Genomic DNA, 144,179 nt, shown 5'->3' with positions numbered 1-144,179 from the left:
AACCTCAGAGCTTCACTGTGGGAACGTATCGTTAGTTCAGAGATGGGAAAATCAGGGCTCGGAGAGGTCAACACGATTCCTCCAAGGACAGATAATGAGTGAGAGGTGGACCAACTCAGAGTGTTGCTGTTCAGATTTCTGGACCAGGGTCACAGCCATGGAGTGCCCCAGCTCCCATGCCAGTATCAGATGATGAACATTTCTAATTATTTACCATCTGCCAAATTGCTATTTGCACTTCTAATAGAAGACATAAAAGACCCTGAGCCAGGCTTAGGTACCCAGTAGAGTTAAGAGTTAGTGACTGGCAGCTGTTTATGCTGAGACAAGAGCACTCGTGCAGAAACAGAACTGCATGCACTCAAGCAAGTTCATGGCAAAGCTCCAGTGCCACAGAGGTACCACGTACATGAAGTGAGTTTGTTAAACTAAATTTTGCTAGGTGAACATGGTTTTGTACATGTGTACAAATGTGAGTGAAAGGCAGGAGATGTGCATTTCCATGTAAATTCATGCTAGGTAGAAAATTCATAATTTTGAATAGATGACTGATTAGTATGATCTGCTAATTAACTTGCCCTGGAAGATTCAAAGGTGAGGGATGCTTCTCTCTGGTCTCTGTGGTGTCAGACTGGTATCTGAGCAGTGTGAAGCTTGTTAGTGTTCTGGTGGGATGTGAAAGGACACAGAGATGTGTTTTGCACATGAGTTTGTCATTGTGTATTTGATGATCACTAACACATAGGTCACTACTGAGGTTTTCAGGAGAAGTGACAATGCTATACACCTTAGTGAAGGGAAGAAACACCTATCTCTCATACTTCAGCCCCAGAGGAGAAACCTGTAAAAGGAAGCTTTGGTCAATTTTTCCCTGATACAACTCTGAATAAATTTTCCTGTCTTTGGTGCTATTTTCAGTTTGCTTGTCCACTTGCCAGCCCTTGCAGGCTGGCTGAGTCTGTCACTTCCTGTAGGTGAAAACATAGCAGCTACACCGCAACTCTGCTGTGGGTAAATGTGTGGGTCTGTTTGGGTTCCTCCATGGACAGGGAGAGAGGCCAGAAAAGAGCCTCCCAGGACAGGCTACGGGCTTGCAGCCTGGGGCTTGACTTTGGTTGTTTTCAGACACACTTCAGAGTTTTCACATCGTATTCTTATCAGTGTTATTGAGGCTTAAACAGCAAGCTGGATACCCGCGGGGATGGGAGGATTGTGCTTATAGGCAAGGAGGGTGGCTCCGTGAGGGGAGGCAGCATCCTCACTGCTGGCACTAGTTGTGAAGGATTTTCAGAGAATGACCTTGGAGTGTCTGCCTCTCAGAAACCATGGCAACCAGCATTTGTTCTTGTAAAATAATTTCTTGTCTTGCAGTGAGCGATTACATGCCTCCTCTGAACTCTGAGGTAGAATCTCTCCATAAAGAGGAAAAAAAAATTGGAAAAAAGCCCAGCTTGATTGTGTTGAATCCTTATATCCTAGATAATTCACTTCTACATGGTTATCTGCTGAACAACCAGCCAAGGAGCAGCTGCTGCGAGATTGTCCATCCTTGTTTCTACGTTAGCATAATTAAGTCTGAAATAAATACAGACATCTTTGGAGGCCGCCCATTTGCCTCCCCGGTTAGCATCTGACAGCTGTGGGGAACAAACAGTTGAAGATTATACTGAGGCTTTTGTTGTGCAGTTGGGAATAGCTCACGTTGCCTCTTTCCAGTTCTTAAGTATATTTTAAGGGGGTAAAGGCCATCTGCAAGTTATCTTTTCCTCAGATAATCACCCTGTGCAGTTCTGACCATAGCACATCCTGTATCTTGTGCTCTGTCTGTGTAAAAACTCTCATCACCTGGGCATGTGAGGGGAAAGAAACATCTCTCATACATCCATGCAGCTCAAAAGAGACTGCAGCAAAAGGAAGGCGGAAAGAAAACAAAGCTGTGACAGCAGCCAAGCTTGTCCTTGCACCACATGTGTGTCACTTGTGGCCCCTTGGTGGTGCAAAAATGTGCAAAATAGACAGGGTAAGCCACTGTACTGCTGCAGGGTCATTTCTGGTGCTTCACTACACAGGGAGACAGTGCTGAGGCCATCAGCTGTGCTTTATCCATCACGGCTTTGTAGCTGTTTCCTTTGATTTGGGAAAAAAAAAAAAAAAAAAAGGTGCAGATTCTGAGAAGTGCATATTTAAGGCTGGCTCCTAAGGGGTCTCCAGCTGCTTCTGCCTTGAGCAGCCCCCTCCTGCAGCACTGCTCAGCTCTCAGCAGAGATCACACACCTCCAGAGGCACCAGTGCTGAGCACTAGAGACAAGGGGAGAGCAGCCAGGTTCCCCTTTGCCTGCAGTGGCCCCAAGCTTTGATCATCCCAGTGGATCACTGCTGTGCTCTCCAGGACCCTGCTTCCTCCTTGTCCTGCACACCACTGCAAGCGCAGGATTGATGTGTGCTGTCATATCCTTGCAAATCTCCACCATGTATTGCTTTCTTTCATCAGAGATGAACCTCTTCACAGTGGGTGTAATTATGATTCACGGCATTATTAGTGACAATTGAACGTCGTACTTGGGAGCAGACAACATAAACTCCCATTTCATTGCAATACTGCCCTCCTGCTTCTCTGCTGCTAACAGCGGCTTTCCCCTGCAGCATCAAATGCACGCTGTGCAGGGAAGACTCAAAGCTCCTCCTGACAGCAGCACTCCCTGCTCGCCCATGAGCAACATCAGAGGAGACCACAGCCACGGCTTGATCCTAGCCCAGGAAGCAGAGAGAAGCTGTGAAGGTCCAGAGCCAGGTTGCTCCTAAGCTGTGGCAGAACAGCTACCAGGAGAGGACAGGTGCTCATGTGGTAGAGGGCCACAATGATGCTGCAGCAAACCCATAGGAACACAATGTCTAACAGGACCCAGCATTCCAGGGCCACCAGCAGCACAGCATCCAAGTTCTGCACTCAGAAGAACATGTGTCAGCTCCCAGCTGAGCACTGCATCCTCCTCCAGCTGGATCCTAAGAAGAGTTCTGAGATCTGAAGGCACTGCATGGGATCAGCCATGCACCTGCCACTAAAATCAATCCTCTGTGCTGCTCAGAAAATCTCTGTTCGCAGCTCTCTGCCTCTGGGACATAAGGAAAGAAAGAGAGGGAAGGGCAAAATGAACCCAGGAACTTCTCAAGTTTGCTTTTATTGCTCCATGACCTTCATCAATTTTATCCTAAGAGGTTCACCTTATTCTTCACATCAAGGTCTTCAGATTACTTCAGCTCAGTTTCAGTTCAAAATGTTTAAACACAGAAAAGGATATTACGGTAATTGAGGAAGAAAAATAATGATCTGTACCACACTAGGGGACCCAAATACAGATCCTAGCTCCTTAACAAATACATGTTTTACCAGATCTTTTAAATATATAGGTCTATTTTCAATTATTTTAAAATAATTTTTTGTTGTTGTTTTGAGCCTTCAGCAAGATTAAGACTTTGGTGCTTTCTCTGCACCACATGTGCCAGAAAGATAAAGCAACCCAGCCCCTGAGGTTCTCCTGAGATGACTCAGCTCCAGGGACTGCCACATTCTGGACTCAGAGGCATGCAGGCACAGCCTACCCAAGAGGCAGTGTGGGAGGACAGTCACGGGCAGTGCACCTGGGGTGAAGTAAGATGGAACAACAGAGCAAGCACTGCGAACGAGGTGAAATCCAGGAAGCAGGGAGGTAAATATTTCTGCAGATTCTCCCAGGACATTTTTCAGAAGGTCAGTTTACATGTATCCACAGAGTGGGTGGGGCAACTGTTGGTGCTGGGAAATGGGACCAAAAAATCACCAAGTAAAAACAGCTAACTCTTGGTCTGCAGATACTTCATGCTCCATTCTCATGGAGACAGGAGGATCTGAGCTGGGCAGATCGTGTGTCCTCTGTCCCCATTTCACTGCCAGAGACCACCTGCAGCAGCACATCGTTCTAGGATCAAAAATGAGATCCAAAAATATGCTTAGGGTAACAGCTTGGCAAGACAAGAGATGAATGGGCAGCACAGAGAGAAGGGGTGGTGGTGTGAGATGACAGCTGATGTCAGCATGCTCCCATGGGATAGGACAAGAAAGATGGATGGATAGGCGGTTACTGCAGGCTGGAGAGCAGCTGCAGCAGAATCCAAAGGAGGAAGGGGTGTGAGGAGGGATCTGCAGCCAGCTCAGCCTGGGAGCCACCCCAGTGCGTCACCCTGAGTGTGGTCTTTTATTCCTACCAGTTACATGGAAACCTCAAAAATTCCCAACTGCACCTGAAAAATTTTCATTTCAACCCCCAGAAGATGTTTTATTTTGCTGCCTGTGTAAGAAAAGCAAAGGAAACAAGACCATAGGATGAACATAGCAGGGGGAAGCAAGGCCTCTCCTCTTTCTCACCACTTAGCACACTCTTGCAGTAGTGAGAGACCCATGTTCAGCACCTTAGAATCATAGAATCACCAAGGCTGGAAAAGATGTACAAGATCACCCAGTCCAACCATCCACCTATCACCAATATTTCCCACTATACCATGTCTCTTAACACAACATCTAAACATTCCTTGAACACCTCCAGGGATGGTGACTCCACCACGTCCCTGGGCAGCCCATTCCAGTACCTGATCATTCTTTCAGAAAGGTAGTATTTCCTAACGTCCAGCCTCAATCTCCCCTGGCGCAACTTGAGGCCATTCCCCCTCATCCTGTCACTAGTTACAAGAGTGAAGAGGCTGACCCCCAGCTCACTACAACCTCCCTTCAGGTAGTTACAGAGAGCGATAAGGTCTCCCCTGTGCCTCTTCTTCTCCAGACTGAACAATCCCTGTTCCCTCAGCTGCTCTTCATAAGGCCTGTGCTCCAGACCCCTCACCAGCTTTCTTGCCCTTCTCTGGACAAGCTCCAGGGCCTTGATGTCTTTCTTGCAGTGAGGGGCCCAAAGTTGAACGCATAACTTGAGGTGTGGCCTCACCAATGCTGAGTACAGAGGGACAATTACTTCCCTGCTCCTGCTGGCAACACTATTTCTGATACAAGCCAGGATGCCTTTGGCCTTCTTGGCCACCTGGGCATACTGCTGGTTCATGTTCAGCAGAGCATTGACCAACAGACCCGGGTCCATTTCCTCTACACAGTCTTCCAGTCACTCTGGGGTTGTTGTGGCCAAAGAGCAGGACCCGGCACTTGGTCTTGTTGAACCTCATCCCATTGGCTTCAGCCCAGCAATCCAGGCTGTCCAGATCCCTCTGTAGGGCCTTGCTATTCCCAGGCAGATCGACACTTCCTGCCAGCTTGGTGTCATCTGCAAACTTACTGAAGGTGCACTCAATGCCCTCATCCAGGTCATCAATAAAGATATTGAAGAGAACTGACCCCTGGGGAACACCACTCGTGACTGGTTGCCAGCTGGATTTAATTCCATTCACCACCTGCCTCTGGGCCCGGCCCTCCAGCCAGCTCCTTACCCAGCAAAGAGTGTACCTGCCCAAGCCACAGGCTGCCATCTTCTCCAGGAGAATACCATGGAAGACAGTGTCAAAGGCTTTGCTGAAGTCAGGGTAGACCACATCAACAGCCTTTCCCTCATCCACCAGGCGGGTCACTAGATCATAGGAGAACAAGTTGGTCAAGCAGGACATGGCCTTCACAAACCCATGCTGGCTAGGCCTGATCCCCCAGTTGTCTTGCATCTGCTGTGTGATCTCCCTCAAGACAATCTGCTCCATAACCTTCCCTGGCACCGAGGTCAGGCTGACAGGCCTGTAGTTCCCTGGATCCTCCTCATGATCCTTCTTGTAGATGGGAGTCACACTGGCAAGTCTCCAGTCTTCTGGGACCTCTTCAGTTGACCAGGAATGCTGATAGATGATGGAAAACAGCTTGGCTATCACCTCCGCCAGTTTCCTTGGCACTCTTGGATGGATCTCATCTGGCCCCCACCTTCTTGCACCTGCAGGTGATTTTTGGTTTCGAGGATCTTCCATCGATGATGGGGCTTTATTTTATCTGAAGCACTCAGGTATGTACCAGGTGGCAGCATGCAGATGGGAAGGACACTAAACAGAGAGATAGAAAACGGAGGTTCCCCTCCCTGCTCCAACAAATACCTCAATGATTTTTTCCCCAGCATTTCTGCAGCAGTTTCCTAGAGCAGAAAAAGATGCTGCACCTCACCCTCACACGCCCCTAATAAAAGAGCTGCTTCATTGGTGATGTGCCTGCTGCCCGCCAACCCACATCCAACCCCTTCATGCAAACAGCTATGGGATGAGCAAAAATGCATTATTTAATGAAGAAACCATTTGCTCAAATCCCACAGCTTGAGAGGGACTTTCTCAACACGGTTAACAGCTGTAGCGGCAGACAATGAAAAGGCTGTGAAACTAAAGGGGAGGGGACATTGCTCTGTGTTTCTGAGCTTTTTGAAAGGATGCATGTGGAAAAAAATGCAGCAAACTACAGAATATGAGGGAGTAGAGCAGCCTTACACTGCCGTGTGTTGTGAAGAAGAAGCTGAGAGAGTTCAAATGCTGCGATAAGAGCTATATGTAAGAGCTATGTGTGCATGGAGAGCCAGTTTTGTCTGCACATTACATTACAAACCACTTGTGACCAGCAGAGCTTTGAGATGCACAAATGCCTGGAATAATTAGGTCAGTCGTAGCTTGATGCAGAGACAGCTAGGTCAGGTTCTGCTGTGCTGCAACTTCCACTGGGAAACCATAGCCAGCACAGTGCCAATCTGGGAGAGGAATTAGGAAAGCAAACTGAATTTGAGCATGCACCAGAACCATCACTTCCACTGCCCTGCTCCCTGCAGATAGCTGGCACCTCAGGTCTCCAGCGACTTCAGCGGCCAGCACAGGTATGCTGGGGAGATATAATGCTCCCATCATGTTTAAACATGGACTAAACCACCTATACAGCAGGACACATTAAGTCCATGCAGCATAAAGTGTTAAAATGCTCATCAAGCTCAAGGATTTCTGTGGACAGGGAGGCACTGGATGTTAAGCGTTTTCATTATCTCTGTAGAAACATCACCTTACGCTCCAAGAGAGTGCTTCCACTGACATGAATGAAGCCATTCGGCACAGTGCATGGGGCAGCAGGTGTGCCACATGAGGAAGCTCTGCCACATACACGAGCAGGGGAGCACTCTGCAGCAAGGTCAGCACCAGCACGAGGCAGCTCACGTCCTGTCCTGCATCTCTGTCCTCACTGGAAAAGAAATCACAGCTGGGGGTGGCCACACAATCATAGAATCATAGAATCACCAAGGTTGGAAAAGACCTCCAAAAGCATCCAGTCCAACTGTCTGCCTACCACAAATATTTCCCACGAAACCATGTCCCTCAGTACAACATCTAAACATCTCTTGAACACCTCTAGGGACAGTAACTCCACCACCTCTCTGGGCAGCCCATTACAGCACCTGACCACTCTCTTGGAGAAGAAATTTTTCCTAATATCCAACCTGTACCTTCCCTAGCACAACTTGAGGCCATTCCCTCTCATCCAATCACCAGTTACACAGGAGAAGAGCTGATCCCCACCTTGCCATGACCACCTTTCAAGCAGTTGTAGAGAGTGATAAGGTCTCCCCTTATCCAGGCTGAACAATCCCAGTTCCCTCAGCCATTCCTTGTGAGACTTATGCTCCAGATCCCTCACCAGCTTCGTTGCCCCTCCCTGGACACGCTCCAGGGCCTCAATGTCTTTCTTGTAGTAAGGGGCCTGAAACTGAACTCGGTACTTATGGTGTGGCCTATGGGGCCCATGGAGTGAGGAAGCAGGGAGTTCCTCTGAGCACAGTGCTTGGCCCAGCTAAGTACATCCTTTAAGCTGGCTCCATCCATATACTGCTGCAAAGATCCACTGAAGCAATGCTGTTTCCTCCTTCAGTGTGCATTAGAGGCCACATCATTTATTTTTCATTTGATTTACAATGAAAGGCAGAAGGATGACATGATTCGCAGCAGTGTGATACTACAGTACCGGCAGAATGCCGGTGACGCTCAGTAAGAAGAAAAGAACTTTTTTTTCCACACTGGCATTAAGGTATTTTTGTACCTATATGCAGGAATTCTTCTGGCCTTTGATACAAATTATTATGAAGAAAATTTAGTGTGTTCATTGTAACAGAATTACGGACATAACAAAACTAATTAGATTTTGCCTTCAGTTGCTAGTCTTTAGCATTTTCAATATTCTCTATAGTTTGGTGTAATTTCTTTCTTGCCTATCACAAAAATACCAGTGACAAACTCAGAGACAAATATAGGGTCTTTTATACTGCAAATGGAAATGAGTCAATAAGGTGGCATAGAAAGTATCTCAGGGAACTGCAGTTATCAAAATAACATTAGTAGCTTACCTGAGATACTCATCAACATTTTACATTCAGTCTCTTCATATCTAGTAACTGAAGAAGAAAGCAATCGTGCTCTATTATATACAATGCTTACCACAAGCTCCACAGGATTTATAACATAATAAGACCTCCTGATCACTTTTGGCTGAGGTATCAAAGCACTTTACTTTGCTGAAGTAATGACACTGAACACCAGCTCTGGTTAGTGGGCAGTAGAAGTATCATTGAGAAGGTTATGGTAAGGAATAGATTTTGGTATCCTAACACACAACAAAACACTACCACCTAAGAAAGCAAACAAACAAACAAACAAGCTAGCAAGAAAACCAACCAACCAGCCAACCAACCAACCAACCAACCCACGTGGACAGCAGCTGACAGAAATATACCTTATTTCTGGGCAAGGACTGAAGGGAAATTTCATATAACATTCTGCAATTGCCAGACCAAGAAATGGCAAAATGGACTATCAAGTGATGAAAACAAGCTGTAAGCAGTGATTACAGAATGGGCTTTCACTCTTATCTAAAAGGTGGCAAGTACACTTCTGTACGTCTCCTGTCCCAGTATTGCTTCAGGGAAAACTTTCCTCCATTCCTTCCTACGACACTAGGTGTATCCTAGGACAAGCTCTGGGGCCCTCTCTGACAGTTGCAGCATTGCCTTGTATCAGCAGCTTGTGCTTTCAGGCTTTGGCAGCATTCCCTGTCCACCCATACCTGGCAGGGGCTGAACCAGCACTTTGGGTGCCCCACAGGATGACATGCCGAACAGAATTACCAGGGCCCTATTGCCATCTGTACTGCTGGCTTCTGTGGACTTTTCCCTTCCAGGCAGTCCAATTGTGTATTTAAGTCTCTCAAATTAATTAACTGAACACTCATGCCTGTAAAGGGGCCTCCGAGAGCTCAAACAGCAACTGGAGAGGTTGTTTGCCAAGGGGAGGGGGGCTGCCAAGCCTGCATCACTTTAGCGTTTACAGACAACCCAGTCTAATGGGACAGATAGCAGAGAATGAGGCTGGGAAAGAAATCCTAGAAACACTTTACACCACTTGGCTTTGATTCTCTCTGCTGGCAGAATGCAGGCACTATGGTGTAGAATGAAGCTAGGGGGATCAGCTTTAGGTATCCACATGTCATTTGTAGTCTTTTCTTCTGGGTAATCTGGAAAGGACAGTGGCTATGAGCCTGCTCATAAAAGGACCTCTGAAAAGCAGTTTCTTGACTTGAGGCAAAAATGTCATTCCGTAGGTGGAAGGTAGGAGAGGACCCTTGAGCAGTGCATCTCTCTTTGTCATAGCAACAGTTATCACAATAATAAAGGCTTGGCTTTAATACAAGTATTGTGAATTGTGGGAAAGCACTTAGCATCTTAAACATAACTGCTGTAAGAAAGCAAGATATTGGGTCTTTTTTGCTGATTTTTGGCTTACAGCATGATGGACATATCTGAGAGTGAATTCTTCACAAAAGACAGTAGCACTTCAGAATTTGCCTGTGGAAGACATACTGTAAGTCAGACTTTTTACTCAGATTGCAGTGTTGAAACGTCTGCACATAGGATGTTTGAAGTTAAAGCCCAGAGGCTGCTTAATGTTCCTCTAATTTAATTATTCTGTCAGTACCAGTAGATACTAAGATGGGCTTGCCAGGAAACACAAAACAACAAAGGCATCACATATAATCTGCACAGGAAACAATTCACTGAAGCAAACACTCCTAAAGGAGGCATCTTATTGGTATATATGAAAACCTGAAAGGACAGTGCAAAGCCATCTGGACATGGTCCTGGATAAGCAGCCCCTCTGAGCAGGGGTTGGGTCCAGATGACCTCCAGAGGTCCCTTCCAACCTCACCCATTCTGTGGTTCCATGAAAAGATGTTCTGCCTCCAACAAAATCAATCCTAAATGAAAAAGCATACATCTTGATTCTTGTAAGGGTAACACTTCTCCTCTTATAGTACATCACACTCCACAGTGTGGGGTATCCTCACCTGGGGAATAGAGCTGTGCTTTGCAAATCATATGCTTTATGCCCATTAATTAAGCAGAGGATGTGGCCCATTATTTTTTTTCATGTGTAATCAAACAATGTTATAAAGTGTTAGCATGAAATCAAATCAGAAAGTGGATCTGCATCATTCACTCTCCATAGTGACAAACATACTATACCCTACCTTCTACTCACTCATGCACTGCACCTACTGGCAGGACAGGTGAAGAGCCTATCCTACATTCATCAGCATTCTATGTCTTAGATGCTTTGCATGAAAAACCAGCACTGCTTCCTTTGAAATCAATGTTTAAATTCTGATTAAGCCTAGGTAGAGCAGGACTGGCCTGCCTGCCTTAATTTTAAAAGAAACTCTGATGCTAAACAGCATGAAAAGAAGTCAAAAGAACGTGCAGCCCTTTTCTGTGTTCAGCATGTTGTTCTGAGATTCTGTGGACATAATTGGGGAGAATGCTGACATAACAGGTTGCTATCACAGCACAATGGTTCCTTGTTAGTATTAGGGGAGAAGAAAAAGTATAATGTTTATCTTCAAAGTACAAGATATGGGGACTACGATAATGCTGTCTTTTGTTTGACCTTGTTTCCTCGTAATTGTTTTTGCAGATGTTATCATTTTTCTGAGGAACATTATGGCTGTCCCCTTTTCTTATCCTCGTTCCTTCTAAGCATTGGAACAGAAAGACCTAAGTTTTCAGCCATTTAGGCTGCATCAGCTATTAAGCAGGCCACTTTTCTACAGGCAAAATCCCTAGATGTTTACACTGGATATGTGGATTAAAACCCCATGAAAAGGTGATTTAATCAACAAGGTTGTGCTGCAGAAACAGAGTACATTACAGCCAGATTGGCAGGGCAACAGCTAAGGACTACTGCACAGCTGTGTCAAACAAACTGGGTTAGCGTGAATTCGAGTCTTGAATATGGCTTGTTCTGACTTGAGATGAGATGGCATGCTATTTGTGAGGCTGTCACATCCCCATGATTGCTCAGCTGGGTTCAGCAGAGCTGTACTCCTACAGTAAATACAGCCTAAAACTTTCAGACCATATATATTTACCCTGGAAACACAATGCTTTAATTCATGCAAAACCCATTGGCGTGGGGCTCCTGTTCACTTCGTTGCTTGGTTGATGAAGATAAATTTACTGTGACCAGCACAAAGGTTAACTACCAGAATCAGTTGTTAAGGAATGCTGTATTCTTTATTTCTTGCTCTTTACGCATATATTAGACTCAATACAGAGTAGCTGGGCAAGACTCTACGGTATGCCTCAAGCCAGAATTCACTGACAGAGACCTAGTAGCACCTGCTGAGCTTTGGATCTGTTAAATTCAGGTAACCAGAAACAACTATATCACATTATCCCCAAATTAAAAAAAAAAGCTAAGAAAACCACACCAATTTTAAATACTGTTTTGTGATACTTGATGATCAACAAAAGAGAAGATCAAAAAGAAACATATATCTATCATGACTGTGACTTAAACATAGCACATCAGATAAACTGCCAAGAAAGAAAGCAGACTAAGGAGACCAAGTGTTAAAGAAAAATACTTATTTGGTAATGACTTTCATTTAGTTCTATTCAAGCCTTTAAACCACTACTCATTTGACAGTATTACAACTAGAAGTTAACCTGATTCTTATCAGGACACTGCATAACTAAACTGCACTGCCTGACTGTTTGTGCTGTTACTGCTTTTCTGTCTCTTTCTTATACTTACTGAGACAGTCATACAAGAATCTACCAATGTCTCAGCTATGACACATTACTTTATAATCCCCTTCTCATTAGTATGCCATTGTCAGAGCAAGCAGGGCATCACTCATGTCATACAGGACAGGGGCTTCTCAAGCAGTGGACATAAAGGAGGTCCTTCCCAATAGAACCCCTTTCCTCAGCTTGTTCTCAGTATGTTATTTTTCCTGCCCTGCTTAGGGTGCCTGGATTTGTCATAAAGATAAATACATTCACCAGAATCTGAATTAACATACTGTATTAACTGAACTGAGACCACCTGCAAAGACAAAACATTTCACGTTAATATCTTTTTCTGGTAGCATGTGTCCTTCATCATGAAAACTTAGGTGAGAGAAAGATGAGCTCCAGTATTTCCAATTCTATTTGGAATTCTATGATTCTGGTCAAGGAGTTTGGTATGAACAAGGAATGTATTTCAACCGTTTTCACAAAGGCAACATCTTGCAAAGAAAACTAAGCCTAGAGAATAGTTTTTAACAGGATATTTCCAAGGAAATGCTACCAGTTTTCTGGTTCCTCTCTTTATGGTGGCCTGATTTGGAAGAGTTGTGGAACTTCCTGCAATATGAGATGCCTGCAGCACTCAGGGCACAACCAAGCATTTGTGCCTTTGGAGTTGCTCTCTGGAGACACCTGAGGTTACCTGGACATCTGAAATAATGCCACATACCAACTGAGATTTTACAGAAAAGTCTGACTTAGATGGGCTTTAGTAAACTTTTGCTCAGTAAACTAAAAAAATCACAGAAGTGCCTCTCTGCACCACTAGGTGCATATTGAGTTTAAACTTCAAAATATCAGTCTTTTTAGATTCTTGCTAATATAGCTAACAGTCTAGTGTTAGTCTTTGTCTGTTTGTTTGTTTTTCCATAGCCACTTCTATTCAAAACAAATAATACTATTAAACACAGTGCTGATGTGGTCTATTGAAGCATACTTGATTTTGCTCACTGCAGCTCATGACAGATACAGAAGTAATAGGGGAAGAAGAAGTGTAACGGAACAATGTGTTAGTTAGCAAAATTTCCTTCCAAGCAAAAAGTCAATAGCACAAGAATGGAAGGAAGAGGATATGAGTGTGTTTTTGACCCAGTGAAGTCAACGCAGTCATTTGCCCAAGGCACAGTGTCATCAATGTTGAAAAAAAGGAATCCACATGGAAATAAAGTATTAATGTTAAGCCTAAGGAAATCCCCATATTTATTTGACATTTGTAAGACCAGAACAGAGACAAAATGAAAGAAAAAAAAAAAACATTTCAAATTAATATCAGTAAATTGTTTGATATAGGTAACAAGCCCACATGGAACTCATTGTTAAAAATTAAGAGCAAAACAGATAATTTAGGAGGATTATGGAAAGACTGTATAAATTGGCAGCATGGTATCCTGCAATGGAAGACAGGAGAAGAATAATTACTACCCCCAAAAACCACTGTGCCAACACCATGAGAATAATGAAATATTTCCTCTTTGGACTGAGTACCTGCTTTTCTAACACATTCTTCTAAAACACCTGTACTTAGCTCTGTCAGAAACAGAGGCAGAAGCAGGACAGGTTCAACCCACTCTGGTATTTTATGGCAAGTGTTTTTTCATGTTTTAACATTTCTTTGTTAAGAAGGGGCAGTGACCAAAGAGAAGAAGAAAGCTGTCACAGGTGAGGAACATTTTCTCAAATCTTAGCACAGAAATCACTCCCATTCCTAAAACCAGTCCACTCATAGCAGAGATGTCAGCTCCATTAAGGTTCTTTCTAAAAATAAAGGAAATCTGCTTATGGTGGTGAGTGTTTGAAGATGCTGACACTGACAAAGCAGCATCTCCTTTATCTTCTTATTTTCCTCTTGATGTCTAGGTAACACCCCAGTGTCAAATATTTAAAATAAAGCCATCCTTTCCAATCAACATATTTACTCCTCCAGAAATGCTAATGGAAACTCAGCACCAGAATAAGAAATAAACACAAAGAGGGCAGCAGTGCTGTACTTTCATCTGTCACTGATGATCACTGCTGTCAGCACTAGTGTAAAAATTACCCAACAGACAGGCATCCAAATTTATGCTAAGTAAACATTTCTTGAATCTATTACATACAGTGGAAACCTATTTTTTATCTGGTCATTGCTCTGAGTAATTATTTCCCAGTCTGTCTTTCCTATTGTACGTGCACACATAGAGCCAGTCATTTCATTGTAGAATGAAATTGTAGAATCAGGTTGGTCAGCCATGATTACCTCATTTTTAATTCATGCTGAGTACTCCCAGTCATCTTCCTGTCCTGTGTAACATCTGGAAATGGATTCCAGGATCATTTCCTCCATTACCATCCTAGGGACAAAGTGAGGTTGACCAGTCTGCAGGTCCCTGCATCCTCCTTGCCCTTTTTGGAGACAGGAGTGACTCTTGCCTTCTTACAGTCCTGAGGATCTCTCTCCAGTCAGCACCTCCTCTCTGACCACCTTTTAGAGCTGATTGTGAGTGCCAGCTCCTGCAGTGCACAGGGGGGCACCCTCATCAAGGCCCATGGATGTCTGGAGGTCAAGTTTATTTAAAGTTTGCTAAATAAATAATTATCTACTGTGAATAAATCTATACTGCTCTGGACTTTCCTGTTGGTATCATGGGCTTGAGATTACTCAGAACAAGTCTTACCAGTAAACACAGAGATGAAGTAGATATGAGTGCCTCAGACATCTCTATGTCCTTTTCCAGAAGGCCTCCTTTATCACAAGGTCTGTCTGGCCTTGGTCCTGCATTTTCACTGCTCTTCCTCTGCTGATACCCCCATAGAAACCTTTCTTCTTGCAGTTCACACCTCTTGCAAAATTCAATTCCATATGGGCTTTGGCTTTCCTAACCCAATCCCTCCATGATGGGATAGCATCTCTGTCTTCCTTCTGGATCTCCTGTTCCTGCTTACATCTCTCATACACCACTCTTCTGTGTCTGAGCTTAGCTGGGAACTCCTTACTCATTCCTGCAGGCCTCCTGCTCTCTTTGCTTGATTTCTGCCTGCTGAGACAGAACATTCTTGAGCTTGAAGAAGGTTATCCTTGAACGTTAAAAAGCTGTCTGGTGTCCCTCTTCTCTCCTTGGCCGTATTCCATGATATTCTTCTGAGCAGATCTTTGAACAGGCCTAAATCTCTGCTGAAGTCCAATGCTGTGGTACCTCTTTTTGATGGATTCCCTCCTCTCAGGATCCTTACTTGCATCATCTCATGGTCACTGCAGCCAAGATTGTTTCCTGACAAGTTGGTACCAGTTTATTTCAGGTCCATCTGAGCACCCACACTCCTCAGATCCTTGATCATCTGTCAGGTAGCTGTTGTTTATTTGTGTAATGGAAATGTCTTGAACAGCAACCCTATTCATAGAATCATAGAATCATAAAATCATAGAATCATAGAACCATAGAATGGTTTGTGTTGGGAGAGACCTTTCAGATCACTTAGTTCTAACCTCCCAGCTATAGGGAGGTTAGTCCTCCCCCTAGACCAGGTTGCTCAAAGCCCCACCCAGCCTGGCCTTGAATGCTTCCAGGGAGGGGGTATCCACAGTCTTGCTGGGCAACCTGTTCCAGTGTCTCAATACCCTCATGGTAAAGTATTTCTTCCTAATGTCTAGCTTAAATCTACCCTTTTCCAGTTTAAAGCCATTTCACCTTGTCCTGTCACTATATGCCCTTATAAAAAGTCCCAGCAACCCAGGATACAGTTGGCCTTTTGGGCTGCAAGCACACATTGCTGGCTCATGTTGAATCTTTAATCAACCAGCACCACCAAATCCTTCTCCTTAGGGCTACTCTCAAGCCATTCTCTGCCTAACCTGTACCTGTTCTTGTGATTGCACTGACCCACACGCAGGACCTTGTTCTTCGCCCTGTTGAACTTCATGAGGTTGGCATGGGCCCATCTCTCAAGCCTGTCCAGGTCCCTCTGGATAGCATCCCTTCTCTCTAGCATGTCAGCTGCGCCAGTCAGCTTGGTGTCATCTGCAAACTCGCTGAGGGTGCACTCAATTGCACTGTCCATGTCACCTACAAAGATGTTAAATAACACTGGCCCAAGTACCAGTCCCTGAGGAATGCCACTTGTCATCAGCCTCCACTTGGACACTGAGCCATTGACAGCAACTCTCTGAGTGTGACCATCCAGCCAATTCCTTATCCAGCGAGTGATGCATTCATCAAATCCATTTTTCTCCAATTTGATGACCGGGATGTCATGAGGGACAGTGTAAAATGCTTTGCACAAGTCCACATAGGTGATACCAGTTGCTCTTCCTTTATCCACTGACGTTGTAACTCCATCATAAAAGGCCACCAAGTTTGTCGGGCATGACTTGCCCTTGGTGAAGCCATGTTGGTTACTACCAATCACCTCATCTTTATTTTCCATGTGCCTTAGTAGGGCCTTCAGGAGAATCTGCTCCATGATCTTGCCAGACACAGAGGTGAGACTAACTGGCCTGTAGTTCCCTGGATCTTCTTTTTTTCCCTTCTAAAAATGGAGGTTATGTTTCCCGTTTTCCAATCAGTGAGAACTTTACCAGACTGCCACGATCTTTCAAATATGATGGATAGCAGCTTGGCAGCTTCATCTGCCAGTTCCCTCCGAACTCGTGGATGGATCTCATTGGGTCCCATGGATTTGTGCACCTTCAAGTTCTTTAGATGGCCTCAAACCTGATCTTCACTTAGAGCAGGCAGATATTCCTTCTCCACGTTCTTACCTTTGCTACGTTATTAAAAAGAAAAAAGAAAAAAAAAAAAAGCAGTGGACAAAGACCAGTTCCTTTTGCAGATAATGGGTTGTTGTTTTTTTCCTTCATACATGCAGGCTTACGGGATTGTCCCTGCAGCAGGGACTAATTCACCATCCTTGTATAGTTACGCAATACTTCTAGGGGCCTGAGGTTTCAAACTGGCTCGGAGGTTTCAAGGTACAAATCTCCCATCCCCTGCTGTTTGCCAGAGCCCTACATTTGCTCTGTAGGTGCTGACCTGTAGAATGACATCCTCCCACAGGAACTTTTCCGGCCTGATGCCTCTGAGGTGCTGTGGAGTTGCTCCAGCAGTTGCTGTTGACACTGGCCCATGGCATGTCACAACCACTGCTGAGCAAATGTGTGCTAAAAAATGCTTTTGGACCACTTTGCATGCTCCTCCATGCAATTTGCTGCATTTGTTGTCTCCCTCTCTTAGCTGCACTTGCTGTAATTCAAGTTGTCTTTCAGTCACACACAAAAAAAAAAAAAAAAAAAAAAAAAAAAAAAAAAAAGCCTAAAAATAAAGAAAAAGAAAAGGAGGGGGAAAAAAAAGAATCATTGTTTTAACAAATGATCAGCAAAACTGAAGAGAAAACTTAGAATGGCTTTGAAAAAAAAAAAGAATTTTGTCAGTGCATCTCAGGGCGAACAGTAAAGGCATGAAATTCCAGAAGGCAATGTCACAAGCAGTAGAAACAGTAGCCATTAGTGTACATCTGTAGTCAGAGGGTGCCTATGGACATGTAACCTGTTTAGTCTGACACTCACCAAAGGCTAAACACTTGTTTCACTTATTTCAGATGACCAGAAGTGGTATATAGAGTAGATATGATATTTCTAGAACAGTTAGCCTTTCTCTAGTTTGCATACACTCATCAGGGAGAAAAGCTGCTGTTTCACCAGAGAAAGCATTACTGGACACAAAGTGGATGAAGCCAGAAACCCAGCAGGATGCAGAGGTTACTGAACCATCACATACAATTCCAGTGGGAATGCAATTCTTCATTAAACTGTATTAAATAGGTAAGGAAAAGCAGGGTGAAGCACCAGGAAGGAAATGTGGGCTGGACACTCCTGCTGCTTCATTCTTTAGCTGCTAAAAAGCACTCATTCAGGCACTGCCAATTCCTCTTTAAGCAAAGAAAGAAAATTGTAAGATCTGTGCTACAAATGAAAACGCCTGAACATGGAGGTATGGCAAAAGCAAGGCTGTCTCAGAGTTTGCAGCACTAATGGTCTAATTCTCTCCTGCAGTACCAACAAGGGTCCTGTATAGAAGAGTGCCTTTCAATGGGTCACAGTCTGGTAGTGATGCTTAGCGTATGCTCGAGGGACTTAGCACTAAGCCTGCTTGGCCCCAGACTGTGATGGTGACCAAAGATGCCAAACTAAATGAGTCAATTCCTAAAGCCACATCGTGGGAAACTGGGGGGAGAGGTCAGAGAAGGAGAGATGCTAGGCTAAAAGAACTGAGAGGGTAAAAGAGAGATGAAGACAGCTGCTTGTAATACCTGATTGAACAAAAGAGCTAAGCTCTTACAAAAAAGAAAACATAACTCCCTAACCACACTTGGGTAGAAACACATGGTAAATTCAAGGCTACTATGGCTCCTCACAGATATGGCCTTCATTTCTCAATTAGTTTATAGACACAACAGTAAATGCAAACATTCAAGGAAGTTGACTTTATACATGAAAAAAATGTAGGCCTCCCAGAAAATCTTTAGTTGGAACTAAGGCACAAAAACACTTGCTGCAGCCAGGAAGGAAAAAGAAAACAGCAAATCTTCTTTCCAGTCTCAAGGTCAATTAGACAGGAAGGAAATCCTTTCAGCCTGAGCAGACTCTTCCAAGATCCAAATGTTAGCTAACGTTATTATGCCAACTAATTAAGACACAGGCAAAATGAAGCTTTCCTCAAGCAGAGAGAGCAGAGTACAGGATCCAGCAAACTGCCCCAAGTGAGACTCCAGCACTGGTGATGACCTTCACCCACCTGCTGGCTGCAGGATTTTACATTCTTCAGAGCAGCAAGAAGAAAAAGGTCCCCTTTTCCCTTTCTTCTTTAAGATATCAGATTTCTGTACAGTTAAAGATTTTCAAAAGATCTGCAGGTTATGATGGTCAGCTTTGCTGTTCTTGTTCTCAGTCAGCAACCATCTGCAGTTCTGTAGAGGAAAGGATGTTTCAGCTTGTGTGACTTGGAAATATGGAAACTGTGACATTTTATTTCTTTGGGTTGACATAGTGAAGCGGCTTTGATTTTCTTGGAAATAAAGTTGAGGTCTACATTCTATATTCAATAAATCAAGAGATGATACTGTGCTTCAGTGAAAAGCTGCATAATTTTACCCTCTTGTTTAAGTGTGAAATGCACTTTCATGGATGGTTTTTTTTTGCATTATGGATACTGATTGGATACTTTGCACATGTTTGTGTGAATACTTTACACATAAAGGTAATAATTGAACAGCAAATTGCACCCACACAGTCTGTCTGCCTACAGAGATGTAAAACTTAAGACTGCAGCTGTCAGCCTGGTTTTCCACACATGTGCTAACCACAGAAGACTTTGTTTCGGAGAAGTTGCTCTCATTTGGCTGTTAAGGATATTGTGCTTCCTCACAGTGTGACCAGAAAGTGTGGATTTGTGCAGAAAATGCATGACAATGTCTCAATTCAGTGCTTCATATTTGTATATGATTTATTGACATAGACTGTTCAGTGTATGATTTTGCAGGATAGAGATCTTCAGAAACTCAGATTATCTCCTCCAATCTTAGTGCTAAGTGTAATTTATTAGACTCCATTGTTTTCCATTGCTTTCGAATTCTAATTAGCATAAGCAGAGCACTATGGTGCTGTAGCAGAGAGAGTTGGATAGGAGAAACTATGCAAGATTTTATACCAGCGAAGCATTTTAGTAGTGAAAAAGCCTTGAAGGTGAAGGCATAGAAGACAACCTCAAACATAAGATGGGTGCTGTTAATCAGATTTCTCCGTTCCACTGCATGGGCCCAGAAGAGGGGAAGGAAAAGGGAAAGGAAAAAGGAGAGTGAAAGGAAAAGTGAAAGGCCATCTAGTTCATCTGCCTGGCCACCTCAGTGCTAACTCAGCGTTACAGCATATTATCGAAGTCATTGTCCAAATGCCTCTTGAGCACTGACAGGCCCAGGGCATCAAGCATCTCGCTAGGAAGCTTGTTCCAGTGTCTGACCACCCTCATGGCACAGGAATGTTTCCCAGCGCCCAGCCTGACCCTCCCCTGGCAGCTCTGTGCGGTTCCTGTTCTGCCATCAGATCCCAGGAACAGACCTGGCACCACTGCCAAGCATTCTCAGCCTCTCCTCGCAGGACGTGCCTTTCTGCCCTGTTACCAGCTGCCTTACCCTTCTGGATGTTTTCAAGGACCTTATAGCATCCTTTTCATATTGTGGTCCCCAAAACTGCACAAAATATTCAAGATGAGGCCACACCAATGCCAAACACAGTGGGATTGTCACCTTTTGACTGGCTGTTCTATGTTTAATGCATCCCACACCTGGTTTGCCCCCTTGGCTGCCAGGGCACATTGCTGGCTCACATTAAGCTTACAGTTGACCAGCATTCCCAGATCCCTTCCTGCTGAGCTGTTCTCCAGCCACTCACCTCCCAGTCTGTGACTTTTTCTGGCATTGCTCTGTCCCAGCATATTCCTTTGTTGGACTTAATGCCATTGCTGATTGTTGAGTGCTCCAATCCCTCTTCAAGGCCTCTCATCAACAGAACCTCCCAGCTTAATTTGTCAGCAAGCTTACTAAGGATGGATTCAATTCCTGAATCCAGATCACTGATGCAAATCCTGAACAGTATCAGCCCTAGAACTGAGTTGGGGGGAACAGCACTAGTGACTGGCCACCAGCCAGATGTAGCCCCATTCAATATGAGCCTTTGAGCTCTACCATTCAGCCAGTTTATCACTCAGCATAGTGTGAACCTGCTCATCTCACAGTTGGACAATTGGTTCAGAAGGAACTGTGAGGGATGGTATCAAATACCTTACTAAAATCCAGAAAGATTACATCTACTGTCATCCACTAAGTGGGTGGATTGAAACTAAAAACAGACCTAACACACTTTTTAGCTGCTTTTTTAAACTTTCATAGACTCACAGAAATGTTTGGGTCAGAAGGGACCTTAAGGATCTTGTTCCAGCCCTCTGCCATGGGGATTCAGAGAAGTGCTTCAAATCTAAAAGGCAAGTATTCCTGGTTTCCATGTTTATTTTCTTTGTGTTTCTGGCAGTTCTGCCATAAAATGTCTTTTTTTAGTGTTATTTATTTATTTTTCAGTGGAGAACACAACAGTCTACTGTCAGAGCCTCATCAGCAGATTGTCTGGAGCTGGAGTAGAAAGGGATTCCTCACCTTCTGGGAAAGCCCAGCATATTGAATCAGCATCATGCTATAACTGCCTTGTGATGCTCTGGGAGAAAAGTGGATCAATAAAGTGGATCAGTCAAGATTTTGAGATCTGTGAAAGTTCACAGAAACCTTAGAAAGGAAATTAAATCCCATGTCATCCAGTGAAACATGTAAGCAAAGAAAAGGATGTAAATCTAGTGTCCAAAGTTCTCTGATGGGGTTCATACATTCTTAAGTGTAGTACCATTTCCAAGTGTGGGAACACACATTTCTAATATAATTCTGTAGAAATTTTAAGAGATTGCCTTTTATCTCTTAAATGGTCTCTTTCCCACCTCTAACCCAACAACAACAACAAAAATTAAAAAAAAACATTTTGTCCCATTTCTTCTGTGTCCTTGACAAACTCATTTTCAGACCTTGGGACACACTTAGGGCAGTATCTTTGGGATCCCATGGAACTATGCTGCAAAAAATTGCAAGTCAGAGATAGATACAAATACAGAATGAGTACAGGAAAATCCATATTTTTGTTACACACTGTACTATGTACTCTTTATAATGGAAGCCTATTATACTGGGCTTTACATGAGATGAAATTCAGAAGAAATTTTAATGTGATTGACCTTTCATCCTTCTGAAGCATTAAAAACTTTCTGCTTTCCACTCACTATACTCTTAACAGAGCAGGCAGATCCTATCAGTGCTGTTGCTCCCAAAATATGTCCTGTTGTGATGCTAAAATCCAGACACTGGTAACACCATATTTCTATTCACATGTAAGCAAAAGGAGCCATGTAAATGTGAATTGGAAGAAAATACTTCTCAGCAAAAATGAGAACAAGACACTGCATAGCTGTAAGGATCAGTAGTTAGCCCCAAAACTTGGCAGCTCCATGAACTTCAGCTCATGTTGGAGGGAATAAAAGTGCAGCTTAAGTCTATTCAAAAAAATCTGTTACTAATTGTCATCTGCTTGATGGTTAACATATAATAAAATAATATTGGCAGCATGACTCAAATTTTTAGGTCAGGTATCCTCATTGTATACCTGGTAGTGATTGAGATGCACTAAAAAATCTGTGACTAAAGGGCATGAAGAGCAAGATATCCCTTTAAGCTATGACCATGGCTTTTTCCTTTCAGACTGTTATTACAACCTGATCGTTTACAAGCAAAAGGCTTAAATTCAGCTGTGTATCTCCTACAATACTGTTTTTTCTTGTGAATTTGTAGTGACCTACGCATGCACAAGTACTCACATAAATGGATCAGGTATTCTGTTTAGTATAAATTCTACCTGCTGATCTCCCAGGAGCCCCCACTCATGGGCAGCCTGATCTGCTGTTGGAAGTCTGTGGGATCAGGAAGGAGATTTCGCAGGGCAACCTTTCCCTCTGCTGCAGTGACAAGGAAGCAGCTCGCTGGAGTGGAGACATGGCCTTTGGACTCCGGAGACTACCACGGTTCGTCAGAGCCTTCTGAAGTCACACCTGCAAGATCTGTCATCAGGCTGAAATTCAATTCCACTTCATAGAACGAGAGATACTTCAGTATATATCTGAAAAATTATTTTCTCAGTCATGAGAGTAGGTGTTGTTTTTTAAGTTCCCACTCCTTCCTTGCTTACTGTGATCCATTTTAATTTAAAAGTTCTCCACAGTTCAGCCTTAGGAAAGTCAAATTATCCTGGCCATCAAAAACCGTAAAGGAAAAACACATCTTCAGCAAAAATGGATGGCTTAGTACACAACTGATGGGTTACTGCTCTTGACATGGTCTTTTCCATTGCCAGTCTTACACTGTGGCCATCAGAAGACCACTGTTACGTTTACGTGTGAGAGATTATTTTCCGGGAAAATTAGAGAGGTGAGCAGGCCCCTCCACTGAATATGCGAAAGGAGAATACATACGTGACTTCACTGAAAATGTTTACATCTGCAGATAATTCTAGGTTTCATAGAAGTGTATTTCCATAGTTTTCTGTATTGGTAAAGTGAAACAATATATACAGAAATTTCATGTTTCTCTTTCCAGTGTTTTCCAGGTCTAAGTGCTCTGACCAAATCAGCGACATCACGCGGTGTACTGTCAAGTCCCATGATCCCTGAAGATCATATTTCCTGCAGTAGGTCTAACCTAAGCAAATAAATAAAGGTGGTCCATACTCAGACAGCACAGTCATTTTGAGTCCTAGTGCTTATCACTAGAGTATATGGTAAGACTGAGAAGGGAGTTGATAGCTGAGAAGAATGACATGATTTGGAGCTCACAGTGCACTGGAGACAGCCTTCTGGCAGCTTCTCAGGGGAATTCGTTCCCCTTCTGAACAGCAGAGTCCTCTCATACAGAGAACCCCTCTTTTGAAAAGAAATGTCATTCTGCAAGTTATGTCAAGTCTGCATAGCAGGTCAGTGAATTTTGGAGTTTGAAAAGATGGCATTCCATGAAGCTGTCTTTATCTGGCACTGCACTCTTTCATCCTGTGCCTGGACAGAAACAATTCTAGGTTAAGTAAAAAAATATTTACTTGTGCAAACTCATTTAGTTCAAAAATAACAACAGATCACTTTTGCTTAATGATTGCAAAGGGTGAATGAGCTTCAATAGGCCTCAGACAGGTGGCTGATACTTTGTAGGATTAGTGCCTGTGATTTAATTTACCTACCTAATGTTACTCTGCTTGATCCCATCAGGTTAAATTACAACATGGGTGTCTCTACGGTGAATGCTAAAAATACTCAGAAATTGGTGAGAAAGCCTTGTCAGGTAGCAGGATTGTTCCCCAAGGCCATATATCTCTTATTAGACAGATGTTAAGTTGTTAAAAACAAGAAGTCTCACGGAATCAAGCAGTGCCTCCTGGTTGGAGGAACTGTGATACACACAGAACATGGCCAGACTGCTGCTGAGTTCAGCAGGGACATCACAGGCTGGTGTGAAACTGGGGTGTGTTGTTCTCCCCTGAGCTCCCAGAGTGGAGAGCTGCCCACTCACACAGCCAGGCCTACCAAAAGTGTACCTCCTTAATGAACATTTATGCACCATCCGAACATGTTCACCTGGAAGAGCTGATTTGAACTAGTTACTAAGACTCCAGAGACCGGAACAGTTGTGTATCTTGTGCTAACTTGCAGTTAGATCTGGCACAGTTTGAAAAGCAGCCCCAGATGTACTCAAAATGGCAGAACAATCGCATATCACCTGCTCAGAAAAAAACGTGTCACTTACATTAAGCACTGAAGAATAAATTAGAGCTTCTCCATTTAATTTACTGCTCGATGATTGGGTCTTAATTGGGATGAAACTGGTAATTATGTTCTGGAAATGAGGAAGGAGAAAGAGACAGAGATATCCTTTCCAATCCTGCCATCCACCAGTACTCCCAAACCCTTCGGAGCAGGGCTGTGCCCCATCCTTATATCTCCCAGCTTGTACTGATAGTGGGGGATCACCAGAACCCATGTGCAAGACCTTGCACTTGGCTTTGTTGAGACTCAGGAGGTCCTCCTGGGCCCATTGCTCAAGCCCGTCTAGGTCTCTCTGGATGGCATCCTACCCCTTAGGCATGTCAACTGCATCACAAAGCTTGGTGTTATCCACAAACTTGCTGAGGGTGCACTCAATCCCACTGTTGATGTCATTGATGAAGATGTTAAAGAGCACCAGTCCTAGTACTGATCCCTGAGGGACACTACTTTTCACTAATCTCCATATGGACATTGAGTCATTGACAACCCTTCTCTGGGGACAATATTGCAACCAGTTCCTCATCCATCAAATAATCCACCCATCAAATCCATATCTTTCCAACTGGGAGAGAATGATGTTATGGGGAACCATGTGAAAGGCCTTACAGAAGTCCAGACAGATTACATCAGTGCCGCCTCCCTTGCCCACTGACACTGTTACACCACTATAAAAAGCAACAAGGTTGGTCAAGCAGGACCTGCCCTTGGTGAAGCCATGCTGGTTCTCCCATATCACCGTCCTCTCTTCCCTGTGCCTTAGCGTAGCTTCCAGGAGAATCTGCTCTACAATGTTTCTGGCATTGAGGGTAGGCTAAGAGGCCAGTAGTTCCTGAGGTCGCCCTTCCTACCCTTCTTAAAAATGGGTACAACATTGCCTTTTTTCCAGTCACCAGGGACTTCACCTGGCCACCGTGACTTTTCAAATATCAATGAGAGTAGTTTGGTGACTATGTCAGCCAATTCCCTCAGGACACTTGGATGCATCTCATCAGGACTCACAAACTTATGGATGTTCAGGTTCCTCAGGCACTCACAAACCTGGTCTTCACTTCAGTAGGAGGGGCATAATTCCCTCACTTCCTGCCTTTCAAACCATCCACTTGAGCAGTGGATATAGATATATAGATGGTATAGATCTATACCATATAGATATATAGATCTATGCTATAGATATATACCATATAGATATATGGTATATAGAGCAGTCACTAGCAAAGACTAAGGCAAAAAGTTGTTGAATACCTCAGCCTTCTCCTTGTCTGTTTTTATCGGCTTGCCTGTGCTGCTCCCTAGGGAGGGTATGCCCTCCTGGACTTCCTTTTCTGGTCGATGTACCTATAGAAGCCCTTCTTATCCTTCATTGAGTTCCTTGCCAAGTCCAGTTCCAGTTAATGAACTGTGAAGTTTAAATACCTACATTAATTACTGATTCCAAGTGCTTAAGCGCATTGACAGCAATACTTACAGCAAGTCAACCATACTCAGCTTCGCTACTTTATTCTTTGTCCTGGTTAAAGGAACTTTAGAGACTGAAGAAACACTGAAGCATCCCTACCCTTATACTCGCAAGCAACAGCACTAATAGCAACATAGTGTCCTATTCTCAATGAGAATCTCAAAATGAATGGTCAGAGAATGCCCTTCTTCTCCCCTCCCTCATTTCATGCTAAAAGGACAAAAGAGATGGGATACAGTGAAACAGCAATTGCTTCTAGTCTGTAAGGCATCTATGTGCATATAAGATTGATTCAAATGGAAAGCAATAGAAGAGCAATGAAGCCTAAACCCCAAAGGGAGGATGTACATAATAGATAAACTACAGTAAAATGGGATAAGAAACAACACAAGTGGATATAAACTCACCTCCCCCAGAAACTATGTATCTTTCAGAGAAAGAAAATGAGGTCTGGAATGCAGATAGTTGTCTTTTATTTACAGTGTGTTTCCATCCCAGTATCACAGTCTTCTTGGTCTACATTTATTTTTATCTCCATCTCCTGGTGTAAGAACAGTCTGTGCAACCACTGTATTCACAGGTAGTAATGACGCAACACAGCAAGACTGCTGACTCCGCCAGAGGTGGTGAATGTGATGAAGCAATATGAGTTAATGTCACCACAGCAATGGACACAGCATGACAGCATGACCCTGAATATCAAGCAAAACCTCAGAAAACAGCTGCCTTATCTGGAAAATCTCAGGTATCACTTCCAACACATGTCTTCTGATCACTTAGAAAGCACAGGAATTTTATGTTGCAATATTTGTTGTCATTCAGACTTCAGCCACAACTTGGCATACGAGTTAAAAACACAAGCTGTTATTCTCCAATTAGAGATTAATTTTGTCCTTACTATGTCTTCTGTGGACATGAAAATGGGTAAGTAATAATACCGTATGGCTCGAAACACAAGATCCATTTAGTAGAGGCAGGGGAATAAAAATATTTAACCTCACAGCAGTGTCAGATCAAGGCAGAGATTTCAGTGTGCTCTTCAGCACATCCACTTCTCCACGTGACGGCAGAGTGAAAAGTATGATAAATACTGCCACATTCCCAACCCTAACAGGTACAGAAGATGAAGGCAAGACCCATAAATGTCTGAAGAGCAGGTGTGACAACTGCATAGAAGAGCGGTCGCACCTGCAAGATCTTTCTGTTTCATTTGAAGAGAGAGTGAGCTCCTTGTTAAGGGGAAATATGAATGGTACAGCAACTTCCAATTAACTTTTGTGTCATGTTTAAATAATTGTTGAAGACAGCCTTTTTAACTTTTGTCACAAAGAATGAGCAAACTGCATCTGGATAGTCCTTCAAGGCATTTTTGGTTTTCATTTTAATTAACAAAGTTACTCCATGCACAAACATGGCCCTTGATGATTAAATATTTAAAATGTAGGACTGTACAATCTCAAAGTACAATGTTCTGTCCCTTCCATTCAGAAGGGACAGAAGTGGAGCATCCAAATTCAATAAAGCAGAACTAGGTAGACATTGTAAAGTGTCTTATTAGTGTCAGATAAAGTGTCAGATATCATCTGATCATTTTCTGTCTTAACTGCTTTCCGTATCTTGCTCAGTGCAACAAGATTAGAGAAGGACTCCTTTTAAAAAACACATAATTATACTGCAAATGAGTCAAAATTATATATATCATTTACCTCTTCGGCTGGCCTTAACCTACCTTCCCTTTTTCATTACGGTTAAAACACACATGTATGCTATTTTTGCTCACCCCTTTCCTGAACCCACAGAACTTCATTTGCATTCACTACTCAGCCTACAGGTCATGTTTACGTCCCTATATAACACAGAATATTGATCTGTTTTTTTTTTTTTGGTTGGTTGGTTTTTTGCATTGATTTTAAGAGATTTTAAGAGGAGGAGCAGAGAGAAAAGAGACCATTCCAAAAATCCCTTTGTAACAACTTTGTTTTGACCTGTTCTGAACCGCACTGTAGACTAGACAGTGTGTTCAGTAAATCTTATTCTCCAAGCTTTTATAATGAGGAAGTGAAAATGGGTTGTGAATTATTAAAGCTATTAATGTACTTCTCAGGTAGTCCACAGTATTAAGCATGTACCAGTAGCTTAATAATTGCAGACTACCTTGAAGCTTATTGTTACACCAGCTTTGCTTTGACTTTAGTGCACACAAACTGTGGCTGTATTTGCAATGTATTTGCCCTTGCTTCATCTCACTGCTTCAACAACCAGTGAATTACCAGCTTTATTCAGGAGCTGCACGACTGAGGAGTACACCTCCAGAGCCAGAGTAGCAGGAGAGAGGGAACAGCCTGGTTTTGTTTTCTTTTTCTAAAAGCAGTATACACGACAAGGAAAACAAACATACATGCAAGGTCTTAAAACATAAGACAGTGCAATACTTAATAATGAGGACTTAATAATGAGGACGAAACACATTTAAGCAAGAAGCCATTTATATTAATTTTGCATCTTTATTATCTCAGAAGGTGTGAGAGGAGAAGAAAGAATGACTATTAATAGCATTTGAGATAAAGCTGTTAAACATTATTCATCTGTCCCACTTACACTGCTGCCTACTTCCCAGGAGAAGCAGAAGTAACTAGCAAATCTCTCACTACTTACTTTATTTTGCCTACGTCCCCCAGAGCATCAGCTAAACTGTAACCAATTTTACTAGACAGTTTTAAGACAGTTGTTGAAATTAAGGTAGCAAATGAGTTATTTTCCCTTAATTTGGACTTTAGCATTGTGCTTTTACATATATATACCACCCCCAAAGTATTCCAAGTACTTTATATGTCTTCATTTTCTTTGTGAAAAGGAATTCTGTAGAGGAGAATATGTGTATACAACTTTAACATATTTATACTTTTAAAAAAAGTAATTCCTCCTCTATTTTTTGTTAAGAATTTGTAGCGCTGTGTATGTGAACAGCCTAGCCTGAGCACCTTTCTTCATATACTAATGTGCTGTGATTACTAGCAAAACACTCATCTTGAAAAATACAGTAAATCTGCACAGAGAAAAAAAAAGTAATGATTAAAAATTAATCTGCTTAGCAACATAATTCATAAGCAAAATAACAAGATCAACAGTAGTTGGTAGAATAATTGAATGAAATAAAGTTACTTCTATTTTTAACAAAATGTTGTGGTTACTTACTTCAGTTTTATTCTCCAGCTGAACATCCATCTGCAAATAATTCTTAAAAATAAATCAAGTTGGGTCATTACAAAGTCATCAGGCACTCTGGGGATGGGTAACGTGATACTATGCCTGTTGTATCTCGGTTGCTTGTTAAAATACAGCCTAAGTCATCACCATCCAAAGTCTACAGCCGGCTGTTTCTTGTTAAATATAGCAGGTTGGTAAACTTAGTTCATTTGTGAACTAAGTGAAAAAGCAACATACAAATGCATTATTTTGGTCAGCTATCACTGAAGACAGAATGGTCTCTGCAAACCAAACCATCCCAGAATCACAGAAAGTTTGAGACTGGAAGCAGTCTCTGGATGACACCTTGCCCAATCCCTTAACCAGGGCCATGCACAGTCATTTGCACAGGACCATGTCCAGGTGGCTTTTGAAGATCTCCACAACCTCTCCAGGCAGTCTATGCCAGTGCTCTGTCACACAGTAGAAAGTGTTTTCTCATATTCAGATAGAACCATTTGTGTTCCAGTTTGAGCCTACTGCCTCTTGTCCTCACACCGAGCCCCACTGAAAAGAGCCTGGATCCATCCTGATTGCACTATTCCTTCAGGAACTGATTCACTCTGATAAGGCTCCCCCAGAGCCTTTTCTTTCTCCAGTCTCAGCTCTCTAAGCCTCCTCTTTTGCACATCAGATGCTCCAGCCCCTTAGCCATCTTATTTGCTCTTTTCTGGATTTGCTCCAGTATGCTCAGGTCTCTCTGGAACTAAGGAGAGCAGAACTGGACACAGCACTCCATCTGTGGTCTCACCAGCGCTGAGCAAAGGGAAGATAACCTCCCTTGACCTGCTGGCAACATTTCTAATGCATCCTAGGACACTGTTAAACTTCTTTGCCACAAGTGCACACTGTTGTCTGGAAATGTTCAAGTTGGTATCCTTCAAGAACCCCAGGACCTTTTCTTTAAGCTGCTCCAGGTACTTTTACACACTGACGAAATGAACACATTCCTCTGAGATCAAGGTATTTCTCTGTGAAAGACAGTATCTCCCATTGAGATAGGGCATACACAGGGAGCGTGAACGACAAAAAGCTATTCTGGGGAAAGATTCATTTTTCAACATGACCAAATTCCGTGAACTTACAGTTGCTTTCTGTTCAGACACCGCATAGAACGTTTTAGGTTCACAGGTCATGAAAGTGTATGCCTAAGTAAATGCTCCATAAAACTTAGTTCAAATCTTGTTTCCAAGTACATATAATGTAAATTATCTCTGTACTGAAAGAAAAATAACCATGACAGAAAGCTTTCATTTCTATTCTTACTGTTCAAGGTAAATTTATGACCAGGCAAAACAATCTTTACCTCCTCCTGGATATACTGTTGCCATCCAAGACCGTTATGTCTCTAGTACAACAAATGAAATACTTGAAATTGCTAAGACTACCTGAAGGTAACAAATTATCTCATTGTGGGGCTAATAACAAGCAAATGAGTACCAGACAAACTTAAAAATCGCTGTTCAACTGAGCTAGACGAAACATCGAAAGTAGACAATACATAGCAGAGCAGCATAAAGAAATGTAATGTAGACTCTCACTGAAAAACTGTTCAGGTAACAAAGAACGGTTCTGTTTACACATGATGTTGTAGGCTCGCATATGTTTTATTGAATATATGTCAAATCCAAGAAGTTTTGATTTCCACACAGAGTAGATAATTAATTGTAGATACTATGTAGTTCCAGCACTTAAGCTACCACATCTTAGTCCATCACAACCTTTATACCTCAAGGGAATATGTAAGTAAACTGATTTATAGATGGACTGACTGCATAAAAGTCTGCCTATGCAACTGATTGTTTCCAAGCCCACTGAAGCTTGTGGACATACACTTTCTGAAAGGAAAAGAAACCATTTAATTTATTGCTTAATCACTTGAATTGTAATTAGGTAATGAATTACAATTCAAATTATTATTTTACTACTTCATTTTTATTTTAGTACACATCAAATGCTTTATCTCTCTCAGCAATTCCATTGTATTTGAATGAGTTCTTAATTTAACATGTTCAGGACAGACCACAGCGGACCCCTCTACAGAAAACACTCTTGCCCTCTCATTCCTACTATAAGAAGGTTTTTGTGGAACACTTTTAATGCAAACCTGTATCTACTGAGCTAAATTATCTATTTATTAAGAAAGCACCAACACCACACTCTTCAAAATTACTGGAATTTTATTTGCCTCAGGCTTATGACTTGCAACCAAAGACATTGTGCAAAGAAAGCAAAGATTAAGTACACTTTAGGGAAAAGGTGATAATCCACATTGGTAACATAGAAGATCAGTCTGATGAAAGAAGCCATCCATTACACTATATAGATTGCAATATTCAATAGCATTTTTCAACCCAACTTTTTTAATCAAGGAGAAAAAAGTTAAGCAAAGTTTACAGTAGACATAAATTTGATACAATTCAAAAAGCATTTTTCTGAAGATCGTCAAGCATAAATGGAAGAACATAAATGAGACAAAATGGATGAAGGCTAACTACTGTACAAATATAAGCTATTAAACAAAGTTGCATATATGTACCACAGTGTAAAAAAAAAAAATACAGAAGAAATAAAAACCTCAAAAACTGCCTGATGAACAATAAAATAACCAGTGACTTTTAATGGCTTCTCCTGGTTATCAATGCTACAAAAGACTTTTTTGTGTGTGTCTTTCCAATGCCACTTAAAAACTTCTTATCAAATGATAAAACCAGGCAAAACCAAACCATACCAAGCTAAACCCAGCCCATAGAAATATACTACTAACCCACATTTTCCATCAAAAACTTTTTTTGTTGTGTTTTTGTCTTGTTTTTTAAATCTTTGAGGCCCATTTGGTCACAACATTACTTTTTTTTTTTTTCTTTCTTTTTTTTTTTTTTTACACCATGATATCATATGTTTGTCTGGCACTATCCTAAAGCTAATTTATAGAGGATGAGAATACAGAAATAACCCAATGTCTATTTGACAAAATGAATTCACTGGGCATAAAATAGGAGAAGGGAGAAGAGAAGGGGAAGGGGTCAGTTCTGCCAAGAAAATAAACCCTATGGATCACTCATCATCACTTCCGCTTGCTTCCGACTGGTCCTAGAGGTAAGAGACACAAGACAAGTCAGAAATTCTTTGCCAGCTATTCTGTGGAATTTGTTAAAGAAGAAAAAAGAAAAGGGAAGAAAGATGACAATTAAATTGACACATCGAAGTAGTCTTAAGAAATGTAGTTATCTAATATTTCAAGACATTTAATTTAGTTGCTGCAGGCTTCTTTAGAGAAGAAAAGACACCAAGTAATGAAACATCAAGTATTTCTATCTATCCAGATGTTAAAAAACAAATGGGAAGAGGTCTGTTTTCATTTGTTGCATTTATAGAAGCAACTACAAAAAAAAATCAAGCTAAGAGTTTTTCATTTGGGGATGAAAGCAAACAAAGCACAAGGTTTAAAGTTTCTAAGATGGTAGGAACAGCTCCAAGAAAAAAGCTCCAAACTTCTTGGAGCTTTTTCTCCAAACTTCTTCTCCAAGCTATTAAGACTTCTTGTCTTTCAGCACTGGGACCAGATCTCCTAAACACAGCCAGATACAGTTAACACCCTTACCAAATTCTCTCAAGATGATGAATACAGATTAAATATGTGCTTAAGCATGAATAGGTGAGAATTCTGACAGCAAGCAGGACAGGGCAGAGACGCAATCAGTGTAACCACTTCCACAGTCTCAGTTTACAAAACTTACATTTTCATCTTGATCCTCATCACTATCATCATCACTCACAACAGGTTTGGCTTTTGCTCGGCTTTGCCTCTTCTTGCCTTTTCCTTTCTCCCGACTTTTTTCATCCTTCTTATTCAGCTTGATTTTGACTTTCACTGATTTTGCTGCAGAAAGCATAACAGTGTACATGACTGTGAATAAAATGAACTACTGAACATCACCTATCAACTTTTAAATGCTGTCTCTGTTCATAGAAATTCTCCGCTGGCAGCAGCAAAAGATATTCTTTCTGTTCTTTATCTGGACCATGGAACAATAAACCAGAGATATTTGCTTTTATTTCTCTACTTCTTGATTGTTGTAGCAATAATTTGTATTAAGCTATGGAGTACAACTTGATCATATACCTCTTCTTTTTCACATTCAGCAGGTAGTATCTGGTTTTGTGAGAAGATGCAAACCTAAAAATACATTCTTACTTCGATATAGACAAGTTTATCCTTTGTACAAGCAAACAATTGTGTCATTTTAAATTACAGAAATGGTAAGTGGAGGTGACTGGCAAATCCGGAGCAAACACCTTTCAGAGGAACATACTAAGTGCTTGATTTCCAAATGAACTGCCGAAATGGTATGTTCTGCAGGGCTGCTTGTTTTTTTTAAGAGCAGTTCAGGGCAAAGTACTAATGTTTCTGTAACCATACAAAAGGGGTAGCTGAAGAGTACAGATACTGAGTGGCACAAAGTGGAATGAAGGGATGCCTCCACTTCTACTATATCATGTTTCTGATTCTGCAGGAACTTCAAGTTTGGTGATTATGCTTCCACCAAAGAAATATAATTCAGCAAGGAGAACTGAAAGGCTGTACGGAGATTAGGTCTTTTGTATGGGCAATCATTGCTCCATTCTGGCCAACAGTATGCTAAGACACTTTTAATACATTAGTTAATCAGTGGAAGACTATACAGGCACCAGACTACATTTCAAAATGGAAAAGACAAATTTTTTCACCACGGGAGAGAACATACTGGTAGAATGTTTCAACCGGGGTTTAGAGGTCCCTCCCCTTCTTGGAATACATGCTCCAGCTTTTTCTGCATCACACCCAAATACATGCTGAACGTTCTTGTCCAGCTCAGTCCTATCCCATAACTGGGCCCTCTGAAGAATGGGTGTCACCTCCTGCTTCTGAAACAATCTGAGTTTCACTTAGTCCGTGTCCCACTGAAGAATACTTGCACCTTCTTCTTAACTAGGTGATTATTTTCATGTCGCATCATGCCTGATAGGCTGATCACTCACGGATCAAAACTGTATTTACTCTTTCTAGCATTTCTATTGACAAATAATGTGAATAGAACAAAAAGGGTTTATGAACAGCCGTGGCCAGTCAGACCTGTTCCCACATAGCTTTTCTGTTGTTTGTTTCTGCAGTTTGAAAACACTTTGCTATACTCAAAGAAATATAGCCAGAAGAAATAGAAGAAAAGACTTAAGCTGAATGCAGTAAACTTTGTAAGAAGTTGCTCTCCTCCACGGAAAACTGAATCTAACAGCAGAAACCAGAATAACTAATTATCCCCCACATTTTCTTTATTTAGCAGGGAACTCACATTCTGACTCTGACTCCTCTTCATCATCATCATCTTCATCATCATTGCTTTCATCCTCACTTTCTTCTTCTTTGGCAATCTTCTGTCGTGCACTTTTGAACACAGACTGAAGAACAATGGAATCCTCATAGATCTACAATGAGAATACAAACCTATGTCAGAACTGTAAAATCAAGCAACATGAAAAAAATTCACGCTGCAGACTTCCATTTCTCCTGGAAATCTACAGAGTATATGGTCTTTTCAAATTACAAGTAATACTGCATGTTGCATGAATTTTACAAGAAATATCAACATTAACTTTTTATGTTCTGAATAAAAAAAATTTTCAATAAAGATAAATAAATTTGTCACAAAAACAGAAGTCTTAGAATATCTTATGTTTTGAATGTCCAATTAAGAGTGTTTTTCTTTACTGTTTCTATTAGCACAAGGATATTCCGTATTATCATTACATTTTAAGTGTTGAAAACCTCCCAGCATGACAACTTTCAGCAGTAAGCACCTCATTTACAAAACTGGATTAAAGTCTAGTAATATATTTGATGGCAACAAATTACTAGCTCTTATGTTAATTATCATCAGTTTTTCCAGAAGCCCAAACCAGCTGCAAGGAAACTTATCCCAAGCATCCCATCCTTCTTTACAGATCTAAAAAGACTGAAAAATCAGTGCCTGTCCCAAACTTTTCTTGAACACTTGTTAACTTGCTAAGCATTTTTGGCATGTCAGATTTTCACTTCAGCATCAAGCATCTATATATGAGAAAACTACATCAGTCTTTTAATGCATTTCTCAGATTAACATAACAGAGATACCACAGTCTTCTTAACTAACTAGGACTTCATTATCATCTTAACAATGGAGCTTGTCTATTTTGCTTTGTAAAATGACAAAGCCCAGCACTGGATAATTAAGAATAGTTAACAAAAAAGTACAGGGTCCTAGACTGTATTTGATTTCCTCATCATCCTCACTTACTCCTTCACCTAAACAAAATAATTTCTTGTATAAAGGAACACTGCCTATTTGCGAGAAAAACAATGCAAAGATTTTTGGCTGTCCTTGCACAACCTGTACATTAAAACTGATAAAACCACACTAATACTTTGCAGGTTCAGTAAAGAGAATTAGAAAAACTTGGTTCAAAATACTTCATACGAAATACACAATTTTTTTTTTCAGTTTATTACCAAGAACCTATTAGAAAAAACACAGTTCCCCATTCTATAAGTACTCCTGTGTCTTTTGTTAAGAGATGTTAAGGCAGCTCATAAATATGGTAAAAGTTGTTTATTGACACCCAAGATACATAATGATCATGACTGTTTTCAAATGGCTCTTTTTTTCCTTTTGTTTTGTGCCACTAATGGGATTTTAGATCCAGAGTTTTTTTTTTCTCTAAGACTAATCATTACCAACATCTTCCCACACCTGACATTTTTTAAAGTTTGCTATCCCTAGAAGACCCTGAGATTCTCTTGAATATATTTATTTTTCTTTCGTATAGGCCTAGCATATCACATTGTTCTTAGGATTGGCTTTCAATAACCTTGCAGTCTTTTCTCAGATGAAACACCCTTCTAAGACAAGAAGAACTGCGGAAGAGCACAACATTGCATTTTTACCTTGAGTCATTACATATTTAAGATTTCACTGTGACCTGGTCTTTTTAACAGAATTTCCTAGAGAAATAAAGGGGGGTTAAAAAATGTTATCTTTCTAAATACAGGATAATTTCTAGATACTCACTGGCTATTACGACCCTAGAAAGACTTAGGGCTGCATCTAGAAAAGCTATGCGAATAAAAAGTTTTCTTACTTTAACAAAAAGCTGATTCCAACAGGAATCATAAAAGGAACAGCAAGAACAGCAGAACTTCCTTCAAAATGGGAAAAAAAGTTACAAAGGAACATGAAATTCTGCAAATTTTTAAGACAAAAATTCTTCTTTTTCAACAGACATGCACTATTCTAACTTCTTACATGTCTGTTTTTCATTTGACCCTTACAACATTAAAGGCTTTTGAAACTGCTGAGGTTTCACTGAGCACAAAAGCCTCAAAAAAAAAAAGTCTGCCTCTGAAAACCCCTCGTAAGATTCTGGCTCAAATGGAATTCCTTGGCTTCAAGGGAAAGAAGTACTCATCAACAGTAGCAAAATGAACATGCTGAATTTCACTTGACGTTGCTGTGTACTTAAACAACTCTGTTTGAATTACCCTTTTTGTTTTGGGTGTGCACACAATAATCCAGTTTACTCAAGTAAACTGGTATGTCACAGCAAATGTAGAATTAAACTATCACAACAAATATAAGGTAACCTTAAAAACTGGAGGACCACTGGAGAAATGTCCCACAGTTCACTGGAAATAAAAAGTTACAAGAACACAGCATAGAAACTTAAACAAACAAAACAAAAAACAGCCAAAATCCAGATACAGGTTATTTGGGCTTTATACAATAAAAAGTAATACCCAATTCTGGTAATTAATATTTGTATGCTAGCAAAAAAAGCTGAACCTGGTTGGCCTATTCCCAAACAGAGTAACAACATCTTGAATGTTTATACCCATTCAAGAGTGTTCCTGTCAAACCTATCACCTCCATGTAACAAGAGACCAGTTTGGGATTAGCAACTCACGTCATTCTCACCAGCATAATTTTATTATTTCTCTCACTTAGTTACTAGTCTTTACTTCCTCCTTTTTAACTACTGTCAACTGTCAACCTCCGCGTCCAACAATTTTAGTGGTACTCTTATTGGTTGTTGATGATGGTGGCTTTTTTTTTTTTTTTTAAATTTTATTTCACAGATATTTTATGGCTACTTAACTACGCATTAAACTAGTAATTTACTTTTGGACATCTAGTAAAGGCTCTGTTCCACTGAGTCATCATTACTTTTATTAAAATAGTTTTAGCTGATATGTTTACAGGCTGTTTCCATATAATTTAACACAGTGAAAATATCACAGGTACGTATGACAGAAAGCATTTTCTGTCTCAATATAAGAAAAATAAACACAAAGTGACCAGCTGTATTTATCAATCCTGTATCTGAGTGCATGCTCAGTTTCATTGTTATGCCTCAATTTTTCACATCAACTCACCTGTTTAGCAAAGTGTTATCAATAATCTATAGTTATATAGATGATGCATTAATACTGGCAGCACAAAACCTCCAGCTAAATTTACTTAGGTGTCTTGAGAGGATTTTTTTTTTTCTTGCACATTATGGAAGTGGTTTTCATGTCCTTTAATTCAATTTAATACTGTGTTTGTATCACACAATTTAGACTCCTCTGTAAAAATATGCATCTTATGCTATGTTTCACTACATTGTGAGACAACTTTCTCATCTGTTATCCAGATTTTTAGTCTCTCATTTTGTGTCCGCATCATCTGTTCCTAATTTACAGGACTGAGCACAATCTTATTTTTAAAACATTTGTTTGAGTTTAGAGATTTTGCTTTGTAAACCTCTGAGACTCAACTGGAATTTATTATTACTAGCTTTCAAAATGGATACAGATATTTCAAAGGAAGATCAGCCTGAAGGCTCAGAGAATATAAAACTTCATACACAAACTTTACATCTGGACCTTGAATTTCTATCTTGCACTAGCAGAGCTGGAGAGTTCACAACTAAGCATTTCCTCTACATCTGGAATTAAGTTGTACTGTTATACCTGCTCCTTCTGTCATCCACTCTGGTAGCCCAAACCAGTGTATCACTCTACACGAACAGGCATCCAGCATAGATTCAAATGGTCTTACAGCAGCTGGGAACTACACACAGATCAAAACAAGCTGATCTCAGAACTGGACTCAAAACCAAACTCTCTGCATGCTCCCACTTCAGCTATGACCAGAGAACTTTGTATAATTCTAGGAATCTGACATTTTCCTCAAACTAAAATAAGAATTAAAACATAGCATTTATAGACATATTATAATAATCAATTAAGAACTGAAAGCAGTAGGAAGCGAAGACCTGTATATGTAAGGCTTATTAGTTCAGTCAGACCTGTGATCCCTCCAGATTGAATGTCTGAGCATTATGACACAGCAACATGACATCCTTCTCCAGGTCCCCAAGACTCCGATATTTATGGTTGCGAATTCTTTCCTGTTGTATTTGTTGAGGAAAACGAGAAGTACAGAGAGGCAGCAGTGCAGGAAAAAAAAAAGCACAAAAAAACACCAGACAGGACATAGAATTAATCTTTGAAAAGACATTCTCTTTAAAAATGCTACCTAAGCATCAAAACAAGTACCTGTTAAAAACAAACAAAGGAACAGTAAAACATATCATTAACGTAATATTTTAAAAAATCACAATAGGGTAATAAGTGTAAAAAACATGCAATTGCTGTGTGGGGTGGAAGGGACAAATGCTAGAGAAACTGAGCTCCTCTGGTAAAAAGAATTTCAATTTCTATTTCCCTGCACAGAAGTACAATAAGCTATGATATGAACAACATTACACATCATTTGATGTGCAACAAGTTGCCTAAAGACCATCTGCCAAACTGTGTTTGGATGTTAGTTCAGGGATTACTATATTCTCCTACAATTGTTTTCTTGCTGAAGATTTCTTTATAGATTCATGACTGGTTCCATACAAAAAACACACTGAGAGGCCATCTCTGAAAGTGCCATTCATGAAACTACTGCATTCTGATTTAATTTTGAAATTATGGTAATATACTGTGATACAAACTAAATAAAATTCATAACAAGGGATGTGATAATGTTTAAAATCCAAGCCACAGAGGTAGATTCGTAACTGTGGTCATTTATATATTGACTTCATATTTACCTGTGTCTTACAAAAAAAAGGTAGGTATCTCCACTTCCAAGTATGTTCTTACCTTAATTTTTTTGAAGTCCACCGGTTTCCTAATCAATTCATAGTACTCTGGTAGTTCTTTCCTTGATGGAAGCTGAATAAAGACTTCACTTAGCTGCCGTCCAGAACTGTCAAAAAAAAACAAGCCCACAAAGCCAAGAATTACTACAACTTCAGCACACACACAGATCATCCAATAAAATCATTAAAAAACAAATAAACCAACAACAGCAAAAATACAACCCAACCTCTCTTCTATCAAATAACTAGAAAACGACCTCTTAATTACTTTAATCTCTTACTTATTATTATCTTAATAAATTGGTACCGATAATTGATTTATAATTTAATACAAATCTTTCTGCTGTGTACTAAACTATCACCATTATAGGATCAGAACTATCATGGAACTTCATGAAAGCAGGATCAGGACTTGAATCTGAATTCTGTAGTGCTTTGACAAGTGCAGTCTCACCCTTTTCTAAACTTTGTTTCATAATTCTTAGCATGTCTCCCTCCTGTCACTCTATGTTCCTCAATCATTTTATAGTTGTTTTTGTACCTATTGGTCACACCACACCATTTGTTCATATTGACTTTGATTATACCAGATGCTGACTGCTATCAGAACAACTAGATTTTACAATGAAAAACATTATTAACTTCCATTAATGAGTGTTAGGATCCTGGGAAGATCATCCTAACTATAAGTCTCTATCATTATTTGTATTTCTTCAATCATCTGAAATAATGTAATAGATTATCCAAAATCCTCTCATTCTCTAGGAGCATGTCCCATTATTTGAAGGTGTTCAGAATTTCTAAGGTTTCCAGATTTACCATTGTTAATCCTCTGCTAAGTTCTATTGATTTTATTTTTTTAATTTTCCCATGCGTAGCTTTCCAGCTAGTAGATGACTGTAAGGTACTTGGAGAGGAAATGTGTTGAAGGCACTTACAAGCTTAAGGTTGTGTTCTCTGAGTCTCACATCAAAATAGTGGAACAAAGTCTCTACTGAGAAGAACAGTAACTCATTGCACAGCGCATTCACATGCCATTTCCTGGCTCATGTTTGCATACTTCCCTCTCTCACAGCCCTGTTTTCTCATTTCCACCTTTGGATGCTAACTTAACACGCAAAACCTTCATAGGAATTGGGCAAGGAAAAGGCTACTGCCTAGTCTCAGCCTCTACCTCAGCTTCAATCTTGCAGTCACCCTCTATAATGGTGTGGGATCTTACTTGACATGTTAAATTGATGCTGGATAAAATGTTAATTGATGCAATTCTGCTACGGAAGCTAAGGATGGTGAGAAGTATAGAACAGTTTTGTCCTTCATGAAATTCACGAATGCCTATTATATCTTGGACATCTCTTAACATCTGATCTATTACTAGAATTTTTAGAGACACAAATTTGCTCTGGGAATCTGAGAGATTAATAAGGAATGAACAGAACTTTGCCATTTCCTAAGTAGCTGTTGCACACCTAATCCAAGATTTCTTAATGTTCTCAGGATGCTTTTGCTCATTATATACCTGACATCAGAGAGGACAATAATACTAAATTTCTAATCATAGGTTGCTAATCAATGTTGTCCAACCAATATCCTTAGCGACAACATGCATCTAACATATTTTTCCATCCAATGTTAACCTTGTAAATGCCCATGCCTTATCATCATTTTTTTCTGATTTCCAGCAGCAGAAGCTGTTCCCTTTATCTGCTTACAGTAACTGCCAGACTGTCTCCTGGATGTTTATGAAAGATTATGGCACATACAAAACCATACGTCTTGGTGCTGTGGCTGCACAGTGAGACAAGACAGTGTACTGTGCTTCTCAATCAGGGAAGGTAAGAGTTAAGACTACACAGATTAAAAAAATGTTGGTATAGACAACCTGACAGACCATTTGCACCTCATTCTCCAGACAGTTTACTAGCAACCTCAGCCAACAGATCCCACAGAATCACAGAATTATAGGGATTAGAATGGACCTTTGGAGATCATGTAGTCCAACCTTCCCAAAAAAATCGAGTTCATTTGGGAATCTCTCTGATACCAAAATAAAGGAAATTACAAAATGACAACAAAATTGCCATCCGAGATATTACCATTTCTCTCTTGATAGAAAATAACTGTGATACTCTCAGGCCACTGTATCTCTACATCTCTTTCAGTACTGAATTACACTAAAGAGTCAAATTCATTAATTTAATACTTCTCCTGTCAAAGTGGTAGTTGTTTATACTATGGCTTTAAAGGTACCAATCCTGTTAATGACCCCTTTGAGTGACAATGTCATGCCAGATAACAGAATCTGTCTTCATCTCAGACTGCTAAAAGCAATGCATTAAGAACACACTACACAATTTACAAAATACAAAAAGTAGCTTGCAAAACTTTATACAGTGTAGATTTGGATTTGGCATGCAAAGACTGAGTTATCACTGCTGTATTTTAAACTTCAGCAGCTTTCTTCTAACACATATCTATTTGAGAAAAAATACAAAACCACTGATGCAGGTGCTGCTTCAAGTACCTTTCAGAGTCCAGCAAGAAATATAACCACCCATAATACCATTTACATATTAACAGCTACTAATAATCTCCTAATTTTCATCAGATTCCAAAATACATTGAGCATATTTGTGCTATTAAGAAAGCTTCCTATAATTACATGGCTTTTTATCCCACAGCTCCATTACTCCCCCGCCTCCCCCTCATTTCTACATACATGCACACATCCTTATATTGTATTTTAACTGAAAAATATAACAGCAGTAAACTATTACACAGCAATATTCTATTTTCAAGGTGTAAATCCAGCTAACTGCAGCTTGCTCACACATTCTGTTAGAATGCCACAGAAAACCTTCAAGCTTTTGTTTGATATAATCAATTACGGAGAATCACCTAAGGTCATGAAAAAAAAAGGAACAACAAAACACTAAGGGCATGAAATATGCACCAGACAGAAAAGGAATTATCTGCGTAGACAAAATCAGGCAATAACAGCTTATTGTGCTGTACCATTTATACAGAACCTCCACTCACAAGGAATGTTATCTTCTGCTCTTTGTATACAATCGCCTATACTGTAAAATAATTTGATACTTTCTGACAGTCATGAGCTGTGTCAATGGTACAACTGGAGAAAATTATTAATAATTAATCATTATTAATGCAATATTCAGGTTTTAGTCCCCATCCTCACTTTTATAATTAGAAAAAAAATAACAACTACCAGAGCTAGTGCATGCACAGTAGAAAATCACTTATGGTTGCCTGGCAACTAGCAGGATACATGCTGAAGGGAAGAAGGATCAGAATAAATTATTAGAGCTGACTGTGAAACTACCAAGAGTGACAGCTCTCTGCGTCAGTCCTATTTGCTCAGAAGCAAATACTTAAATGGTAAGCAAGCTAAAACTCTTTAAGAGATATTACTAATTTTTTTTAAAGATTTTTGCTTAGAAAGTATTAGTGCTCAATGTTTCCAGTTTTACCTTGGAATTGTTTACAGTGTGTGCTGTACAATAAATACTTCCACTCATTTGGTCAGTGTTACTGTTAGTAGAATTAAATGCAGGAACAATTAGGCCTAATTTGTGCATATCTGGTTTTGTACCCCTTTTCCCTGGCAGTATGGGGCCAGAAACAAGCTGCTAACCATCCATCAAATCACCTTCTGTTTAGGATTCAAAAGGGAGAGACAACTACAAAGCTGAAGCTGTATGATGCTCTCATACTTCTAGCAAATTTCACACTTCTTTATAAACACTGACATTCAATGTAGAGTGGTTAGAATGAATGCTGACAACCAGAAACACAGTATACAAATTACAGCTCCTATCTGAGTGAAACTCAAAATGATGTTTGCTAAACAAGCAAACAATCAAAACTAACAACAAAACAATTCTGTGTGTGAAGAATTAAAACAAAGTTTAAATAAGAGGAGCCACTTTACTATGTTCAAACAGTAATCCACATAGGTAGGGAGATTACTCATTTTTGTTAGAAGTATTTAGTGATTCGTCTTTTTTGAGACTATAGTAATAAATGGTGGACCTGACTCTATCATTGAAATTGAAACAGGTACAAATAGTGATTCCTATTTCTGACTGATGGCTATTTACTCCATAGCCTTGGCTTGACTATAAATAAGAATTATTTCCTTTGCATGTTTGAATATTTAAAGAGTATCAGTTGGCATAATTAATTACAAGTTAGATCAGCAATGGCTAATTACATTACTCACTATATTAACAATAGTCAAAAACTGGCAACCTGAGAAAAGAGCTGGAAAAAGAAAAATCCATTTCATGTACAGAGAAAAATACTCTCTCCCAGAGCTACGCTCTGTCAAAACTAGAATACTACGGCCATCAATGTAAACATTTTAGTTTTAATGAGACAGTGATTAAAATACAAAGAATCACAGGTGAAGTCTCTTGCAAAAGCAGGAAACTTGGGTAGGACACAAAAACTCCAGCCTCCAATTTTATTATCAGATTTATTAAATGTTGTCAACAGCCACTCACTACAAGGTGGAAGCTTTGTGAAGCTAGAAGGCACAGCACCTAGGTCCTTACTTTAGCGAAGGCTGATGAGAAAAGAGTAATTGGATAACAAATGCAAATTACTACCTGTAATTGACCTGTTAAGGTCATGGGGCTCTTAAGTAAAATGTTGCTATCTGAACAAAGGTAATGCAAAGCAGCAGGTGCACCAAACTGGCACCTAAACAGTAAACTCTGATGCAAGTCAGAAGTGGACAGGGGATTTGCATGGAGGCTGATGGATTATGAAGTAAGAAGTATCTTTCTTTTTCTCCGCTTAATTGCAACAATCAAGAAAGCAAAGCAACACTCATAGCTAGTCTTCCTCTAAAATAAATAAAATCAAACCTTCAAAGGAAGAAAAGGATGGTTTTTGAAAGTAAGCATGCATGTGCATGATGCAAAGTCAGTTGGTTCAAGCATTTGGTATGCACATCTCTTAGTCAGAAAATAAACTTTTCTCTCCAGTAAAACTTGCTTCCCTTTCAAAGGCTAAAGTGTTTGAACTGGACAACCAGACTAACTGTGCTTTCCAAAAATACAACATACATAATACACATTACTCTCTATACTATGCAATCCTATGGGCATTCCTAATTTTAGAGGGAATAAAAGACAAAATCATCAGAACTAGAAATGAATGACAGTAATCTGGGTTGGTGCACTCTCTTCTAAACAGGTGGTTTACACAGCAAGATTAAAATGAGGCACCAGAGTTGTAAAGGCACCAAAATACTACTGGAAGTGAATTAGAAATTTCAACAAAATATCAAATTAAAATATATATTTCACAGAGAGCCTGTAAAGGGAATGTACACATTCTACATTGGAGGATCAGGATCAATGTGCTTCCAGGTCCTTGAATCTAAGACCCTAGTAATAAACAATCATATGAATTTTTTAAATGAAGGAATAAATCCTAAATCTAGTTAGGTATTTTCACTCTGCTATTCCCTATGGAAGGATGTCCCAGAACTTTTTTTGGTTACTAACTTGAATGCATTATTGGCTATTTACACTCACATAACCTTGCGATCACCATTATGTATTCTGAGTATTTCTGCATTCTCCTACTATTCATGTTTTCTTTGTTTCTCAGGTGAATTTACTGAAAGCAATCATCTTCCCCTCTCAGATTGTGCTGCGTGAGGATAAATAAAAAACCCTGCTTCCTCTTGCCAGACTATCCCATCCTACTTATCACTGACATAGCTGTTTACACTTGTTTAAGTATAAACTAATCTTCCTCAAATGGAAGGTATTCCATCCAGAAACATTAACTTTATCACATATCACATATTGCATATTATCACATCTGTATGTCCTTGTCCATACTGGCAATTGTGTCAGGGTCAGGTTTGTTTGTTTTTTATGGCTAGACAATACTGATGGACTTGTACATAACTTTGATGAGTAACTTCTCTGACTAGGTCTTCCATTTTCTATCACATCCACATAACAAGCTTCCAACTCAAGGAAAAGTTTCCTATTTTTAGTTTGTAACTATCTCATAATGCAGTCTGAGCTACTGTATTTCATGCTAGTTTTTGGACTCCAGGTATGACTGTGTATAGTCCTCTACAAAAAACACAGTTTCCTTTAATAGTGATACTTTTCAGTTTTTCTGTTTGTCTCTTAACACTCCCCTTTTTAAACATGTATCATTAATATATTATGATCTATGCCAATGCCAGTCCTTCCAGAAATGTTGTGGCATCTTCGGTACAGTTTAATACCTTTTAAAGTACTATCTTTAGTTACATATCTATCCTTCTTTTAACTGAGATTAGAAAACTTACTCATCAGATCTTTTTCACCCTAGCCAATAATTTTACTATTGCATTCTAGCAGATGCTTTGTCAAAATCCGGCTCTATAAAATTTCTCTCTTTTGCTTTGGTGAAATAGCCTTCCTTGTCTACAAAAATAATTAGAATGTTAGCCTGTAATAACCAATCTGACTATTAGATCATCAGTTTGCATTTATCAGTCCTTTCAAAACACTGATACCTGTATCACTCAGGGGCCTGTTCTCTGTGCTAAATGCCAGAGTTCTTTGAATATTTCATTGTCCTGTAATTTTCCTGTCTACATTCTCACTACCCCCTTAAACTATCCCTTTGTCTTCACAGCCAATATCAATACCCTTACTGAGAGCTAAATAAGCATTCATTTAACTTTGCAGGACACAGAGCATCTGTCTTATGAAGAACGGATGAGGGAGCTGGGTTTCTTTAGCTTGGAGAAGAGAGGGCTCTGGGGAGACCTCTTTGCAGCCCTCCACTACTTGCAGAGAGATTAGAAGTAGGAGGGAGACTGACAGTTTGCACAGGCAGACCATGACAGGTCAAGAGGAAATGGCTTTAAACTAAAAGAGGGGGATTTAGTTTAGATGTTAGAGGGAAATTCTTTACTCAGAGAGTGGTGAGTCACCGGACCAGAGAAGCCGTGGATGCCTCATCCCAGGAGGTGTCCAAGGCCAGGCTGGATGGGGCCCTGGGCAGCTGGATCTGGTGGGTGGCAACTCTGTCCACAGTACAGGGTTGGAACTGGATGGGCTTTGAGGTCCCTTCCAGCCTAAGCCATTCTGTGATTCTACAATTTACTGTGTCATCCCTGCACACTACATCTTTCCTTGCTCCTTTTTTATTAATATAGATAAAGAACTATTTTCCAGAATGTTCAATATTTCCCACAAGTTTTAACCCACTTCCGGGATTTCTCACTTCTTTTTCTCAAAAAGACAATTTTGAAACAGTTTCAGACCTCTTCACATTTTTTCTAGAAATAGCCTTTATTCTTCCTCACCTTCATCCAGCTAAAGCTTCAGCCTTTTCCCAGAAGACTATCCCTCACTTTAATATTAAACACTTCATAATACTTCTACCTTAGCAAATTCAGACCTCATCCACATTAAAACCACAATTACTGAGCTGTTTTCCTTAATTTATCAAATCCTATTTTTCCTCCATCTGTCCATTTTATTTACAATGAAGAAACCAGATTACTTAATCCAAAGTAATCCTCCACAGCTGTATTCCACCTGAGAAGATGCAGCAAAAAGTTGGAAAAGCTGGAGTAAGAAAAGATAACATAATGCAAAATCATTTAAGACTGTTTCTCTGTCATAGCCTTACTTAGGACATTCTTCCTTGAAGTCAGAGGATTCTGACCATCTTTCTATGTTGTTTTTCCTTCATTCCAGATTTACTCTTCATTCTAAGCCATTACAGAAGAAATCTGCATTATGAGTAGGCTTCATTTATAATAGCAAAGAAAAAGAGAAGAGGAAAATGCTCTGCATCTATAGTTCTGCTCTGTTACAGCCAGTTACACATTTTATCCTTTGATACTCAAAGCTGAGTAACAGAGCAGAGGTAAAATTTAACAACGTAACACTGATTTCAACACACATTTTTACTCCTCAGAGCACTTAGTCCTCAATTCTTCAAATCCAGGTGTGACTATTTGTTTCAGCAATAAATAAACACAAATACATGATAAATGCTTATCAACACGAAGAAGAGCTTAAAATACATCATCCAAGAGTGGAATCCAAAGCACAGCAGCCTGAAAGGAGGTAGTAGCGTGAATTTGACAAAGACCTCAACAGTTTGTCCAAAGCGTCAAAACAAAGCCAAAGATTTTAACAATGCATTAGAACTCTGTCATTTTCTCCCTGTTTACTATTTCCTTTATTAAACAGGAAATACTTCTATGAGGATGTGTCCTCAATGCTAACTTCCACTGGCTTTCACAGAGTTCTGTAACAGGGTTTTACAAGTAGTTGTATATCTACTTCTGAATTTTGTTTTCAAAGAATCATATGCTGCATTCCTCCATACCGAACACTTGTTTTAAATGCTCCTAATTTGTCTGCGTAATCTCTCTTTGACCTTATTTTAATAACTGCAGCTCAAACGGCTGGTTAGTAAAGCTCAGATCTCCCAGGCTGGATGGAGTTTTGAGCGATCTGGTCTAGTGGGAGGTGATCCTGCCTATAGCAGGAGGGCTGGAACAAGATGATATAAAAGCTCCCTTCCAACCCAAACCATTCTATGATTATTGTTGGTATTGTAGCTTTTAGCTCTCCTACACAGTGGTAACCCATTCTATTTTGCTTCATACTTTAAGAATAAACAAGGAAAACAGTATACTTCTCACCAAATGCCTATAACAGAACTCAAAGAGAGGATAACAATTAAGAAACTATTTGGAGATTCCTTCTTCACATTAACATTAACCAGAACCTCCACAAAAAAAAAAAAATCAGTCAACTACAACCCCATTTATGTGTGAGCTCTTCTCAAATGTAAGAGAAACAAGAGAGAAAGCACAGATATTTTAGTAGTTTGGCAAAACATTCTATTATATATTTTTCCTCGATGGCTTATTAACTGCAACAAAACTTCAGAACTATATGTTATAGATTTTCTTTTGACAACATAACTCAAACCAAAGACAGTAAGATTTTGGATGAGTATCGCCTACCCACCTTTTGGGACAAGGTTAGCACTCTATGGCCTACATTACCACTATGGACTTTTGTAATATAAAAATGAAATTTTTATTAGCAATGAAAATTTAAGCCAAAGACAGTTCACAGCATTTAGACACTAAATACAGGAAAAAAAAATCTTGTATCCTCAGGTGAAGTTCATTGTCTACTTTCTTTCCAGCTAATCTGTCATTTCACATCTGCCACAATTGAATTCATGCACAGAGAAGCCCAGAGGTCAACAGAAAAGAACCCCTGATAATAATGCTGATGTGTTCAAATACCTAAAACCAACTAAATTCTAAAGCTAAAAATCCTGAAATATTCCAAATTCTGCAATAAACTCAACCCCAAATGTCTTCTCTTTTTTTAAAATGTAGAAGTTTTCTGGTGCCCAAATTAGCAACTCTGTTCTGTCTCAACCTTCATAGGATTGAATAGTTGGATGCTAGCTCACAAAAAAACTTAGAATACAGGAACCTGGAACTCCTCTACATAACTTATCCCACTGAGGAGCTCAGTTTAACATCCATTTTCAAATCCTGGCAGACTAGGTCTCCATATACATTTAACAGTCGCAACCAATTCTGTCTTGCAGAACTGAAAGACATGCTCCTAGGACTGCGACTGGTATGCCTTTTCTCTACATGTACCACAGTTACTTGTATGGCAGAAATCAGATATGAACTTCCTGGGGCACAAGAAACAGGCACAGTCTTTTACTTCCCCAGTAGCTATCAGTTACTATCACTAACTACAGCCAGTAACAGTTTTAAGATATACTAGAGGCCTGGAGAAGTAACATGCTTGCCATTTTTGAAATCTGAAGTAGAAGTTCCCATCAGAAGCACTTAGGCTGTGGAAAAGGTTCCAGGCTGGGGAGCCAAAATGTGAGAAGTTCTTCCTTATTATTCCCTGATTACTAGTCCTGAAATTTAAACTTTTCACCTTCTCTGTTAGAAAGTCACAGCAAGATCACAGAAACACAGAATAATTTGGGTTGGAAGGGACCTTTAAGATCACCTAGTTCCAACTCCCCTGCTACAGGCAGGGACACCTTCCACTACACCAGGTTGCTCAAAGCCCCATCCAGCCTGGCCTTGAATGCTTCCAGGGAAGCGGCATCCACAGTCTTGCTGGGCAACCTGTTCCAGTGTCTCACCACTCTCACAGTAAGGAATTTCTTCCTAATACCTGGTCTAAATCTACCTGCTTCCAGTTTAAAGCCATTTCCCCTCACCCTGTTGCTACATGCCCTTATGAAAAGTCCCTCCCCAGCTTTCACGTAGGCCCCTCTTCAGGTACTGGAACACTGCTACAAGGTCTCCCCATAGCCTTCTCTGTCCAGGCTGAGAGCTCCAACTCTCTCAGGCGGTCTTTATAGCAGAGGTGTTCCAGCCCTCTGATCATCCCCGTGGCCTTCCTCTGGACCTGCTCCAATAGCTCCATGTTCTTCTTGTGTTGGGGGCCCCACAGCTGAACTCAGTACTCCAGCTGGGGACTCACAAGAGTGGAGTAGAGGGGTAGAATCACCTCCTTCTACCTGCTGGTCACACTTCTCTTGATGCAATCCAGGATACAGTTATGACTGTATTCAAGATGAACACACAGAGTTTCTAGTCAGCCTCCTGCTCATCCTGTTCACTCCTGTGAATCCTCTTTTGATGCAACAAACTTTGACAAGTACTCCAGAGAGTCCACAGATAACAGAATGACTCACTTCAACAGTTATGTGCTAAAGAATCAGGCTCTGTATCCTTCACCAGATACTACCCAACTTTCTGCAGCCGTATCTAGAACAGAAGCTGCAAAAAGGAAGAAGTGCAATTTGCCATTTGAAGTCAAGAACTCTGAGAGTTTCTTTACATGCAAAATTGTACTGTTATGTTGGTGTGGGTCACCTAATGCAAACACTTCATGATTGTCTCTGAATGAATTTTATATTAATTTAGCTAAGATCAGTCTTTATATGACTCATATAATTCAACATATGGCTATGAAAGGATATATAAACAAAAAGGCTATACTGAGTTTTGGGAAATAGAAGTAGAGTTCAAAACCACAATTTCCTGAAACAAATCGGATTCAAAGGTGCTATTAACTAACAACTTCTCAATTTCCTCCTCCTGGAGTGAAGACGATTTTCAGTTTGAAAATCTGCCAAATAAAAAACCTTCAAGTCGTATTTTGGATTAGAACCTACATTTCTTCCTAACGTTAAGCTATTTATCATTTTATTATGCTGAAATGGTTTGATGACCAGGCTTCTAGCTCATCTGCATACAACAAATTATGCCCAGTATTTCTACAGTTTTTCCTTTGGTAGCTCATGAGCTCACAATACTACCCCTACATATTTTGTATAATCTAACATGTCATAGGGAGAACGCGCAGCAACAAATCCATATCAATAGTTAATTAATTCAAATACATATTTGAAGAGATATTAATACAGGATGCACTGTTAGTTAAAGGAAAATCCTTCTCAACCTGTATGTTCTGAAGTACTCTTCCTAAGCAGGATTATTTCATTTCTAAGTAGGAACTCAGTGGGTTTTGTTTTTTTTATATTATTATTTCAACAATTTCCTATCAGATGGGTCTTCAAAATTTAAACTCTCTACATTAAGGAAGACTTACAGGATAAAGTCCTAAGAGGAATTACTTTTCATAAATGCTGTGTAAACAACTCATTCTGAAGACTGAAAATAAAACTGAAGCAGCACTGGAGGGTGTGGGGAACAGAGAGACAGTGCTCACCTGTCTTTGTAGTTTATCACTGTATCAATGATAGCATTCATTTGTTTTGTCAGTTTAGGTGGGTTAGGTGACAATTTTTCTGCAGGAGGTCTGCCTCTTCTTTTCTTTGCTTTCTCTCCATCCTCTTTTCCAGAATCCTTATCCACATTTCTTCTTCTCTTCCGCTTTTTAAGCCGTACTTCCTCTTCCATTTCTTCCAAATTGCCGTCTTCGATTGCCTGGAAGTCATGGATTCAAAAAGTACAATTTTAAAACAAAGGATGTATTGCAAAAAGAAATAACAAACTATATTTAAAAGCATAAGTGCAAATCCAAAGGATGCAGATAATGCAACTCTAAATATTCAGTTTACCTATATGAAAAGCTTCCTCGTATGAAAAGAGTTCAATGAAAAACTGAGTTGCTGGCAAAGACACACTACACACTAATTTGTTCTAAAAATCCTCCTGTCCTCTAAACAAATAAATATTTATCTGAACCTTAAATTTCACACCGTGTCACAGTTTCACAGAAAATGACGGCCTGTGGTACTGCATCAGTAAGTATACAGGAAACAGTTGTTTGTTACATCAGTGGCAGTTCTTGGTTATTTAGTTCCATGCAAAACAGAATTTGATGTTGCTTGATTTCAGACAGGACAATCTACACTATACTCTGCTCCCAAAACCAGATCACACACAGTTCTTTGTTCACACAAACAATGCACAGCTAACCTATGCAGTAACAGTAAGAATCAGATTCTCTTCCAAATAGTTTAAGTGACTTACAAATCACCTAAGCATTAAAGCCAACTATTAAATATACAATTTTCTTCCACAATGGTACCTAAGAAAAGAGCCAGAAGAATTGACAATACAGTGCTTTGCAGTAAAAAGCAGTCATAATATGGGATGCAGAAAAAAAAGAAGGAAAAAAAGAAGCACCACCACACAGTCACAAACAATGAACACTAGTTTCCATTACCTGGATGTATTCTTTTAACCAGACACAGCAGCACCATACAGAGAGATTAAAAAAAATTGCTACCAAAAACAAAAAACAAAAAAAAAAAAAAAAAAAAAAAAAAAAAAAAAAAAAAAAAAAAAAAAAAAAAACCACGTAGGGAAAAAAGGAATCTACTCACACAATGACTAAGAGATCCATGTGATAAACCAAGAACCAAGAGGCTGAACTTTTCTTGCTTTGGGAAAGAACCTCCCTCCCCACTTCAAAAAAAAAGAAAAAAAAGAAAAAGAAAAGCAAAATAACCTAGGTCATAAAGGAACTACAATTAAAAAGAAAAAAAAAATAAAGAACCTTAAAACTAGTCTTTCTGATTAATGCTTTCCCAGAACATAACTGTTGTTGATATTTGTCCCTTTTGCCTCTCAGTATTGCCTGAAGTACATGCAAACGCTAATCAATCCTTTCCCGAAGCTGAAAGAGCTCTAATCATAAGGCAATTACCTTCATTTTTCCACAGCACCAAAGATGGCTAATATTTATGATCATGTGAGCACAACAATCTATATGAAAAGAGTCATTACAGCCCAGACATAATTTCTTTCAATTGTGTACAATGTCTCTTGAAAAACGTTTTGTGAACAAAACCTAGTGCGCAACACAGAACAACCTGGCATGTTAAAAACACCAGTGGGATTTCAAAATCTGTTTCCTATGCATTCTCCAATGTGCAAATCCACAGAACAAACACGAACACAGAATCCTGAGGGACAGCCTGAAACTAGGCCTTAATAATGAAAAGACAATTTACATCATGCTTCCACAGCACTCAGATAACCATTATGAAGAAGGCTTGAGATCTGATGAGTTAAGAAGAAAAAAGAATGAAAAAAATCTGAACACGAATTCATTAATATTCATTTGCTAAAGCAGGACACCCACTATAAACCACTGCAGCTAACAAAGATAAAGACATTTCTCTGCATATATTGGAAGCTAGAAATGCTAGTAATAAATACAGCATGCAAGGCTGTCAACAGTTAATGTCATTGCTCTCCTTAAGCACTCAGTTGTACATAGAATTACAGAGAGCATCGACTTTTGATGTGTTAAAACACCTACACATGCCTGTGATGTAGTTCTACTGAATCTTCAAGACAGCAATGAAAAAGGATATTTACCTTACCACTATCAGCAGGCCGGCTATCGGAAATCACAGTTAGTGGGGATAAAATTAACAAGCCAGCAAAGCAGCGAGCTGCTAGTCTCTTCATCAGCTGATCAGGGAAAAAAAGAGAGCTGGGGAAAGGCTATGTTTTCATATACAAGTAATTTTATTTTACTGAAAATTTAATACTGAAAGGATTGTGGATACTCAAATCTGCTGTTTCATTCTACCTACCACAAGGCCTGAAGCCTTCCTCCTTCAGCCTGCTTTAATATTGACAACTACTTATCGTATTTTTCCCTTTATTATTCTAGCCATCCAAATTAGATTTTTAGTTGAGCAGTTATTTATTCTTGCTAGTATTTCAACTGCAATAGCAAAATTAAACAATTTCACATATGATTCTGAATCTACATTCTGTTGCATGCATTTTAAAGAGGTATTTATCACAGAAAATGTATTCTTATTACTCTGCAGTGAGCAGATCAGGTTTTGGTTGCTGAAACTGATAAAACGCTATTATAATTGATAGGATGTTAAAAACAAACAAGTTATCATTTTGTTAACTTTGGTATAATTTTGTTGTCTTTCAGAAAACTGGCATTTGCTCAATTACAATAATTTGTGCTTTTGTTTCCTTGTTAAATGTTCTGCTCCCCAAAAATAACAGTGTTAGCGTCACCTCAGGGTGTACAGATACCTTATAATTCTACATATAGTTCTTGCTTAGAGTACATAACACTTTGACAAAAAAATCATGACAACAAAGGAAAAAATAAAGATACATCTTTTTAAAATACTACACATTTAGCAATGAAGTAAAAATTCAAAATAAAAATAAAACCCAAAGAAAATAACTCTTATGCTTCTATTTTTAAAATTACTGACTAGCAGGTAGTAAACTCATTCTTAGCACACCACAGACCTGCAAATGAACACTAAAATTTCTCTACTTACACCATTTGATTACTATACTCAGCTTTCAAAATTTACGTGCATGTATGTAAACTCAGTTTTTCTTTACTTTATAATTTCTTCTGATAGCACTTGCAAACTAATGTGAAAACACAAGCAGTTCAAAAATGTTGTTAATACGACAACCGATAAAGATTAGTTCCTAAACAGTAAATCTACATTTTGGATATAAATTGTAGTATTTCAAACAAAATTTAAACTTATGAGTTATGCTGCCCTAGATGATGGCTTAAAACTCACAAAAATCTAGTATGAGCAGAGGTGTTAATAATCTATGTATGTGCCTACTCGTGCATATACAACAGAATATCTATTAAACTAATCCATCTGATTGAACTCTTATCTATAAAAGACTACTATTCTAGGACTGAAGTGCCACACTGAAGACAATGCCCTTCCCAGCCTTTAGTTTCATGATAGCAATACAAATCCCAGACACAAATCTCCAGTTCTTGGCAGATGATGTGTTGTGCAAGAGAGCACAGACATCTGCCATACTCATCTGCCTCTGGATTGGTGAGGTGAACAGTGAGAGAGTCAAGGAAAACAGTACACAAATAAAACTTTAACACCTTCCTTCTCTTAAGGAAACAAGACAGAAGAGTACAATAGCCTAAAGCCTTTATTTTGAAAGAAAGCTGTGATGCTGTGATGATTTCATAGAGTCCAATTTTACAAAGGATTGAACACCTCATGAAAGGCAGAGAAGCAGCCACTGGCAGTGTCATGACATATTTTAAGTCTAGAAGTGACAAAACTTTTGAGCTTTTCTGAATCTTACTGCTGTATCCCAGTCCACATAGACAAAACTATTTCCTTTCTCAATAGCTAAAACCATTAAAGCTTTCTGGGAGATCAAAATTTTAAGAGTATATTGGCCATAAATTACAAAGCTAAACCTCCTTTATCTGAAATAGAAACCCATACAAACACAAAAATTTGGTTTTTTAGAAGGCAAGCAGACGTTGCTTCTTAGACAGTCAGCTTTACTACTGCTGCTTGCAATTACATTTTTCTGTTCATAAATGAAACTATCTTAGCTGTTTGGAAGCACTTAGTAAATCCGCAATCGTAGTAAATCTGGATACTATGCTATAAGAGTACCACAGAAACAAAGTAAAGATCAAAATGGAAACTGATTTGTACTCCCATTAGAAGAATAGGGCATTAGAGAAGCAGAGTTAGCTACATAGTTGGAATCTTGAAAACGTGACGCATAATTGAACTCATTTTCAGCTAACACTTAGGGACCCAAGTAAACATGAAGAGCTACAGCACTGTGTTGTTTTGTGACTATCTTCCACAAGTCAAGCATCACATAGGTCCTACATCAGTTTTGAACTCATTTTACAGGAATCAAACAACTTGAATGTGGTCAAACAGTCGATCACTGGAGGTGCTGAGAATATTATCAGTTTCGGTATGTAAGTCCTGTCTCTAATGTTTATACTACACAACACTGCAAGATAGTTATTTTTCCTTTGATATAACTACAGTATGACTAAGCTAAGGCATACTGAAAGCCATTGCTATTACTTACAGTTGTAGAAACTAAACACGCAGAATGGAAGAAAAATGTGATAGGGAGACGTTAAACCTACTAGATGATAAAAATGTGTTGAAAATCCTGAAAACATAAATGAACAAGAAAAGAACGTTAGCTTTCTAATTCCCTATGCTCGAATACTAGCTCAGCTATGCAAATTTTTCAGAAGTATGAGCTTTTCCAGGGACAGCAAATAACTTAGGCACTTGTGGTTTAACCCAGCAGCAGCTCAGTACCAAACTGCCATTTGCTCACACCACCTCAGCTCACAGAGGGACAGGGGAGGGAATCAGAAAAAAAATGTAACATTCACAGGTTGAAATAGAAACTATTTACTAAGAAAAAAAAAAAAAAGAGAGAGAGAAATGACTGTAATTATAACAATACGTATGTATATCTACAAAAATGTGATGTACAATGCACCTGCTCACCTCACGCAGATCCATGCCAGCCAGCCCTGGAGCAGCAGTTGCCACCCCGACTCCACTCTTCTCAGTTTTATGGTTTTTTCACATGATGCCATATGGTATGGAATATCCCTTTGGACAGTTCAGGTCAGCTGCCCTGGTTCTGTCCCCTCCCTGCTCCTTGTGCCCCCCCAACCCCCCGCTGGCAGGACAGGGCAAAGAGCTGAAAAACTGAAATGTCCTTGGCTCTGTGCAGCACTGATCACCAACAGCTGAAACATCAGTGTGTTATCAATAGCGTTTTTCTCCTAAAGCCAAAACATAGCATCATATCAGACACTGTGAAGACAATCAACTGTGTCCCAACTGAAATCAGGACCGCACTGTTCTGACACAACTGAACACGAGAAACTAAACTTAAAGGCTGTTAAGGACTTAACAACAAAAAACCTAACAGTAATGCAGTTATTAACAAAAAGCTTTACAAAATGAAGTTCCCATTTAACAATTTCAAAGAGAAGAAAGAAGTGAAAGAACGCTACAAAAGGCTAAGGTGTCAAAAGCACTAAAATGTCACTTATCTACCAGTACCTACCATTTTCTCTCTTCAGAATAATCTAAATCCTGCAGTGATATTCCAATATAAACTCCACTTTTTTCCTTCTATGCTCCATTTGAAATCTTGTCTTAATTTTATAATTTTTCTCAGTTTGTGTCTGACAGCTGATGAAGACTTCTACTTTCAAACCTGAAATGTATCTTCCCTGAAGATCACTTCAAAATCCAGTTCTGCTTAGTTTCTCAATGCTGACATTCCTGATACCTTGGTATCTTATAGCTTCCACACATCAGAATTATTTGCTGGCTCTCCAGAGGAAGTCCTCCTTCTCTGTAACCAGACTGCTCTCACTACATTACAGCATAGAGATCAGTCTATTAATGATAAAGATAAAAAGGCAAAGATGTACAATAAGATCAAATGTGCGATGACTAAATATCTGGAGGTAAAAAGAGGATTGGAGAAGTTATTTTAACTGAATTTCAGATAACACTTGACAACAAATTTCCACTCCAACTTTGCTGGGTCTAAACTAAAACACCATATAAATTCACATCTGCCCAAGGCAAAGAATTAGTGAACCCTACTAGTGCTTCTTTATTTTCACTGATGACTCATTCTACTACAGATAAGGAAGATTCCAAAAATTCTCCATCCAACACAAGTAAGAAAAGGAAGAATATTTTTTTCTTAAAAAATGCAAATAAAATGCTATTATTACAAAAACACAAACTTGTAATAAAAGCTCTTCTCAGATATGCTGGACTTCCACAAAATAAGGAACTCTAACTTTTCAGACAATGTTTGTATGTCAAGAGTTCGCATGTTCACATCATTGAAAATTGCTTCTTTTTGAGAAGTGGGAGAAAGTTGTTTTCTGTTTTGCATTTAAAAATTGTTCAGTTGCTTTATTATTAGCACAGAAACTCTAAGTTTATGCTTTTAATTGGATATTAAGAGTAACAATACTGCAAATTTTAAAAAAATACCTTGCATTTGATTTAAAGACTTATGTGAAAAAGAAGCCTGACATTATAATTCAAGTACATACTCACTTTTAAAAAAAAATTGCCTTATCCAAAATTAAAAAGAAAGTATCTATCTAAAATTTTGCACAAGTAATGTTTTTATCCTCTGTATTCTGTTTCTGGTCTAGTATAAACACTTGCATTTTATTGTATAATCATTATCTGCAATATGACAATCACTAAGTAAAGTATCACACAGGGACAGCACTGATAAAGCTCCTCCCTGTTACAGCGAACTACACTGACACAAACGTAAGTTCCATTGTTGGGAAGGAACTGAGTGACAAAAAGGAACACCTGAATTAGTTTTATCGTAATGACTGTGAATACGCTTTCTTTAGGTAAACAGAGCACTGAGAATAAATACATTACTGTATTAAGACACTAAATGGCAAAACATCATCATCTTTATTCCGTGGTCTACATTTGCTCAACCACAATCTCTTGTGGACTTCAGCAGGCTTTCAAAAATAAGTGAGATTTATTCCTCCCATTTAAAATACACATGTGCTTTATGTCTTATTAAGTAGATTTAATTTGAAGAAACAGCCTGTTGATCGAGCCAACCTCATCCAGGGAAAGAAAAAAAGAAAGAAAGAAAGGAATTTTTTTAAAAAATTATATGCCAGAAATTATTGTTATCAACCTCTTAATCTATCACTGAAAGACTTACTTTGTTTCGGTTCGGTTTGTTGTCTTTTTGTTTCTTCTCTAAATCTTCTCTCTGTCCTTTTGAAAATCTAAACCTCCTACCAAACAACTCTTGTTCATTTTATCACTGTCTAGAAACTCTCTGATTCAAAACAAGAGGACTGGAAGCCAGTACATAACAGACTTAGAAAACGCTGCACATAGGTCACGCCAAAAGTAATGCTTCCTATTCTCACAGAAAATACAACAGACACAAAGCACACAATAACACTTTTGATAGAGCAATTCTCAGCTACAAAACTATTTTTCGACACAGTCACCACCATTAGCTATGCATTTTCATCAGCAACTAACAAGAGACAGCACGCTGTGCACATAACAATCTGCACCAGCGGAGGTGACCCACTGTTACCACTGCTGAAATGCACCACCACTGCCTCACTGTGCTCATATCCACTGGCTGGTCTCCATAAACGTTCAGCAAGTGTCGACGAATGTCAGCGGGTGTGATCTTTTTCACGTGCAGGAATTCAATGACACACCTTTGCTTCATCCACACTTCCATGTCTGTCACCATTTGTCAGAGTGCCCCTCTGCTGTCATCTGTCACATGACAACAATGTGTAATGGAATATTGCTGGGAATGTTCCACCTCTACTGCCGTACCACCAGCATCCGCCTCTGACATTGCTGGCCAACATAACAAAACACGAGGCATTACTTTCACGGCAGCCCTCACATGTGAACATTGTTACATGATAAATACAATTCTGAAAGGGTTCTTAAGAATAGCTTCTCTGAACTATGTTGTAATCTGTGCATTTCAGATTGTTTAGAACTTTATAGTATATTGATAATGAAATTAGAAGAAAAATGTACAAAAAGAACAAGATGCAAATAATTTAAGAAAGACTCTGCAATAATACCATCTATGAAAATATTGCAGGTAAATTTATGAGGAAAAAAAGATTGTTTACATTGAAGTGCTAAAAATTAATTTTACCTTACAGTTGTAATTTCAAATAGAAAAGAAAAACAAAACAGGAATTAACTATGATCAAGACCCAGTACAAGTTTTTTGAAGAGTAATACTGTCCTTAGATGCGTCTTCATTTGCTTCTGCATCCCTGAGATATTAATATAGAACTATCTAGCCTGGAAAAAAACATAATTTTTTCTAAACATAATTTTTTTCTTAAATTGTCCAGAAAAAAATGATTGGTTTCCAGATTTGCGTATGTGAAGATAATATTCAATTGATGAATGCCATTTTATGCATCTCAGTTGTACTTCGCTCATTTCTTCTTCCTTAAGATTTATAAATAACGCTGTGAAGTTGTTACACTTACTCTTCTTTACTTGAACAGGACTTGATTCCTTGAAGTTTCCCTTGCCAGAAAACAATAACGTCTAAACCCAAATTGAAGAATTTTGAGAATCTCTCTACCAGCCTGATAATGAAAGGGAAAGTTTCTGAAATAAAAGAGCAGGAAATGCAAGAAAACTTCTGACAGGAATTCACATAGGAAGCATCTTATTTCACACTAATTACAAAAAGGTGAAAGACGGAAATAGGGTTCTGACTGCAAACAAGTCTTTCTTGCTACTTGCTGCAGTCTTTCTACTTGCGAGTGATCTATTACATACAATTTTCACCAGCAGAGAAAAACAGTTGAAGTAAGATACATGTTTTCCTGGCTTCTGATTTACAGGTAATTCATCCTCAAGAAAAATCTAACAAGACTGAGATGTGTCATTTTTTCCCATTTATCTTGCTCAGTATGACAGAGATGCATATGTTTGTTGCACAGACAAAATTCTGGAGCATTTTAGGACTATTCATTTTACTGAGAAATACTGGAAGGAGAAGAGTTTTCTTCCTTTTTTTAAATTTTATTGGTATCTTCTTTCTGACTTACTCAGAATTCTGAATCAACTTATTTTTAGCAGTACGGCTGACAGTACAGTAACAAAGGTATCATGAGACCATTACTACTACAGTTTTTAGGGTTCACAGCCTGAGACAAATATTTGCTGTTGCTGTTCACCTTTCCTTTATATACTAATGTAGACTTGTTTCTTTGCATCATAAAATGTTCATTTACCTTTCTTCTTTGAATAGTAGAGCAGTATTCATGGACATTTACATAGAATATATTCTTTTCCTCTGGAAAAAGGCAGGATATCATTAATTGTAATGTTAATTGTCCTGGCAGACTGGCAGTGTGGATAACTGTCATACTGCTCATAATGCTTAGTATTTAAATGGAGACCTTTTATATTTGATATTTTTCTTCATAAAAAAATTCTCAAATTCAATCTTTCAGAAAAGGAACTGCATAATGAATTTTTAGTTTGTTTTTAAGAAGTTTTCTGGGGTCAACTTTCCTTCATTTAAAGAGCATTGCCACCCTTTTCTTCTGAGACCTAATTAATTAATTAAATCAGTAAAACATCTGGTATAATGACAGAGTTTACACCCTCTACAAATGAGTTGTGAGGAAACTGTAGTCCTAGCTCTTTCATGGACTACATTTACTTCCACTGCATCTTGCTAAGATTTGGCTACAGAAGAAGTAACCAGAGAGAAGAGATTGACACCTCCCTCTCTCCTCCCCCTCATGAAAAAGTTATAGACCACAATGAGGTCATCTCCAAGCCTTCTATTCCCTAAGGTGAACAAATCAGCTACCCTCAGCCATCCCCTATACATCTTGCCCTCAAGCCCTTTCACCATTTTGTTGCTCTCCTTGGGACATGTTTTAACATTTTTATACCCATCTTGTATTGTAGAGCCTAAAAGAGCACATAGTGCTCAAAGAGAGGCTGCACCAATGCAGAGTATAGTTGGACAATCACTTTTTTTGACCAGACAATTATGCTGTGCTCAGTGAACCCCAGGATACAGTTGGCCCTTTTGGATTCTGCCTATCTGCAGGAGGTAAACAGGACAATGCTCGTTTTGGACACAAACATGTTTCCCTGGCCAACAAATAAAGCTATTTCAAATCAACTGAACAACAAAAGAACAGAATTTTATTCATGCCACCTAGCCAGAAGTTAAATTGAACAAGAAGAAGAATGCAGATATTTAGCCTCACAGTAAGGATTTGTAGATGACTGACAAAAAAAAGTGAGAACTAGATAATCTGTCATGGTCAGGCAAGAGCTGTCTTGAAGCCTCTGCCTAAGTCAATGCTATTAGAATGAAGATGAGTACAGAGTAAGTATCCCAGATAGCAAAGAATATGTTTAACAGGAAAGCGCTCCTTGATCAAATGCACTATTTCATGGTCTTTGAAAAAAATCCTCTGATTCTTGAAGCTTATCCTAAGCAAGGCAGACCTTAAAGGAGCAGTAATGAGACTCTAGGAAATTTGCCCAGAGATCCAGTATTTTGCACATCTGACAGAAATAGTACAGTGATAGAATCTCCCAGAGCATAATACACTTCCACAATATATATGTCTCCTAAAACCAGGAGGCAAACTCCTTCTTCCTATTTTTAGGGAATGTGGTTGTCATGCCAACAGTTAAAGAAGAGCAAGCTGCAGCCACAGCTAGTGATGAAGTCTGTTTGCATTTTTCAGTTTCCCTGGGAGGCTGTTACTGAATTACAGGTAGTTCAGGGCAGCAGCATCGTCTCAGTTGACACTGTTTATGTCCACACTTACAACTTCTGTTATTATTTTGTCTCTTGCTTCGAAACTCAGGTACTTGACCTCTTGACAAGAACAAGCTGACATAGTTTGACAGTATACATGCATTCACACAGGCTTTGAGTTATTATCTTTCCTTTAGCGATCTCCTATGATGTATATATTTATGATGGTGAGACCTTAAGTAGAATATTCAGCATATGGTATATCAGCAGAGGGATCAGAGTCTAACTGAAATGCAGCAGGTAGCTGAGCTCCCCAGTATAAAGTGCAGCTGCTGACTGAGGCAGAACTCAGAGAAGAGATAAAGTAAACCTCCCAACAACAAATCAAGGAAAAGAGGCAGCTGAGTACTGGATACTGATTTTGTCAAATTGACATCCAGAAATGCAAAGCTTCCCTCTGCAAAGGCCAGTAAAGAGGACAGATATAAAGCTATAATAGCAGCCACAGGAAGAGAAAAAAAATGAAAGGCTTCCCTTGCAACTAGTAAACAGATAGATCAGAGAAGCTGTGGATGCCCCATCTCTGTAGCTGTGTTAAGGCCAGACTGGATAGGGCCCTGGGCAGCCTGATCTAGTGGGTGGGAGCCTTGCCCACAGCAAGGGGGCTGGAGCTCAAGGATCTTTAAGGTCCCCTCCAGTCTAAGACATTCAATGATTCTATGAACATATCTTGTTTTTCTGTAATGCTGAAATAAAGATAGAATTATCTACTGTTATCTGTGGAGAGTAAGCATGATACGTAGTTAAAAGGGTGTTTATGAATTCCTTAACTAGAATTTATTGTCACTTCTGGCTTTTTTTTCAAGTTTTGCTGCACCCAAGTTATGACAAAATGATTAATTTAAATTTCTTTGCAGTACGCAGTGTTCTCTTACAATTTTTTTCTTACGAGTTACAGTGGCAAAACCATAGGGTTTTGAACAAATGTTCAATAACTATCTACAACAATTTTATTTAAATATTACTTTGAAAATGTTGCACAAGATTATTGTATCTTTTGTTACAACCTTCTTGGGCAGTTATTTCAGAAAAAGTAAAAAAAATCAAATTCTTGAAGAACATGTAAGTGATGGTGGTAGGAAGACAACGGATGTAACAAAGAACACTGTTTTACACACACACAAGATGGAAAATCTTAGAAAAAATTGATTTAGACAATACAACAGAAAGGACTTTTTATTCTGAACAAGTGTAAAACCATATATATATATATGTGACTCCTGTGAATTCAGTCTGAAAAACAGTAGCAGTTCCTAGAATTGCTTTTATTTCAATACTTTCTCAAGTATGGAGACATCACCTGAAAATGACTGAAATTAAAATACATAAGCAACAGTCACAGCAATGCCTACAATGCCACATATACCATAGCTTTTACTTAGCTGATTTGAGAGCATGCTTAATAACTCAGTAGAGGAGGAGAAGGGCTATATTTTATTCAAAAGAATAAAAAGCCACATTGAAAAACAGTCTAGATTCAGTCTTGAGTTTAGCAACGTTTCTGACCTGGTCTCACACAAGAGTCTCAGAAGCAAACAATGGAAACAATTACTATGAAGTAAGTAGAGTAACAATCAGAAATTGTGTTCTGAATCGTGTTCCTAATAGTACTTTATCAAACAGAAAACTATGGAAGCACACAGTTGGCCCAGCGCTTTTCAGTGTTCTCGGTGTCATTAGAAATACTAAAAAACACTAAGCTGACAGGGTCCAGAGTTCACCCGAGAACAAACTTAGAATTCAGAATGACGTTGGTGATGAAATATGGGGCATTTGTCAACAAGGACACATATGCTAAATTCTTTTAGCAGGAATGAAGGATAAACTTTGCACAACATAGTTCTGAAAAACTGGCCAGACCCACAGAATATGATTAAGAACTTACAATGGATCAAAAATTTAATGAAGTCAATATCTCTTCTGTTGAAAATATGAAATACTGTACTCTGAAAAATAAATATCCTACAAGTTATGTAAAAGAATTTCTCTTCCTCCTTACTCAAAAATTTCTGAAGACAAGCCTTCAACCAAACTTACAGAAAGACATCATTCGCATGGAAAGCAGAAAGGGAACAATCAATGAAAACAGGATATATGGGAAAGAATTAAGTAATAGTTGTTAACCTTAAGAATTGACTTAAAAGGGGGGGAAAAAACAGCCTTTTAAGACAAAGAAGTGTAACAAAAAAGAAGGAAGCTCCCTGATCTACATGACCAGAGTCATCAAAACTATAACTAACCAGTTTAAAATCCAACAAGAAAATTTAGAAAACATATCAGGGGAAACTAAGCAGTTACATATATTTCCTGTAGAGTTCTAAACTCACTCCTAGGAAAGCTCTGAAGAACAGATCAGGTAAACATCTACTATAAGTGACATAGGATTGGCTGAGTCTGCCCTGAGTATGAAGATGGATTAGATTTTTTCTCAGCTGATGTTTTTTTTGGCAGTAAAGAACTTAATATGTTCTCATATGAAGTTCTCATAAGAACTCAATATGTTTGAGAAACAAAGATGCAAAGCACGCAAGTTGAAGTATTTTGTCATCGAAAACAACCGGCTTAAAATAATCTTGAGTGCTATACTGCAAGCACTTCCCACTGTAGAAAAAGGTAAATGTTGAGAATCCAGATGGGTATTTATCTTTTTAGGTCCTTCTTCCTTACTACTTGAAAATGTTAACTATCAAATCCTCTAGTTTTGTCAACATGCTGTTGATTTCCAATTCCAAACTTTGTTCCCCTAAACTTTACACCCTCTCACCATCTCACCATCAATTTTGTAACTCAAGTATGTAAGATTCCTACCCACTTTTATACATAGAAACTATATTCACATTAGCATCGAGTCTGTAACTATTCCAAAAAACATGGTCTCTTAAATCACGTAGACTAATTTTGTGCACAGTACTCTATTAATATGTTTTAGATATCAAAATATTACCAAATTTGCTGGTTTTGAAAATACTTTCTTAACCTCCTTAGCACCCCTACTACTACCATTCTGAAAAGGCATATAGATTAGAATTCATTATATGTGCATTTTGCAGAAAATGGCATGATTCCCCAATTGCAACAAAACCACAGAAACTCTTCATTCCTGACTTGAATTCTAGTAACATCACTTATCATGATTTTTTTTTCTACCTCAATAGAGCCAAGACTTGGGAAAGGAAGAGCATGAGGGAAAGAAGACTTCTGTGAAAACTTCCAAATTCTTAGAAAGATTAAATTAAGCTATTTAATAAATAGAGTGCAGCTGCAAATGCTGAGTAGCAACTATAAGTAGATCTTAACTATTTCCACTGTGCAACTTTGTAGTTTTCAATGAAAAAATGAATAAATAAATGAACAACAAATGAATAAACTTCATCTTTAAAAAAAAGAGTTACCCTACCCGCAGCCACTGTTTCTCTGTGAGAGCATCACTATAATCCACATCCCTGCGTTGACGGGATCCTCTTCCAAATATCTTTTCTTCCTCTTCTTCACATGTGAGCCTTTCAACTTCAGCATCATCCTTAATAATCCAAGATGGCAATTCATCCTCCTCCATCAAGCGGGGCTTGCGCTTGGGGTTTCTGGCATCCTCTCTACGACGGTCCATGTCCATACGCTGAAATGGTAGTTGGGAAAGGATAAAACAGTTGTAAAGGCAACTAAAACAAACCATTGGAATTCATTTAGGTTAGTTAACTACCTCAAATAAGGCAATATGTACACCCTTTTCAAATACACCTTAAAATAAAACCCAAACCTACTCAGTTTAAAACCACTGATTTATACAGTCAACTGCAGCCAGAATGTCATTTTGCCAAGAAAAGTAACCCTTGTTAAAGCACGCTATTAACAGATGACAATGGTTGCAGAGATTACACTGAAGCACTCTGAATTTTGTATACATTTGTTATTACATGACGAAAAATCAGAAGTGTCATCATTTGCACTGAATGCAAAAGTAGGACACACTGGGGCTATCTGGAGTTTTTACCTACATTATGTGGAGCCACCAAAAGCCATGGGAACACAATTTGCTTGTATGCATCCTCTCTCTGCATACATAGCTAAATACCCTGTGAATGCTACAGGATTCATGTCAAATTATACTTCTAATCTGAAAAGTGGCAAAAGAAGAGTTTCTTGAGAAACCAGTCAGTTTGCTCTCTCATCTATTGTTTTGGAACTCCTTATTTCAGATTAAAAAAACAAATATTTAATTTATATGAGCAAAATACATGTTTTTGCACTGTTAAGCCTAGTTAAATGAACAAACCAAAACACATTTTTTCTTGGATATTACAGTTCACTGAATTCTTATTGCATCTGCACAGAAGGAATAAGGCTACCCGGGTATCAGTGAGGCAAGGAAAATACAAATCTAACTTCATGCTCTTTATATGACCATCTAAGACCTAAAATATTAATAAAAAGAACACAAACACCTGACTACCAAACTTGGTTTTCAGACTTTCCTCTTACAACTGAACAGCTTAATAATAAATGAAAACCAAATTCTTTATTAACAATTAAAATATATTTTTAAATAAGATAGACCTGCAGAATTTCCCTGCAAACAGCCATAAATTATTGTCAGCTACTCTGATCCGTGGATTAATTCTTTTCTTCTGGATCTGATGGAGAAGTACTAAGCTACAGTTTCCAGCAGCAAATCTACTTTGATGGAACTCAGGCTACTTCGTTTTTGCCCTGATTACTGATACAACAGTGCTTATTTTTGATCACTATGCATTTTGTACACTCAGCTAGTGAGGATAGCTACAGTTGTAGCAGAAGTCCTAGAATATGTGTGCAAAACAGGCTGTGATGGAGAACACGAAAGACATCAGCCAGTAATTGGGCTGAAATTACTCCTTTCAAGTTTTGGATCAAACAGCTGTGTTTGGTTTCCATCATGCAAATCCCCTTAGTCTTTGAGAGAAAGTTTAAAAAGGCAAGTGTCTGTAAGCACACCCTTTCCACCCTTTGGAGATTGCAGCTCTTCTAAAATAACACTCAACAAAACTTAGCACAAAAGGACTAGAAAGGACTAAATAGGACTAAATAGGACTAGATTCAGCAATGACTGAACATACCACCATGTGGGGCATATGGCCTTTGTCAATTATGCATTTGAAGAAGTGTTAGTTGGACAAAAATGGCCCTTGGACTTGTGCAAGTAATGTTCTACAAATGAGTATCTGGGCAGACAGCAAGAAATTGGTAGTGTGTGATCCTATAAATGTCATTTCTCTACATAGCACTTTCTGATAAAATTCCATTTGAGCCCGTGAGTGCCTTTGTTGCTCAGTCCTGCAGAACAAAGTAACATAGGCAGAATGAGAAGAGACGATGCTTTCCCCTCAGCACTTAAGTATTTAAGTATATTCTTGCTGCTGTTTCAGTGACTTTTAAAGGTCCACCAGCAATTCTTACCATTATACAGATGCTAAAATGTGGAAGCCATGCCTACCCTAGCATAGTAGAAATTGTTCCATCAATATTGTAGCACAACTAACAAGAAAGGAAGTGCTAATATTTATGAGTTGTTCACATTTGAGTCACTGTAACTACTTGGATAATTTTTCAACAGTTCTAGTAGCAGAGATAAAGTTCATGAGGCTCTTGTCGAAATCACAGCAAACCATAGCTAATTCACGAAGAGAACAGCACGATCAGTCTACTAATTTACTATCTTGTTCAGTTGCTGTAGTTGTCTTTGTCAGTATCACAGTACAAAAGTGAAAAAAGTTTTAAAAATAAAAGCACGCTGTACAATTAGTAAGCCAAACAGTGATTATCAGTTTTAGGCTTTCTAAATTTCTTAGGTCAAACCACAATCTTCCTCCAGACTCGCACTGTTCCACTACTGACTGCAAGCATCTCTGAAGCTTTTCTGTCTTGTGAGGAACTCTGCATTTAGGTAGTCTGCTCTTCTTTCCTCATATAAACAGTTCAAGTAAATAAAGCTATTTCTACAACAAAGTTTTCCAACATTTATATGACACATAAGGTTAAAGCCTTTGCTAAAAACACTAGAAAAGATATACTGCATATGATCATATCATCCTCACCATAAAGAGATCAAATTCCTCCTCACGTCGAGCAATCATCTGATTCAGAGTCTCATCATCAGGAACTTCATCTTCCTCCTGGTCACAAAGATGAATAAAGGTATCAGAAAGAAGCTTTCATGTTCAATGTGAAGTAATAGTCTGCATCAGGTCGGCATTGCACTGAGCCTCCTTCTGTCAGGACACATGAAAAACTCAAAGCAAAACTAAAACTTCTAACATGATCAGCAATTCAGAAGTAACACAAAGTAGATACCATTAGACGCAACTGGGACTTATTACCACCTCCATAAATTGAGAATGAGGAAATGAGCAAACATGCAACCAGGAAATTTTGGTTTGTGGTTTTCCTGGGTCAGAAGCAAAGCTAGGGCTTCAGCTAAAATATATGCGTTTCTGTTCTGATGTTCTACAGTACTCCTTTAGAAATACGATTCTGTACTATATGGACATTCCTGTCATAGCAAGAAGACTGAAAATGGCCCTATCTAGAAAAAACAAATTTTCAAAAGTACTACCACCAAAAAAAAAAAAAAAAAAAACAGTGACCATCATGTCACTGTATCTGGAGCATTCCTCTTTCTCTTGCCCATCATCTACTTACAAACAGAGATGTGAACCCATCTTCAGATAAAAATAATTATTTCACAGAAATAGAAACATTCTTTGGAAAAAAACAATCAGAATCCTAGAATTCAACTAAAAAGTTAAATAGCTTTTATGACAATTTCAATACTATCAGGTTCCACAATGTTAAGTTTCCTTCTACAAGTTATTTTGAAAGTATGTAAAACACATATTATACCATTTCTGCATTCACAAATAAATAATCATTACTTACAAAACAAAAAAAAACCTGTGACTAATTTCTTAAGAAAAATACTAAAAATTATAAAATCAGTAACTCCTTTCTTAATGATGTACTGGCTTTTTCTAAGCATTCAATGTAACAAAGAGGTTATTCAAAGGTTTTAATTATTGAAGAAGTCAACTCCTTGATCTTTTGAATTTTAAACTGAATAATGAAAGGATGACTGTGAAACAATAATCTTTTGTTTCAGCATGCACCATATTCAGACAGTACAAGCCACAGTGAGAACCAAAATTAGGTTGTCCTCTTTCTGGAATTCTGCAAGGCCTTTGACGTGATCCCATACCACATCCTTATCACGAAACAGGAGAGATATGGGTTTGAAGGATGGACCATTCAGGGGATAATTAGTTGGATGGTTGCAGCCAAAATGTTGTGGTCAGTGACTCCATGTCCAGGCGGAGGCCAGTGACAAGAGGTCCCCCCAGGGGTCCATCTTGGAATCAGTGCTCTTCAACATCTTTATCAGTGACATAGAGGGATTCAGTGCATCCTCAGCAAGTTTGCAGACAATACTAAGCTGAGTGATGCAGACAACACAACAGAAGGGAGGGATGTCATCCAAAGGGATCTGGACAAGAATGGGAAAGGGGCCCACATGAACATACCTTCAACAATGCCAAGTGCAACGTGCTGCACCTGGGTCATGGTAATCCCTGGTATGTATACAGAACGGGAGAACTCCTACAGAAGGACTTGCAGGTTTTGGTGGACCAGAAGCTTGATGTGGCCTAGCAGTGCGTGCTTCCAGCCTGTAAGAACAACTGCATCCTGGCCTGCATCAAAAGAGGGGTGAACAGCAGGGAGAAGGAGGTGACTGTCCTCCTCTAATTGGCCCTTGTCAGGCCCCATTTGGAGTACTGCATTCAAATCTGGAGCGCACAGCACAAGAAAGACATAGAGTTGTTGGAGCAGGTCCAGAGGAGGACCATGAAAGTTGTCAGAGGGCTGGAGCACCTCTCTTACGGAGAAAGGCTGAGGGAGCTGGGCTTGTTCAGCTTGTAGAAGAGAAAGGTCTGGGGAAACCTCACTGCAGCCTTCTAGTACTTAAAAGAAGGTTATAAAATAGGATGGAAACAGACTTTTTACACAATCTGATAGTCATAGGACAAGGAGAAACAGTTTTAAACTAAAAGAAGGGAGATTTAGATTATACATTAGAGGGATATTTTTCACTAAGTGGGTAGTGAAGCACTGGAACAGGCTGCCCAGAGAAGCTGTGTATGTCCCATCCCTGGAACTGTTCAAGGCCAGGCTGGATGGGACCCTGGACATCCTGATGTAGTGCCTGATCTAGCAGCTGGCAACCCTGTCCATGGGAGGGGAGTTGGAGCTAGATATCTTCACGGTCCCTTCCAACCCAAGCCTTTTTACAATTCTATAATTTTTTTGAGGTAGGAAAAAAAACACTGCAGAAGGCACCTTCTAGTGTGTGCCGTCAGTATAATTAATACATTAATACAGTCTTTCCTAAATACAGTGCTTATCCAAATTATGAACGTTGTTCCCAGTAAGAGAATAATCTGCACCACCAGGGAAAAAAAAGGGGCTTACCATTTCATAATCACAATTTCAAAGAAGAACACAATGAAAAGACTGGGACGAACCATCAGTGATACTGTAACCTCACTGCCCACTACAATAAACTAACGACATGACAGTTGTCTTGAGACAACTAATTTTTTTCTGAATAGAAAGTGGTAACTACAAGTGCAGGTTGGATACAGAACCAAGAAGAAAAGTTACTTCTGCTGCTTTGCCCAAACCACATCTTAAATCTTACCAAGAACTCAAAAGAAAAAGCAGGGTCTCAAATGATTAAACCTAGGAAGTCCTAGTTTTCTCAGTATGTCTGAAAATCACACTTTTTAAAAACAAACTGGTTTTAGAAACTGCTTTATATCCTGTTTTGGAAAAAAAAACAACTTTGTTCAAAAAGTTTTTCCCAAAACTGAAAGAGCAAAATGGGCTTAATTGCCCAAATCTACACTAAGATTTTATCATAACCAGTAGATAACAGCCTGTTACTATGACTAAAAACAGAGAGAAATGAAATTATTTCTTTGACTGGATGGTAAGAATATGATTACAGTTCTAACCTTGAAGAAGTCAATCTTTGAAACTTAGGGAAAAATTAAGTTATCCCTGAAACACGCTCTTCTCAATTATTTCTAACAACCTTACCTCATTTTCTTCTTCATGCTCCAGTATAGCCTGCAGAAAAGCCCTCCTTTCATGACTTGAAGACTTCTGATCAAACATTCCAGCCTGAATAACTTTTTGATCTACATTCAACTTATACTTTGCAGCAGCAAGAATCTTCTCTTCCACGCTGTTCACAGTGCATAGTCGCAGAACTCGAACTTCATTCTGCTGACCAATTCGGTGAGCTCTATCTTGTGCCTGCAAGTCCTATTAGGCAAAGAACACAGGGAGTGATTCATGTAAGTGTGCTACTCAAATCTCTTACTGCTTATAGAGTGTTATAACTCTGAATTCTTGTTTGTCATTGAAAGGAACTACCCAAACTACAGTCCACTGTAATTTACCTGGCTCACTCCCAATTGTTCCCTTTCTTAAAATTTCATCAGATCCAGATAGGAAAAAAACAAAGAAAATAACATGTACATAGTGCATATACTGCAAATGCTGTAAGGTAAATGCTTCCTGAAAGCATGCGCACTGACTGAAAAGGGCTTGTGTATCTATTTTTTCTTTTCTGCTTCAGGGTTCATGATATTCCAAGCCAGAATGAACCCTGAAGCAAAACATCTCTTGCTTCCAGAAATATATACCAGTAGCATAAAATTCATATATAACCTCATCTAACTAAAGGTAGTCACTAATTAATAAATACGTTAACTAAAAATTATTTGATCTGTAGAATAGGCTTTTACCTTTGAATATATCTGTTAAAACAGTTTAAATATAATCTTAAATTATTTTTAGAACACTGTAACTATTTTGTTGTCATGTGATTGCACCTAAAATTGATAGAAGTAAAAAAGCATGATGCAGATTACAAGGAAATAATTATTTTTATTAATTCAAATTCTTATCTATTTTCTTTGGGAGAAAAAAGAAATTCATGTACATAAGGCGCTTCTATTAAAGCAAAATGCTGTCACAGTTTTCTGCTACCTCACAGCACAAATTTCTCCAAATAAAAAAATAATAAACCTGACAATGAGTTTGCCATTTCAGTCCAGCACCCTACTTTTGCTACTATTGCTAGCTCCTGCTTCACACAATTCCCTTTCCAAGCCACATGGTAAGGTTGCTGGAATTTAAAAGTGAATTTGAAGTTTGCTGAACATTCAAAATGAACCTTTAATACTAATTTGTTTATATAATCATTTTCCAAAGAGCAGGACAGTAAAGTGAGGAATTACAAGTTTTTCCTTATTGAAATACACTGTTTAAGTGCTAAAACAAACAAATAAAAGCATCCCCTTTAGCATGTTGCTTATTAGAATTAACAAATGACTCCCAATCACAAGCAAAATGACAACTGCACACATTCATTTTGTCATTTATTAATCTATTCACTAGATTCTCTAGAAAATATTCTCTAATGTGAGATTTACTGCTATCCAGCTGTTGAAATACACCTGCATTAAAAATGTCTGTAAAGGTGACACAGAGATAACCAAGAATATAAAGAATTAAATGCCTTCTAAGGTTCTTTTTAAGCCTTTAAAAGTAATTGCTCCAAATTTCTGAAGCTCTGTTTTAAACTGATTACCAGAGCATCTACGTGACTGTTGCTCTTAAAGGTCTACGTAAAATTCTTCTGTGTCAACCTTTATTTTTGCATGTGACAATAGTTACGTGATTAGCTTATAACTTTATGATAACTGAAAACACATGCATAATCACCATAATCAGGTACTTCCACAGATACCTAACTTCTGTTCTTACAATTAAAAATTGCACTAAGTGACAAAGACCAGGCTCCTCCTTTTTTCTTTTTTTTTTTAATTTTAAACTGAACAGAAGAAATATACTACCATCAGTGTCTCAGGACAAGACTGCTGCACTAATACAGCCATTAACTTCTTCAGACAAGGCACTGATCTGCATAACCTGTTCAAAGATGCTACAAACTACTGAAAAATCAAAATGGGGAATTCTTGTTAGTGCTTTAAGGAGTAAGGAATGAGTACAGCTATAGTACTGGTACAAGGCTAGAAGACCCCTAGCTGAGAATTCCTCGAGACACAGATAAAATATACACACAAACTCAGAATTACTTCACTGATTCAAACTAACACATTTCTTGATTGTAACAGTTTGCCTTACTAATTGCTCCCAAACCAGAATGTTGTCATCAATACCATTTACCTCAGAATGTAACCCCAAACTAATGAAGCAACCCAAAAAAACCATAATCAATTCCTTGCAATTTGCTTGAAGATAAGCAAGTAACAATAACCTGGTGAGGATTCCAGTCACTATCGAAGATTATAACTGTATCAGCAGCCTGGAGATTCAAGCCTAGCCCTCCAGCCCTGGTACTCAGCAAGAAGATAAAGTATTGTGACCCAGGCTCATTGAACTTCTTTAAGAGAGCAGCTCGATCTTCTGATTTCGTTGTGCCTGAAAAGTAAATAACAATGATGTGAACTGAAATACTCTAAACACAGTGTCAGTTCCTAAATGTGCATGCGGCAATGAAATTTTAGGTCACTTCCTCTTTGTGATCTCTGCCATATTTTCCATAATAATAAATAAAATATTGCCATGAATGTTTTGGTCAACTGTTTTTACTATGTTTGAGGGAAGGGCTGCTAAATATTTACGGATTTTTTTGACATTTCAAATGTAGACTTTAAAATGTCAGCTAGCATCGTTATACTGTCTTATAATTCACATAAATTTCAACTGAAGTTATTAAACACAAACAGCATAGAGTTGAAGTTTTGATTAACATGCTCTGGCCACAACAGTATCTAAGTATTTTTAGAAGTCATTCACAAATAGATTTATCAAAATGTCAGAGTTTGTCTTAGGAGTCATAATAGTAAGAAAGACTGAAAATTCTTAATATGTCATATCTTATGTGTAACTGTGTATGCACAAGGGAATGAAAGATGGCAAGGAATTTAATTCTGGTAAAAAAAAAAAAAACAGATGACTTTCTAAGCAAAAAACAAGCATTGTGCAATCTGGCAATCGCATTAACTCTCACAAACTTCATCGAAACTCTATGTGGATAATCTCAGCCTGATCCACTGATATCCTGATATTTTTTACACTTCTGTCTGCAGTTGAAAGCCAAGGAAAATCTTCTATTTTTATACATATCGATATGCGATATATGTGATATATAACACAGAAGATAACCCAGTATTACTGTAGTGGGCTGACCTTGGCTGGCTTCCAAACTCCACCTTGTCACTCTCAATTCCTTTTCCTCAACATGACAGAAGAAGAAAATAAGATGGAAAAGGTTCTGCACTGAAGTGAGAGCAGTTTACTAAAAGCAAAAGCTGTGCACAGAAGCAAAGCAAAAAGAGGAATTTATTCACTACTTCCCATCAGCAGGCAGATGTCCAGCCACTTCCTGGAAAGTAGAATTCAGTACGCATAGCAGTTGCTTGGAAAGACAAACATCATAACCACAAATGTTCCTCCATCCTCCTCCTTTCCTTCAGCTTTTGTAACTGAGCACAGTGTCACGTGGCATGCAATATCCCTTTGTACATTTTGGGTCTTGGCTGGGCTGCGTCTGCTCCCCAGCTCTTGCTCACCCCCAACCCATTGGCCTTGGGATTGGGAGTGGGGGGCGGAGCTTGGCGAGAAAGCCTCAACACTGTGAAGCACTGCTGAGCAAGAGCCAAAACACTGGTGTGTTATCAACACTGTCTAGCTACAAACACAAAACACAGAATTATATCGGCTGCTATGAGGAAAGTTAACTCCACTGCAGACAGATCCAGTACAGTCACACGGCCTAAACGCTGCCAGTACATGACTTGGGTAGAAAACATATTATGTGCAAAGACACACAGCAGATAAAATCTGCATGTATATATTACGTTCCATCATGGAAGGTAATCAGAGAATTAGAAAAGTTGAAAGAAGAATTCATCTTATTGATTTATGAATTACCTGCAAAACCTTAACATAAACAAAAAGTTGTATTTATCATACTGTGTATTGCTACTGACATTCTAGCATGAAAAGAATTCACTTCAAAATATATCAAGTATGGTAATGTGTAACATTTAAAATGTAATATAATTCAGCTTTCTTGAATGGGAACATTAGACCACCAGCAAGCCAGAGGTGTAATAAGGCTTCTATTAGCATGCTACTGTATGCCTTAGTCAGTTTCAACAAAGACATCCTGTGACACAACAAGATAGTATACCTGTGCCTCAGTTCATTACTTTAATTTATATTTGAGAATGACAGTGTTTGAAGGTTTTATATTCATTAACACTTGAAAAGGACTACTATACTTTTCAATGTAAATTTTTCTTCCAAATAAAGTATAAAGCAAACAGCAAACTTAAAATGCTGTTTAGAGAACAAGAATAGTCAAAAGACCTTAAACGCTCATTTATTCATGTTGTTCTTTGTATTTTTCTTATATCATAGCTTTTCTATAAAAAAAGTGTTTTGATAAGTGCTGCTGGTCCTTTATAATAGCATTATGTGTGAGATAAATTCATTAAAAAGAAATAATTAATATTTAAGAAGGTCAGTTTGAGACAGAGACACTCATCATGGAAGAAGGACAAAATGGAAACATCTTCCAGACAGGATTTTGAATTTTTAGTTATTTACTTTCAATACTCCCCAATTATGTTTCTAATTTTTTTTTCACTTAAATGTAAAAAAAAAAAAAAAAAGTATCTGCACATTTTATAACTGAGACTAAATGACCTTCCTGTGAAAACCAGAAGAAATCTATAGGTACCACTTTATCTGTCACTGAAGTCGATCCATCCTGTGGAGAATGGTGATGAAACTTCAGTTACCAACCAATTAATTTCACTGGAATTTGGTCAAAACAGTGTCATTAACATCTATCATCATAAGTATATTTTCAGGTACCTTATGTACTGACATCTGATTGGGACTCTCGATTGTAGATCTCTACATAATCTGCATTCCAGGAACAGATCTGAATGTTCATCAAAACAATCCCTCAGCCATATTGTTTGCAAGTTAAACAGAAAAAAAAAAGGCAAAGCAACAGGGAGACAGATATATCTCAGATCGACTCTACTAAAACAAGCAGAAGTTCACCCTGCTCAGCGCCTCATTTGTAAGGACAGGGAAAATTCTAGTGTAGCACAGCTTATGGGTCTATAGCTACACTTTCATGACAAATATCCTTGCAGGCTTTTCCTTCATGAAACTGTCAAACCTGTTTGCTCTTTTGTAGAGTCACATCACAGCATTTGCATACTAGGAAGAGAACCTAGGTGTCCCATGATCCAAACTAATGAAGGATGCCAGCCCGTAGCTTATTTATTCTGTTTTCATTCAGCTTACCATCAAGACGCAAGTAGAGGAAATTTCGAAAGGCAAAGTAGTCTTCCATAATGGTCATAAGTGATGTCATTTGACAGAAAAGAAGCACACGATGGTTTGTAGCTCGTAACTTTGGTAGAATGCGATCAAGTAGCTCAAACTTCCCTGAGGCCCGATAAAGTTCAGCTCTGTTAAGAGAAGAAGTACAGTAAATGTCAGAATAAGTCTGCAAATAGAAAAGTTTTTAGGCATTATCATGCCACAGAATAACAGAAAGATTCATTTAAGATAAACAAGACTAACAGAACTTTTTGAATTGCTTTATGTTGATAAAAAATAAGGTAAAAAATAAAAACCCATGCGAACTCCTGTTTGGAACAGATTTTTCTTCAGTTACAAAAATCCTGTGGCCTTACACCTGCCTTTATGAAACTGAATTCTGTCTCACCGTGCATCAAAACAAACATTATTTCTTAGCTAAGTAATAAGCCATTTATCTGTTAGGACATACACCTGTTGAGTTTTCTTTCAATGGGTATTTCTGGCAGCCACAAGTTGCTCTAGTCAGGTATATATTAGAAATCTTTCCATTCAGCTACCAGAAACAACTCCCTTCCTACTGAAGTACTATGCTCAGGCAAGAGATGAATTCCAAACTGGACTAATATACAGAGGTAACAGGAGAAGCTTTATAGGGGATAAACACTTTCAACATGTACCCTTAGCAGTCTTGCACAATGTTTAGTTGCTGTGCTTGACTGCTTTTTTTCTCTATGCTATGAACTGCAAAACAGACTGCTAGTGCTGAAATTCAAGCCATAACTAAGAAAATGAATACAAGCAAAAAGGATGACTGAATCAACATAACAAAGATACGCTTCACAAAAATAAATTTCACTTAACTATTTTCTAACCTTGACTATACGCTACAAATACGATTTATCATTATCAGCTATAAAATTAAATAAAAAAGTACACGGCCTTCTGATGTGCGTACATACATAAGCACTTAGCAAAAGACTAAACTATTTAGGAGCCAAGTGGTCTGATAAAAAAAACAAGTTAAAAAAAAAGCAGCAAAAGTGTTAGGTATGAGACATACACCTTTCCTTTAAAAACATTCATTTATAGACTGTCGTTTGAAGACTTGCCAAGAAGAAAAAATTAAGTCTATTTCATTTCAAATAACTAGTGTAAGAAGTGCTACTTTAATTTGTAATAAAGATGGTAAAGAAGTTAAAGAAGAACACAAAAGCAACAAAAAAGAAAATTCCTCATGATATCTCTGAAGAGTCATTTCAGGTGTCTGGTTTCTATGTTGTTTCATAGAAAAGGGAAGGAAAGATATCATTTTACCATTCTCTGCCTGCTCTCCTGAAATAAATGGAATCACAAAAGCCTCACATAAGAGGTCTAGTACCAGTTATTTTGCTTTAAATATATGTGCCCTCCATCTCCTTGCCTTCCTATAAAAAGGATATAAAATACAGCGTGATAGGAAATCTCCCGAAGTTTCTTCACAAGCTCAGCTCCATGCTTCTAAGAAAACACTAAGCCATATGCATACATCACAGGACTACCATTTGCCTCCAATCAGTAATTCGTCTAGCCATAAGCACTCTTCAATATAATACATGCTTGGCCATTACAACGTATCACACTGAGAACTAGTAATAGTGGGGAGAACGCTCTTATGTATGACATCCTGATACCAAATAATTTCTACTAGGAATCTAATTAAGAAAATGAAATTTCTTATTTTTGTGTAGGTCAAGAGCTAAGAACACTTGAGCTTGGAGAGACTGAATGCTGGAGGCAAATTTTATGAACAATTTAGAATGGTACATGAACTAAGGATTCAATTCAGGAAGTATGCACATCTCTTCGGAATGAGAAAATGGCACATCATTCTGCTCATCTGAAATTTCAAAAGCACTGCATTGCCATGTTCAGGGACTAGTGGGACTCAGAACTAAAATGCACAAGGTAGATACAAAAAACTTTGGATGCGTATAACATAATGATGGAAACAATCCTCTAAAACAGTCATCTGCTTAGTTAGTGCTATCTTAACACAGCAATCTTCAGTGTGAGAGAAGGATACTGACTGACACATGGTTTCCAGTAGTCACAGTGTTCTTTCCTTTTTCCTTTGTAGAATTGCTTCTGAGCTAGAATTCTTACACATGTTTGACAGAGTGTATTCTGGCAACAACTAGCATAGTAAGTATGTCATCATCTCCAGTAAAAAAGATAAGAAACACTTCACATTTCCTGTTTAGTACAATACAATGGCAATTGTACGAATGTTAAGTTACATCTGATGACTAAACTTTGTCTTGTTTCAGAATGAACAAATGATAAAAGTTGGCATGTGTGAAATCCACCACAAGAGAATGTTGCACAAGTGAGGTCTCAGCCATGTAGTTAGCTTGACATATATGAAACGCAGTAGTTCAGAAGTGGTTCAAAGACTCTGGAAGGATTTCTGTTTTACTGTGTGGCATGCAGTAAACAACTGGACATTCATCCTTCAAATTCTACTTTGTTGGCCTGGATTAGTATAATCATGGGAGAGTTACCCCTCGCCTAGCAGAGGAGAGGAGAAGAGGCACAAACATAGCTGTACAGAATCAGCTATTGAGATATCCAATCAAGCATGTAAGAATTTCTAGATGGATCAGCTTTGATACATAAGCTAATATATAAAAAAAAATCCTGCATATTACCATTACAACTTAGCTTTACAAAAAAAATTTTGAAGGCCCTTGAAACAATAGCACATACACTTTCCACAGAAAGAGAAATATTTTTGTCACATGTATTCCAACCGTGAGAACTTAAATTTTTTGAACAAAAGGATCATGCATACAAATCACTAGTGTGATGTTAAGGAAAGTCTCAGAATCCATTTTCAGGCTCCTGAAACTATTATCTGCTTAAGGTGAGTGCTTCTCTTCATGATACAAAACTCTTCAATATTAGTCAGAGAAACAACTTTCTCGTTCAGGAATTAGTGATGGAGCACAGAAAAAGCATTATTCAGAGGGAGAATCCTCATTATTAATAAAGAATGTTAAAGACGGTCAACTGGTAATTCAGAGAGGAAATAATCCTTCAAGTAAGAGCAGTCTCTTGGATGTGAGAGTGACCATGGAGACAGCCTTATGGTTATTAGGAGCCTTCTTAAGAATATTATTTCCCCAATTTAATCTAGAAACCGCTTGTTAGCTTTTATCCTCTAGAAAATGGATATGATGCAGTAGTTCTAACACAGCTCATACGAAAAGGAAGAAAAAAATGAGAGTTACCCGTTGATGACGCCATTTGAGTAGCCTAAATGTTCAGCAAACGATTCCTACAGAATTGCAAGCAATGAACAGATTATTACAAATAGGAAACCAAAATTATAAACCCTTATTTCAACTATGTTAAATATATGAATGTTAGAGTTCGAGTTCTATTACGCTGATACTGTTCGTATCCACCTTGCTGCTCTGCTTAATATTCTTCTGCACTGCTATTATTTGAAACTCAAACTACAAATACAGTAGAGCCTAATTAAATTACACTAACTGCTAGAAGAACCATTTGAAAATTAATTAACATTCAAAAGAACAAACAGTGAAACTACAATAATGTATCACAGTAGGTATTTGTTTATTCACAAATGTAGTTCCATTTCAGATATTTATGATACTTCCTATATGTGCTAGCTTGGTTATGTACTTTGGGTCCTACTCAGAAATGCTCTATCAATAGCATATTTTTGCTGAAAAATGAAGTGGATAAGACAATTTTGGATACAGTAAAAGATGAGCAGTCTGCTAGTTATAAAGATTCTACCACTTGGCACTTTGGACTAATACCCATACTTCATAAATTAGATCTAGGTAGAGGTTAAGTTACTCTGAAATGTCTTGAATTAAAATAAATAAATAAATAACCTTCATTTTTTAGGGAGAGTGTCTCAACAAGACTAAATGCGGACAGCTGTCCCCTACCACACACTTAAGCTTCAACAGCAGTTTTCTATTATGTTAGCCATACTCAACAAAAACAACTCAAAATCAAACCTGGCAACCTTACCTCAATATGCTGAAACATATATGGATGATTGCATATCTTTCTCAGTTGCATGATGGTGTTCATAAGAGTTTTTGCGCCACCTTTTCCCTAAGGGAATAAACAAAGCAAATCAAATGCTGAACTTCATTTCCTAGCTAATTAATGAAGCTTCTGAAAGACTTTTTTTTTAAGTGCAGCTAATTCAAACACCAAATCATTACAAAAACAAAAAAACAACAGAAGAAACAAACAAGAATGGAAGAAAAAACAAACACAGCTGTAACATACATAAGCTGTAATTCAGTTATCTTGCTGTGTAAATTCACCTATCATAAAGATGCTCCATAATGTGAAACGAAGACATGAAAGTAATCTACAAAATGTATTCTGTCTTATATTCACAGTCGGAAGCAGTACAGCTTTTGTCCTGCTTACCGCTTATTTGCGATACGAACTACTTTGGATCTGAGCCCTCCTGGCAGGAAACAGTACTAGCTGGACACTTTCCAGTTCTACAGTATCTGCTCCTCCTTTCCAGGCCAAGCAAAACACAAGGCAACAGACAGTGAAAAGACTAGGTAAGCACAATGCTAACATTTAACAAACTGTATTTTCAAAACCTACTCTGTAGTGAATCCTCCTTAGAAGCAGGACTGAATTCAGACAATGTTCAATTCAGCTATGAGACACTACAAAACATTGAATAGACTAAGCTGTATATTTACAATACAACTGCACCCAGTGGACTAATATAGGTAAAATAACACTAGGTGATACTGAGAAAACTACACTATTCAGTCATATTACATACTTGTAATATTCTGATCTTTACTGGAAAGTACACTAAGGACATAACTTCATAACATCTAAAACTAAGATCATAACAAAAGAATAGGGATTTTACATCTGGAGTAGGTATTCCATACATCTAAAACTTGTTTTTGTTCTTTTCAAAATCATCTCAAATTTTCTCAAAAAGGTATTCATATTTGCAATATTTCCTGAAACTTTGCTGCTTAATGAATTCTCTCTAGTGTGAAGTGGTTACTGGCTGGACTTGGCAGAAAGACAGAATTTTTTTCCTAACACCAGTTTTTTGCTCAGTGAACCCAAAAGTACTCAACGACCATCACCTCCCTCTGCTGGCAATGCATAAGAGAACCTGATGAAGCAGTCATAAAAAAAGAAAGTGAAAGAAGAGAGGGTTGGAAGGTAGTAAAAAATGAGACCCTTGAAGACCGCGAGTAGAGGAAGGTTTTGAGACAACAGAGGCAGTCTGAAGTAACTAAACAAAAAGCTCAGCGGAGAACCAGCTATGGGAGAATCAACAAAAGATTCTGAGCTGGTGAATCTGCAAAGGGATGGTGGAAAAAACAGTATGTGACTGCATTATATGAGTGAAATGCAAAGAATAGGGCCAGTTAGGAGCCTGGCACAAACACAAGCTTTTCTGTCGTGTTCAAGCGCTCTATAGCAAGAGCACTTGAGACAAGAACTCTCATGGTGAATTCAACATACTTCACACTTATCATAATGTATATTATATACTTAACGTATATTACATACATATATATTAGCTCGATCAAGCCCCACAATGCCATAATCAGCATTTATTAATATGCAGTCTAACATGCAATTCTATGAATCTGAATCCTACTGTTCTCTAATAACTTTTTCATTAATAGATTAAGAATAAATGCTAGTGCTGCTGCAAGCACAATTACTCAGCCAAGAGAAATACTGTTTGTTTTTTTTCTAAATATTTTTTCTAAATATTGTCCATCTGAGAAATGTATGTACACTTATTATGTTTCTAAAGTTGCAGTCATTTAAAACAATCTTTGATAGAGATTTCATTTCCCATGAAAGATACCTGCAGGAACAGTCTACATACTAACTTTATGAAACAGAACTCATATGGTCAAAAAGTAATTGTAATGCATTGTTTCATGTGTGTTCTAGTCTTTCCTTTGTACCTTCTTGTCTTTCTCAGAACCATCTGTAAGAAGAATTCCCTTGGCCTGCATGTGTCGGTACAGGATCTTCTGGAGAGCAGACATATCACATTTGATCACATATTCCACCTAGAGTTAAAATAACAAAACAAAACAAAAACAAAACGACATTGATATAATAATTTTAGCAGAAACAAACTCCAGGTTCTTGTCATCCTAAAACACTAACCAAAGAACTTACTCTTTTACCCATAACCTAACAGCACCTTTGATTCCAGTGAGCAGCAATCCAAATACAAGCATAGCAAGAGCTACTTCAAAGCATTACCTGTGAGTCCGAATTACCACTAAACAGCTGGATTCTGAAAACCTAACTGCAGAACTGGACTCTAAGAATGTAACTGCAAAACTGCTGAACACTTTTTTCTCATCATTTAACAATTAAAAAACATGTTTAAATAATGTTTAACTTAATGTTTAACATGAAGTTTAAATAAAATAAAATAAAATAAAAATGTATGTTTAATAGCCAGTGGACATTATGATGTCTGCAAAGCGTAACAAAAACCATTGCTGTACACCTACCAAATAAGCGTAAGTATCCCTTACACTGCCTATCTAGCATTATGCTTACCTAAACTAGAATTCAAGCATTTTCTTAGTATCAACTAAAAATACAGGGAATTCACGAAGCAGTATATGAACCCCACAATCAGTTTAAGTTCTTATTATAAAGATGAGAAAGACTTAAAACAAGCCTTCCACTTAAGTACTGTAAATGAACATCTGTACAGAGTTATTTTTTCATTCAACCACTGTTATTTAACTCATGAAAGTTGCTGTCATTATTTTGAGAAGAATAAAAGTGAAAGGTGATATAGGATTGCAGAGGAAGACAGGATGGGGCCAAATGAGATGCATAAAGACAATAATATTTCAAATCAAAACAGAATTTTACATTCTCATTACAAATCTACATTCTAAATTTAAACAAACAAAAACTTTTGACACTTAATGTAACTCAAAAGTCTTGGAATATTAATTTAGGATAAAATTCTGTCTGCTTTTTAATGTCAGTAATAATAACTGAATTTCTGTGCAATGGTTAAGACAGCAAAAGGTTTTACCCAGTGTGGGGAAGACGAGATAGGATAGAATCTAACGTTCCATGTATGGTCAACTCATAACAACATATGGTCAACAACTTGAAATCAATTCCAATAGAACTAAGCTGAAGGCCTTATACATATCATGGATGACTACAAATAGAATTAAAGCTGCAAGACTGAGGATGAAGCCCGAGAATACAGAAACTTAAGGTCTTCAGGATTCCTCTGCGTACAGGTTTCTTTGCAAAGAGTTAAGAAAAAAAACAACCCACAGTTTTTTGAGATGTTCTCTTCTGTAAAATAAATCTGAAAAAAACCCATCACATAATACTTAAAAAAACGTACTAGACCCCTTCCACAAATTCTTTCACTACAAACCTTTTCTGGCAGTTGAGACTCAACTTCTTTCTTCAGTCTTCTCAGCAAGAAGGGTCGGAGTACTTTGTGGAGACGACGGATGATAAGAATAGTTTCTTCTTCATTTAAGTCCACCTACAGAAGTTTATAGAAGTCACTATGAGACAACTTAGGTCATGTCTTGTCTCACATGAAAGTTAAGTATGTGCATTAACTGTACGTTACAATCAAACTGATTCAGAGTTAAAAAAAAAAAAGAAATACAAATTGAAATTTTCTGCCATCACAAAAGGTGGCTTTTAGTTATGTTAACTCCTGAACTACCAGAGAGAGTTCAAGCACTACTGTGCTTCTGAAAACAAAATGGAGCTCATACAAAGTGTTTTGTTTCTGATGCTTAAAAAAAGAAAACAAAATAAAACAAAAAACCTGCTACAGTACCCTTTCTCCTGTCATGGCAAATGGAGCGTTGAACCACTGTTCAAAGGTGCTACAGCTCTTGAAAATAGTTGGGAGAAGGAAATTGAGAAGAGCCCACAGTTCAGGCAATTTATTCTGCAATGGTGTCCCCGTCAGTAGTATTCGCCTAGGGGCCACGTAGTGAGTGTTCAAGACCTGAGTCAGCTTGCAGTGATGATTCTTCATTCGATGACCTTCATCTACTATCATGTATTTCCATCGAATCTGGAAAAAAGAAAGAGAAAAAAACAAAAAGGAAGGCTGGTAAAGCTAAGCCAGACAGAAGTTCTTCCCAACAGGTGTAATCAAAAATATTTCAAACGTAAAACATCAACCGAGGGAATAAACAAATCAAGCATTATCAAAGCACCGGTGGTCTTACAAACAGCAAAAACAGAAAAAGACACTAGTTATGCTGAACTCAATGATGATACTGAATTATCACTTGAATCGCCCAGAAAGCAGCTAATTCCTCACATTTCTAGGAAAGAATTTGGGATGACTGGATCTTTAAGGTCAGAATATGGTTTAGATGGGAAGAAAAGAGACCACAATTTCCAAACAAATGTTTGCAACAACAACCTTGACAAAAGACAAAAGCATTTTCAGTCAAAGTAACTATGCTTGCAAGAAACAGCAAACCCTGAACTTTTCCCTGATTCAGCTAGTGCTATCTTTTTACTTGTTAATGAAGCACGATAGTTAAGATCATCAGTTACTACACTTTATCAAATAAAGTTTCTAGTTTTCAATGTAGAAGCTTAAATTCACAGTGGATGCTGAAATGAAGTTGCTCATGTTGTCAGCTACTATCTGTATTACAACACGAGCAGTCAACAAAAATGTCACATTGACCATATGACTAGGAAGGCCTCAGTTTGTAGTTCCTGTGTACTTTCACAGATGCTAAGCAATTCCATTTTATAAGACAGTGCTGTTCTTCCCATCTTTTAGGAACTCTGCAGCCTTAAACTGGGGTTCAGAATCATTCTAGTGCCTTTGTATTAGAGAGGAAAATGACTCATGTAAGTATGTAGCTAAGTAACAGAATGAAATAAAATGAAAAAGAACAACAAAAAAACAGTAGGAGCACATGTTATTTCCATAAGGCAAAACTCCATCTTAGTCTGTGCTAAGATTTTAAAGTAATTCATTAAATCTGAGCAACCCCTACTGACTGTTTGAGCCTTTAAGAACTGGGCCATGTGCAATGAAGAACCTGGATACCAATATGATATATGCAACTGTTTGGTCACCTGGGGAAAAGCAACATATAGCTGGATAAGCTCTAATAGGAGTGTGCTTCAGGTCAGAAACAGAATGAAAAAAAGTAAACTGAGGACTGTAGTTTAGAATAAATGTTATTAAGCAGACAGGAGAAAAATCACATTTTTCCAAGGGCGGGCACATCTGTAGTACTGTTAAAATTGCATAGCAAAGGAATTACGCTCCTAACCATATTCAAGAAAATCCTGATGTTTATAAAAGGAGAAGAGATGTGACTGAAATAACCACTCATAAACAGAGGAATGGAGAAATATGACATAATTTTACTGAAAGATAGAAAAACCCAGGATTTCTTTATAAACTAATGATGTTTCCTGTATCCTGAGCTGCATCAAAAGAGGGGTGGCTAGCAGGGCAAGAGAGTTGATTGCCCAACGCTACTCAGCCCCTGTCAGGCCCCAACTAGAGTACGGCATCCAGGCCTGGGGCCTCCTGCACAAGAAGTTTGTGGAGCCATTGGTGAGGGTCCAGAGGAGGGCCATGAAGATGCTCAGAGGGCTAAAGCACCTCTCCTATGAAGAAAGTTTGAGAGAGCTGAGTTTGTTCAGCCTGAAGAGAAGACTCTGGGAAGACCACACTGCGGCCTTCCAGTACATGAAGGGTGTTTGTAAGCAGGAGGGGGATCAATTTTTTACATGGTCCGATAGTGACAGGACCAAGGGGAATGGTTTTAAACTAAAAAAAGCAGAGATTTAGATCAGATGTAAGGGGAAAATTTTTTACTCACAGGGTGGTGAGACATTGGAACAGGTTGCCTAGAGAAGCTGTGGATGTCCCATCCCTGGAAGCGTCCAAAAACAGGCTGGATGTGGCCCTGGAAAGCCTGATCTAGTGGTGGCAACTCTGCCCATAGTAGGGGGTTGGAACTAGATGACCTTTAGGGCCCCTTCCAACCTAAGCCATTCCATGATTCTATGTTTCTGTGCTATGTACCACATGAAAATACCTTGTACATGTTGCCGTTAAGAGACAATAGTCATTATTACCTTAGCAAGGATATGTTTGTCCTTTATTATGTACTCATAAGTAGTTAAAAGAACATTAAATTTTCCACTTCGAAGCTGAGGAACAAGTGAGCGGCGCATTGCAGGTGTGCCCTAAAAAAGAGAGGAAAATGAGTATTTAGTTATTCGTTCTTCTGAGGAAGTAATTCGATCCATCTTTTTGTGAATTAGTAGACACAGAGCAAGCACGTGAACTAGTAATCCTACAGTATTGCAAATAATCTATTTATATATTCCAGGCTTTCTCAGAGTCCTTCCCCTAACTTGTTGCTAGAATATATAATCTTTTTTTTTTTTTTAAATACCAGGGAGCAAAAACATGCTAGTCTAGTCTTATTACTAACTGCCTGTCCTCACTGCTACTACAGTAGTCAAAAAGCAAAGCAGTGAGCTATGTATAAAGTGTGAAGTATTGCTCATTTGTATTGCTTTCATTAGAAGCTTTGCAACGTGGTAATTAACAGTTTTCTTCCGCGTTTCACTATCTGAAAGCAATTATAGTTCATTACAGTCATCTTCTTAGGATGATTAACTCTCACTGCTTAGTACATGATATATATGTGACAAATTTTGAAATGCTTGCAGAGGCAAGGGAAAAACAGGCTCTATTCTCAATCCTTCTTATTTATAATCATATCAGAAGTGAATCAAACCTTGTAAGATATCTTCACCACAGAAGGAGCCCATTTGTCAAATTCATATGTCCAGTTGGATAACGTCCTACCACAGAAGAAGAAATACTTCATTACTTGTAGTTCAAATTGTAATTCCCAGTGGATGCTCAATTTTCAACACATTTCATATAATCAACCTCCATAATTAAAAGTACATTAAAAAAAATAAGAATCATATACTGTAATAAAATGCATGCATTTCAGAGAAATGGAAACAAGAAAAAATTGGGAAAAATATCTTTCAGCTCAGACTCAGAAACCTCTTCAAAAACCAATTCAGAATTGTATTTTATAGTAATATTCATATTCTGCAGCATATTAAGGACAAGAAAGATAAACCAGAACAGAGAATATATTTGTGAATTATTTTACAGTACTTAGGATCCACAAACTTAGTTTGTAACATTTAAAATATAGCCTGATGAAGCTGACAATAGAATTCATCTATTTTCCATTCTAACGATGTTAATGTCATTGAGTGCAACTAAGCAGGTCTGTGTCTGTACTTTATTTCTACCACAAAGTCACAACAAACAGCTTTTTAAATGCAAAAGTAGATTTTTTTTTTTCAGAAACTAAACCTCCAATGGCAGAAGCAATGGCTATTAATGTTAGAGTAGGGAAAAGGTAGAGAAAGAAGCCTTTTAAAACAGCTATAGGAAATAAATTTCAGCTTTTCTCTTTCAAAAACAAGAAAATAGGAAAAAAAGCATTAGTGAGTACTTAAAATAAATTTGACAATTTCACTGTGCCTGTAAGAAAACAGGTATTAATAACATTCTTCCTTTATTTTTAACTTTACTTCATAGGGTTTCTCCTTGCCACTTCTTCTCACATTAGTGCACATCATTTGTACTCATAGAATAAGGCGTAGCTGTGGTATTCATGCCACTTAACTACTACTGCATCACAGTGAGAAGACAGGGTATTTCTAAAGAAATCATAAGAGATAGCCATGAATAGAATATATCCCAACCCTACAGCACATGCATGCTCTACAGAATCAGTGGATGAATTATCTACCATTAAGGAAAATGAATATGTGCAATTATATAAATCAAGACATTTATCAATTACACACAAAGATAAGAAAACAAAACCCCAAGATGCTACATTATTTTTACAATACCTAACAGTTTTTCTTTAAAATACACCACTTCCAATCCGTAGAACTCACACCTTGCCTTTGGTGAAAGCAAAATTCATCACAAAAAAGATCTATAAAACAAGTGGAATCTTGGAAAAGGAAAACAAGGCAATAAGGCAAATTATGACAGTGACAATACTGCACAACTGACCAAGCTGTGAATATCACACATTAAAGCTATATCAAGGACTACCTATAATTAAAAGACTATCCCATCTCAATAAAGCATGATTACTTACTATTTGATGGGGAAGCAGTTATTTATGTAACTAAAAAACAGATTTTCAGTATCACAGTTAAAGTATTAGGGGGATCCACAGGCATGTAATATGAAAGCAAACACCATTCTCCTCTTGTGGCTTAGGAGTAAATAATGGTAAATTCACTACACATTTTGTCAACAGAGTAAGACAGTGAAACCAGAGGAAACAAGATCTCTCATCAGCCATCTGGTTAACCTTCCAATTCTAGACAATTACTTGGGAAGATATCATGAATGAAAGTACAGAACAGATGTTCAGCGTATCTCAGTGTGCCCCCTCATCTTGGTATAACATGAAAAACAAGCATGTATTCCTAATAAATCAATCTGTAACGCTTAGAATTATAATAACAGAATGAGAGTCTCTACTCACGAAAGGGGAACGATGATGAGATAGGGGCCATTGAGCCTTTTGTGCTCCATCAAGTAAGTGATAAGTGCAATAGTCTGTATAGTCTTTCCCAGTCCCATTTCATCAGCTAAAATCCCATTCAGATTGTTATTATAGAGTGAAACCATCCATTCCAGTCCCTGAAGCTGAAATGGAGAATAATATTTACTGTTATTTAAAACAGGCACAAGTAATTAACATAAACAGCAAAAATCTGAAGGTTCTCATGACCTGCATACTTAAATGCTGGATTTCCTTCAATAATACTGCAAGCACGAGAATCTCTGGCTACCTTCCTTTCTCTCTTTCTCCCCTAGCCCTGATCACCCACTACTCACTCCCCACCCTACCTATACAAAAATAAGCAAACAAAAATAAACAAACAAACAAAAAATCCTTCAAGATTATTCCAGGTAATAGCTATATTAAAATCATCATTCCTGTTGAGGACCAGAAGAGCCCAAAATGCAATCAAATTTTATACACAAAGTTTTTTTTTTTTTGCAGAAAGCAATGCAGGCACTCACTTATACAGCTCATGAACACTTGACATTACATGAGTTTGTCCTTCAGTTTTAGCACTGATTAAATTTTTCAAAGTTTTCTGTCCATATTTAATACAATTTGTGTGCCTCACCAAAAATCTTCTGAAACCAAACTGTTGATTCTGTGCAACACTTGTAAGTCTCTCATGTTTGATAGCCCCTCACACTTCCCAGCTGCATCACTGGTATTCCTTGCCTCTTGTAGCACACATCAGTACCTGGCTGTCAGTATTTCCATGTCAGAGAATGCCCCCCTTCTCCAATTATGCTTTGTATTTAAAAATTCCAGCACTGGAAAGAATCCAGAGTACTGCAGCTAAGAAATATCTATGTAACAGGAGACCTTTACATTTCAGGGAGTATTGCTAGAAAGCACAATCCCTTTATTAAATTTTAGGACTCTCAGATTATTAACTTGTCACATGGTCTTCCACGCATGTATGCATCCCAGTACTTATGCAAGTGCAGTCTAAGTTCCTGCTTCTGAGATCCAGACTTTCAGTAGGTCTCATGCATGGAGAGAAAACTAAATTACGATGTCTGAGAAAGTCAAGTGAGAAAACAATGTATGTTTGAAGTAACCTTCCATTGTCTCTGCAAGAAAATGTTCAAAATAATGTTGCTGATTTACTAGCTTTATGTACATGCTGACTGATTTATATCTGGGTACTAAGTTCTCTGGAAACTACTTTTATTGAACATCAGGAGCAGATCAGAATTTGTTCTGCAAATGTACGTTTAACTTACAAGTAGCTTCAGAATTGAGAACAGGTAGTCTGCCCTTTCCCTATCATTCAACTTCCTCCCCTAACATATACAAGTACTAATATGTCAGCAAAAGACAATCTAACCAAACCTGACAATAAGAAATATGGAAAAGCACAAAAAAGTTAAGAAGGAAAAAGGATGTAAAATATTGAGGACAGGAAAGTACTGAGATTCAAGAGGACAGCTGCAAAACACTGGAGTTTCCTTCAGAACATTTCAGCCAGAACAAAAGACAAGTCTTAATGCTCTTGCCATAAAGCTCCTCAGCGGAATGTCTCTTATTTCTTGTAATAGCAATCATTGTATAGAAAAGACAAAATGAAGAACAAAATTCCCAATTCAATTGCTAGCTATCACGTTAAGTAGCTGAAGGATCTGCTTTAATTGGTAATTTCTGCAAGTATTTGTCTAACTCCAGACTGAATTATTTTGCTCTGTGGTACACAGGGAAATTGTACTGCAAAACACAGATCGGCATGAGTTAACAATATCTCTGTGCTTCAAAAATAATTAAAATATAAGAAATAGAAGAATTGTCACACTCCTGTCCATGAGCATGTTAAGCCAATAGCGCCACGCAATGTATATGTTTATACACTGACTTCATTTATTGCACCAAATTAACCTTCCCAGACAATGAGTAAGGATTACACAGTAAACAAGGCTGCTGATGAATCCCTGCTTCATTTGGTGTACAGGCTGGACAACATATTGACAGTGAGGCTGCAAAAATAAAGAGGACCTCAGAGCCGAGAAAGTCGCTTATTTCTCCTTCGACTGAGTTAGATTCTATCTTAGTAATAGTTCCTCAATGATGCCAGAAATGTTAATCTATCACTTTCAAAAATCAGTTAATAAATGACAACTTCCTCTCTTTGTAGAGGGCTCAAAGTGTGTCAACGGTTTATGGGTGTTAGGCCCGATTCCGTGACAAAGGGGACGGGGGACCCAAGGGCCCACGTCCCGGGAAAAGGGGAAAGGGGAAAAGGGTAGGGAGATGGCCCTGAGAGCAAAGAACAGCGGCAACAATCTGAGGAGAAACAAACTAATTTACTAAATACGATATCGGAATGCAAAACAACACACTATAATACAATATAATTACAATTTAAGCTGATAAATCCAATACAGAGAGAGAGAATGTCCCAAAATCAAGGTAGGCCTTACTCTACTACCGACGATAAGACGGCTGGAGAGCGAGGTGCTGCCAAGACGAGAGACGGCGGAAAAAAAAAGGGGGCGAGGTCTCGTGATCTGCAAGTTTTTATACTGCGAGCTTCTATCTTTTCCCTCCGGCTGGAAAATGGTAACAAAGGAGCAAAGTACCATGGGGACTGTAGTAGTCCTTCTCTTCTGAGAACTAGGTATGTCCACTACATGATGTTATGATGTGGAATACCAATAACCGAAAATCACAAAACCATGACAAAGTGAAACACTTTTGCAAAAAAGTAACAAAATAATTCAGACTCAGATGGAGTTTCACTATGAACAAACATGGGATCATGCAGTAATTCATTCTGGAATAGACTTCAGGAAATCTCTAGCCCAAATCCATGATTATAACAGGTCAAGCCATGTTGCTCAGGGCTTGATCTTGTCAGGGACTGAAAACCTCCTAGGATGGAGATAGTAAAACCTCTTTCAGTCCCTGCTCCATTGTCCTTGCAGAGAAAAAGTCTGTCTGCGTATCAGTCTGAACCCTCTTGTTTCACCTTTTGTTCATTCTCTCGTTCTCCCACCACACAGAGGAGTCCAATTAAAAAAAAAAAAAAAGCTTTGAAAAGACAAAATCAGCTTAACGCTTGAATTTTATGTAACTTAAACAAGCTACTGTAATAGATGATAGTGCTGAGAACCACAGTAAGCAGGGACTGTAGTTTTGACACACCGCACACTTAGGAAATAATCATAGAATCATAGAATCATAGAATGGCTTGGGTTGAAAAGCACCTCAAAGACCATCAAGTCTCAACCCCCCTGCCAAGTGCAGGGTCACCAACCACTAGACCAGGCTGCCCAGAGCCACGTCCAGTCTGGTCTTGAATGCCTCCAGGGACGGGGCATCCACAACCTCCCTGGGCAACCTGTTCCAGTGCGTCACCACCCTCTGGGTGAAAAACTTCCTCCTAATATCTAACCTAAATCTCCCCTGTCTCAGCTTAAAACCATTCCCCCTTGTCCTATCGCTATCCACCCTCACAAACAATCGATCCCCCTCCTGTTTATACGCTCCCTTCAAGTACTGGAAGACCACAATGACGTCTCCCCGGAGCCTTCTCTTCTCCAAACTAAACAAGCCCAGTTCCCTCAACCTTTCCTCATAGGAGAGGTGCTCCAGCCCTCTGATCATCTTGGTCGCCCTCCTCTGCACTCGTTCCAAGAGCTCCATGTCCTTCTTGTGCTGGGGGCCCCAGGCCTGGACACAGTACTCCAGATGGGGCCTCACAAGAGCCGAGTAGAGGGGGACCACCGCCTCCCTCTCCCTGCTGACCACTCCTCTTTTAATGCAGCCCAGAATCTTCCTCCTAGTTCTCTGGAATTACAAAGACGTGATTCTTTATGGTAACTAGGTGAATAGCTTTTTTTTTTTTTTTTTAAGTGGATACGCAGATAATGTAGTGGTCAGATTGCATAAAGTATGCAGGTCCACAGAGCTCCCTGGAAAATAATACAATGTTCAAAGTGCCAAAAACACTTGTTAACGACATTTTCAATCGCACATCACTTTTTCTTAGGTCAGAACATAGAAATTAAGTTACTACATCCATTGAATGTCTGTAAAGAATATGAGACATTATCCTTCCACAGTACATGTTTTCATTCTCTCCAAACTGTAATGCATCAGTACACTGAAATGTAGGGATTATTTTTTTTAATTAATTTTAAATATTAAATTCTCAACTTTTAAATATCAAAAGAAAAGATTATTATTAAACACCACAAATGAAAACATCAAGCAGAAGTGAAACCCTAGGTCAGTAAGAAGGACAGTAAAACCAAAACAATATTGGACTGTAATGAAAAAAATGTTACAAGTACATGGATAAAATTGCATTATTATTCAAGCACTACGCATTTAAACAATATCTGTGATAGATATCTATGATTTCTTTGTTCATATGATTCCTTATTTCTAACCTAACCAAATTCTTGCATTAGTTAAAAAAAACTCCGGGTTTGTCATTTGAAATACCACGTTGAAATGTCTAATAGCATACAAATATTAAATATTACAATGTTTCAATGATCGCTCACCTGATAATGTTTTAGTGTGCCATTAATTAGAAGAGAAGACTGTTTTTCCACCCTTTCTGTGATTGCGTGTGCAACTGTGTAGTATGACTGAGACCCTCTAGCACTATATTGCATACTGTATTCATCATCCACATCTTGTTTGGCTGTCCTGCAAAGCAGAGAAAGAACTAAAGTAAGTTTCCAGAAAGAAACAAACCAACAATGAAAAAAGTAAACAGTATTTTTTGACCATAGCTCACATTTATTCATAAGAAACAGTGCTAATCACAAACTCAGGAAAGTACTCCGGATGGAGCTAGTTTTCTAGCAGTACATAGTAAATACCAGACTATCACATTCTTCTGCAGATTTTCTTGACATAGAAGCAACTGTAACTCACTGTAGACTACAGCAAGCTATTCTTGGGGAACACCACTATAAGAAATTACAATTCCTAACAAAAAGAAGCACCTAAGAAAAGCAGCACGTAAAGAACACTCACTCAATGATTTGCTTAGCATCTTTCTCAGAAACTTCTTCACTGTTAGGATCCAGGAGTATCTTCTCATCTGCTTCTAATCTGCTTGATTCTTCTTCATCATCCTGCATAAGACAGAAGAAGAAAGGGCTGTTAGAAAGTGGGAGTTCACAAACCAGTAACTTTCACTGGTCATTACTTTATGACAGGAACTTGAATCCAGAAGTACAGCCTACACTTATGTTCCTACAGAACTGCACTGCAGCAAAACAGAAATATAATATTTGACATTCATTCTTCAAAAGGAGGTCACAAATCTCTGAAATAAGAAGCATTTTCCCCTTTAATCACCTTATTTTAAAAAGCCTTACTATGTCTACTGTACTTAGCGTGAGGAGAAGATTCCACTATCATGAATGTTCTTGTACTGTATTCCGCATTTGTGAGAATTTAATGCAGTTTAAAGAACTGGCAAGTACTGCATTTTAAGAGTTTTCATTTCTCATTAAAAAAATCACATTTTGTTCTTTTAAAAATCATTTAATTTCCCTCTGCCTATAGTTGCAATGGATTAACAGCAACTTGAGTTCTCAGAAATGAGTACTCTGACTTTTTTGAGTCATTTCCCCAACTCAGAACAACAGCTGCTGAAGAGCACGTACTAGAAACGCGGGCACATCTCTTTTGTGGCCCAAATCTGACAGATACTGGGCCCTGACCTCCTATCTTAATACTTGCCGTCTTCTAAAATAATACTAGTTAAAATAACATTAGTAGATATTAGTACTACAGAAACGTATATATTCTTAATGTCATATAGTCCAACCAGTTTCAGTGGCCATGAGCCTAGTATTGCAAAGACTGTTAGACTTAAATGATCTAAATTCTAGTTCTATCACTATCCTGTTAGTTGAACATGGTCCTTCTCCATTCCTAAGTTTTCCTCTTCTTTATAAAGTACTGGTCTGAAAAACATTATGGAAGCACTGGCATTGATTATTCACAGTTCTTAATACTACAATCCTGAGGGAGCAGTTAGGGAGGTAACCTGACCGTAATGAGAAAAATTCTGACACAAAGTGACTGCTCGACACAAACAGGAGCAAAAATGTCTGCCAGCCTAAAAACTCTGCCTGCAAACTTCCACTCAGACAGAGCTCCTAAAGGAAGAAGCATCTGCGCAGACTTTGGTCTGTGGGAAATGTCTGGACCTTTTACCTGGAGCAGAGGTGAGTGGCAAAATTGCCTATGTAAGATGTGCCAAGGTGGAGGACCTCCTGTGACAGCTGACTGACCTAAGTCGTCTGAACTGAGTTAGGCAGCCAGACCTCCTCCCCACTGCATAACAACTACTGCAACTAAGAAAAACCGACAAGTGATAGTGGTGGATGATTCTCTTCTGAGGGGTACAGGGGCACCCATTTGTCGCCCTGACCTGCTATCTAGAAAGGTCTGCTGCTTGCCAGGGCCTTGCATCAAGGACATGACAGAGAGACTGCCCAAAGACTACTACCTGCTGCTGCTGTTTCACATAGCCATCAGGGACACAGATGTCAGCAACCCGAAGAAACCAAGCCTGAGAACTTGGCCTTCAAACGTAGCAACTCTGCCTGGGAACTAAGGGCATTCTTTAAGTGTGGCTAAATACCAAATACCAGAGTCATCCTGAAGATATCACTGACAAAAAAGAAACTAGAAACAGAACCACTTATCACCTGAGAAAATGAGAATCAACATGAGAAATAATTTTTTTTTTAAAGAAAATAAAGGAAAACAAGAAACATCATCATCTTTCTCAGGAAGAAGACTGAAATTAACAGCACCTAAGCAGTGGAGTCCTGCGCCCTCTTATGTCTCAATATAAAAACAGCATGACTTTTATCCAAGGCAGAGCTTCTCTCTGTGAGAAGTTTACCATGTTGCATATAGTCCTTTCAATTGTTTTCTCTTCACAAACAGGCTGAAGCTTCACTGGCACACGGAATGAACTCTGTGACTCTCCAACAGTGACGGCTAAACTCTGTGACGTTCCATGTGGCATGACACAGATCAACTCTGAAGCAAGACTCTGTCCCTTACTTCGATTCCCCTTCCAGGCCCACTCCTGGGGGTGGTCAGTCTCTCCTGAGATTTTAGATTTAGTTTTAGATTTCCCCTCACCCCCTCCCTTTTGGAATCTGTTTGATGCATTTGATAATTTTACAAACATGTATACGTGTACATAAGCTCTCTTAAGTATAGACTTGTAACTATGACCTATCTATCACAAGTCTATTTGCTGTCACAGTATTCACAGATTTGGAATCCATAAACATTTTTGCTGTCATAGTGCTGCCGAAAACTTTACTGAATCTGTAGTTAACTTCAAACTGTACCTACTACTGTATTAGTGATTTTCCTACCTCAAATCGCATCTTAGTTACTAACTCTGATTACTGCTACTATAAATTGGCACCATATCCTTACTATCTGATACATGTACCGGCTTTTTATCCGAACACACGCATTTGTTCACCTTATTAATCACAGTATTCTTGCTAGTAGTGATTTGTGTTGACAGGAAATCTTTAAAAAACAAAAATGTTTAATAAACAAAGGCTCCGCATCCCTGTACTATGGAATCCTATGAGGTCACTATTGTGATCACTATACACCTGCAGATCAGCTAGCGCAATTTCCCACATCTTTTGGATTGTGACAGATGCTTCAGGGTCAGGACATTCATCTGTATTAATCTTCTGGAAAGGTTCCTTTCTGAACCTTTCTAACTGTTGTATTTAAGTCACCGCTGAAGTACTGAATCAAATAAACTCGGTTTGAACAGTCCAAACCTACATCTCCATCACAATTCCCTGTTTTTATTCTTAAAACAACTAGAGATCTGGTATTGGCTTTTTTTCAGACTTTACAAAAAAGAAGAAAATATAATATGGGAAAAGAGTTTGTTTTTTACTGAATCACTTGTCACATAATTACTGTTATTATTATTTTTTTAAAGACACATACCTCCTCCTCATATTCAGAACCACTTTCATCTTCACTGTCTGACCTGGGAGCAACTTCATAGCTACACAGAGAAGACAGCATATGAATTACAGATAACAAAAGGAGGAGGGATTAGGTTCAACAATGTCATACTCAGCTTACACATAGTAAATTGAAAGGAGAAGGAATAAGTGAAAAAGAAAAAAGAATACCTAGGATAAGCCCACTGAAAATATAAAAGCCAATCAGAAGAAAAGTCTGCTTACATGCTAACTACTTACCCAGGGTTCATTTCCAGCCAAGCATCGAGCTGACTTGCTTTTGGTGCTTCTGGACCAAGAAGAACTTTGCCTGTTTCAGTGTGAGTCACTTTGACTGGAAGGTCGCTCATCTGACTGCTCTCATCTATGGGCTAAAAATCCAAACAAAATTTCACATCATAAGGCAACTGAATTTCATCCTTGTCATTCATGAAAAAACCCCAGCAACTTCAGAATTACAGATCTGAACAAGGCCAAAGTTTTACTAGTAGACACAGCTTCCCACATGGCTAACAAGCCAATTCTCAGTCACAATACTTCTGTGCGCAAAACATCTTTATGTGACATACAAATATATCACAGGATTTCAAATAGATTAAAAAGAGCAACAGTGAGCAGAAGAAACTGATGACTTTTATGAAAGAAGATACAAGGTATGTATGCTTACAGTCATTTAATTCCAGTTATTAATACCAATGGACATCTACAACAAAAAATGTACATCAACTTTATGGCCTTTTCTCTTATACAGAAAGATAAGGACATAACAATTTCACAAACTTTTGAAGTAAAGAAAACCTGCAGTGGAATTGTCAGGTCACAGCCTGAACCAATGGTTGAGCCACCAGATGTGGCTAACCCAGGGAGATCAGGCGCAAGCAATGCAGCTCAGTGACCACAAGGGGTGGAGCCTGGATCACCCCTCCTCACCCTCATTTAAGGGTCAGCAGCCAAAGGAGCAGCATCTCTCTGGATAGAGACTGCACTCCTCTTGAGCCACGACTGGTCATTGGAACGGGTTAGCCTATTTTCCTTCTTTGCTACCTGCTATTGCTCCATAATGCCTGTATCCTATCAGAAGGCACTGTCATCACCCTCTTTTCCCATACAGATCTATTCTAAAGATTCATTGTCCTGACTTCTTCAATTACGCCCAGAAAGAACCTGCAATAAGAAGTCCTCTTACTAATTCCAGTGTTGTAATAAAACCAGAAGAGCAGAATTATTTTTTTTCTGTTACTTCTTCTCATTTAATCACAGAATTTCTACTTTAATAACCTTTTGCATTCTACTACTGCCTACACTGAAGAATCCTTTCCTAATATGCATGAATTGGAAAAAAAATAAATAAAACAGTTATAAACAAACACACTGAGTATAAAACTTAAACCCTTTCCACAAATTCCTAAGTTGAAGTGGTGTTATGTGTATTTTCTTTGAGCAGCGTGAAACCATATTAACAGACTTTACGATAAGTCTTTAACTATACCAGAAAAAGTCTATTTAAAGTATAAAAAAGATGAGGACTAAAATAATACATAAAAGTATGAAATATTTATATGAAAATAGAATAGAAAAACAACATTAACAGGATAGCTGTTAATGAGACAGAATATGTTCCGCCTCATTATGTTGTTATTATAAAAAAATATTAATCAAAGAAAGACTCAGAAAAGTTAATCATTTTTATCTGCTTGAGTAAGCAAGAACATTCCGATACGTTAAGCCATCATTCTACTATAATCCATCCTATGTCTGGAAGCCTGCCCATGGTGGGGAGGGTGTGCAACTAGATGACTTTTGAGATCCCTTCCATCACAAGCCATCCTATGATTCTAGCGAAGGTAACTGACAGTGTCAATAATGTAATTTTTAATTTACTGAGGAGCCAGAATGTTGGGTGGTTACAACCACATTTTAAAAAGTAAATTATGTCTGCACATGGGTTGTAAGAAAATTGTTTACATTCAAATACATAAAAAAGCTGAGCGGGATTAGTCAATATACTCAGTGATATAGTCAATACATTTTTGTTTCAATCTTTAATTTTTTTATTAGAGAGAACTTCAGCATAAATGTTAACCTGGATTGGATTTTTTCCTGCTCAGAAAGAACAGGTCTTAGAGCATTTACGGGCATGACTTTTGGTAAAGCTATCTCAATGGTACGTATCACAAAACAATCATCAGAATAGTTGTAGAATTGTAAAACAATACCTCTCCATCGGGACCAAGACCAGATGCCATGCCCTCTGCATTTTCTTCAGCCTTCTACAAAAAATGAAGAAGTGAAGAGCATCACTGGCAGATCGCAACAACAGAGAGAATACTTGATATTATGTAAACATTTTCCACCATGAATAGGTTTCACTCCATGTCTGCATAGTCTGGAATGCATGTAGTTTAGTGAAGGGGGATACAGACAGAAACACACAACCCATTTACCATGTGGTACATACAACACCTCTAGTTACTGTAAGGAAACTGAAAAATAGCTAGCCTACTGAATTTCTCATCATGATCAGAGCTCAGTTCTTATACAGTGTGCCAATATACACACTTGCTATACAATAGCAAACAGTCTTTATGCGATTTATTGTTGGTTTCTTCTAAACTGATTTAAACTCAGTTTTAGAGGTGTCACCAAGCATCACAGATTATATATTTGTGCATGTACTTTTATTTTGGGTATGTACATAATTAATTTTTGGTCTGACAACTAACTACCAGAGCCTTTTCAGAATTCTTTGCTCTGTATATTGATTAAGTCCAGACCACAGTTCCTCAATTTACAAATAAAAAGAACTTGGAGGGTAATAGATGGAGTAAGTTGGATGTTTTTCCAGACACTACTCTGAGAAATAAGGAGTCTCTTCACCAAAGTCTGTCCTCATTCACGCTACTTAAAAATGTTGAGATGGTATGAGAAAAATGGAAGGCAGCCTGCTTCTGAAGTGGCACTTCCCTAAATAATTCCGAAAATGGCTAAGAAAGGACAGATGCAGCTTCTGTTCCCGCCACAGTGGAAGTTTTGATATACTACAGCATATTTTTACTTGGGTTACCAGTGCAAACAGATCAGACTGAAAACAAGAACAGATCTTTTAAATTGCATTCTAAACAACTTTCAAGTATTATTAATGCGTGCTATAAATTTAATTGATTCTTGTTGATTTTTCTTGGTTTTTTTTTGTTTTTTTTTTTTTTTAAAGAAGTATACTCAAGGAATAGCTGCACTTCTGAATACTGAGATGATCCCCAGTATCTGCTTCCAATCAAAACTGAAGTCTTTGCCCTTACAATCCATCTCCAAAGCACGAACTTCAGGTGAACATGCAGTAGTAGACATGGGCCAATTTTACATTTTGAAAAAGTTTATTCTCATTTTATATAACCTTCATACCTCAACAGACATACCTATTTAACTTGGTTAACTACTCTTTCACTTGTATTACAAAAAAAGCAAATTCCAGCTAAGCCTACTTCTTGCCTAAAGCCTTTAAAATATTTCTGAAGTATAATGTTTTTTGACAAAAAATAGCCCAAAGGAGAGGCTTATATGCATTTCCCTGGACAATACAAATATCATTGGTCCTGCTCAATAGAACAGTAGCTGTTGCTCAGTTAAGATCAACACCAATATGAGCTCAAAGACTGTTTGCTTTAGCATTTCAGAGCAGCATGAACATCTGCTGACAGAGAAAGGAACTGTGCCAGACCTAAACAGTTCATACAGAGCAGTAGGATAAGTTAGAATAGCACATATCTGGCCTCAACTGCAAAGGCTACATTCACTGAGAATATTATTCTTCCTTGGACGAACAAAGAGGTAGACAGGCATCCATTATTTTGTGTTTGAGACTGCTCTCTAACATGTAAAGATTGTTACAGATTAGTTATAGTCAATGCTTACAACTCAAGCACACCACTAAAAATAGCAGTAAGCACCAGTGTTGTTCACTGTGCCAAGACCAGATCCTGCCATGAAAGCAAACATTTACAAACTACAGTTAGCAAGTATTCAAAGAGATAAATAAAGACAGATTTCTTGCAGCTGGGCTTTAGGCACTGCAAAGATTTCTTTAACGTACAAGGAAATATCAATTTTATAGACGTAGGAAGCTAGATTTTCCTCAGCAAGATGACAGGAAAAGCTCCTAGAAATAAAGGTGACAAGCTGCTAAGCAAGTTCAGCTGGCCTAACAGATGAAAATTTCATCTGTTGCATTTTTTTCATCCATTACAGTGTGAGGATGTGGGACACCAGCTGTAAAAGGCAATGGAAGATGCAATTACAGGAATGTAAAAAATAGACAAGGGAGAATCTACCATAAAGATTTCCCAAATTGTATTCCAGAGAAAGTATTGACTCATTTGAAATTCATTTTCTGATGAATATGAGGTTCACTTGGATTCTATAGAACATAAGCCTGGCAAAGGCAACAAGTATTTTTTCATGACCTACTTCCTCACTGTCATTTCTAGGTGAAAATTCTAAGAACTTTTTTCGTTCATTTTCTGTCAGTACGAAACACTTAACCGTGGGTGCTCATAGATTCGTTTTCACTTCATATGGATTATGAAGCATTTATGGACACATATGAAAAAAACTAGGAAAAAAAAAACACAAAGACTGGGAAAGAGACACAGCAGACACCAACGTCAATGCATGCTGCAGCCATGCAATAACAAATTCATTGAATTATAAATAAATAAAAGTGTAATATTTGTGTGAACTCTCCTGTATTCCTGCCAGATGAGCAAAAGCTTGATGGAAGGAAGATAATTATAAACTATGATTAAGACAGAGTTCGGATATTTTACTGCTAATCTTCCATTAGGTTTTAGGTGAAGAAGAGGCCTGGATGTTAATAAGCACTGGAACACACTATCATTTTACTTCAGTGAAAGAAAATTATGCCCTTATTAACATTACCATAAAGTACTTTATTCCTCACACATACTTAGCTAAGCTGAGCATCACAAACAGCTCCATGGATTATCAAAGGAATTCAAACATTCTATTATAACAGTAAATGTACACACTACACTGTCTCCTCAGTACAGGAGAGATGTAGATCTGTCAGAGCACCACAAAAATGAGCCAAGAGATGGAACTCCTCTTCTATGATGGCAGGCTGAGAGACCTGGGGCTGGTCAGCCTGGAGGAGACAAGGCTGTGAGATTACCTGAGATCGGCCTGTCAGTATACAGAGGAGAGCTATAATAAAGAAGAGGACAGACTTCAGCAGGGTCTGCTGTGACAGGACAAGGGGAAGGGGTTTCAAACTAAAGGAGGCAAGATTTAGATTGGATATAAGGAAGATGTTTTTTACAATAAGGCTGATGAGGTACTGGCACAGGTTTCCCAGAGAGGTGGTGCATACCCTGCCCTGGAGACACTCAAGGTCAGGCTGGACAGGGCTTCTGAACAAGCTGATCTAGCTGCAGATGTCCCTGTTCATTGCAGGGGAGTTGGACTAAATGACGCTTAAAGGTCCCTTCCAACTAAAATGAGTCTACGATTCTGTTTCTATGGTGAATTCATACTGTGAATATACTAAATCAAGTCCGTTCTCACTGTATAGGTAAAGAACTCCATTTAAGTTGTATCTTGACTATGGAAGTAGGGGACTGCGTATATGTTAAAAATGTACTCTCAAAAAAAAGTACAGACATTCTGGAGGGTGACAGGAGAAAATACAGAGCATGTTTGAGGTAATTTATCTCCAGAACTACAATTTTTTAGTCAGTGATATTTGTCAGCCGGCTCAGCATGCTGCATGTGAACAATGTAGATACAATGTTTATATTTGTATCAGTAATTAGAAGCAAGTCAGGCATGGAAATAGATTATAAAAATCCTCTAGACAATCCTGCAAGAAATTAAAGATACTCAGAGGTCATAAAATGAGAAATCATTATTTATCTTTTCATATACAGAATTATTTTTTCAAAATAATACTGTTCAGTTTCCACAATCAGTCATACAAAGATAATTTTTAAAAGCTTCAATTATATTGTAAGAATGCACAATGAACATACTACTGGCAGAACGGCCATTTATAAACTTAACGAAGTTCTTCCTAGTTATTTTCAATGTACCTACAAGATGGACTGAGACAAGTTTAGGAGGCAAACATGTAAGCAAGTTATCTTGAATGCAACAACTACATAAACCAGACTTTTTTCTCTTCTCAGAATGTATGTTGATTTTAATTTAACACATCTGTCCCAGTTTTGTCTGTTTATGTAATATGGCAACAGGAGATAACTACATTCATCACTATTAAAATTGGATTTGAAGACAACACTGCAGAAAAAGGTCAGGTATAAACACTTGCCTTCTTTCTTCTCCTCCTCTTCTTCTTTTCTTTGGCTGCTTGTGCCTGTTTATGTTCCCATACCAGATTAGTCAAGTTAGCAACATACTCATCTGTCTGCTGCAATAGGTAGGCCAGGCGTCTATCTTTCTTTTGGTCAATCAGCTTACGGTAGCCTTCTTCATCTTCAGCCTAGGAATATGAAACGCATGTCATCCATTATGGAAATGCTTCTGAAGAATAATTAACAACACCTATTTTAATAATCATGTGCTATTTTGGTTATATCATTATGATTTGTGTAGGTGGACAGAGAGTCCACCAGAGAGTAGGCCCAGAAAGTCATACTATACCAAGAGGTCAGTTATGAGGAGTACTGCAGGAGTCTACCTAAGGTACGTGTTTCAAATTTCTACTAGTGATCCAAACTAAAAGATGAAGGCAACCCTAGTCAAGTTTGCAGATGACACAAAACTAGGGACACTAATCAATAAGCTTGAGGGCTGTGCTGCCTTTCAGAAGGACTGGAACAGGCAAAACAATGGGCCAAGAGGAACCTGATGAAGTTCAGATGATACAGGCAGGCAAGTAGCTCCACAGTAAAGAAAACACATGTCCATTTACACTAACGTTGATTTGGCAACGTGGTGCAACAGGAGATGTCAACATAATTTTAGACTGTATAAACAGGAATCTTACCAGAAAATCACAGTATGTGATAATCCCCCTCTACTATTCCTCACCAGACCACATGCAGACAATGCTTGAAATCTCCCAACCTCAGCATGGAAGATATTGTTTGAAGCTGAAACAGTGGAGGCTGATACTGAATTTTAGGAGGCACTTTTTTCCCCAGCAATGTAATGCAGCAGAGGCCCAGAGAAGTTGTGCTATTTCTAGGTATCAGAAGTTTACAAGACATGACTGAAAAAAGACTTCAGCAACCCAGTTTGACTTTGATGCTGACTCTATTCTGAGAAGGAGGTTGGACTAGAAACCTCCTAAGCTGCTGGCCAGCCTGAATGACTCTGGTATTCAGGAATTATATGATTCTTAACATATCCAATCCTCATGTAGTAATTATTGGAAAACCTACAACAGATGTAAAAGCAAAAATAAATTAAAATAAAAAAATACATGCTGCTGATTCACGTTCAACTTGCTGTCAGTCAGAATCCCCAGATTTCTTTCTGTGAGGCTGTTCTCTAGCCTCTCATCTCCCATTCTGTACATACATTCAGAGCTGTCCTGTTCCAGATGCAGAATCCAGCACTTGCTCCTGCTTAACTTCATGCCCAGCCCTCCCATTTGTCAAGATCTCTCTGCAAGGCCTCACTACCCTTGAAGGAGTCAACAGGTTCTCATAATTGAGTATCATCTGCAAATGTACTTAGTGTACATTCAAGTCCTGAAACCAGATCATTTGTATTTAAAAAAAAAAAAAAAAAAAAGCATTGAAGATAGCAGGACCTCAAATGGAGCACCATGGAACCGCACTAGCAACCGACCTGAAGCAAAGATACTTGGCAAGTCTCCGAAAGTGACATCTTTTCAAAGACATGAATTGCACTTACCTCATGCCTACAGAAAGAATGTGGAAATCAGAGGCTGAACTTGCATTTAGTTCTTTTTACTGGAACAGATCACAACCGGACTGAAACTAAACAGGCAAAGCAACCCAACTAACAGAACACAGTTTGCTACTGGAAAACTTAATTGAGCAGTCAGGGCAAATAGTTCTGAGGGCAAATCCCCAAACTAAAAGTACCTATCAAGTCCTATATCTATGGTAAGTGCTCTACCACAGTCTTTGGCAAAGTAGCTTTATGAGAAAGCATTGGTATTTGGAAGCATTGGTATCCTGTGTCATTTCTGGACATGCAACTCTACTTCATATTTCCTCTAGTGGACATCTTCAATATTTACTGTATTGTACATTAGACTGACTTAAGCCTAACCTCAACAATGTATTGAAGTATTTTTAAAACATCACAATCATATTTTTTAATCAGTTCTTTTTTTCCTCTACGAATTAATATTTTAATAGCTTGAGTATATAGACTGCTGGCAACTGTTTCTAATTATAAAAATGCTCTGCAATGCAGGTTAGCATGTAAACTTCAGAAATACCCTGCAGTCTAAATGATTTTTATTCTCTTACGAGAGTCCCTTCTTTACATTTTGCACATGCTTTTATTTCTAAGTTTTTAACATTTTTGGTCAAAAAAACTACTGGTTTTTATTAGCACCATTTCAAAAACATGTCAATTTCTATTCAGTTCTGCTGGCGAAGTGTTAATAGTGTTAAAAAAGAGCTAACAAATGTCTTGAAGACATCTTTCCAGTCCTAGTTGTTAATATGCTTGCACACTTGCACATTAATATGTCTACACTTAACATTCCAGAATTATTTTAACTCTAGAAATGTAGACAGCCCACTCAACAGTTCCACAGCATTCTGGCAATACATAGCTGCACACAAAATCATTCTACAATGTCTTAGAAAGGATACAACTGACATTACACATGGGTAAGTGAAGAGAAAACCATGAAAGAACACAAAGGAGTATAGTCCTGGAGCACTAATGCGTAGAGCTGACTAACACTCATTCTCGTGCTACATGCATTATTGCTCCTGATTATGTATTTTTGCATGTGAAAGCAGTTTTATATAAAAGCTGGTGGGCAATACCACAAACAAGTTAATCATATGGAATCTTCAAAACTTTAAAAATAGAAATATACCACAATGTTTACATAGTGGACCATGCCATTTTGTAAAAATGCTAGTATATTAAGTTAGTGAGATTAAGTAATGCAGTGGCTGTGCTAAGTTTTCAAGCTGGTAGAAAAAACAATTATTCTTGTCAGAAGACTAAAAAAAAAAGATCTGCTACAAGTTAAAGTGAACAGTGTCACAATGATTACCAGAATTACAAATACACATAATCAAAGTATATCAGTTTCAGATTTATACTTATTAAGTCACAGAGGTTTTAGTCTACAAAGGAAAGATACGGGTGTCTGAGACAGTCTATGAGATATGAAAAGGACACATACAAAAAAAGCAAGGGATTTTCACTAAAATAATCATACCCTTCTCTCCACTCCTTACCATTAGCCTCCTCATTCTTTCTTTCTCAATTCTCTCAGTTTCTTTCTTCTGCTCACGTTCAGTGTTGGCATGCCAAGTTGCCACAGCTTTAGAAAGTTTCTGAATTTTGCCAGCCACCGACCGATGGTACTCTTTGAAATCTTTAGCATGTTGCAATATGCTGTTCAGGTATTCCTAGAAGGAGAAACAAGTAAGTGCAGGCATCTGGACAAAGTATGGGATTTGAAATCGGGAACTCATGAGGACTCATCAGGAACTTACCATCTTCCAATTGCTTAGTACAAGATTCTGAAATGTTTTTTTTTCTTAAAAAACTCCAAAGGTAAATAAAGTAACAGGTAAGACCAACAGAACAACGAAAGGTGAATTTCTGTGACCAGGGAAAAAAGCTAATAAGTTAAAATACCTGATGCTTCTGTCTACGCTTCCTCTCCTGTTCTATCTTCTGCTGTTTCTCAAGTTTTTCTGTCATACGGGCCTCCCTCAAAGTCTGGCGCTTGCTTCGCTTGTAGGCCTTGGAGTTCAGTGCTGTCTCTAATGTTGTATCACGACGCATGCAAGCTACTACCTCTTGTCTCAACTACCAGTGAGAAAAAAAGAAACACTTAAAAAAAAACAAAACAGGTTTAATACACAGAAAAAGAACAGCAGTTGTCCCAGCCTCCTCTTTCTTTTCTATTACAGTTCTGAAAACATCCAGCATCTGTTCAGCTGCAATAGATACGTTGTCACTATAAACCCTCGTAACCCTCCAAAGGGGTTAAACACTCATCATTTCTCCCTTCTTAAGAAGATACCACAAATCACTGCTCTGCTTCAATTTAATGGCCAGCCAAGGTTTCATAAAACACAAATGTAAAACACATATAACATGCTTCCCAGAGCTGGAGGTGAACAGTGTTGATGACTCCTTTCATGGTCAGCTGCGAAGGGGACAGAAGGAAAAGGAAAACACCAAAGGCTTGGAACAGTACATCCACAGTCCCAGCACTGCAGCAGGGAGAGCCTGCTGCTTTTCATTTGACCTCTGACTATACTTCATTACAAAGGAATGCCAGGGCAGCAGCAAGGAAGACTTGGACATCAGAGTACAACCACTGTCAAAGACTTCTCTCAGGAAATATTTTTTCCAAACCTGACAAATTACATGCCTACTTCTGCAAACTAGTTGAAAAAAAAAAAAAAAGCAATGGCAAGAGGTCCATAAGAGTCTAGCATAGTGTATCCTTCTCTGAAATTGATTTGCTCATGCAATCACTCAAGATCAAATTTCTCTCTTACGTATGATCTTGTTGGTATAATTTTCAAGGTTTGTGTGCCACAGCAGAAATCTCAGAACAGGTCACAAATATCACACACCATCTTCACCACACAATTCTTCCCAAAATGAAGGAACTCATTACAAGTATAAAGAATGTCCAGAAGGAAGAGTCTGCTGGGATTTGTGTTGGAAATGGGCTTGCAACTTTTTCTCATCATTTCCTCTTTGTGCCACCATCTGGCTCTTTATGAAAGGTACAGTTCTATGGTCACATTTTAAAATGTAAGAAATAGCAGGAGAGAGAAAGAACACTTGTACATTTATAATAAGAAAACGAAGTTTAAGTTAAACATTTCTATTACATGCTTATAATTCAAGTTTGTTCTCACAAAAAATCCTATGTTCAGGCTTAGTAAAGTTACAGATTCTCTTGCCAGTTCATCCTATGTTACATGAACATGCCTAGTCATAATCTCAGACAGTTTTCATTAAGAAAAAGGCATTACCTGGCGCTGGAAATTCAGTAACCTAAGTGCCTTCAACTCCACTGTCGCTTTGGTTCGCAGATCAGGGGGCAGAGAACCAGGCAAGTTCTCCAGTTCCTGGATTCTGTGAGCAATTCGTGCCTGAAGCCTAAGTAAACAGAAAACTGCATAAGACACTTGGAGAAATCTGTAAAGTAATATGTACAAACCAATACAGTAAAAATAGGCAATTTATCTCAGGTACTTATTTGGCTTCTAGTACTTGTTTCTGAACCACAAGGCTTTTGCAAAAATGGAGATTACATTAGATAAACTTTTCCACTTTGAATGACCAAATAATGAATTTAAACCTAGGCCCTCTTTAAAATTTTGGCTAAGAGGGTAGGTGTAGAAAGCAACTTCGAAAATGTAATTTACATGTATCAGATAGGATTCTGTTTTCAGACTTCCTTGATGGGTACAGTTTTATGTACTCTTCCTTTACAGTCTTCTTCTGCGTTCATTTGCAAATTCAAAAGAGAGAATAATGGACAAGGCAGAAGGATCTTGTTTTATTATATTTTTCACACTGAAAACCTGGATCAGGAAGCCAACAGTTATATAGCTGTCGTGAGTTTTATTCACAAGTATTCTTGTGAACTCCAAATTTTGCCAGGCACTAAAATAGCAGATTCCAAAATTCTAAGTCAACCAAAAGTTGCATGTGGACGTAATTATGGATCATAACTTCTCAAATAGCTGCAATGCTTCTGAAATGCTCACCTACAGAACAGTTACAGCCAAATTCTGGTTCCTCTGACTTCAGTGAAATCTAGTCAGTAAAGCAGACACAAACTTTCAAAAATCCTCTTCTGAGCTGCGCATGTAGTAAAACAACCGAATACTGAACACATTTTAAGTTTATTATTTTCATTCTTCTTAGTTGGCACTGAGTGTGCCTTCTTGTTCAACAAAAAGGACGAGCACAAAAATTAATCGGGCTGCTCCTCACCATTGCTTAGGTTTAGGTAACTAAATGGATGAACCATTTTGCAAACAAATATGAAGTGAAATGTTCACTTATTAATTCTGTAAGAATTGTTTTGTTAGGCTAACTCTGGGAATAAAATAGGTTAAAGTGCCTCCAAAAGTTTACAGAGTATAAAGTCAAGCAAAAGCTGGCTTTAGGGCTGCTCCAGGGGGCTGGAGTTTGTATTTCTATCATGTAAATTAATCCTAAAAAACCCAAATATTCAACCTTCTTGAGATGTGACAAAATATAATTCAAGCTTACAGTGAGCCGTTATGTCCTGTTATCACTCTAAGCAGTCCATCCCCTACAAAAGACTCTTCACACTGCTATCCATTTTCTTTCTCGTTCTCAAGGCAGCTTAGTACTTCCAGGTTAACTTTCAAATTTCTTCAAATTACTTTAAAAAGAGAGGTTTACACCAAGCTACACACAACTACACTCACTCTCTTTCATGTGTAATTACTGTCCTTTTACAATACAGCCACAAGGAAAAAATAGGGAAAAAAAAAGCATTTGTAAGTCACTACTCACAATAACTCAAAAAACTCACACAAAACCTCGTCTGTTCTCAAAATAAAGTCCCGGCCAAAAAAATGTACATATTAATGAAAATCTAGAGTAGATATTTTATAGATTTTTTTATAGATATTTTATAGATTTTTTTTTATATTTTATTTTATATTTTTTATATATTTTATAGATACTTTATAGATTTTATAGATATTCTAGATATTTTCCTGAGTAAGTCAGTAGGATTTTTAGAAGAATTTCATGGTAGTTATCACACCTCAAGCAAATGCCCTAACTACTTGAGGCATTTCAAAATTACAGCCACATTCAAGTCTTTAAAGAGAATGACTGCATTTTCTCAGACTGTTCCTATCTTTATTGAAAAATACTAATGCCTATTAAGTCAATGGAACCCAAGGAAATAAGTTTTCCACATGATTTTTACTAGTGTTTGAAGGATATAATCTCATCTTACTTAAACTATACATTTAATTAATTTTTGCAACTCAGCAATCTATCTTCATTGATGTAGAATGCGGCTTACACATCTACACAGAGATCCCTTTGCAATTAAGCAATGTAGACACCTTCATCGTTACCAGAGGTCAACTACAGAGGTTACGTTTGCGCATTCCAGCCTGTCTTGTACAGATGCCATACAGCAATCAATAATTATACAAAAAAGGGACTTTGCAGGTAACAGAAATAAGCTAGTGACAGTCTACACGACACTGGCAAGTGCTTTCTTTTCTTTGAATTAGCACTGAAAGTGTGGAAAAAAGCCTTTCCACATAACAGAATAACGTTATAATACACTGGCTATTAATTTAAAAAATTTACTCACTAAAACTGAAAAGCAGTATTTATTTTAAAGGGAGAGTAAAGGAGACTTTTGTAAGAGCACAGTATGAACCTATCACTTTAACAAGATCTCAAAGACTGCAAGTTTAACAGGTCTCCACATATCAATACTTTAAAATTCCTGTATTAATCAGAATTTTAAATATCTAATTTTCTTTTCATCCACCGTTAGTCATACAGGGATTAACAACAATTCTCATGTAATACCATTTTAACATATGCTACAAACAGCTTTTTGGCCCAATCACACAAATTTAACAACAACATTAACTCCCCATTTTCTTTCCCTTTGTTAATTTATACCAGAGCCTTTTTATAATTAAGATCAAGGGTTTTCAGGGAGAAGAAGTAGTATGCTGATGTCACACCAGATTTAAAGCCTTTTCAGACCCATCAATATGTTACAGGGTCTATTACCACTTCTCTATCTGTATTAGACTATTTAACATGTGGTTAATGGATAGGATCTCTATATTGTATTTTTAAGTGTCTATTTGATGAATTGTCATACTACTTAATTTCCCAGTAATGAGGAAGGGAAAACAAAATCACTGTCACTGAAATAAATAATTAGATGTAATTTCTTCAGTGTAATAGCAAAAACTAAAGTATTTCACATTTACAACATTATGCTGTGTGCAAGACACACTTTAACACATAAACTATTAAAGTGATCCATAAAAAAATGGAAATGTGTACACAGTAGCATATATTCTCTCCCAAAAGTCAGCTGTTAACCAAGTAAGTAGAGTGCGAACTGAAAAGAATGGTCAAATACCCTAGTAATTAACTTTTATCATGATGCTGATTAATTAGCAGTAAATGAATGTGGAACTGCGTTTGCAGCAGCACATTTCACACAATCAAGGTCACAGAGCAAATAAAGTAATTTTAAAGAATTCCTGCCCTGGCAGATTCAAAGCTCAGACTTCCACAACAAATCAGAATACCTTTTGGGTCTGTCTCTGAAATATGGATCCCTAAAATATCTGTCGCAATTCTGTCTTTTCATGAAAAATTCATTCTATTTTCTAAGTATTTAAGAGTATAATGCTTTACCAGAAAAGTTAACTACTGAGAGATCTTAAGAGATAATTATTTTGTAAAACTATCACTAACTTCGTAGGTCATCAGGATACAAGTGTTTATACCGGAAAGTGCAAATAGTTCATGTTCCTGCATTGAACTTCCCTTTACTAAAGCTAAGCCTAGTACTATCCAAAACATAGAAACTGTTTTACTGCTTTTTTAAAAATGTTTGCCTTATGTTACTTACACAGTTTTAAACAATGAAAAGAATTCCAGAAGTTATAAGAATTCTGGTATGCAAAGCAAAACTAACTTCTAGCAACATTCAACACTATAAAAGCTCGAGTCACTATCCAAAAGTTACTTTGAAGAGTAAAAATGAAACTGGACTATTACAGAATGGCTATCAAACTTCCACCTCACTTCCTCAGTCAAGAAGATTCAGGTATTTAGAATCTAATGGATATGCTGTATCAGTTCTAAATATTAAATGTAACAGTTATTTTCTGCCAATTCTTCTCACTGTTCAGGGACACTAAATCATAATAGTTCGGCATAAACAGTGCAACAGAGAAGGGCTGGAAAGTCTGAAAAAACTGAGATAACTGGTGCAGAAAAAGTTACACTGTATTGATTACATGATTCTTGGCTCAAGTTAGTTCTACAGTCATTCTCTTAGAGCAACTGGAACTGCATAATTTTGTGTTCTACAAGCTTACTGGAAAACATATTAGAAAACAATGAGTAAACACTGAAACAGCTATGGCCTAAGGTTAAAATAAAAAAAGAATTACCACAATGATATGACACAAAATTACTTAAGTATTATTTTATGCAGAAAGTAAAAGCTCTTCTGTGATCAAGGCCTGCATTCTCAGCATGGCACCACATTCTAAACAACTTCATGGTGCTTTATCTTCACAAAGTGAAAGCCATTAAACCTGTCCTCAGTAAGACCATCACTCCTTTTTGCTGCCTTTCTGTTACAAACTCATTATTACAGTAATTGGAAGATGTTTTATCAGTTCAAATCAAGAAAATATGCTATGTGTGGTCTCTTTTCACCAATGGATAATGATTAGAAACACTTCAGGTGCGGGTCAAGATACTTCTTGCCCTGCACATTCTCAAGGATAACTACTGCTATCTCAAGGGTCTTGTTGATAGCCAAAAGGCATGAGAAGTCTTTATCGAATTCTGAAAGAAATGTTATCCTCTATACTTTGAGATGAATATAAATCAACACCTAATTGAGGCACTCAGGAGGCAACTTTTAAGACCACGTTTCCTGGTAACCTTTTCTTTAATCTTGCTTGTGACCTCCTTTCTCTTTGGAGTTCAGCCAAGCTCAAGATCACACTAATAAAATTTGCTTTTGCTCTAGTCACTCACTTTTATCAGCCTTTTGACTTTCACTGTTCCCTTTGCAACTGGCTTATAATTTTGAAAACTTCCCACAGTATATTTGTTTCTCTGTAGATTACAAGGATTTAGATTTCCTAACTTTTGTCTTTTGAAGCATCCAATAATACAGTAACCAAGAAGAGTCCCTGAGCCTATTTTAAACTTAGCTGGTTTGCAGTGATGCTGTCAGCACACTTTCCTAGTTCCTAACTTGGGGTGGAATTAGATTATCTTTTTGAGCGTAACGTTTCTACTTTTCTTTGTCAAGGTTCCTCTCTGGAAACTCAGTTAACTTGATTGTCACTACCATACTGGATTGCAAGGACTCCCTCTTTAGAAAGTGAAAAATAACAAACTGCATATGTACTTCAATCATATTATTCACTTTTACCTATATTCACGTTCTTGAAGAATTTCAACAGGGTCTAATCCTTGCGGCTTTTGAATAGGGCTGATGCGATTCTGCTTTTGCTGCAGCTGAACAATGGGAGAAGGCTGTCCAGGTGGTGGCTGCGGTACAGAAGGCCCAGGCATAGCAGCAGCAGGCTGGGCAGCAGTGGGGGCAGGAGAAGGCCTCCCACTAGGGGACGGTGCAGGAAGCTTCTGCGGTGCACTGGAGACGCTCATATCTGGGGTTTGGCCTGAATCATAAAAAATACTTATTCATAACATGAAATATGGAACACAGGAAGAAATTCAAGATGGTTTCTGCAGAAGAACATGAGCTCAGAAAAACATTCAAAATTACCAGATAAACACACACTGATATATCCTTCATTCTATATTTAAAAAAAAATCAACTATCCATCAACTGTCAAAGTCATCACCATCCTCAGATTTACCCACAAGCAACAACAACGTATAAGATTTCTGCTGAATGAGAAACATATTATTCTCAAGTTTACTTACATATTATTCTCTATGTTTACTTTCAAATTTCTCTTAAAAAATAAATTCAAAATATATTATTAGTAATTTCTAATTAATTTCAATACAGACCTTCTTCTACTCTCAAACCATAAAATGAGCCTGTAAATCCAAATCTAAATGTTTTTATTTAAAAATTACTATCACACTAAGTGGTGAAAAAAATATTACAACACTCATTAGATCTCAAAGACTACACTGTACTTTCAAAGCAATTTAAAAAATAAAAAGCCTCATTCTGCCACGGTTTGAAAACTTGAGTTTACAATAACAAAGAATAGAGTTGAAAGAGAAGCTTCCTGCAATTAAGCATGCTGAGAATACAGCTTAAGTATATTTTATGGATGTCCCTCAGGCAGCTTATGTATTTCACTTTGATTATAAAAAGGTGCTTCATGTTCACACTGCCTAACTGCAATAACTTCATCTGGCCAAGTCACTCATAGATGAATAAATGGTTAGATTCTCCTTGATATTTAAGTCCTAGGCACAGTAAAGGTTACACTATTTCATCTGCATGACTTTTTACTTTTCCATTTTTTTTCCTTCTATCTTTTTCTCGGCCTCTACCTACACTGTTTAACCATAACTCTGTGTATGAAATAAAATGAGAATTATATTTCTCTGTACCTTCATTCCAAGTTTTAGGGGTAATGGCAGCCGTATGTCCGGGTATTCCTGCAGCAGGCCCTGGTCCAGTTGCAGCACCACTCATTGCATGCATCCCAATACCTAAGAATTTGACAGAGGAAAGAATCATATTAAGAAACAAGCATTCAACAATCATTCTGCTTTCCAGCGTGTTAGCCTATTCAGGCAAGCAGTGTTTCTGTGCATTAAATATGATTTTGTGAAGATTTTACTGTGAAATAAAATATGTTACAAAGCTTAGTAAAATCATGTCTCCTAAAAAAAAAAAAAAACAACCTCTACTTGCTAGCAAAGTCGTATACACTGAAATGAACTATGAAAATCATTACTAACAAGAAAACAAGATCAACTTAACGCTCAATTTCTAATACTCACTCAGTAATGAAAGTGTTCAGAAAATACAAAAGGCACAGGGCGTTTAATGTTAACAAAGTTTTCTCAAGACCAAAATGTGCTTTGCTTGCTGCACTGTAACATTTATTATCATTGAAAGAAAAAGACTAATAAAGAAAATTTTCTTTTCCTTATATGTTCTCAACAGCACACTACACATGGTTTGTTTTACTTTAATCTGCTCCAAATTTTGTATATATTTTTTCTGCATAATAACAGGAAACTGGAAATTCACTCTTAGAAGAATAAAATTGTGACTGATAAACTATGATTAACACTCAAAAAATGTCAGGTTTAATTGAAGTGTACAATTCTATTTCTGTGTACAATATTCTATTAATAATAGGTATGTTCTATGCACTTCCTCAAGGATAAAAAGTTCAGAATGCTGTCCCAAATTATAATTGTGAATACCACGTTTCTGTAACATTCCACAAGTAGAACTTCAAGAATTACTTGTGCAATGACACAAGGCCTAGATGCACTCACCAGACTGTCTGTTGAAGGCACTGGGAGGCTGCTGCTGTTGAATGCCAGGAAGGGTCCGTTTTCCCTGAACAGCAAGCTGCAGGTTTTCTGGTAAAGGCTGACCTCTAGCTAACATTTTGTATGCAAGAATCTGAGCCCGAAGTTGGTGCAGCTGTACAGGGCTGAAAGGGGAAGGACCTCTGTTGGGTTGACTCATAACTTGTGGGTCTCCAGGTATAATAGGTCCTGGTTGGCTGGGAGTCATCTGGGGTGGAGTTGGGCCTCCTCCAGACATTGGACTGGACACATGCTCTGGTGCTCCTAGTGGAGACGGGTGTGGAGACATATAACCTAGAACAGACAAAATGATCACAAACTTTGCACCCTGGCTAGTCAAATCTAAATTCCATCACATTTCTTTGGCAGTACATAGAGTATAAAAATATTTCTCTCAAGTCAGGATGGTTGTAATATTTTCTGCAAGAACAAAGTGCCACCTGAAATTAGCTATGTAAGCTGTTGTCTGAGCAGTTATGGTTCTGTGGTTCAAATATTCCTAATAAGAACAACCTTCCCCATACTTGGGGAAAGATACATTTAAACATGAAATACAACAAAGAAACATCAGGATGGCAGACTAGTTCTAGACTAGACTCAGGAGAAACATAAACCTGTTGGAGTACATCCAGAAAAGGGCCACAGAAATGATCCAAGGGATGGAACACCTCTTCTATGAGGACAGGCTGAGAGAGTTGGGGCTGTTCAGCCTAGAGAAGAGAAGGCTCCGAGGTGACCTGAGAGCGGCCTTTCGGTATCTAAAGGGACTACAGGAAGGAAGGGGACAGACTCTTCAGAAGGGTCTGCTGTGATAGAACAAGAGGAAATTATTTCAAACTTAAAGTGGAGAGATTTAGGTTGGATATAAGGGAAAAGTATTTTACAGTGAGGGTGGCGAGGCACTGGAACAGGCTGCCCAGAGAGGTGGTGGATGGCCCATTCAGGGCTCTGAGCAACCTGATCTAGCTGCGGACATCCCTGTTCATTGCAAGCAGGTTGGACTAGATGACCTTTCAATAGCCTTTCCAGCTCCAAGGATTCTATGATTCTAGTTCACTGTATATTTTGCAACTTGATGTATTCAGGTTTTTTTAATGCACATGCATCAAAGAACACCTATTCACTGACACAGATCTTCTTTGCAAAACTCTCCAAATACCAAAATAGGAAGCATTTGGTTTCTACATGACTGCTTCTTAATTCACAAAGATTAAATCTTTGTGTAAGACAAAGAACATCAAGTACCTTTTTCTATGGATGCCTATCGTGAACTTGGAACTACAACTGCCAACACAAAATGCACTTTATAAAGAAGCTGCTGAAAACAGCAGTACTCTAATGAAGCTCCAAGGCAGCAAGCAAAATCCTGAATCAATGGTGCTTGAACCTTATTTTTTATCACTTCAAATAATGAAATATTTAAAAGAAATCTTGACTTTCACTAAAAATTAAGACAAATGATTAAAAAGTCAAAGGATCATATATGTAAAATATTCCTGCTAAACCTAGTAAGAAGTTTATACGCTTACAGAAGAAGGTAAATGTAAGAGAATTTTATTTAAGAGAAAGATAAAGATAAAATTATAGAAATTTAGTTCAGTATGGTATTTATGTTAATGGTCATTTCAGCCATCAATTACATTTTTTTTTAATAGAAGAATCAAGTATAAGCTCACCATAAACAACAAGAATGCATAACATTTTAGAACATACAGTGATCATGTCAGATCAAATCTACCGTTATTTTTTTTTTAAGTTAAGAAATGAATAAAGCTTCCCTGCTGGTAGAGTGGCCACTGCTAACATCAGTTCTTGTGAAACTCTCAATCAAGAAAAAGACAAAGAGGCCCTGTGTGCACAAATCATTTAAAACTAGGACTGGAGAAATTAAACTGCTGAGAGGTCATATGCTGGCAGGCACATGGATAAGGTGACCCAACACATCTTTTTTCATCTTTAACAATTATCAGAAAGCAAAATGCAGTTAATTGAAAAACAATAGGGACAATGAATATGGGTTGTGAAACTGTAAAATCTTGATGAATTCTGTAAACTAACTTAATAAGAACTTCAACAAATACCAGTTGGTGATTAAAGGTATACATAGGTTAGGTCCCAGAACCTTGAACACCTGAAGTTCTTATGCTTACACTTACTAATAGCAAGTAAAACCACTTGAACTATTCAAAATTGGTCTGTGTGCCACTTCCGTGTCAGAGTAACTGCATTTCACTTGTTCTCAATTCCAGGAAAACACAGGAAATTGTTTCAGTCCACTTGTAGTTCCACTTTCGGTCCACTTTATAGCCACCATCACGTGAATTCCAGACTTCCTTTTGCAGCATCTCCCCACTCCTCTTACTAAATAAATCTAAACATACATCTAATTTTCTGGATAACTCTGCTTTTTAATGCTCATTTTAACAATTTACAGCAAATTTCATACTTCCAGTATCAATACAGAAAATTCCAGCACAGTTCATTCACAGAAGCTGAAAACACTAACACAGCCCAAATTCAGTTAAATGTGCTAAGATTATTATTTAAACAGCCAACTATGAAGTCAGAGCAGTGGACTTCCCTTTCTACATAATCTATTAGCACTAAAATAAAGGTTTTAAGACTAAAACAAGGACATCATTGTGCCTGAGTTCAAGAAAAGAAAACTGGTCACTGGAAATAGTCAGGAATGTTACCCTTTCTGCAATTTGGCAGTGGAAAGTGGTAACTGCTGGGGAGACAGATAGCAATAATAACTGAAGAGGAGGTATACAGACCAGCTATAAATTGATGTCCAGCATTTGTAAGCAATGGCGTTGTAGTACGATTCAACAAAAAGCAACTGCCACAACTAGCAAGAGATTCTTTCTGCACTAGCTCACTACTGAACATCAAGAAGTAAAATCCAGAATCTAAATGATAAAGTTCTGTATGTTTTAGTAATTAGTGTTAGTTTAAAAAATAAATAAATAAAAGCAAAAATCTCAATACTAGTGACCATCATGGAAACTGAAAATATGTATTTATGACCAGAATGACAGATTTAATTTAGAAATGTTTTTGATTCACTCATCAAGGTAAGTCTCATCACCTCAAAAAGAATCCACCAATTGTTTCTTCATAGACTGTAATAATCACTGCCTTGAAAATTCTGTCCTGACTTGCTCTAAATTCAGTGGTCCTCATTTCAAGATTGTTTATTTGCAGCAGCAAGTTCAGTTTACACAGATCGTATACATCTACAACCACATGTGCAGTTCAATTTATTTCTAATTTATAATCCACACTTACAGGCACATTTTCTATATCCACAAAATTCTGAATGTACATTTTCCAGTGAGCTGCTGATTTTAATTTTTTATTTATGTATTTATTTATACACTTTGAGTTGGGTTTTTTTGGTTGGTTGGTTGTTTTTTTTTAAGTGCATACATGCTTTGGTACTTAGAAACACACCCTTGCAAAAACTCTTTTTTTAAAAAGGCTTTACTGGAACATGTAAAGTCTAGATTAAATCTGATTTTCTGATCACTTCTAACCATAAACCACATACAGAAGGACTGTTCGTGCATTTATCACAAATTCTCAGAGCATTTTCTGAACGCTATCCACTTTCCCATTCACAAAAATTAAAACTATTAATTCCTCTCCTAGCTTCACAGCTCTTCTCAGGATCTTGAAGTCTGTTTACAGGTTCACAGATTTCTGACAATAAGGGACCCCTATGGTTTCTGCAGTCTACCTAACATGAATAAAACAGATCTAAAGCCTTCACCTTGGGTTACAGAATTTATCAGAAAGACAACCACGACTAACTTAAATTTCAAGTGTTGCAAAACCTACCACAAATATTTGGGTAATCCTTGACCCAAAAGTTAATAATATTTCTTGAAGTAAGAGGCAAATATTTAATATAGTCCAAATTCATAAAATGTGAATTGGCAGGTATCAAAATTGCCTACACCTTTTTAAGGTGAGTCATCTATTACATTCCACTCTAACATCTGGAAATGTGCAAACTGATCAAGTCATCCTTTATTTACCTCTCACAAGCTATAAAAAAAAATGCAGCTCACTACTCTTTAAGCAAAAATACAAGTTTTCCAAGTTTCAAAATCATTCTTTTATGTATTGTCTACTCAAGATACCATTATACAGAATCATTAAGGCTGGAAAAGACTTTCCAAGATTATCTAGCCCAACCACCTGCTCAAGCAGGGTCAGATATACCAGGCTGCCCATTATCATGTCCAGAAGCATTTTGAGATTATCTCCGTGAATAGGTATTAGACAATCTCTACAGATAACACTGGCAATGTTCAGCCATCCCTACAGTGAAAAAATGTTTTCTTATATTCCAATGGAACTTTTTATATTTCAGTTTGTGCATTTTGTCTCCTGTTCTGCCACTGGGCATCACTGCAAAGAATATGGCTCACTCTTTGTTGCTTCTTTTGTTCAGTGTATGAGGTCTCAGCTTAGTCTCTTTGTATGAACGATGCTCCAAACATTTGATACTACCTTAAATATTTCTCAATATCATTATTAACTGAAGGTATTAGAATGCAATGTGATACAATGTTTCATTCAATTCATTCTTGATCCTGTGTGCAAGTACTGTATTGCATCTCAGGGTTTCAAACACTGTATATAGGAATATGCATTAAATTCCGCCAGAGCAACCAGAACTCTTTTCAGCATTGTTGCTTCCTGTGACATAATTCTACACTACCTGCACAAAAGACAACTATCAGCACTGATTTTGTAGGTTTTTCCAGATAACTGACAAATAGAAGTGCTCCAAAAGTTATGCCTCCTATTTTATTATGTTGGCCACCAATGCCGGAGGTGGATGTTGATGGTACAGCAGAAAAAAAACAGAATCTTCCCCTCAATATTCCATTACATTTTGCTGCCATGCAACAGATGGCAACAGAAGGGCAACGTGACAAAACAGCATCCGATAAGGAAGTACATATGAAGAAGAAGTGTGACACTGAATTCCTCCATGCAGAAAAATGGCATCCACTGACAGTCATCAACACTTGCTGAACGCTTGTGGAGATTAAACAGTAAATGTGAGCACACTGAGGCAGTGGGTGGTGTGTTTCAGCTGTGCCAAAAGCGATGTGGAAGACAAGCCACATCTCAGATGGTCCCGCACAGTTGTCACACCTCAAAATGAAAAGCACCTTGATCAATCCATCCATGAAAATCTGCAGATTACAAATGGGACTGTGTACAGAGGTGAATATTGGCTTCAATGCACTGGAAACGATGGCAACATTGGAGTATCACAAGGGGTGCATCAGGTGGGTCCCACAAATGCTCAGACAGAAAAAGAAAGAACACCATATGGAAGTTTGTCAGGACCTACTGAACCAGCACGAGGCTGAAGGTGACAGCTTCCTGGATCACATCATTGCCAGTGATGAGACATGGTGTCAATAACACAGCTGGAATCAAAACAGCAGACTGTGGAGTGGAGATGTGTGAATTCCCTATCAAAGAAAAAGTTCAGAATGCAGCTGTCAGTGGGTAAAGTGATGTGTGCTGTCTTTTGGGATAGGAAAGAGGTGGTCCTTCTGGATTTCCTGAAACCTGGACAAACAATCAGCTCTGACTGCTATATCATGATGCTGACTCAGCTAAAGGCTCAAACGTCCAGAGTCAGGCCAGAGAAGACAACCTTTCTCTTGCAACACAATACTGCTAGGCCCTATACCAGTTTGAATATCATGGAGCACACTACCAGTTTTCACTGGGCTGTCCTACCATACCCACACTGTAGTCCAGACTTGGTGCCTTCTGACTTCCATCTGTTTGGGCTGATGAAAGATAGACTGCACAGGCAACATTTTTCTAACAATGGCACTCTCAGAGCAGCTGTGAAACAGTGAGTCACCTCTTCTGGTCCACATTTTGATGAGCACAGCATGTATGCTCTTGTTCATTGCTGGCAAAAATGCACAGCTAATGGTGGTGACTATATTGAAAAACAGTGCTCTGTAGCTGAGAGTTTGCTCTATCAAACAGTACTACGTTCTTACTGTGCTGTATGTTTCCATGCAAGTAAATAGGAGGCATCACTTTCAGAGCAACCTACATACGCTGAACAGCACTGAACCAAAAACAGTCATACAAGACTAACTAGAAATATTCCCAATTCGATGATCAACTTCTAGTTAGTGAGTTTTATAATTGGCCCGTTGATAAGGTTAATATATTTAATGAAGCTTATATTGATTTTATGCAGTGTTATTCCTCTCTTAAATTACTGTCAGACAGTAACAATTCAAGTAACTTTTGTATTTGGCCGCCAAAGTTGTGCCTGTTATTACTACTACTAGCTTTATTGTTACATGGGCTAAGTTTGATTGTGCTACCTACCATAAAAATACCATTCTGCATCTGTTTATAGTTTAATAAACCAACCTAGCTTACAGTCTCCGAAAGAGAACAGTATATTTGTTTGACAGTACTGATTTTCCAATAAAACTATTTCCAATGGCCTGCATCATAGACAGCCATATGAAATTACAAGACAGACAACATTATTTTACCTAGAATCAGTGCTAGGCTAACCCTGATACGTAACCATTCTGCTTATGTGTTCAAACTAATTGCAGAAGTACAGAGTCATCCATTCCCTAGTGGTCTGAACTTTTTCAGCTACTTTCCACTGAACTTTTAAAAATAACAATAATTATTACATGTATTCACCTACTTCAATTTCAGGCCTACAAGCAATAAACCATGGGGGGAAAAAAAGACCTAGAACCAATACGTGTAATTTCTACTTGATTTGCATCTTGTTAAAACTGCATACAACTAAAATAAACTCAAGCTACCAGTCCAAAATCTCCAAGTGTACTTTATACCGTAAATTTTATTTTCTAATAACGTACCGAACATATCTGCAGATTTTGTCCGAATTAGAAGATTCACTATTCATCTCTCCATGCATTTATAAAAACTTACATGATCTTCCCTCTCTAGTGTGGGCACTCACAGGGAGGAGGGTCTCTTTTACTTTTTACTTTTACTTTTTACTTGTCTTTTTAGAGTCTCTTTTACTGCATATCCTATTTTCTCAGAGCTTGTGGAAATGCAACTCTAAGTCCCTGGTATATCAGATTGAAAGTATCCTACATGTTGAAGGGCTATCAAGAAGTGTGGTTTTCTATCCTGGGAATATACATTTAGGGGAGAAGTTACTAGGTCAGCAGACAAGATCTTCTTATCACCTGTCAGAGGAGCTTCTACTGCTACCAACTTCATTCATGAAAAAAACAATCATATAAGAAGAAAAACAGATGGCAAACAAGCAAAGAAAGCTGAAAAGCTCCTCATTAACACAGAGTATTTAAAACACCAGCATTTTGGTGGTTTGGGTTTTTTTAAACTGTTTTTTGAAAAAGCCTACTCAGATGAGAACTCCAGCGTTCTTGATTTACCTTGCAACTGTTGCTGACATACAAGAAAGAGAGAGCAAGGATCTGCAATCTTTAAGCCACCACAGATGCTACTAATGCTACAATCTGTTGCAGATCAACACAACCCAGAAGCCTGATCTCAGCTAGCACAGAAAAGAAGACAGACAATTTAGTTTTCTGCACTTGAAGCATTTGCAACTTTGGTTATTGTATATTTGAACCAACTATGTTCGAGTTGGGCCCATTTTTCATCTTCAAACTAAACGTTCTCTTCATTTTAAGGAACAAGTTCATTACAAGAAAAACAGTGAATGTGAATGCAAAGTCAGGTAAAATTCTGCTTTCAAGTGATCATGCTTTCATGCTACTGAAGTCAGTGAAAATGTTTTAATCAATGGAGAATTTGTCCCAGTAGAAGTTATTTTTCACTTAACTGATACTAAGCAGTGTAATTGGAAAACAATACTTCATAGTGTTGAAGGTCCAAGATAGGGATTCAAATGATGCATTACCCACTAGGGTCTCAGTCACAGTAAACTGAAAAGCCACAGAGTAGTCTAGGTAAAATCATTTTGCTAACCTGCATCTGTTTTATCCTTCCAGCATTTCACTTACTCTCTGTAATAAAGGTGTAAACACAGCAAACAGGTCTCTTAACGTATCAAATGAGTATCAAACCAGAATCTTAACATTAGGTGGGATTCTTCAGGTGTTACAGTAATACAGTTAATCATGCAAAACACAAAGTCTCATCTGCTGAACTAATTAATACTGCCAGGTGCTACCAGTTAAATCTCCAGCGTACTGAGCTGCTTACAAAACGTTATGTCCTTTTACAGTACAAGCAAAAGGACACAAGGATAAGCAACAATGTACTAAAAGAAGTTCTTATTTTCCAGCATAAAAAATAACTGGCAAGAAGTTTCATCAGCCCTTGATAAAACATTGTAGATATTAAAGAAGGTTTCTTCAGGTTTGCTTGGGTTCTTCTCTACTACCATTCCTTCATCAATGGAATAAAACAGATAATATTCTATTGCATTTCCATTTAGCCACATCTGTTTTACAGACACAAGCTGAAATTTGTAACAGACTTACTCCAATTGTTTGCCCTAGCCCCAGAGCTGAACTTTAAGAAAATGTCTTTTTTCTTTTTTCCAATACATGACCAATGAATACTGCAGACAGGATGTTATTCACCTTGCTCCCTGATATAAGCTAAGGTTTTCCAAACAAAGATGAATGAAAATAATTAGAAAGTATTCCATGGAACTGCTGACTCTTTGTGGCATAATGGTGCCCCAAATTCATATAGCATGCACAGTATGTATGAACCTTGGCTATGCTGGTCCATTGGACTCTGAGGTGGGGCCATTCCAGGGTGAGGAGGTCGCATAGTCTTCATGGAGCTGCAGTGAACGTCTTCAACCATTCCTTTCTCATGCAAGCCATCAATGGACTGTGAAAACAAAGTAAGTATTTAAAGAAAAACAATGTATAAGTTTACTGTAAAAATCCAAAGGAGTTTAACTCAAAATCTAAATAAATAGAAAGTACAGAAGTAGAAACTTTTCATAACAGTCATTCAAATTAATTCAGCTGAAACATTTACCCCTGGAATCAAACATTTTGGAAAGCACAAAGCACCACTGGACTGCTCATTCCCTTTCTGTTTTTTTTTTGTTTTTGTTTTTTGTTTTTGTTTTTTTTACTTTTTTTTTTTTCCTCCTTAGGATTCGTTTGGCAATGCCAGGGAGGCAAACTGCCCACATACAAGCACATGAACGGCACTGGTCTCATATTACAAAGCAGTGTAACATACACCAACTTGTTAAAGTACAGCCTGTGGCTTGGCTTCAGCTATTTTTAGCCTAAACTTTGCCCTTTCTGTCTCTGCTCTTCTGGAATGCCCCAAACACTTTTTCTCTTCAAACACGAAGATATTATTGCTAGAGGTTCCCTAGTTTTGCCTGCAAAGAGGTTAAGGCAGCTCTATTTCATCGTTCACCAAGGAATGGAAGACATGGTTCTACTCAAATACTTGTGCTCCCTACAGTTCCTGTCACCTTTTTCACTCCTCAAGAACTACAGTTACTGTGGTACTTGGTATGCAGAACAGGGCCAAATGTCTTCCAAAGACGGTGCAGAGAAGACAGCTTGGGGTCAGAAAAACATGCTGGAGGCATGAGGGCACTGGAAATTGCTCCTTAATAGAAACTGTAAGACTCCAACCATGAAAACAATGGAAAAAGCAATATCAGAAGAAAAAGATGCCTTAAGAAAACCAAAAAGGTTTACCTGAGAACAAAAATTAACAAGGTCCCTAAACTGAAATGAGATTCTGCTTACTCACTAATAACTTCAGAGAGCTTGCAAGGCTTGGTACTAGGAAAGAAAAGGCTGGCATCACTCATCTCTATACAGAGACATCAAACTGCCCCACTCTAAAACATACACGCAGGCACACTAACTAGTGTTACTGCAAGCCCTATCATACAGAGAGACCTTGCAGTCTGTTTTATATAAATGCATGCCTATTAATTGTGAACTCTTTTTTTAAAAAGAGTTAGAAAAACTTATTCCAATTAAAAATACAGGTTGTTAACAAAAAAGTGCCTAAGAAACTACATTATGTTAAAGAAAAAGACAGACAAATTTCTTCTCTTTTAGAAATTTCTTGTATATGGATTAATTAAACATAAGTTATCCTTTTTATATAGAAAATGGGAAAGAAAATAAAATTCTACATTTTACTTGTAAATCCTTCAGAACAATTTTCAATTTTCCATCAAAATAATTTTACTAGATTTAAAGTATCTTTAAACAAAAAGTTGTTTTTTTGTTTTTTTGTTTTTTAATCAGCATTTTTGAAGCATTTTGCCATCATTTTTTCCTTACCAGAAACTAAGGATTAAAAGGAGAAAAGATACAAAAAAAGGAGAGGCAAAGTGGACTTTTGTTTCAATAAATTGTTTAATCATGTCAGTATAAAAACATTTGCGAAAAGAACTTGTATTAGAAAAAAAATCTGATATGCTATTTTTGAGTACATGAATTTGGGATACAGAATAGAAATGTAGAGATAGACTGACACATTAAAAATAGTTTCACTGTGCTGACCAAGTAAAGCTAACGCCCTTTCCTGAAACACGAAACATTCTTCCTGCCTCTTCTCCCCTATTTATAAAGGGGACCAATCCTGATGAGAATGCTTAGTTCACACCTTGCTCACAGAGTTGAATATTACACAAACAGAAACACTTGTGCAGCCAGAACCATTCCTATTTTGCCTCGGTACATATCTATAACTCAAACTTTAGGACCTCCAAGAGGAGAAACATATTGTGCAGTAAACCACATCTGATTTCTGTAACAGTGGACTATGCCTGTACACATCTGTGGTGTGACAGCAGGGATGGGTGTCACTGCATTAACGGAAAGCAATAGTGCAGCCTCTGTTGACACTGGAAACTTTGAAGAGACTGAGATGGTACACAACATACCTACCCATGGCATCAGAAGTACAAGCACACAGGAGGTAGACAAACCGTTTGGGCACTAATGACAGGCAGCAACGAAGAAGAAAGTAAATACAGGCCCACATTTCTCCTTTCAAAAAGAAGGTAAGGCAAAACAAACAGGAACGGAAGGACAGGCACAAGACCATAAACAGAAATGCCAGCTGGAGGAATAGTTCTGTGGGAAGATGAGCTGACCAAAATAACAGGGTTTTCTAAGATATTTTTTTTCAAAAAAATGAAAACAAAACAAAACCTGGAACAAACTGAAATGCTTCAAGTTAAACAGAGGGGAGAATAAGCATAAAAAAAATTGGGTTTGCTTCATTGTGTTTGCAGAAATTATACTGTGAAAGTCTAACAGAGAAATTCATTAGAAACAGATTAGAAAAGGTAGAACTGACGGATCTGTTTTTACTAAAAAAGCTAAAAGAAAGACGAAGGTGGCATAAATTTCTTCCAAGACAAAATTAGTTTCAATGATGCTAACTTACGCAATGAGACTTGTGTTTTCAAGGATATATTTAATCCAGAAGTACTACAACTGTCCATGGGAAAATATATAAAACCAAGTAGATAAGGACTATGCAACTTGAAAAATGGTTATTTTTCACAACCTCTTTGAAACACTACATAGTTACAAAGTTAGCTGATGACTTGAACCTATGTAACAGCAGCACCATTACCAAAACCTTGCTAGGCAAGCCCATGACAGTGGACTCCCTGGAAGAGTAAAATCAAGGCAATCATGTAACTATACTTTCCTCTAATACCTTCCCACCTTCTGATTATTTTCAGCTCTTGAGAAAATCCAAGACTGTCACAGTTTATCCATTTCACAGCACCCCAAAAGATCTCTTTAAGTATCTCTCCTTGAATCAGTGTTCTCTTGCACCTCAAATGCACATCAATAAATCTGACTTTCCTGGCAATTTCATTGGTAGTCCAAATATTACTTGAGCAAGTAACAGGAAAGATAATTAACTTATTGTTTCTATCAAAAATATGTATTATGTAAATCAATTGTAAGTTTTCCTGTGGAAGCCTTTTTGGGTTATTATGTGAATATACAGACTTCATAGTAACTGCTTTTAAGTAAACAAACTTTAGGAATCATAACTTACTTATATCAACCTATATCAATCAGTTATTTACCTACTTTTGCATATTTTCATTTCAAATTTTAATGATACAGTTCTTCATGCATTGGCAGTGTCATGTCTCTATTGAATGGACAATGTTTTAACTGCTTTAATGACTAAAATTAATCCATATGTGAAAATGACAATACAAAGTTGTCAATTCATGAGGAAAATTAAAATATGTTTACATTACTTTATATTATTATTTGAATTTCTTTACTGATGTCCTTACATAACATGTAAGTTTACATGGCAAGGTTTCAGTTGCAGGGAGCTGCAGAGATGGCCTCTAAGCGGAGCACAGCAGCTGCTCCACACTAGCTGAAATCCACTTTCCAGCTAGCTCCAAAAGGGACCCGCTGCTGGCCAAAGCTGAGCTACGAGCCGGTTGCACCTCAGTGATAATGGTTTTGAGAAAGGCTAAAACACTGCACAGTAGTAGTGAGAAAGAGGAATGGGAAAAAGTGAGAGAAACAGCTCTGCAGATACCAGTTCCAATAATCTTGCCCAAATCTAGTCTGTTTTGCCTGCAGCAGCCACTGCTGAGTGATTTCCCTGTGCTTTTCTCATTCCACTAACTTTCTCACTGTATTTTCTGCACCCTTCTGCCCTGTCTTGCTGAGGAAGTCAGAGAATGGCTTAGGTGGGCTCCTGTCAGTCAGCGAGGATCATTCCACAACAGCTTATAAAAGTAACATATGCCATCAACAAAAGTTAGCAAAACACCTTCAGAATCTTGGCTCTAAAAGCTGTTGCGTCATTTTTCTAAAAGTAGCATATCAGTGAAATTTAAGTGATCATTAGTTCCAAATATACGGTTCACAGCCACATGAAAATGACAGTACATAAGAGACTGTTCTCAAGAAGAAAATTCTGCACCTGCAAAAGTTTTCTGAAAGCAGAAGACATTAAGAATATTCCAAGTACATGTCACTTCAAGTGTATGAAAACAGCTAAAGAAGAATTATTCAGACATTCTACAACGTGGAGTTTAAAATTCATTACTAAGAAGTCTATGTAAAATTATTTGGAAGCAAAGTTTTTCATCAACATAGAAGATTAAACCAATTTCTAAGCACAAACCATTAGAAGTATTAAAATGAATATCAAAACTAAACAAAATCAAAATTAAATCAAATTAAATCATGCAAAACTGAAGAACAACTCAGAAAAATGTAACATGGTGACGAGATGCTCCAAAACAGGTAAGGACAAAAAATAAAAGGCGGTTATAATCATCTACTGTAGGGTTTAATATTTATAATTCCAACATTTTTCTCTTGTAAGGTCTAGCTTACCAGAAAGCACACAGTTCAAAAATGAAAATTTCTGAACTACTAAGTCTGTAATTCAAAGTAATGTATTAAGAACAAAGAAGCTGTATGTAATCTGATGCATTCGTCATCTTTAGCAATAAAGACAGAATTAAGAGTGTTGTTGCAGTTCTGCAGGTGATACATGAATTCTAGTAGCAGTTATGCAGGCCTAAATGCAGCAGAAGTGGGATTTTTTTTCAGTGGGGAGAACTTCTAAAAATAAAAGGTTCACTTGTAATAAACTATTACCTTATGCATTTGGTGCATGCCTTCCTGTGGATAATCAGTTGGCCCCATTGCTGGCATTTGATGCGGGACACTGGGTGGACCAGGACTTGGCCCCATCATGCTGTGAACTGAGCCAGGAGATGGCCCTGGTCCTGGGCTAGGTCCTAGAATCGGTCCAGGTGAAGGCCCTGGTCCAGGGGAAGGACCAGGATGAGGCATGGCACCAGAGTCTGTGGGCGTGGACATCTATTTTCTGTCTCCTTTTCAATGAGCAGAATAGCACTAATAATAACAAAAACAAAACAAAGACATTTTCTATATGACATCAGGGCATTCAAGAAAATGTAATAAATAAAATCTACTGGCAATCATCACACACATGCATGCAAGCTGTCACCAGCAGAAAATGCTTAAATGATCCTTAATACGGAACACTGGTTTGACTGCCCTTCAAAAAGCCCACCAGAAAGAGGAAGTTCATGATAGTTCAGTCGATTTCTGGACACTTATATATTAGTATAAGAACAAAGCAGCTAGCAGGCTATGAGAAATATCTACTAGAGAAAATTGTAGTTCAACAGACTTGCTGTCATCAAATAACACAACATGCAGTCATGTACAGTACTACTGAAGACAGAGTATACCTGTGCAACTCTACAATACAGTGTGTTCAGAAATCCACTCAACACATGCGACTGCCATTCTCATAAAATTCACAGGGATATAGCAAAACAAGTATTATTAACGTTATCTTCTGACTTTTTTTGTTAGATATTGAAGACTTTTCTGGTTGTCTCTATATACTACCTCAGTATCAAACAAAACACACAACAGAAAAAACAATTACTTTGGCCTGAACACAGTTAGAAGTCACTTCAGGGGTTTTGCTGATGTCACAAGCCAAGAGAATGCGGCTCAAATGGCTTACAAAACAGTAAGGGCTCAGAGAACAAGTGGCACACTTTTACAAGCACGAAAAACAACTATTACTGTTTTCTATTTCTGTGTTCTTAATAGAACAAACTGAGGAAGGGTACAGGCTTGAAATATCCTTCGTCTTTCTGAAAACATTTATCAACAACTAGTATTGAGAACTTTTAGTCTACTAATGTCAGAGTATTGTAATGCAATGACATAACTGCCATATTTTTACAGAACTGATAGTTGACGCCAACAAGACCAGTCATATTTCTTGGTATTCCCCTCTCCCAGAAGCTTCATTTTCTTGTGTTTGATCACAGAGTGATCTCATTATCTAAGTAACTAAGACAGCACAGAAGTAGCGCTGTGTAAGAAAATAAATTACAACCTTTTAGGTTACTGAATTGATGTTCTGAAAGGACAGATGGATCCCAACACTAGCACAAAGAAGCAAGTGGGATCACCACTTTCAGCAGTTGCTGACCGTTATACAGGCTTAGCTTGCTCTCTCAATTTATTCCTGACACAGTTTTACAACAACTTTACCAGTTCACAGTTACTTGTCTCAGAATAATAAATCCAGTACAGTGAAAAATGGGCCTTTACAAGAAGTATTTTAATTCGCGATATCTCCACAGGACATTATGGGGCTCCCTGACCCATATTCTCTCCTCATTCTCTCCTTACAGAAGCTGTTACAGAAGATTGTTCATCACGGTTTATACACAAGCCTTGGTTAGCAGTAATTACTTTCTAACAGGAATAAGTGGTGTAACCCTTTTATGACAGTGCTTACATAAACCCACATTGTAACACTGCTAACACCCTGGCTCACAGAAGTCAAATTAAGAAACAGACACTGAAGACAAGCAAAGTACCCTCCTGAGATCTCTACCAAAGCAGAAAAGATGCCCATCTGCAAGACACGTCAGAAAGAAAAGTAGAATTGTGTTTAATGATGGCAATTAGGGAATTCAAAGTTTACAGAACTCATCTTTTTTTTCTTTTACGAGCAAGAATCTTCACTTACCAGGTCCAGTACAGAAGATAAAACACTATCACATCAAGACTACTTTCAATTATTTACCCCTAGTTATCTGCACGTTCTGTCAGGATAGAAAATGGTTTGCTAGCTTTTACTTATAAATTTCCTCCTGTTAGATTTTATTACCTACTACTCTGCTCTGATTCAAGGCAACAAATTAGAACAATGGCTGCTTAACTCATTTAAAATTATCCAGCCTTACCTGAAATAAGCTACCTTAGGACCTTATTTACTTGCAAGGTAAAACAAAGAGATACCTCTGAAGCTTCTCTCTTCAAAACAAAAGGTAACATCAAAATAGTAGAGTCACGGATCAGTCCCTCACATTCCCACAACATTGCCACAGAAGGAACTGCATCATCATATGTTCACAGCTGCATACATCATGCCATAGCTTCTTGTAAGATGCCTGGAATTTCTCAGAATTTGGCTGGAAAACAGATATTTCCACAAAACAAAGAGCTTTTATACAAGACAGGTTCCACTGCAAAACGCAATACTGATCCTGTCAAAGCTGAGTCTCTCTGTACGGTACTAACCAAATTCAGTATATTCAACGAAGTAGAATCTAGCACCAACTCCATTATCCAGACAAATGCGTACAGAACTACAACTCAATCAATTACAAAACTACTGTCAGTACACAGTATCCCAAAATAATCTATTCCATAATATACTTCATTTACACCTATGTATTTAAAAAAAAAAAAATAATCAAAATCTCCCCTTCTGTTTGCCTTTATTGCAAACTTAACTTGTCATTTGCCTAAAAATTAACTGGCCCTAATCTCAGCACTGCTACTTAAAAGGTCATTTACGTATACACTAAGTATTTCCAGCAAGAAAATTTGGAAAATTTGGAATACTTCTGAATGGGATAGCAAGTGCCCAACCTGTGGAAAATGATGACTACTAGAGGGTAATCCTATTCTCCTTACTCCAGATTGAGTCCCGTCCCCACCTCCTTTAAAAGCAGATAGTCACTCAATCTTGTATCATTTTGAATATGCCCAAAGAGATTTTTATAAATCAAAGAAAATATTTATGTGGAAGAAAAAAATAACAATTTATAAAATCTGTATCATTGGAACATATAATAATGTAAACTATAACCTGAATGCAAATAATGAATGGTGTACAGAGACACCCATGGAATAAGGAGGCAAATTAGTTACCTCTAGCAAGACTAGTCCACAATTATTGTATTTTTTTTTTAAACAGCCACTACCATAAACAGGAGCACATGATACATAGCCTGCCCAATTCTACTCAGAGTAGAATTGCTAAAAAGGACATTTATGAATTAAAATATTTCAAAAATAGCTTAGTTTATATTTATTAAAATTGAGATTGTACTAAAAAGTCACAAAGCAGGCATACCATTCTCATTAAAATTCAGTAAAAAGTAGATGTCTAATTTTTCTAGGCCCTTATAAAAGTCTCATTAAAGCCTTGGGGGAAAAAAAAAAAAAAAAAAAAAAGGAGAGAGAGAGAGAGAGAAAACAGATCCAACAATGGACAAGCTCTATCCAGAAAACCTTGTTATAACTTTGGGTAAATTCTGGTGCCTTTGCTGATATAAACAAAATGAAATCAATACTCCATCAAAGCCAGAGTTAAGTCATTTGTTTTGACTGCCTTTTTAACGAGTAGCTCCTCTTAGTCACAGAAAAAAAATAAATCTCAATGTTCCAAATGATACGGCTGTTGGTTCAGACTCTCCTGTGTACTACACACTAGTAGTTTCTCAAGTGTCCAATCTTAAAATTTCCTCAGATTTCCAATGTGAGCAGTGTCACTCACGTGACTTCCAATAAGACACAGCCATTTTAGAGCTGTAATGCCATGTCACTTCTTAAATTCACATCCTACCTCATCAAATATCTTTAGTGAACAGCCCAAATACTCAGGCTGCTCTGAAAGTAATGCCTCCTATTTATATGCATAGAAATTATAACAAAGGGCACAATAACAGTATCTGGTAGAGCTACAAAACTGACACAGTCACCACCATTAGCTACGCAATTTCGACAGTGACAAACAGGAGCCTGCATGCCACATTTGTAAACGTTTGTACCAGCAGAGGTGACCCACCGTCACCGTCAGCACTGCAACGTGCTCCACAGTCTTCAAGCTTGTATGGGGACCGGTGCTATCATATAGCAAGAGAAAAGTGTCTTCTTCTCTAGTTTCACTCCAGAAGTTCAAGCCTTCAGCTTAGTCAACGTTGTGATGCAGTGGTCAGAGCTGATGGTTTGTCTAGGTTCCAGGAAACCCAGAAGGACCAGCCCTTTCCCCTCTCAAAAGACAGCGCACATCACTTTACCCACTGAAAGCTGCATCTTGAACTTTTTCTTTGATAGGGAATTCACACATCTCCACTCCACGATCTGCTGTTTTGACTCCAGCTCATAGTGGTAATACCATGTTTCACCACTGGTAATGATGCGATCCAGGAAACTGTCACCTTCAGCCTTGAGCTGGTTCAGTAGGTCCTGATAAATCTGCGTATAGAGCTCTTTCTGTTGCCACAGCTGAAACACACCAGGCAACGCCTCACTGTGCTCACATACACAGTTTGGTTTCCACAAACGTTCAGCAAGTGTTGATGAATGTCAATGCGTGCCATTTTTTTTCTGTATGGAGGAATTCAGTGACATGCCTTTACTTCATCCACACTTTCATATTAGACAATATTTCACACTGCCTCTCTAATTCCATCTGACACGCAGCAAAAAAATGTAATGGAAAATTGGTGGGATGGTTCTACCTTCACTGTCATCCCACCAATATCAGTTCCTGATGTCAGGGGCCAACATGACAAAGTAGGAGACATTACCTTCAGAGCAAAGGTAAAAGGACAGATCCTTTTCTCCCACATTTGAGCAGCAAGGTCTGACATCTCATTCCTCTCCTTCCCCCACACCTAAGTCTAGGCAGACTATAAACTGAAATCAAAATCCCCTACTTTCTTTATCCCCTGTTAACAGAACAAGAGAGGTTTTAATTCTCCGTTTGCGAATCCTACAGTTCTTACTGTGGTCTCAGAGAATTTCTCCCACCTTTTCTGGACTAATCAGAGTTCAGACAGACAAGCATAAATCTATCATTGTCAAGGTAGCTTTAGAAAAATGGAAATACAGCAAGAGGCACAACACTAAGAACTGAAGAGAGATACTCAAGCCCTTTGCTCCACTCATTCTAGAGCAAATAACTGAGGACCATATCTGTATTACAAAGAATTTGAGTATACTAAGAGGGAATATTAGCTAAGCGCGAACATTTCCACACCTAGAAGGTTTTGTAAATACAGCTCTTTCATCATACATCAGCTCAGTCTTTCAGAACAGAGAGCATTTAAGCACATTATACACACTTTGCTATAAACCTGATACAAACCCAAAGTGAACAAAGGCATGGATCTGAAACTAAACCACAGCGGGCAGTAAATCACCAGCGCTACTTAGGAATTCAAGACCAGCTGGACAACCATAATGATCCAGAGGTTATAGACTGTTTTGGCACAGAACAGTTACACTGCATCTGGGAACAGATGGAGCAGCAAGTATTTATAATTCTTCTAGTTGTTTCCCTTCATCATACAATTTGACTTCTGCCTGTCTGTGACTGACTCAACCTAAACTGAATTTCAGTTGTTGTACTTTCAACCAGATCCCCTGCCTTGGACAGGTAGTGAAAAGCAAGGAAACTGTGCTAGTTACATCAGACAAAAGAGGAATGTGTCCCCAAGCAATGGCCACACAGACGCTGCTAAACACTCTCCCCATAACTCCACAGAAAAACTACTACAGTCCACTTCTCCTCAGACATCTTTAAAGGAAGTCACATTTCAAAGCTGGCTTAAAGAACATGCACTGTAAAACTGAGATACACTGCAGAACAACCTGGAGTTATCTTTATTATACTACCATACAAAATCTGAAATGATACTGCTAATGGCTCACAGTATTTGCATCACCCACTAACTGTAATCAAATGAAGATGTTCAAAGTTTAAGAAGTGATTAACAAAGATAAGAGCTTGTTATAATTAAAATAAATAACTCGTAGTCTTTAAAAGCAAGTCAGCATTTTCTGTTTCACGGTGCCACTGGACACTATGCAGTGACATTTATGAGGTCTTAACTATTGTTGTTACATCAATGAATCAATCAGTAAACAGAGGTGTACATGAAACAATGTAAAATCAGTAAAGCAGAAGAGTCACATCTTCAGCTAACATAAACCAGAACTATTCTGTTCACATAGGAGAAGCGAAGCACAGTAATAGATGAGAGATTCTGCCTCTGCATACTCAGATACATAACTTCACTCTAACTTCAAAATCTTCTGGAAGGGAACTTGTAGCCTAAACTACAAACCACAGAAATACTGCAATGTAATTGCTTACCCAGATACTTCAGCCAGAGATAAAAACCCCTGGACACTGCCTTAACTGATTGTCTAGCTGCCTACCAAAGGCTGTCTGCATCCTGTTGAAGAAATTCCTATTCCTACTGTGTAGCCATTTCAGTTTTCCATAAAGCAACTTCTCAAACTACTTCAACTCACAGATTAAACTCTCCTGAAACACTAAAACAGCACCAAGAAATGACCAGCTAACAGCTGGAGCTGAACATACTAGCCAGACCCACAGAAGTCATCCTAAGTCAGAGTTCACAGAAGTTAGGTTAAGCTATGTCACCAGACTTCAATGAAGAGGCCAAAGCACAGACGTGACCCTTTCCACTGGATTTGCTACAGAAGGCAACAGCCTCCAAGAGAAAAGCAGGGCGGATGCTACAGTTGGAAGTTCAAGGAACTGCCTTTTAACCCCACAGCCATGGTCACCACAAACAAATCTGTCAATGCCCAAGATCAAGCCCATGTCTGCTGCATACGTAGGTTCTATTGTACACCCAGGGTGCAGCAAACTGACTCATGACAGCACTGATTGATTACCGATTAAGTTTCCATACAGTGACCTTTTCTACAAGTATTAATAACAATTACTGAGCATCATCGTCATGTCAGACTCTGAAAAACAAAAGCCACAATTAGAGGTAGGCAGAGGGAAAGGAATTAATTACAGGTCTCTACTTAGGTGGGGAAGAAAAGAAGAAAGAACACTGTTTCTTAATACAAGTTATTTAAAGTAAAGTATCAGCAAAGATGAGGCAAAGGCACCACTGTCCTAACAAGAAGTGTTCTTAACATTTGTCCTTAAGATCCTGGCTCTAAATGATTCACCTAGGTGCTGCAACCCCACAGTAACGTGTGGGGACACATACAGCAAAACATTTACCCACAAGAAGTGTTGACTTTAAATGTGTTAGAAAAAAATAAAACATTTTCAGTCTTTGTCTTCTTATCCTGCTATACCAGCAAACTACTGAAGCTGTGCTTAAAGAAAGCCTTGCTTTTTTCTCCAAATCATCATTCCTTATTTTACAGCTTGCAAATAAAACATAAGCTGCTCTCTGCTGCCATTTTCAGGACAAGTGATCTTTATGTCACAACATTGTGCTTCTCATTCTACTGGAGGATCAATTGAACAACTGAAAACTAAAACTGATACAGTGCAAAAGACGTGTATGTCCAAGGAACACTTTATATAGAGAGAACATACACACACACAGAAAAAAGCATTTTAACGATTTAGCGATTTGCAAAAATGTCCTAATTCATATAAAGAATCAAAACTCTTCTTCGGTTAAGGATTGCTCGTTCGCAGCAACACTGATAATCCAGGCCATGAAAACCGATGGTAGAAGTGCAGATATGTTTAAAGTTGCTACGGTGCACACTGTCACCTCAACTTCAAAGATCAACAAAAACTGAAAAAAATATGTCTAGAAATGTTAATTTCATTTACACTTTTATCAAGAATATATTTCATACAAGCGTTAGCTGGAGCACTTTTTCCTCTTGTCAACTTCCAGCCCCAGGCATTGGTCAAAGCATTTTTCAAACTTCGCAAGAAATGCTCACAGACCACTTCAGAAATGAACAAAAGAAAAGATCTGAGACTGCTTTGAACACACTTTTCTGGCGCGTATGTTCTATGAAACACTACAGAAACACCAATCCTGGAGCTGAGACATAACTCACGAGAGAAATATAGGATTTAATGAAGCTTTAACCTCACCTCTGTCAGATCCACGTGTGCTGTGTGATACACCCAACTCTGGATGTATTTTAAACTGCTCACTACTCGATCTTTCCTTCTATTGCCGACACAACCCTATCTTCACTGCTACCACTCTCCTACATCATTTTTCTCTTACAATCACAAAAGGACAAAAGAAGCCAAGTCAAAGACAGTAAGGGGGCAATTAGGCTCCCGAAGAGAAAGTGTGCCTCGATTTGCATAACAATGCCCAGCTCACACGGCAGCAACGGCCCCACCTCGGACTGGTGCACTGCTGAGTGAAGTCGGTTCCGAAATGCGTTTGCCTGGGCCACAGAGGCTGTGGGTAACGTTAAATGACACCGAAGAAACTGGAAACAAAACAAAAGAGACTGCAAATGGCACAATGCGGTGTCATAAGTCCTACGTCACTTTTTGCAGAAAGTGTGCACATTACTTAAAGCGGTAAAAATAAAAATAAATTTTAAAAAACGCGTTTTATCACTCCCTTTCTTCAGTTATTTACTTACCCAAAGTATCCACAGAAAGACAAAAAGAGCGGCGTTCACCGAAGTTCGGCGAGGCTGCGTGTCGCGAGCAGCCGGTACTGAGGCGAACCGCGCGGCCACACCGACCGACACGGAACGAAGCTACTTACTTAATAACGATAGCTCGCAGAAGGGGGTGGGGGGGGGTTGCATTTAACGGTAACTTCGGCCGCAAGAAAGACCGTAACTTTCCCAGTTGTGTGCAGACTGCCATTCCACCATGACAAATTTAGGTGGGGAAGAGGCAGGACCCGAAGCCCCTCCGCTCCGTTCCTCGCCGCGGAGTCCGGCCCCGCGCGGGGACTCCCGGCCGGTGTCCGCGGGACCGTTACGCGCCGCCCGCGCGGGGCAGAGCAGCACCTCGGCAGCGCCGCGCGGCTTCCGGCCCGGCCGAGGAGCGTAGGCCGCGGCGAACTGCACCCCGCCGGGCCCCGCGCGCACCTCCGGCCTTTCCGGAAAGTTTTCGCCGCAGCCCAGAGGCTTCGCAGCGTAGGGAGACGCGGCCCCGCTCCCTCCTTCCGCCGTGCCGGGCCGAGCGGCCGCGCGGCTCCGTACCCCGGCGGGGATAAGCGGCAGCGGGCGGGCACGCCTCAGGGCAGAGCCCGGGCCGGCGCCCCAGCACCCCGCGCCCTCGCCACCATGTCACGGCCACCAAACACGTCCGTGCGCTGTGCGCGGAGAGGGGCTGCTTCCTGATCCTCCCCCACCGCCCTCCGCCCGCCCCCGCCCCGGCAAGAAGAGAACTTTTCCAGGTGCCGAGCGCGGCCGGCGCGGCAAGGTCCTGAGCCCCGCCGCGTCCCGTACCCGCAGATGGGGCGGGCGGCGCCACTCGCGCCTGGTCGGACCGAATTTAAAAAAAAAAAAATTTCCGCGCACACCGGAAATAAAACGCTTTTCGCTTGGAAAGGGGATCGCCAAACCGCGAGCGCACGTTGTGTGTGAGTGAGTGTGTGTGTGTGTGCTCCGCTTGGCGGGGCGGGGCGGGGGCCGGGCAGGCGCGGCGCCCGCGGGGAGCGGACCGGAGGCGGCGGAAGCCCCGCGCGGGGCTGCGGCCCTCCCTCACTCCCTCCTTCCCTCCCTCCCGCGCCGTGACAGGCGCCCAGCCCGCGGCCTCCCGCTGCCAGCAGTGCCGCGGGGACAGCCTCGCACCGCGCTCCGCCGCAGGACGCCCCAACTTCCCCGGGCAACAGAGCTGCGGCGGGGCACGGCTGGGTGGCTCCGGGCGCTGCTCCCCGCTCCGGCTCCGTCCCCGCTGCGGACGGAGCGAAATACCGTGGCCGAACACCGCTCAAGGGTAGCCGCCGTTCCCTTCCCTCGCAGGCGGTGCGCGCCGGGCTTATTCCCCAAACACCGCACCCAAACTTTCTTCTCCCCGCGCCGCGCTCGGTGCGTACACCGGGGCGTAGCGGGAGGGGAGCCGCCGGGGCTGCGCTCCGGGAGCGCGAGGGGCGGCAGTGCGGAGCTGACGGTGCGGGGCCCCGCGGGGCGAGGCGCGTTTACCTTCCGCTCGGGCGGAGCGCCGCGCCGGGTGTCGCGCCGCTAGCTCTGGGCGAGCAGCGGAGCGGGGACGGAGAGAAGCTAGGCGCCGAGCATGACTTCACCGGTGACAGCCATTCCCTCCGCTTCCCAAACTCCGGCCCCGCCCACGGCCCCCCTCCGCCAACCTCCCCGCGCCGACGCCGTCGCTCAGGAAGCGCCGTTCCCATTGGCTCTCCGGGGGGGACTGCCCGCCCCTGCGCGCGGAACGGGCGCCCCTATTGGCTGCCGCCGCCCGTCGCTCAGCCGGGAAGCCGTGGGGCGGGGGGCGCGGTACGCGCCCGACTCTGCCCGCGATAGCCGCGCCGCCGCCGAGGCTCCGCCGCGCCGCCTCTCGGTCCGCCCGCGCGGAGCGGAGCGCGGGCCTAGGGCCACCTCCGTGAGGAGGCGCCGGCGGGCGCCGCGGGGATAGGTGGAGAAGGTGCTGGAAGCACGACGCTGCCCCACAGCCTGCCTGGGCCGGCCCGCCGCCGCAGGGCGGAGCGGGGAGGAGCCGGGCGGAGGGCGGTGGAGCCTCCAGCACCTGGCGGGGCGCGCTGCGGGACACCTGCCTGCGGAAAGGGACACACACACAAACAGAAAGGCTCACGGAAAGGCGTTACCGAGACTTCGGGGCCGCGGCCGTGGTGCGGCGAGGAGACGGCCGAGAACGTTCGGCGCGGGCGGGCGGGCGGGTGGCTGCTCCTGCCTCGCCGCAGCCCCGGGCCGCGGGGAGCGGCGGTCGATCGGTGGCGGCGCGGTGCGGGCGGGTAAATGGCGCCGCCGCGCCACTCCTCGTCCCCGTTCTCGGCACGCTGCCCGCTCCCCGGGCCGGAGGGGCTTTATCCGTACCCAGCCGCGTACCCACAGGAGGCGGTGCATCGCCGGCGCTGTTTGCGGAAGGTACCGCTGTTTATGTAACGGCGCCGCGGGGCCGCGCTCGGAGCAGGCCGTGACGGGCTGCTCAGACACAAGCACGCCGGCAGGCAGAGCGCGGCGGTACGCGCGGTCCTAATCCCGCCATGAGGAAGGAGCCTGCCCCTCTAGGTAGTGCGCCTGTCCTCCTGCGGGCTCCACGCTTTGCAGGCGGTGAAGTTGAAGGTGAAGGAAAGCCTGCCGCTCCCCGCAGGCGCCTGCGTTTAAGGTGACGCTGCGCAGCTGGAGTTAGTGACCGGGTGTAAGGACCCGGAGCACCCGGCTGGCGGGTGTTGTTCTGTGGCTGCTTTAGATCTTTATTGCTGGTGGAAGGTAATCACCTGGTTATAACCTAGCGATGCACTGCTAATTACTGTTGTTAATGTGTTTTCCGAGGTGTCACCGCTCGACCATTAGCTTCGTCTTGATTTTTGTACAAAGTCACTGCCGAAATGCCGGTAGATAACTGTGTCCGACAGTCATTGCTAACGCCGGGCAGCGCCGTGTCCAATAAAAGAACTAGGGAAGGGACTGTTCTCAGTTCGTCATTGTTTTTGTGGGCAAAAACGAGCCGGGGACAAAATGAAAGAAATGGAAACGGTTTCAAATCCGTGTATACAAGTATCCAGTATCGCTACTTAAAACTGTGATCCACTAGTGATCTGGGACTTAAGTTTAAACTTCACTTTATGAATTGCAATCCAGTGTTTTGGAATTGAAAGAACATAGTTCACGTTCTTGGAAATTGATTCTAACACAAATGAAAGGAGTAAAGGGATTCTTCCTCTTTTCATTTTCTTCGTACCGTAACTATAAACAGGGAGCTGACGGGCAGGTTCTTTGGATGTTTGCTTTTATCTATTCCCATAGTCAATCTGCAGGCCCTGTGCTCTTTCTGTGTCTCTGAAAGAGAAAGCAAACCCCAAGCAATGGAGGGGAAGCTTCTGTGCTATGCAGGACAGCACTCCAGCTCTTTGACTTAGCAGTATTCAAACTATTACAAACTAGCTCCAGCCAGTTTTTGTTTGTTTGTTTTTTTTTTCCCAAGAAAGGATACAGAAGGGAGGGAAGGGATGTAAAATCAATCTTCCAGGCAAAATCTGTTTGTTAGGCTTTGGGATAAACGTACCTATGTCTAGTTAACAATTACCGTTATTTGAGGAGGGCACTGGCAGCCAATTCCTTTGCCCCCTATTTGGGACAACAAAACTTCAGATGAGTGGGTATACTGTTAATGTCAAACTTTTTTGTATTTGTTCTTTGGTAAAGTATGAATGAATCTGACTGTAACCTGACTGAAGGGTTGGGTTTATTTTTTTGGTGGGATCAAAGAAAGGATATTCAACTGATTTAAAAACGCTTAGTGAAATTGATAGGATTAATAAGAGACTTAAGTGGGAGAAGCTTCATGAATAGCAAATATGAAAATCTAAATTAGTTTCCCACTGATTAATCTGTATAGCTTAGCAAAACTTAAAAATGTGAGGGCAAATCATTGTCATCTACAGTTACAGTTGCAGCTGTACCTACCATTACCTCAAAAGAAAATCCTGCTGCAACAGTTTGTGTTGGTATTTCCCTGCTAGAAGTTACAGCCATTGCAAAAGAAATTAGGGGGCTTGTTTGTTTGTTTTAGTGCCTCAGTCGTCAGCAAAGTCCAGCTGCTAAAGTTAGGTGGACAGTGAAAATGAGTTAAAGCTATAACATTCCATGAAGATGGTTTCATGTTCAGGTTTCTGTGCAATTAACAGCAACAATGGATTATTATTTTTTAAAATGTATCCAAGGAAGCCTTAAGTGAGCAAACTGAAGACTTGCCTTAAGGAAATAGATGTCTGATAATTTCTGATAATGTTGATTGCTGTTTTGGTAGATAGTGTTCACCTCAAAAAGCAAAGAGAAAAGGTCTATACATGTTTAAACTTTATTGGAAGTTTTGAAAGGTGAAAATGTGGAGGAGATATTTCTTGCCATATGGTGTGGTATAGATCATGATCATCTAGGGACCTCAGACTGGCCTCCATGAGTTTGCTGCAATAAGGTGGGAATGTCTGGTGTTACACGTCAAGATAGTTCAAGCGTCTGACTTACCCCACAGAGAAGCAGCAGCCCTTTTTTTCCTTCACTTCCCACTCCCTCCCCAAACCCCTTCTCCTTTCTGCTAAGGAGTCAAGGCAAACCCTGTGATGATTAAGTATATTATTGATACAAGAAACCTTGGAAAGTGCCTATTTTACTTGTACTCTCTGCAAAAGTCTTCTCATGTCCTGTCCATTGTGTATTGGAGACAGTACATTTTATTATTGAAGCACATGAATCTTAGAAGGAAGGATATTCTACCTACCCATGTATTGATCTGTGGTATATAATATGGGTGAGTGGGACAGATTCCGTTAGAATGGCACATCCTGGCCTGATATAACTGGCAACAAAGCAATTAATTAGATATAGCTAGAATTTTTGTTTCTCCTGTGTAAGAGGTAATAGTTGTTTAATTTATAATTTCAATTCTAAAATAACTTCCATGAATGTGCTTGGTACTTCTGCCCATTTTCCCTTAGTCTTTTTTTTTCCTCAAGCTATAAATGTTCCTCAACTTTCCTCATAGGTTTAAAACAGAGAGTGTCTTTCAAAGTATCTTCATTTGCTTTAAACCCTCAAGGTGTGTTTATCTGAGTGTGATGTCCAGAAGAGAATATTCAGCTGAGATCTTCTCAAACATAAATAGTGGGGAATAAATAGAGGGGAATAATTATTTCCTTTGTCTAAGGAGTGCTTATGAGTGCATTCCAAAACAGTTGGTTTGTCTGTGTGAGAAATGTAAAATGACTTGCAGTGGTATTACATTTGTGTTTGTATTTGTTTTATAGTCCACACAACTCCATTATTTCATTTTATTTCTTATTCTAAGGAAAAGCAGAGGCAAACGGTGTTGATCCTTTTTCTAGAGGTTACTATTTTGCTTCCTACCCAGGTAGTCCCAGTTTTGTGTTCATGAGTTTGCAAGAGTTTTACTTTATACTTGATTTTATTGAATTGACAAGCTGGTGCTTGTCTCTGAGTACAAGATAAAGTAGTAAAATCTATGCTGATTGGTGTATTCTAGTGTCCCCACTTTTAGAATTGTGCAGATTGCAGGGCACTGGGGGAACAAATAAGGAAAATTTCCACTGTAGAATATTTATCATATAAGCAGTAAAGGTTATGAATGTATTGTATTGGAAAAAATAAACTCGTATAATTATGAATATTTTGGTGATTCAATTTAATTAAGGTAAAAAGCAAATATAGAGGACCATGTCACTTTCTTTTCATTTATTACAGGTTCTGTTCTACTTTGCAGTATGAATGTGGAAAAGAAAGAAATGTGTTTAGGCAATGGCCTTTGGAAAGGGTGACTTGCACGTAAATGTTGGATCAGTCACTGTTACATACATTGATTGCTCCAAAAGTAATACCACTTATTTATTTCCATGGAAACTAAGACAGATACAAAGAGCACAATAACACTATTTGATAGTGCGAATTCTCAGCTGCAA

At 38.8% G+C, this 144,179-nt stretch overlaps 1 protein-coding gene across 7 annotated transcripts; it reads right to left on the bottom strand.

The window, feature by feature from the left end:
• Positions 31,448–139,855, bottom strand: SMARCA2 (SWI/SNF related, matrix associated, actin dependent regulator of chromatin, subfamily a, member 2). Of its 7 annotated transcripts, XM_021381275.1 has the most exons (35): positions 138,193–138,569; positions 137,941–138,033; positions 129,589–129,849; positions 124,699–124,822; positions 115,892–116,221; positions 114,989–115,090; positions 113,823–114,072; positions 108,637–108,763; positions 107,276–107,449; positions 106,870–107,043; positions 103,776–103,946; positions 99,649–99,702; positions 97,673–97,803; positions 97,413–97,473; positions 94,431–94,531; positions 93,950–94,097; positions 89,361–89,524; positions 87,558–87,624; positions 86,887–86,997; positions 84,596–84,838; positions 84,176–84,289; positions 82,710–82,817; positions 80,755–80,841; positions 79,977–80,023; positions 76,687–76,853; positions 73,613–73,776; positions 71,362–71,589; positions 68,307–68,384; positions 65,633–65,851; positions 51,296–51,513; positions 39,496–39,601; positions 38,649–38,750; positions 34,619–34,751; positions 33,026–33,168; positions 32,343–32,378 (listed from the first exon to the last, which is right to left on the bottom strand). In XM_021381275.1, the coding sequence occupies exons 3-35, from the start codon at positions 129,811–129,813 to the stop codon at positions 32,343–32,345; spliced, it is 4,707 nt and encodes a 1,568-aa protein (XP_021236950.1). In that variant the 5' UTR covers positions 129,814–129,849; positions 137,941–138,033; positions 138,193–138,569. The 7 variants fall into 7 exon arrangements, with proteins under 7 accessions (XP_021236952.1, XP_021236946.1, XP_021236950.1 ...); XM_021381272.1 differs by lacking the exons at positions 137,941–138,033; positions 138,193–138,569 and adding an exon at positions 139,711–139,855; XM_021381274.1 differs by lacking the exon at positions 137,941–138,033.

Source organism: Numida meleagris, chromosome Z (assembly GCF_002078875.1).
Source record: "Numida meleagris isolate 19003 breed g44 Domestic line chromosome Z, NumMel1.0, whole genome shotgun sequence".
NCBI lineage: Eukaryota > Metazoa > Chordata > Aves > Galliformes > Numididae > Numida > Numida meleagris.
This window is presented reverse-complemented; position numbering and strand designations above follow the sequence as displayed.

Bases quoted from the DNA above. Each gene is read 5' to 3' on its own strand.
- SMARCA2 (XM_021381272.1), bottom strand. From the start codon at position 129,813: ATGTCCACGCCCACAGACTCTGGTGCCATGCCTCATCCTGGTCCTTCC. The intron at 89,525-93,949 runs GTGAGCGATCAT...TCTCCATTTCAG, and splicing joins GCACACTAAAACATTATCAG to CTTCAGGGACTGGAATGGAT. The intron at 73,777-76,686 runs GTAAGCTGAATG...TTTACTTTTCAG, and splicing joins CCTCTACTTGCGTCTTGATG to GCACAACGAAATCAGAAGAT.